Source organism: Sinohyriopsis cumingii, chromosome 14, assembly GCF_028554795.1.
Source record: "Sinohyriopsis cumingii isolate HCF-2022 chromosome 14, ASM2855479v2, whole genome shotgun sequence".
Lineage (NCBI taxonomy): Eukaryota > Metazoa > Mollusca > Bivalvia > Unionida > Unionidae > Sinohyriopsis > Sinohyriopsis cumingii.
In genome coordinates, this window is record NC_142974.1 from 36,148,656 (window position 1) to 36,292,834 (window position 144,179).

General features: G+C 34.3%; 2 protein-coding genes across 3 annotated transcripts; one reads left to right on the plus strand and one right to left on the minus strand.

The window, feature by feature from the left end:
- Nucleotides 1-23,732: 23,732 nt before the first annotated feature.
- LOC149783579 (proteasome inhibitor PI31 subunit-like) lies at nt 23,733-50,050 on the minus strand. 2 transcript variants are annotated; one of them, XR_016413626.1, is made up of 8 exons: nt 49,892-50,050; nt 45,551-45,703; nt 37,630-37,709; nt 35,166-35,375; nt 32,662-32,811; nt 29,442-29,501; nt 26,245-26,349; nt 23,733-24,392 (listed from the first exon to the last, which is right to left on the minus strand). XR_016413626.1 is itself a non-coding variant. In XM_089931838.1 (7 exons), the coding sequence occupies exons 1-7, from the start codon at nt 50,024-50,026 to the stop codon at nt 26,298-26,300; spliced, it is 840 nt and encodes a 279-aa protein (XP_089787964.1). In that variant the 5' UTR covers nt 50,027-50,050; the 3' UTR covers nt 23,733-26,297. The 2 variants fall into 2 exon arrangements, 1 of the variants encoding a protein (XP_089787964.1); XM_089931838.1 differs by having other exon boundaries at nt 23,733-26,349.
- A 171-nt stretch (nt 50,051-50,221) lies between these two features.
- LOC149783580 (gamma-interferon-inducible lysosomal thiol reductase-like) lies at nt 50,222-78,948 on the plus strand. The gene is made up of 7 exons (XM_089931839.1): nt 50,222-50,698; nt 51,630-51,815; nt 53,117-53,191; nt 67,592-67,690; nt 71,505-71,654; nt 73,206-73,274; nt 78,106-78,948. Exons 1-7 carry the CDS (start codon nt 50,582-50,584, stop codon nt 78,169-78,171), a joined length of 762 nt encoding a protein of 253 aa, XP_089787965.1. The 5' UTR covers nt 50,222-50,581; the 3' UTR covers nt 78,172-78,948.
- Nucleotides 78,949-144,179: the final 65,231 nt, after the last annotated feature.

Here is a 144,179-nt window from a genome sequence, read left to right on the forward strand (position 1 = left end):
ATTATGCTGTGCGATTACACACGGCATCGAACGCGTACTCGAAATTATCGTCGCTGATATTATCCAGCCCTGACGAAACGACAATATCAGATTCTGAATTTGATGTAATGGTTAAAACAGACAATGAAGTAATTGATTTAGAAAATGGGAGTTTACATAATGACAGAACTACTTCAGCAGATAGCCGCACATACAAGACCGTTGAGAACCACGATGATATCAGCGAGCTCAACAAACCCTTAATTCCATATTAATTTTCCAACCGCGATTCCAGTAAAAGAAATCGCTCTTGCTCAGTTGCGAGTATACCACAGGTGGCCAAATATCAGATCAAAATCATTCAGTGGTTTACAACCAAATAATTCGCTGATATTTGCAAACAAAAATAAACCAGATGGAACACCTGGTTGTTGGAGTACCAACCAGAAGTTATCAAATCGAACATATCAATGATGAATTTCAACGTAGAATAAAAAATGTCACGAGAAAGAATCCAAGATAGCAATAACAGTCCATGAACCATCACCGTCTGCGTGATAGAGATAAATTCACCCGATTACGCCGTTGATATATATCATTCATCGATCAGATCAGAGCTAGGATGGCCTGATGTTGCTCCACAACTGCCTACACCAATACCAGAACCTACACGGGCTGATTTTACTTCCGACAAACAATCATATTGGAAATTACCCCATCATACAAAGATCATTTACTTGCTATACAAAATGTAGCGGTGTTGGATACTACATTTGACTTCATTAATATGACTTCATTAATAAGGATCTTGTACACTGGGATTTGATTTATTAACGATCCGCTGGAGGATATATATATATATATATATATATATATATATATATATATATATATATATATATATATATATATATATATATATATATATATATATCTGTGTGTGTGTGTAAGGACTCGCCTAGATGAATGTATTAGATACTTTAGAATTATTAATTAAGAACATAAAAAACAACGAGAAATGCTAATGCAAAGTTTCACTGAATATCTTTTTGATATAGCAAGTTCACGCAAGGAGATCATTAAACAAAAAGAAATATTAAATCAGTTCGTATCTGATGTGGAATTTCTTAACCAAAGAGTAATTAGGGCAATAATTAATTATACTGACAATATAAATCTCTTTAAACAACAATTTTCAAATGCGTATTCGATAACAGAAGCTGATCTACCGAATTTTAAATTTCCAGGGTATAACGCAGACGAACTAAAAAATATCAGTCAATGATACCATTAATGAGTTGTTTCCTAAAATACTCGCCGAGTGGAGAAAGATAACCCCACCCCAGGATAACATTCTCCGGTACAATAATGGACAACACGGACAAGGCCGTCATATTTCTCCGGGAATCGTAAATATAACTTCAACTATTGCGATCAATCTTGTATGTGATATAATTGATGGAAGCTATCAGACAAACACAGAAATATCAGCGCAGGCACAGCAAGGATATATTCTTTATACTTTTACCCCACAAGTCCCACTTGTATCTGTCATTGTGCAGGAACCAATTAACCCAGTCTATATACGATGTCATAATCCGTTATTATCAAGAATAAATTTGAAACTAACTGACCAATAATTTGATTGACCTTTGTGTAGAGGTTTTAAGTCTGAATTTATATGTGAAATCGTAAAAATCTACGATTTTCGAGGATTTTCTCATACAGTATTATCTCTCTTTGATAAAATCAAGTGAACATCTCATACTTTAAAAATGTCACTGACGTATGAAAAACAGCAAAAAAAGAATTATTTTCCTCCTCGATGAAATAAAGGGTGCATAATGGGTTTTTTTACTGACAAATGGACTAAAATCTGACACACAATCACTTTCATTTTCCACGAATGAGTCTAACGTTCATTTTCATTACACTAACAGTTTCTGACATAATTTTTCTTAGTTGTTTTATACGAGTATTAATTGTCTTTTTTACCTCATATTCACGAGATAGTTCTGATCTAATTTTTTCGATTGCACGAGAGTGAGAGAGAGAGAGAGAGAGAGAGAGAAATTCATTCACCTCATTTTCTTTTACTGCGCCAGCGATTGAAACATTCGCGTTTGAATTTTTTTACGAGTCGATACTATGATGGTAACGTAAATGCCCCCTCCTTCTTACGTTATTGTAATGTTTAAAAATCAGAAATAATTTTTCAAGATTTAGTTCATCAGATATATTTATGCCGTCTTTTTATTTTTTAATAGCAGAAATAATATCATTGATATTTTCTTAATCCATTTTATACTAAATATACGTTTAAAAGAAAAATGTTTTACACTGTTATGTGAACTTCTAGGGTACCATATGACATCCTAGCAAGTCCAGAAGGTGTTTTTTACACCCAGGACGACACAAACACATGTGAACACCTAGGATGCCATATGACATCCTAGCAGGCTCAGGGGCACACGAAACACAACCTCGTAGGCTAGCAGGCTCAAAGATCATCATTTGGGATGAGATATGTACAGTGTCGCTAGATAAGTTAAAAATGTTTCTCGATTGACTGTTATTGAATATATTGCCTGTCGTGCTAACCATTTTTCGGCAAGTTTACTAATCGCTGCTCTACCCCTCCAGTATCCTCTTGGGCTATAATAAATCGACTCCATGATATGATGATAATCGGTTTCCCAATACAAGCTTACCCTTCATCGAAGATTTCATCAACCAATTAGCCAATGATTCTTTGAAAGATTTATTTTTTATGGATTTTAGCGCGCGAAATAATTTCACATCTGCGATATGCCTATACTGCAGATCTTTATTGTTATATGCTACATCATGAGCATGACGAGCTTGATCAATAGCGTTTACTGGATACTCACCTGGTTTTAGTTGGTCTTGGTTATCAAGCCTGATATCAAGCTGAGAAGTATCCTGGAAGATGTTTTTCTCCTGGGTACTTTGCCATGGTGTTCCTGGTAACTTTGTTAACTGGTCGACAATATCACCTCCTCTTTTTTAAAAATATTGTTTGGATTAGAAATACATTGAAATTTCTTTGTATTACACATACCTGTAACTGCCGATCTGTTACATTTTGTTGTAATAGTTGTTAGTTCACTTGTGGGTGTACGCGCCCTGCACTTCACACAATATAAAGCTATATTATTTAATATATTTCTATAACATGGATGTAATTGATTTTTCAGCGACAAGAAAACAAGAGCCGGTTAAGAATCATGCTGCGTTACAAAATTCTATCCGAATGATAATAATTGGTCCATCTGGGTCTGGTAAAACGCAGCTGTTACTTAACTTGATAATGACGTCGTTGAAATGGGATAAGTTCTACTTAGTTGCTTCGTCTGTATATGACCAGCGATGCTACGAGGTGCTGAAAGACTTTAATGAGAACGCAAGGTTGTTAAATGAAAACGGTAATGATGTTATTGAATTTAATACTGATATCGATGAAGCGCCGTCTGTAGATGATATTGATGGGTTTATTAATAATTTAGTTGCATAAGACGACATAATGTTAGACAAACAGGCAAATCCAGATACAATATTTTCACGCGGTAGACATAAAACACAGATGTAATTTATGTTACTCAGCGATATACACAAATACCAAAAGGGATCAGAGTTAACTGCAATATTTTAGCCGTATTTAACGGAGTTGATACACATACTCTGCGAAATATTCATCAGACGTGGTGTATCGGAGATATGGCTATAATTAAGTTTAGAAATTAATTTCGTCAGGCTTGGTCAACCCCGGATGGATTTATAACAATAAACTTACATGACCCAAGGACTTGATATCGAGTCGGTCTTGATACAATTTTAATTAATAGCAGCAGAGAGGGAGAAGTCTCCTACACGGCACCCAGCCCTTTTGTTTGCTATTTTTATGTTGTTGAGATTTTCAGGAAGGCTTATTTTTGCAATTCGAGAGTGAGTCAATTAGAGTTTTGCGATTTTCAGAGGAAGGCTTATTTGCGATTTGACAGATAAATCAATTATGGTCTGTTCGCCCTCTCTGCTGCTTAGACATGTCAGCCTTCGATTCATTGACGGATACTCCAAAAATTTCTTTTTAACTAGCCCCTGTGCACAAACTCAAATTTTGATAGTTCGCAATAAATAAATAATTTGATACAGAAAAAGCAATATATTTACATAACCTGTCTGTTACAAATACTTGGCATATTGTATCAATTTGGCAAAATATAAGACCTATACAAAAGGTAATTATTAGTATTTATGAGCACTTAGTAGTGTCGTAAACACGGGGCCTTGTCTAAGGGACCCAAATATTCACAAATATGAACTACTCTGCTTCGATAGTGTTATATTTCTCCATAAATGTGTTCACAAGATTAAATTTTATACACAACTTTTGTACTTTGGGATCTTTCAAATTAAACTTGTAGACTTTTCTTCTGAATTCTGGTCTAATTTTAATAGATTTTGCCGTAGCAAAAGTAGTTTTACACAATTTTGCTGCCAAGATTAATTTAAATCTCCAAATAAAATTAGACTATCAGAAATATAAAAGTCTGCTCCAATCTCAGATCTACAGAAATTTGAACCCTGATACTACAATTTTTTTCATATCACGGTTGTAAGCAAAGTGCTTCATATTTGTTTCCTTTCTATTACAGGAGAAACACACGTTTTCAGCTAACAAAACCCATTCTGAAAATGAAAGTACTTGTAGTCACTATGTAGGCAATTCCCAAATTTTGTATCTTAAATTATTTTATACAGAATTAAATACATCTTATTCAACCAATCTCTATCATTCGGAATGTTGATTTTAATAAACAAAAGGTTTATTGATCCCAGAATATCAATTCAATATATACTTCGGTGAATAAAGATGCATCGTTTCTTCCCATGTTGCAAATTACATTTTTTAAAATATAACCTGATTGTATTTATAATGTCATAAAAGTGTGTAATCTGAGGGTGAAATATCACATATTGTGAATTTAAACCTTGATGGTATGCAAATTTTGTCTACTTCAAGAACATGACCTATACAAACTGGTTGTCATTGCTCATTATATTTTGTCCATGCCCTCATGTATATTCATCATCACCTATTATTCCATTATGTATAGAAAATGAAACGAACAATACGTTTTTAAAAAAAAAAGTTTGATTGCTAGCAACCGGAAGTGTAAAAATAGTCGTACTTGTAGCCCCAGGTACAAATGGCGGTTGTAAGCGGACCGCGCTACCCACTTTGTAGAAACCTTACACAAAGTCCTGTCTTCTTGCAAGAGGTATGGGTTGGCGGATTGTACCTTCTTTGAAGGTGTCCGCTTAATTCGGTTCTTATTATCTAGAGGTTGACCGCCTTCGATATTATTGCCCGGTTCGAGTAAATATAAATATAAGTGGTGAAACTTAAAGGTGGAATAGATAGAGATCTGAGCAGAGACATAGAACAGACCAACACGAGCCCCCGTACATGTAAACAAACAATTTAATCAATTACATAAAACAACTGTGAGAATTCATTACATCAGGAATATAATCCGCCTTTAGAAATAAACTTTCACTGAATTACAGGAAAAAGAACACAGATTTAAATAAAGTACCCAATCTGTTTTACAGATAGATTTAGTTCGATCATAAGATCGAGTGAACTATCGACGTCAATACCTTGTATAATTGCATAACCTGTTTCTACGTTCACTCCACTTCCACTCTAGCTGTTCCTTCGCCTTTCGTCGGTCTTGCCTCCTTCGGTCCTCACTCTGTGCGTAGCACGTAGATTCACAAATACCTGGATCTCATGATAAGTACGTCTCACTATACGTCTCAGGATACTCTCAGAATACATCTCAGAATAATACGTCGCACAATACGTCGCAGAGATAATTCGACACAGGAGCTACTTTTACCCTTTAAAAAATATAAATAGAGACAACCTAAATTATCTGTTGTTTACGATACAGGTGATTTTGCATTATTCCCCCTTGTTATCAGAACTTGCTATCGGTGTTAAACAGATGCTAAGGCTATCAGTCGGCTCCACATGTCCTATAATGACTAGTTAGTTTAATGGCTAATTCAACACGCATTAACAACACACATTAACACCACACGAGGCATAACGATTCCGAGCCAGCCTCAATTACACAAATGAATAAATGAAATACATTACATGGCTTCTACGTCATGGTTGGCGAATACATCTCCAGCCTTAATTAAATATGAAATCTTCTACATTCGGTGAATTCACACGGATTCTCGTAACTCTTATTAACTAATGTAATGCATGAAATTCTTAGAAACTAATTCTTATGCAAACTAGACGACAAAATCAAACAATTCGTCAACGTATCTAAAGAAGATTAATGTACTACTTCCTATTATAAACTCAACACAGTTGTACTTCATAAAGCTAATTGATATAAGAATGTAGAAATTAAATTCATGCAATTATAAGTAAATAAATTCAACAAAGCATTATATATGTCATCAACAAAATAAAGGAATTGTCACAAATACCTTTGAGTTTTTGGCGTTCCTCGCTTCTACCGAAAAAAATTGTTTTTCGGTTTTTCTCGACAACAGTTTTACGAGATAATTTCTCCCAAATTACTCTCAGAGTCTCCTACACTTGCTTTCTCGTGCAGAAAACCTTACACTTGTTAAACTTTTTGATGTGGAGATATTAAAAATAGGAAATTTAGTGTGGGGAAACACGCACCTTATTTAGCATAACCAATCAGGATTAAATATATTTGCCGCCTTTTTCCAGAGGCGCCAAATCTGGGGTCAATTTGACCTTCCACGTTGCGACTAGTGGTCAATGGAAATTCTCAATTTGTGACAGTTTTACCATGAAATCAAAGTTTTCCGTGTCCCTAATAGTACATCTGGCTGCTGTACAAATAAATGCTTAATTAAGAATAAAATTATCCCCTCGAAAATATATTACCGATATAGGCAGTATGGCGATTTGATACGCTTGTCCCCATAAATCTAATTAGTTGTTCTCTGGTCTCAGCTAATGTGTTTTTCATAGATCGCCAGAAATGTGCCCCTTCACAGCGGTATTAGCATGGTTCATGTTGCACTCATTTATTCAATGTATCAAGATGACTTTGATTAAAGGCCGTACTATAAATGAAGAACGACTTTGGAAACATCTGGTTAAAATCTAATTTTATGAAAATTTTTGAAGGCAACCGGATACTAAAATTAAGGAAGACAAAAGTAACAATGATTAGTAAATGTTTTAGCAATACATTTGGGAGATCTTACCCTTGCGTTAGGAACATGGAAGAGTGATCAATTATCACTCATAGAATACCTGTCACAGGATATTTAAAATTTTTATGATATTACTGGCTTTTCTTCCTATTAAAATGGTGGTTAAATGAAATTACAAGTATAAGATATCAATTTCACAGTAGTCAATGATCATCACACAATTTTGAAGACATACTTTCAGAAACTAACACTGATAATTCCTATATTTCCTGCTACTAATACAAGCAAAAAGAACATAAGGTCACCTTGACGATCATCTCATCTAATAAAAAGAATTCAACGCAAATCCAGTTTGAATAACACACACACACACACACACACACACACATACATACATATATATATATATATATATATATATATATATATATATATATATATATATATATATATATATATATATATATATATATATATTATTTAATATATTTCTATAACATGGATGTAATTGATTTTTCAGCGACAAGAAAACAAGCTGGGCAGCGTGAAGCTTAGAGAACCATCTCAACAAGTGGGCCACAAACTCCGTACCAGGAAAGACTCAAAGAAGAAATAAGAAGACTCCAGCTCTTTGTTTTGCAAGCTGGAACATCATAACCGTGTGTCCTGGACTGACTACTGAACTAGAGCAGATCGACGATGCACGGAAGACTGCCGTCATTGACAGAACTCTCCCGACTGAACATCGACATTGTCTGCCTCCAGGAGACCCGACTGGCTGAGAGCGACACCATCAGGGAAGCCAATTACACCTTCTTGGCAAGAGAAGCACTCGGATGAACCTACGCAGCATGGTATAGGCTTTGACGAAAAGACCACGATAGTCGATAGTCGCCTTCATTGAACCTCCGTCATCAGGTACTGAGAGAATCCTTGCCCTCAGGATGTTAACATCTTAAGCGTGTGCGCCCCAATCCTCTGCTCCAGCCACGGGGAGAAAGGTAAGTCCTATGAGGCTCCGGATTAGGCAATATACAGTATCCCCAAACAGTGAAGGCCTCTACGAACTAGGAGACTTCAATGCTAGAGTGGAAGCTGACCTTAAGGCTGACAACGAGGCCTGGTCCACATGTCTCGGCTTTTACGGAAGGGGCAAGATCAACGAAAATGGTCAGAGACTACTGGAGATGTGCTACCCTCACAGCCTATGTGTGACAAACACTTACTTCAAAAGTTCACGCTACTGGCACCAGCTAGAACTCGTCATCACTGGCCAGTGTCTTCCTCACCCTCAGCTACCACAGTGCCGACTGCAACACTGACTATTCCCTCGTGGTCAGCAAAGTGCGAATAATACCCAAGGATCTGCACCACATCAACACCTGCTGTGCAAGCAACCCAGCGAGAACACAGCAGTTCATCAGCAAACTGCAGGAAGCTCTTACCAAAGCGTCACCTGATGACACCATCGACTCCAAGTGGTCCCACCTCCGTCACTATGTGTACATTTCAGCCATCACTGCTTACAGGGAGAAGGAGCGCAAATACATATGCCATTTGGTATGAGGCCAACTGGAAGGCGATGGAGCCCGTAACTGAGGCAAAGAGGAAAGGCCTCCCGGCGTACAAGGGTGCGCCTAGCCCAAGAACACTAAAAGTCCTCAGGACTGCCAGGAACAACGCCCAGAAGACCTCCCGCCAGAGTACTAACACCTACTGGCTGAACTTTTGAACCAGTATACAGACAGCTGCCTACACCGTGGATGAAAGAGGAATATATGAGGGTATCAAGAAGGCGAAAGGTCCCCAACACCGCCCCCCCCCCCCCAGTCCAAGACGAGCACAGTCATCACAGACCAAGGGAAACAACTGCACCGATGAGTTGAGCACTATCTCGAGCTGTATTAAACCCAAAACATCGTCACTAACACCACCCTGGACGCAATCCCAGACCTGCCTGTCACGGAGGAACTAGACACGCCGCCGATCCTGGAAGAGCTCAGAAAAGCCATCGATTGCTTTGCCGGTGGGAAGGCCCCTGGAAGCAACAACATTCCGCCTGAAATCCTCAAGAGCGGGAAATCAACACTGCTTCAGCCCCTACACATGCTCGTCTGCCTTTGCTGTGAACCAATGCACAGCCCACAGGACATGCGTGATGGCAACATTGTTACCTTGTACAAGAACAGAGGCGACCGTGTCATCTCCCTCCTCAGAATCGTCGGAATGGCTTTCGCCCCTGTTGCTTTGACGCGCTTCCAGATCCTAACCTCCTGTGTCTACCCAGAGTCCTAGTGTGGCTTTCGAGCCGGCAGGTCAAATGTATACATGATCTTCTCACTACACCAACTGTAGAAGAATTGTTGCGAGCACGCGATGCCCCTCTACATTGCCTTCATAAACCTGACGAAGGCGTTTGACTTGGTCAGTCGGAGTGGACTCTTCAGAATCCTGCAGAAGATCGGCAGCCTTCCACGTCTGCTTGCTGTCGTCACATCGTTCCACGAGAACATACACTTGACAGTGTGCTTCAATGGTGCAACATCGGAGGCCTTCCCAATCATCAGCGGAATCAAACAAGGTTGTGTCCTTGAGTCAACGCTCTTCGCCATCTTCTTCTCCATGCTTATTCAGTACCCTTTCAATGACTTCAGCGAGGTAGTGTACATCCATGCCAGGGCTGACTGTGACTTTTCCAGACCTCATCACAATTGGGTGGACTAGTTCAAAACATTACCTTAGCCTCGTTTGGAAAAGTTAGATTTAGATTTATTCAACAAGTGTAGTATGAACATATTATATGTAGCACTTTCTTATTCTCGAAGGGGGGGGGGAGGGGATCCTTCGAGCCGGGATAATGTTTCCCTAATGTTACACTAATATTGTTTTAACTAACATAATGGGCACAAGTATTTATTGTTCTAAACGTCAGAGCTATAATACCTATTTAAGCGCAGGGTTGGGGAGATGGAAGGGTAAAAGCCCTTGTCGCCTTCATCTCTAATTAAATGGGCAATAGATTGTCAGCGCCTGAACATTGCATCACTCTTGCCTTGTATAATAAAACTTTTTTTTGCCAAAATAGATCGACTGGTTGTTTTTGAAAGCACTTGTCATAATCATCAAAAATAACAACCACAACAATATTTAACGGCATGACAGCAGATAAAATGTTGAAGTACTTGAATCCATGCAAGCCAAAACTCCCCATTTGAGGTATGACTATTTCAGCATTGGACGACGGGGTGGTTATAAATTTGCGGTAGCAACGCGAGTCAAACTACTTAACAATTCCTAGAACTGAACGTTATCAGTAGTGTTCCTTAGAGTGTACATTACAAGTATATTTGAGCAGAGTTCTTTACTTGAATAAATATAATGCAAATTTACATACCGAGTTCAATGAAATTTACTTAGAGAGTAATCTGTCTTTTTATTGCTTGCTTATTAGGCGGAAGTATACCGGAAATAATCTTGAACCGCTTTGTTCCATGCTGCCATCTATCAGTTTAAAGGGAAGATAACTGGCTACGATTTCTTATTTCTTAAACTTAATTTCAGTAAACTTATATTGTCATAAACGGTTACTAGTCACAAACAAGAAAGCTTAGAATTTCAAAAGAAACTGTAAATGAATTAACCATATGGTTTTAATCATCTACAGAGCATTTTATTGCCAAAATTATAATTTAATTTCTGTTGGTAAAAGCAATGCTGTTCATTATTGTAATATTTGTCGACAGGGAATTTCTCGGCATGATGGTTATAAGTCACACCTGAGTAGGTGATATCACAAAAGCATTTTTAGAATTAAATTGGCTTGCTGAAATTTAAAGATTTAAAGAAAAAAATATCCCTCTTATTCCCCACTGTTGCTATAAGAATGAAACATATATCCTAGGGTGAGATAAATATATTTTCTTTCTTCGATATCTGCATGATAAGGGTTGATTTGGGCTTGAGATTATACAGCTAGGTCTTATCTCTGTTTTTCTCGCAAGCGATTGCAAGATATGCAAGGCTAATTTCACTTACTGAATTTGTGAGGTACATGTTAAAAAAGTTAATCGAAAAACATTTTTAATTTAGTTATTTGTCGCATTTGTACATTTAGTAAGTGCACTTTCAGAAAATGTTAAAACATATCCTATGAAAATTAGTTTCTCTATTTTAACAAAAAGGCACAACTGCTGTAATTTGTGCAAACCCAAGTTAGTACATTTCTTTTGTAAGCAGAACCAGTCGTTCTCATCAGCTTTCTGCATCAGATAGCAATAGCACGTGATTTTCCTGAATGTTTGTCCATCGGTGTCGATCACCACCACAGCTTCAGTTATTTGTTGTCAACGGAGATGATTAGTGAGGCCAATCCGGGTACGAAAGTCTCTTTCACAGGTGGAGAACACAAGGGTTGGTATATAACTAGAGGAGATAGCAGATGCTGGCCCTTGTGAGAACCTTGGTATCAGGAATTTTCTGCTGCCACGTTATCCGCATAATCTTTCGGAGTCAGCTCATGTGGAATTGATTGAGTTGTCAAGAATGTATGCTATAGATAGTTCAAGCCTTGCTGAAATAAAGGAGAGTCGTGAGCACTGCAGCACGGTACACTTTCAACTTGGTGTCAAGACTGATTCATCTGCGGTCATACACATTCCCACATAGTCTCCCGAAGGAAGAGCTGGCTTTGGCAATTCTGATTGAGAGGCTGCTGCCCCGAAACGCGAAGCCGTCAATCGCCTAGAGGTTATTTCCCTTCACCGTGATGCTTGGTTCACAATATGGCTTCCCAGGGGTAGGTTAGTTCATGAATTCGGTCTTTTTGGTGCTGATCATGAAGCTATAGTTGTCAAATGCCTCAGCGAACCTGTCCATGCTAATATGCATGTCTTCCGGTGAGCTCGCACTGATGGCGCATTCGTCAGCAAAGAGGACGTCCATGGTGTATGTTTCCTTCACCTTCGTGACTGTCTGCAATCACATGAGGTTGAATAAAGTCCATTCAGTCCGGTATCTGACATGGATGCCCCATCACTGTTTTGGAACATATATGTGAGTGTGGCAGTGATGAAGATCGTGGGCGTCAAAACACAGCCATCGTGCCGTCGTACAAATTGCGAACGACTGCGATGAACTTATAAAGGTAAACCGAATTTTCCATGGTCTTCTAAAGTCAATCTCTGATTACTTTGTCGAACTCTTGGTACTTCTCCTGGAGCAGCTAATATCATGTCTCCTGTTACACGGCCTGCGTAGAAACTACACTGGCGTTCTGGAAGTAGACCCTGATCTTGACGGTGAATGAGGTGATTGAGCATGACGCGAGAAATTGCCTTGCCTGTGATTGGAAGGCGGGAAATTTATCTGTGGTTGTTGCAGCATTGACGGTTGCCCTTATGCGTTTCGAGGTGGACTATGTAGGCGTCTTTAAATACCTGTCGGACTACTCCTTTATTCCATATTGATATGAGGAAGTATGTGAGTTTATGCAGCAGTACGGGTCCCACAGCTTTGTACACACTGACAGGTGTGGCATCTGATCCTGGGGATTTTCCACGGGACAACTAACTGATAGTGTCTTAATCTCATGCATACTGGATAGAGTGTCCAGCTCAGCATTAGTTTCTACGCGAGGGAAGAGTTATATGGCTTCCACGTTGATGGATGATGGACAGTTGAGGACACTCATACGTCCTTTATGTCATTCATCCTAGTGATGACGTAGTCGATGAGATGCCAATGCTTTGAGTAGGGTTGCGTCTGTAACGTATTGTTACGGGTAAGTAAGCGGAACAAAGTGTTTGTGATGAAGAGATCATGTGCGGCGCACATTTTGAGCAGTAGCAGCGCGTTGCTGTTGAACGTGCCTATGCCAAATATTCCGACAGCTCTTTCTCAGATCATTTGGTCATTCCCCACTCCAGCGTTGAAGTCGCCAAGGATGACGAGCTTTTCAGATTTTCAGGTGATTGAAATGACGGAATCTGGTTTTTCATAGAGCTTACCTTTCACATCACATCTGTAGGCCATTGTTGGAGTGAAAGCGGATCATCTTGGCACATTTCTTGTTTCCCAGAGGAAGTTGTAAAGTCATTAGGCTATCATGGTCTCCATTGAAAAGTCCGTCAAGCTTGCGCACTAGATGAGACTTCACCGCGAATATGACAACTGCCCACGGACGTTCTTAACTGCCATGGCCACTCCTGAAGAACGTATAACCGCCGCCCACTTCTGATAGCTGGCGCTGGTCTGCTAGGCGAGTCTCACTCAAGGCTCCTATGTCCACGTGGTTTCCTAACAGTGACAAAACTGTATTGTTAAAGCAAGTAGATGAAGGTCATGTTAGTGCATTTTACTTTCTGTACTTTCTGAGTGTTTCAGACTAAACAAGTTCGCACTGTGCCTTTATCAGTGTACGTATACTCCGGAACAGTAGCCCCTTCTCTCTCCCAGTTATTGGTAAAGGTTCTGAAAAAAGTGTTTTACTAAGCCGGTTACAAATTGATTAAAACCTACTAAGTTCTCAAATAACTCACTAAAGGTGGAGGGGACTTTCAGTTGGGTCTAGGTTATAATATAATTTCATTTTCGGTAAACGAATTAATTAGTTATACCAATGAAAACCAATGCAAATTGTACTAAGCTTTCCTTCATATATAGAATGCTTTTGACACGGTATGCATTACGGATTATTATATAAATTGATACAGCCGATATCAATCACAAACTATGGATTGTGAGTGTAAATATATTAACAAATATGTGCAGCATAGTTTTCAATTCAGGAATAATTTTTAACCGATTTTCTGTGTTAAAACGCACGCGGCAAGTTGGAATAGTTCCCCACCCCCACCCCCCGTTTTAAAATGCGATTATCAATGAACTACTTGATATTTTAACAACTTGCAACTTTGGTTTTGTATTCCTCGACCAACCGTGTCCTTGTCCGACTGCGGCAGATGATATGCTTCTTACGAGTCTTTCAAAACTAGGCCATATGTCTTACTGAAGATAAATTTTCAGTACTCTATAAACTAGGGATTCAGATACAATTCCATTAAAATATTATTGTTTTTAATGAAAGGTCATCTGACTACAAAAGAAGACACAAGTGTTGGTTCCTGGATTCTAATGCTGTACTGATAACAGAATATTGTAGACATGTATGCATCAGTGCATCTAAATGCATCAACATTGATGCTAAAATAAAGCAGCTAAAGAAAAGCTAGTAAGTTCTCTGCTCCGATTTATTGATATTAAAGTTAATGAGAATGGATTTATCCCACTCACAGTGAACATTCTGCATCACAATATTGCATTACCCCGCACATTGTATGGTTGCGAAACTTGGTACATGCCTAACCCACAGCAAATACTTACATTAGAGAAATATGTCATTGTTTTTGCATTAAGCACATGCATGAAATACAACGGTTATCAGTCAACGTACCTTTGACTGGTTCTTTTTGCGTTGATGTTTAAGCTAACCGTATGAAATACAACGGTTATCAAGCATCGTACTTTTGACTGGTTCTTTTTGTGTTGATATTTAGCTAACCGTATGAAATACAACGGTGATCAGTCAACTTACTTTTGACTGGTTCTTTTTGTATTGATGATTACTAATCAGATATAAAAAAATCTCCTTTCTTTAGTTTATACCCACAGCTTGCTATGTTCTGTTTTCTTCAGTTCCTTTAGTTTCTACAGTTTCACGTTTATTTTAGGCTTAAGTATATCTTTTATTTCCGATACCCAAATGTGTTTTGATGACAAACACATGTCCAAAAGAACTTCAGATAACGTAATATTCACGCATCACCTTTGTAATAATCAGGTTTCCACGTAAATTATACAAATTGTCAATGACTGAACTTATATGACCTGTACCTACAGTTAACATGTGGTAATCATACAGTATCGTATAGCCGTTTTCGGCAACCTAGTAATCTGCCCTTTCTTCTCGAACTCTTTGGTGTATGGAGGCTGTGCTGAAGCATTTCCAGTAGGTATTGCCACTGGTCGACATTGACTAATTGCAACACAGAATAAAGTAAATGAAATTATATTTCTCGCCATGGGCAAACTTTTCAATTAAACACCCTAAATAAATGCGCCATAATGTAATTAAAGGATAATTGTGAGACACAGTGGACAGACTCGTATGTGTATTGATATGTGGATAACCTGGTCATCAGGGGCTCGTTACAAAGAAAATCAAGATTGGGGTTCTAACCTGTAATAATATAACACTATATTATTACAGGTTAGAACCCCAATCTTGATTTTCTTTGTAACGAACCCCTGTGACCTGGTCAGTTATAATTAAAATTTTAAAAATAGTTGAAGACAATTTGGGAATAATAAAATAGTGAAATAAATTTCATTGGCTAATTAAAAACAACAAAAACAACAACACGAACAAATAAAAAAGAAACGAATTAAGGTTAAACTGAATGTTGAAGGTAACATTTTATTTAATTAGGTCAATAATGAACATTCATTTATGATTATATTCCTTATTATGCATAACGCTTAGCATATGCAGCTGATGATAAAATCATTATGTTAGCCTGCAACCGCTCCAGTGGCCTGGTGGCTAGAGTGTCTGCCCCATATGCGGGAGGTCGTGGGTTCGAACCCCTTACGAGTTATGCCAAAGACTTCTAAAAATGGTACTACTAGCTACCTCCCTAGGCGCTCAGCATTAAGAGATCATTTATTGGACTGGTCGGCCTGGTGTCAGGATAATGTAACTGGGTGGGACATCATGTTACATGTTTGCGGCATGATGCTCCATTGCTAGACATCACTTTAAACTGCCACACTGCAGACGTCGTAGAGATATTACTAAAATATTGTTAAAGCTACGTTAAAATATATAAAATCACAATCACATTGTAAGCCTTAATTTAAAAAAAATCACTTACAAATAAAAAATAATTTCCATTGCGTACTTTGTGTTCATTGTGCTAAAGCTTTAAACTATCGCAAAATTCGATTTTGAACATTATTTTTATTTATTTTATGCTAAGCAGTGAATTACTTGATTTTCTAACTAAAATAATATTGATATTTCATTGTGAAAAAAAAATTTTCACTACAGGAACTACTTTTTGGGTCAGAACATACTTACCTCCCTTTGATTTTCTGTCAGTGAACTACTTTTTCCTTATGTAGTGGTTGTTTTCTTATTAATAATCCCGGTCTATTATCCTTGAAACTTGTAGTTTGTTATTCTGGAAATATCAGTTAATTTTTATCATTCTAATGTGGAACTAATTTTGTGCACAGGTACACAGCACATCATAACATGTACGGTAAACAACTGACATTACCCTAAGAAATCTGCTAATTCGCTGTGTCACAAACTTTAGGTAGCCAACGTATGTGAGCATAAAAAGAATATTTGCTTGAAACGAGTGAATAACGGATACATTTCATCTCGTGGGTGAAAAAGTTTGATAAAATTGAATTCAGATTTTGTTTGTATTTTGTAAAAGATATCATGTTTTAATGTGATTTTTAATAACCAAATTGTACTGCTTCCATTTTAGTTCACTTGCTTCAGTTTTTAGTTTCATTTGTCTTATTAATTCTATCAGGTTCAATATTTAAATATTTCGTATGTCTCTGATGTCAAGAGTTGATATGCTAGTGTTGTTCATGTAAATATTCATACTTTGATATTTCTGCTGTAAAATTAACATATATTCCTGTGGATGTTCGTGTTAATGTTTTCATGAAAAAGTTAAGTGTTATTAATTTTGTTAATGCTCAGAGCCTTTTCTTATCTGCTTCCTGGCCCAATATTATTGTTGACGATTTTTCACTCACCGTTATTGCTATATAAATTATAGTTGACATTTCGATAAAAATGGAATCACATGCAACGTAAAGCTTGTTAAATTGCAAATTGGTTTATGTTGGAAATATGATATTGTTACTTAAAGATAAAATTATTTCTGATGCAATAGGTCTCAAACCTTGGTCATGACAAATGAAAAATGTATGTATCATGAACCAAATAGAACTAGTATTAGTAGTATTATCATTATTATTATTTCACGTGTTTTATTGCTAGCAGTAGTATTATGATGCTAAGATACTTGTATTCAGCTTAGCTATTTAGCTAACATCAAGAAAACTACAACTGTGAGCATGAACACATTATACGTCTCTCTCGCTCTCTCAACTCTGTCACTCTCTCTTACACACTCAAACACTTTTATCTCATTATCAGTAGAAACGGCTCCTAGATAAAATTACTAATTGACAGCTTACCTGTAATAGGACAGGTTACTAGATCGCTCTGTTGCAAATTTACCCATTTGCACTGCCATATTGCTTAAGGACAAACAGAACAAATCTGGAGTGTACACCTTGCGATGTTTACGCTGAGCTATACATTACAATCTCTGAACTATGTTGCTCTGCTGATATTAATGTGTTCAAAATATATGTGCAGTCATTTCGTCTTCGGCATGCTCTACTTATTGAACCATGTTACAGTGTTTGTCTGGAGGTTAAGGACGAGGGGCTACTTATAATTATGAGGTTATTGCGCGTGGCGTAACATCCACCTAATTCGTAACCTGTCTTATTTTGAAACACATGACTAACTTTTTGTTAGGGCAGTTGGTATATGTTGGCTTGAAAACAAGTGTTCACACTTTAAATAATTGATAGATTAAGTTCTTGATCAAGCTCATCGGGATCAAAAGACAGTTGGCTTTTGTTTGAGACATTTGATGATTTGGGAATGAAAAGATGCTTCCTGTGGTTATTTTTAGTAGCACTTAAACCGTTAGTCCTAGTTTCTTCTGACCCTTCTCGTTTGATTTTGATATTTTGACATTTATTTTCGGGTGTAGGATCAGAATCAGTTGCCAGTCGAAAAGTTGGAATTCAACAACACAAACCCAGTAGAGAGCAGATATCAACAGGGTAGTCAAGTGACGTAACAAATTATCGTTGATACGTGTTCTACTCTTGATGAATCTGATATTCTCAAAGTTACTGCAACAGTGACAGGTTTCTTACCATTGTTGCCGGAACAAATATCAGAGAATTATGTGTCCTGTCTTTATTTGCAGACAGCGTGTGACTTTCATTTAATATGTTCGAATTTTCGCACAAATACACTAGAAATGAATTTATTGTTGATATCACGCGACTATTGCAAGAATTTATATAGTCATGTGACTAGCTTACGTAAATGGATAGTACCAAATAACATTTCATCAAAGCTGTAGCTTCGTAACATCTGTTCGTGGATTAAAGACATAAGGTTTATAATACCAGTAATATCTCAGAAAAGAAATCCTTTGCTATCGATTACATGCAGGTATGACTCTATCTAACACAGTATAAGCTCGCTAGGTCCGCTTGTGAGTAGCTACCCTATACTGCTATCGCACGGAGGCAGCGAATACCAACTTTTCGATAGGCAAATGACTTCAACCCTACACCCCAACATCAAAAAGGGGGTTGTAAGGGTCAGAGGACACTCAGATTACAGAAGTATAAGGGATATCACTAGTACAGTGAACCTCCTATAAGAATTAAAACCTCATTACTTTCGAATCCGACATGTTGACACCTATGAGTTTAACTGGATTACGGTAAATACAATCGAACTTAAGTCCTAGTTCCTTGAGACCCAATTTCTCATATTTGGAAATTTATGTTGGGGTGTACATACAAGTCCAAATATAAAAAATGGTGGCAATGGTCAGAGGAAACTAGGACTAAATCAAAATATTAAATGTTTAAACATGGATTCAAATTATATATATATATATATATATATATATATATATATATATATATATATATATATATATATATATATATCATGCCTTGTTCATGAAACAAACGAAATTTAATTTGAATACTTGAAGCGGTCACCACTGATCATATCCAGTCGCTGCGGATGGCAAGGTGAAACCACTACTTGGTTAAGAAACACATGGCCCCAAACTCCAAAAGAAAGGTGACCACTGCTTATATGACATTTATATAGAAAATTTGCCGGGGGCAAATTAGAATGACAATTGTGACTAGGTGACCAATAAAAAATATTTGACCGTTAGAAAGATTATATACAGGGTCATCATTTTGGCATACTGGCCACCAGGGCCCAAAGCCTATGGGGGGCAACCATTTTGCAGAGTTTGTGGTATTCTTCAAGGGGACACCTCGCAAGTAGCCTAATCACTTTCAACTCTTTAATAAGTCTTTTTCAAAGACAAATAGAAAGCATAGACAAGACAAACAAATAAAAGAAAAACGGTTAAGTTTACAAAACTTTACATGGTTGTTTCTACAGGGTGTGTGTGTGTGATTTGGATTCTTAAGGTAGCTTTTAAAAAAATTTCAGTCATATTGCTACGATGTATGCAGTGTCGCAGTTTATAGTGATGTCTAGCACTGGGGCATCATGTCGCAGACATGTGGCATGATGTCCCACCCAGTCACATTATCCTGACACTGGGCCGACCAGTCCTGACACTAACCTCTTAATGCTGAACACCAAGCGAGGCAGCTGTTAGTACCATTTTTGTAAGTCCTTGGTATGACTCGGCCAGGGATCGAACCCACTACCGCCCGCATCCAAGGCAGACGCTCTAACCACTAGGCCACAGGAGCGATGTTTCTAACGGGATTTAACCTTTTGATTTATTATGTTTTAACTAGTTTATTTCAACTTGTTGCTGATACTGGGAAAATTTTTTTTTTAAAATATTAAAATAAAAAAAAATAAAAATATATATATATATATATATATATATATATATATATATATATATATATATATATATATATATATATAGTGTGTGTGTGTGTGTGTGTTAGAGAGTTTCTACAAGTCACGTTTGGGACAGATAATCATATATTAATTTCACAGTGATCATGGCAGCTTTTAAAATAGAAATAAAGTACCACAAATAGTAAAGGTATTAAATATTTATAATTTAATCTTTCCTTTCAAAATCTCATTCTGCATCATACCTTTTTTATTAATACCTAATTGTAGCATTCGTAAATTGTAATCATTATTGCTACAACAGATACATGCAGTTTTAATTAAGTACATAGGATCGTTACACTTTCATCTTTATATGGATAAAAGTTTAACGGTTTCCGATATACATTTGTGATAAAAGTGATATAATCCTCTCTTTACAGTACGTGCAAATATTTTGTATAAGAAGCAAATATTTTAATCAATAATGTTTCTCTGAGAATACTTATATGATCAAATTAATATCAAGAACATAAGCCTGCTACCTCCTGAATCCAGGCTTGCTAAAAGACAAAGATTTGTCTTTTTAGTTTACATCAGATAAACAAAAGTTAGTAGCTCTTGCCCATTATCTCCCTTTGCAATGTCTAGGTGAAGCCCATTACCTCCCCTTACGATGTCTAGATGAAGCCCATTACTTCCCTTTGCCATGTCTAGGTGAAGCCAGTTTTAAGCTGAAGAAACAATGAACAAGGATGTTCAGTCCTCAAAAAAGTAATGTGATTAGGTAAATATTCAGGGAGTCACAGAATTTAAAATTTGCTTTTTCCTCTGAATTCATCCCCTGACCACATTAACATTAGGAGAATAGGTCATTGGTGGAGGGAATACCTAGAACCTAGCCCGTATCTCAGGCATCTTGCAAGGAAAGAAAGACTGGATTCTCTAGATGAATGACAACCTGTTTTCCTGCTTGAAGCAACACAATCTATAGTCACATGATTTGTGAATACTCAGATTAAGAAGCTGGTTACTAAAGTCTTCTTGCCTTCAAAATTCACCGGCACATCGAGTCAAGCTAAGAGACTGATGGTTTAATTAGGTATAGTGATCATCTGGGTCTCAGCTACATGACCTGCCAGATTTATATTTTGTCTCTGTGCTGCAAAATCCCAGGCATCAAAACTCAAGTAGTTTGACTATGCATATCAGCCAACAGCATCTATGATGTCTCTATGATCTGAATTGAACACATGATTGCCGTGAAAGTAGTGAAACTTGCATTAATTAAACATTATTTGAATTACTTAAGTACACAGCATCATAGTATCCACTGCCATATAACTTAGATTTTGGTCTCCAGCTGACAATCCAATGGAAAAACAAAACTGAATGCAGTAGTAATTGATGAACTGTTTATTGAATAAAGGGATTATATTGCATTGTGATGTGTTTTCCCCACTTTCAATGCAAAGACAAAGGATATTTGTTTTATAATTGATCTGTTATCTGTATATAATAAATTGCCTGTCAGGATGGAATGCAAGTGGTATAGATGAAAAGTGAATGGCTGCTTCCAGACACCACTAAATAGTAAATAAGCAGTTTGAGCCTCATAGGGAGTGTAATTTTTCTTTATATACATAAAAACGTTTATTTTTTCATTCACTGGTTTAAGTTTGTTCCTCTTGCACTTTTATTAATTTATTTCTGTCTTTCTTTCTTGTGTAACCTATCCCAATATTTGAATTGGTTTGAAAATAACCCTGAATGTGATTTGTTTTTAAATACTGCTATTTTGACTGGTTGCTTACATTCGTCATTATTTAACTCATTAATGTTTATTGCAGTGGTACCTGAAGCTGATCTTTTGCTTCGGAATGTTAATATATGTGTGTAAAAGTGAGGGAGAAAGAGACAGCAATAAAATGGCCATACTGAGAATAAAACTGGTGGAGACAGAGCACTTTTGCATCTTTGCCTGAATATTCAGTTGTTGGGTTTTGAATGTCATAAACCGATCTTCTATATCTTAAAATATTATATGCTGTATATGTGCTTGTGGATCATCAAAATCAGGTGAGATTGTCAGCCAAAGGTACTCCAACTTTTCAAATCAAATTATAAATGAACAGTTCAACTGCATACCTCACTGCTGGTAGAAAATTCTCCATATCCTTGAGTAAACAGCCTCTTTTGAAAAGTCTCATTGTCCCATGACTCATGAGTATGCATGTGTACACTCAGCTGGGGACATCGATGCATGTGTGCACTCAACTGGGGATATGCTTGCATATGTGTGTGCACTCAGCTGGGGACATGCATGCATCAGTGTACATCAATTCTTCTTATGCATGAACTCCACACTGATGCACATATAAAACATTTTGATGAATTCGACTAAGAAATTTTTGCTCCTTTTCTGTTTAGTTATTCATTCTAACATTAATTACAAAAGGTGGTGTATTTCTTTTCAAGGTTTAGTTCTATGTTTAGATTCATTAAGTCAAATGTTACCTTGTCCACTTGAAATTAAAACTGACTTTGACTTGAAGTAAAATGAATCAGGAATACAAACTTCATGAAGAGAAATTACCATGGTGTATATCTGGATATTCATCATGGACCATCCTTAATTTCCATGTAATTTCAAATATAAATTTAAAATCTCAGGGAAACAAATGCAATAATATGGCATAATTTTCTCTACAAAAACTATTTCCTGATTATATTAACCAAAGATATGGAAGCTTGAGAGATAAACACCATATATTTAAAATACAATTTAAAAAATAATGAGATAAAATTTAGTTTAATTGATTATGCCACAGTAATGATGTCAATTATAAAACCATGCATAAGGGGTGAATTATGCAATGGAACAAATGCATTTGTATTATTCTGTCTTACTATAACTTTTGTTTTTAACGCCACCCAGTCTGGACACCCATTTGATATATAATAAGAAACCAATGCCAGTTCACTTGTCTTGAAAATAAATGTATCAAAACTGGTATCCTAATTAAAAAAGCTGTGCAATATATAGTTTACAACTATTGTACTTTCTCTCACTCTCTGTTATGAAACTGACAGAAATCTATCAAATTTTAGGATCATTCATCACACAGAATATCTTTTGTTTCTAATAAGCAACGTAAACAAAGCACTTCCTGGAACAATGCGTAAACAAAACAGCTTTTGTTGCTGATATTTTAAACATTTTTACTTGTTCTCTATACACATTAACATTCGGCTATTATTACTGTACAAAGTGTATCAAACATGTTCTCTATAAACAACATTAACATTTGGCTATTATTAATGTATTAAACTTACACTGTTTATTGACTGTCCAGCTAAAACTGCAGTTGTTAAATACTACATTCCATGTCATACAGCTTTCTTTAGGAGGGAGGTAAATTCACATACCTCAGTTGCTAAATACTACATTCCATGTCAAACAGCTTTCTGTAGGAGGGAGGTACATCCACTTACCTCAGCTGCTAAATACTAAATTCCATGTCATACAGCTTTCTGTAGGAGGGAGGTACGTCCACTTACTTCAGTTGCTAAATACTACATTCCATGTCATACAGCTTTCTGTAGAAGGGAGGTACATCCACTTACCTCAGAGATACCATCGCTGCTCCCCTAAGGTATATCAAACATCTTCTAGGTAACCCAAATGGAGGGGATACAATGTATTGAATATACATGATTCTTCTTTTTTTGCACTGTCTAAATATATAATCGACATAAATATAATTGATTCTTTATTTGATATCAGGCTATTACTATTACAAAAATGGTTTTGTAAAGAAATTGAAGAACAAACAAAATACTGTCCTTTTCTTTGAAATTCTGACAAGATTTTGACACAGGCCAGTGCTAAACATAAGCAAAACATCTGAATGAAGACAAAAATGTCTCCAAGGTAGTCAACCATACTAAGAGAAAACATAAAATATTCAAACAATGTTGCAAAACAAAATACAAGTTTATTGGTATCATCATTGGTTATTATGCATATTGTACACAGTGTCCCCCCCAATACCATTACAATTAAATTTATATTTGACAGTATTAAGGTGATGCATGTGTAACGAGTATTTTTTTTCAAATAAGTCTCTCAGTAGTTTCAGCAGAAGTTGTACTTTACATGGTAATAAAACAGCCATATCTCCTGATCCAGTGAATGAATGTCTACAAAGTTGTCACAGTGCAGATGAAATGTTAAACAAATTACGATTCCCAGTTGTAGTATATAGAATTTTGGTCGATCTTTTAAGCTATGTGTAACCCTTTTATTTTACGTATGTTGCAGAGATTCATGAAACTTAGCACAAAATGTTCAGCCAATTTCCTCATTTCTGATTTAAATTACTTCACTGCTATCACTGTTTTCAGCAACCATCCAGTCCTAAAATGTGAAGATAAACACGTTTAAAAAGGCATTAGAGACATATCATCTCGGGTCTCAGTTATTAATGTAAAGGTATTAGAGATATGGCATCTATGGTCTCAGTTATTAATGTAAAGGCATTAGAGATATGGCATCATGGTCTCAGTTATTAATGTAAAGGCATTAGAGATATGGCATCTATGGTATCAGTTATTAATGTAAAGGCATTAGAGATATGGCATCTATGGTATCAGTTATTAATGTAAAGACATTAGAGATTTGGCATCATGGTCTCAGTTATTAATGTAAAGGCATTAGAGATATGGCATCATGGTCTCAGTTATTAATGTAAAGGCATTAGAGACATATCTCGGGTCTCAGTTATTAATGTAAAGGCATTAGAGATATGGCATCTATGGTCTCAGTTATTAATGTAAAGACATTAGAGATTTGGCATCATGGTCTCAGTTATTAATGTAAAGGCATTAGAGGTATGGCATCATGGTCTCAGTTATTAATGTAAAGGCATTAGAGATTTGTCATCTATGGTATCAGTTATTAAAGTAAAGGCATTAGAAATATGGTATCTGTGGTATCAGTTATTCATGTAAAGGCATTAGAGATAGGGCATATATGGTCTCAGTTACTAATGTAAAGGCATTAGAGATATGGCATCTATGGTCTCAGTTATTAATGTAAAGTAACATGATTATGCTGCTGTAAGTTGACATTTCCTCTTTCCTTAATGATGTCAATCAACACCATGAATTTGTTTATATCTCTAATGCTAAAGTTGCTTATCATCAGGATTTCACATTATATCCCTGATTCTGTAGTATTGGCAAAAAAAATTAACATGTGAGTTCTTTAATAATAGTAAAGTAGGTAATAATGAACAAGTTTTAGTGTTTGGCACATCTTCTTGCCAAGATGCAATCCCAATGCAAGTTGAGTGAGAAAAAAAAACACAAGGTGTAAATCCTGGAAAGCAGCCCACAACAATCCAATTTTGGTGCTCATACACCTTCATCCCATGATGCAAACCTAGTGCAGGTTTTCTGGCATTAAGTAAAAACGAAACAAAGTTAGAGTCCATACACAACTTTACACAGCTTTGATTAACTCTGGGAAAGTTGTTTAGTTATGTTTCAGAAGCATCCACAATCAATGCAAGTAACCATTGTAGTAATGCAGAGAAAGTAAACAGTATATCCATTCTGAAGTAGTGGTATCAAAGTCAATTCTTATAAGCTGTTGAGCATCTAGGGGCATGTGTAACTTTTGGAGATGATTAATAAATAATGTGTAAGATAAGGTACCTAATAACTTAAATCTGTGACTAGATAAAAAATTATCCATACAATATATCACCATTGGTCGAGGAAACAGCTGTAATACATTGACCGAAACACCACACTTTGAATTGGCATCTGAAAGGCATGACTTCAGACTTCCTAAACAACACAGATTCTACTAAAATTGATTATGTTTATGTTTTCAATGTTCTTGTAAGTGCATTTGATATATTTTAATGTTATCTCATCTACTTATATTATGCATTTGGTGAATGTTATATTTAAAATCAAACCAATAAGACAGTGTATCTTGAAATACACGAATGAGTGACCAAATCTAAATCAAAGTTAAATGAACTTAAATCATGTCCTCAACTGGACAGTTGTTAAGCACCAAAATTTAAAATGTGTATATTCCTTGAATCTAGCATAGCCAATGTCTAATTCAATTACATGTGGATGGAGTCAGTGATTTTTCAATTACATTGCCTCAGCAAAAATAAATCGCTCCAGCTTTAGCCTCCTGGTTTATTTCGTTAGTACAGAAGAACTTAATCATTAACCAAGGTTCTCACTGGAAGATTTTCATTTGTGATGCTGGTTCTCCAACTTGTTGACCACTCATCCATCACATGAACATATCGTCATAACCTGGAGGTCTTTCATGATCTGGATCGGGCCTGAATAAACACCAAATAAAATAACGGATATTTAAAAAGATAATATACATTATAAACCATTCCTATATTTCATCCTACCAGACCACAATTTGATAGCAAGGTATTGGGTCATGTGGAAGAAGCATCTAGATTTAGGTATGTGTACATTTTATAAGTTTTTATACAGGAATGAGGTCTTGTGTGAACTGTTGTCACTTACAGCCTCTACCAACATACACACCTTGAAATGGACAAGCTCCTGTACAAAATGTTGAAAACAGCTAGAAATACTTATTTTACTCAAGCTGAAAGGAAATGCCTTCTGAAATGCAACAAGTGTTCTTGGAGATGAAGACGGGCATTGTAAAATATGATTTGTGTTGTGTCAGAAAAAATAATTTACATGTTTGTTTGCTTAGCATAGAAAAATCAAACCCTCTATACTGAATATTATCCCTGAGGTTGGATTTTCCTATTCTGTCTACACACACATGGGAAAGATTACATTAATCTATAAATCCTGATTGTTCTGAGGCTGTGTATTCTGAACACTTACATTCCAGGTCTGTGTTATGCAATGATAGCACGAAGCAGCACTAAGATAATATTCCTCTTGCATGGGCAGTAAGTTCATGGCCAAGTGTGACTGACTCAGCTGATATGACCTAGAAAACTTAACTGTTGACTATTTTACTAAGCAGGCTTATGTAGTATTGTAAGAACACATCCCTATTTAAACTATCTACCAATCTATATACCATGTGAATATAGTACCTATTTTACAACACTAAGCGGGGCCCCGAGTGGCCGAGTGGTCTAAAGTGCTGTTCGTTACTGATCACTGCCATCTCACCTCTGTCTACATGGGTTCGAGTCTCGGATTCAGCCAACGTGGGTACGTGAGAAAGCTTGCCGGTAGCTTCTCATGGGTCGGTGGTTCTTTCTGGGGTTTTCCTGGGTTCTTCCTTCACCATTAATACTGGCCGCCATGTATAGCCTACTGTGTGCTGAAAAATAGCGTTAAACCCTACAACAACAACAACAACACTAAGCAGGCTTGTGTAGTATTGTAAGAACACATCCCTTTTTAACTATCTACCAATCTATATACCATGTGAATATAGTACCTATTTTACAACACTAAGCAGGCTTATGTAGTATTGTAAGAACACATCCCTATTTAACTATCTACCAATCTATATACCATGTGAATATAGTACCTATTTTACAACACTAAGCAGGCTTATGTTGTATTGTAAGAACACATCCCTATATAAGATATCTCCTAATCCATATTGCATGTTAATTTTACCAACTTTACAAAAGTCAGATAAAATTTTTTCCAAAGATAAGGCATAACAGTTACATGTAGATCTTGCTCATATTTTAAATCATTTCAGATCTTGACAGTATTAGCATAGTTACCAAATCATATCATATCATTTGTGAAATATTGATTTTAGAGCAGTAACATGTGCAGACCACACTTATTAAAGAACCCTGTCTGAGACCATGAAGGTGTTTTCTTATTTACTGAGTAAGAGCTAAATCTAATTAAACTTTACTCTCCAGACTGGACGTGAGCTCAGCCAAGGTGATAAAAGATACCATTTTAAATATGCGTGTAATCAAACTCATGCAACATCTTGTATAGATCATTACAAAATTTGCTCAAAACCAGTCTTTATCATAGACAAGCTCAGCAAATCAAATGAAAGATCAACTCATCAATATGTGTGGATGTCATATATATATTAATATCAACTTCAGACCCTGATGATTTAAGCATATTTACAAAGTTTTTAAAAAAATCCAATCAAAAATATAATCTTTAGTGCAGTAACAACCTCAGCCCAATAAAATTCATGATCAGTCATCAATATAGCTCATAATAAAACTCACTACAGTACTAGTCAATTATCCACATTTGATCAAACCCCGATCAGAAATGATTATATAAACCTTTATTCCATATCTGTCCAAAACTGGGTCAAAATATACAACCAGTGTGGTTACAAGATCTGCCAATAATGGTACTAACAGCTGCCTCACTAGGTGCTCAGGATTAAGAGGTTAGTGTCAGGACTGGTTGGTCTGGTGTCTGGGTAATATGACTGGGTGGGACATGATGCTATATGTCTGCAGCATGATGCCCCAGTGCTAAACACCACTATAAGCTGTCACTCTGCAGACATCCTAGAGATATGACTGATGTTTTTAAAAAAACTACATTAAAAATTCAAATACACACACACACACATATCACACAATCAGCTGAAAGATCACCTCAATAATACAGATTGTGGTTTATACTGAAATCAGAAATTTTCTTGAGATAAATCCATATTACAAGTTTGACCAAATTCTAAAATATGGCCTCCAGACTGTTAATAAACTACTCCAATCAGATGCATGATCCCACTCATTATTTTGCAGGGTCTGAATAATTATTAAACTTGTCTAGTATCTTCACGATACAAGTCCAGGTTTGAATAAAACTTGATCAGAACTAGTGGCAACCATTGACAAATGCTCAATGGTTGTAAAACAATACCATAATCTCACTTGGAATTATGGCCAGGTAAGCTACTCAAAACATAATGCACTCCAAATGTTGTCTCAAAAATTGATACATTTTTTCCAAACTAACATATGAAGAATTGATAAAGTATAAACACTGATCATGAAGTGAGGTGTACCACCACAAAACAAACATTATTTATAATGTTGACATGTATGTATATGCACAGAGAGGGTTTAATTCTGGCCATATTGTGCTGAGCAAAACGCTAGTTAGTCAAAACATCTTGCTAAATTGCCCCCAAAGACAAACCCTTCCAATCAAAAGTTAATATCTTTTAAGAGAAGAACAAAAATCAGATACATCCCCAAAATACAAACAAAACAAAGATATGGGCAAAAGAGATTACAATACCCAAAATACACTGTCAAAACTTTCTACCACAATATTTCAAAAAAATCAAGATCTCATCTGCTGGAATACAATAACAAGATACATCCCACAACAGTGTACATCCATTATTCATCTCATAAAACATTCATACATTTATGTTCCTGAATCCCAGAAGAGGATTGTGCATGTTCACACTTACCCTGGTCTTGTCCCTGGTGGCCCAAAGGGATCAAATCTAGCACCTGGGGGTACAGCACCTCTGAAAAATAGTGTTTAATTACAAAAATAAAAATCAGATGACTAAGTGGAAAACGTAACTGGCCAATATTCTTAAATCTTTTGTGGTAAATAGATTCAAAATCAAACATAAAGCCTAACTTCTTTACAACATGATCAGAATAAAATTAGAATAACATGAGCTCTAGAATTATGTAAATTTTGTTGCCTATATTTACTGTTTCTTCACAATTTCTTTTAAGGTTAGCAGTTTACCAGGATCTTTTTGTGTGGCTACAGACCACAATGTAAAGTTGGTTGGTTGGTTGTTGTAGGGTTTAACATCATTTTTCAGCACATGATAGGCTATACATGGTGGCCAATATTAATGATGGAGGAAGAACCCGGGAAAACCCCGGAAAGAATCACCAACCAACAAGAAAATACTGGCAAGCTTTCTCACATACCCACATTGGTTGAATCCGAACCTCAAACCCATGCAGACAGAGGTGAGTTGGCAGTGATCCGTAACAGAGAGTGTTTTAGACCACTCGGCAACTCGGGGCCCCACAATGTAAAGACCTTGTGAAAAATGATCCTGCTTTTGAAAACAACAGCACTTTTTTTTTACCAATCCACACATTAAAGCATAAAGGAAAATGTCACATTTAACAAAAAAAAACAAAATGGTATCCATGGAAATAAGTGGATTCACTCTTTACTGTATTCTAATTACAAAACCTGATGGAGTGATTATAAAGTTTGTGCTGACAACTTTCTGGAATATGCTGCTTGTTGATTTTTAAAAAAATAAGTACTAAGACTAGACTAAAATGCTAAATGTCAGTGCAAGGACATGATCCAATCAAACATCTGACCTGAAAATTGCATAATTCTTGAGCTTGATTTACTTTTGGCTTTAGATTTTGTTTCAACTTTTGGCTTTAGATTTTGTTTCAACTAATCAGAAATGACCGTACTGTCTAAAACCTGTTTCTGATTAGCTGATATTGGAAATCAATCTAAGACTCAAGCTCAGTACCTATTTATTTGCTTTGTCTCAGAATGTACTTGTTTATGTTGCTGCTGGTACAATTTTATATGCACACAGAATCATGTCACATGGCATGATGGGAAATCTTATATTTTCACATGTGAAGATTTTTTTATATAAATTTTTCACATTTTAAACATAGGTATGAAAAAATATGACAATTATTTTGCCAATAAATCTCTACTTTTAACACTTAAATATATAATAAATAGTAACAAGCTTCAAACATTGCTGGGCCAGTAAACATTATACAAAATATTAATAAATTGTGTGCAGTTTTATGATACTCAATTCCAAGCATTTTTGGAGTTTCCCATACCCGAGTGGCCACATTTATTTGTCAATATCATTATAAAAAAGATCACAAGAAGTGAAGCATACAACATATAAACACCAATTTTTATGTAAATGTTTTAATAAGAAAATATATTGTGAATGATGTCCAAATGAATTGTTATTTTCCTAATTTATATTGATGTGAATAAGCGATTCTTATCTAATAATAAAATTAAATTCAAGATCTGTAACTTAATGAGAACTTAGTGATTGATATTGTTGTTGTTGTTGTTGGGTTTAACGCCATCTTTCAGCACATGATAGGCTATACATGGCGGCCAGTATTAATGGTAGAGGAAGAACCTGGAAAATCACCAGAAAGAACCACTGACCCTTGAGAAGCTACTGGCAAGCTTTCTCACATACCCACATTGGCCGAATCCAAGACTCAAACCCACACAGACAGAGGTAAGATGGCAGTGATCAAAGAACCACAATTTTTAAATCTGATAAACTTGTCAACCCTCCTGAAGCAGAATCCAATGTGTTTTGTGCTTCATGATTAAGAAATGAGGTTTAACAGATCTTTTGAAAGCTGGGATAATAGAAGACCTTGACAGTGACCTTGATTTGCCATGTGCATGTAAGATATTAACTGTGCAGTTTCTGACTCGATCATTGTGGAAGTCAGTTTACTGTGCTTCAACTGCCTTGTGAAATTAAACAAATTATAAATAATAATGATTTTAAAATGATTTGTTACATTAAATTTAAGTTATATCTATGTAACAATATTTTTGAAATACAAATCAAGCACTACAAAATAATTAATAAAGTTGAGCAGAATTTTCAGTGCCATGTTTCTAAGGTGTTTTCTAAAGTAGACAAACATTTTAGCAACTTCATTTGTATATTTGTCATATTGTAGGATCTAAAAAAAATAGCAACGAAAGATTGTTGATATATCTAAGTCCAATATTTTTTAAAAATCAGTGGTTACTGTTTATACCTGCGTAGAAACGGGAAATTAACATGAGCTGCGAGCAAATATTGCTACCGTATTTATAGCACTTAAGTTCATTCAATATTTGATCACATGGACCTCTATCCTCATAAGAATTGGATAACAATTAATAAAACTAGTCCAAAGAACATAATTTCTTCTGTATACTACAAAAAAACTTTCAATGGTGATATTTTGCAACTGATATGTCGCTAATGCAAACCATAATTACAAATGACAGACACGCTGATATATCAATTGTGTGTTGAAGTATGCAATGGTTTAAACCATGCCATAAAACTAAATATTTACTGCCTATTTACATTTCAGTTTCATTCTGTTAGCAATAAAAGTGAAAGTTATGGAAGCAAAACCTTTTTTATAGTATTTTAATCAGCCTTGCTGTGAATGGAGTCAAAAGAGGTTTAATTGCAAAGTAAAGGGCCATGCCCCAAAAATTGTAACTGCAAAGTCAAGGGACTGGCAATGAAAGGTGTAACTGCAAAGTAAATGGCCTGGTACTGAAAGGTGTAATTGCAAATTAAAAGGTCTCACAGCAAAAAGTGTAACAGCAAAGTAAAGGACCTGGCACTGAAGAGTGTAAATGCAAACTCAAGGACCTAGCTCTGCTGGATGTAATTGCATGGTAAATGGAATGCTGTTAAATGGCATGATTACTGAGTAAAGGACCTGCCATCAAAAGACATTACTATGCAGAAAAAGGGCCTGATGAAGATAAGCATAATTATGCAGTAAAGGGTTAATAACACAACATGCTAAAACATTTGCCTTTAAAAGTGCTTCAGGCTACTTAACTGTTCTAAAAAAAACCATCATGTGGATGTTTGTTTTACAAATTAAAGTGTCTACCTTGGAAGTCTCTGGGGCAGTCCAGAACTTGGATCCATATTAATTCTGGGCCTATCTGACCTCAAAGGGTCAAAGAACATTCCTCCTCCACCATGACCTAGGGGGTCAAGGTCACTGTGACCTACTGAGAAAGGATCACCAGGGTCAGCCCTGCAAATTACAGAAATCAATAATGGAGAAAGAAATAATAATAATAAATTTATAATAGTCATCAAGGCAAACAGTATAGGCACGTTTTCTATCCTACTGGAGTAAAAGCAATGAAGGGATTGGTCAGTAAGTATCAAGAATTAAAAAATGCTTCAATTCATATTTAAAATATCAGTTAAAACTTTTCAGTTGACTTTTTGTTTTGTTCTGCAAGGCAAATGACTTGGAATGTTTAAATGTTTACTTGTCCTGTATCAATTTTACTTGTCTGGTACTGTATGTGATAAAGAATCTGCTTAAAATGCCACTTGCCCAACTAAAAAAGCATCTTGAAAAGTGACTTGTCTTTCCTCAGTCACCAGTAATAAATAAGAGTGGATGAGTCATATTTTTTATACGTAAAATGTCGAGAATCTACCATGTGCAGCTGATGAAACATTAGGAATTGGCATATCATTGAACAATGGTTTCTTAAAACACATATGACCCCACCTCATATCATTACTTGGAAACCATTGTGATACCCACACATATATTCATGTAATAATCTAGAATGATGATTCTGGTACGAAGAGAACTTATGAAAAAAAACTTACGACACAAAAACCACTAAAGAATGACATATTGGTCAGTGACCTATTTTGTTGAATGTTGTAGTATTCATCAATATGCATTCATTCACCATGTTTTATTACTCCAGACATAACAACATGTATATACGATGCAGATAACCTAAGTGGTCATAAGCCAAACACAAAACCTATTCCAACAGCTCAGTTGGCAATCATATTCTCCCAATCCATCGAGAGTGGCAAAGTTGCAGGACCCAGTTCATACACTCAGAAGCTTTCTGAGGCACATGGAGAGGGTCTGCAGTGCCCATAGAGGTCCTACCAATTAATACAGGAAATCATGACATAACCCTGTCACTGGCCTCTTGGCTGTAGTGGGTTATTACATCAGTGTACAGTGCAACCTCGCTATAACACGCCCTACTATAATGCGGCCGTGGTGTGGCTCCCGAAATTTTGTATATCCATTCGCACATGAAACATTTTCTTTCCTCCAAAGTACATAAAATATAGTGTATACAAATTTATTATCATTATGAGGAAGAGATCGTGTATGAACTTGAATTTAATATGATCGTGGCATGGTTCCTGAAATTTTAAATTCATGTATGTGTATTTTTCACGTACCAGGAAAGTACATTTTTATTATCATTTTGGGGAACAGTTCATGTACAAATTCGAATCTAATATAATCATGGCTTGGCTTCTGAAATTTAACAATTTCACCAGGTTCTTGAAGTGTTGTTGTTGTTGGCTATAAATGGCAGCCAGTATTAATGGTGAAGGAAGAACCCGGGAAAACCCCGGAAAGAACCACCAACTCACGAGAAGCTGCTGGCAAGCTTTCTCACATACCCACATTGGCTGAATCTGAGACTCGAACCGGTGCAGTCAGAGGTGAGATGGCAGTGGTCCATAATGGAGAGCGCTTTAGACCACTTGGAGCCCTTCTTGATGTGTTATGCCAAAATAAATATCATCGGAAATGTTACTTATTACTGATCCATGAGTAAAGCCAGTAAGTCATCTTTGTGATTGTCTTCAATTAATTTTGTAGACAATCGTTGCTCAAACAATATCTGACATGTGTTTCTTCTTTAACCGCATACACAACCAAGCAGCAGACAATGCGGTGGTTGATAAAAGATTCTAACAACTGAATAAATATGTTAAAAAAACAAAAGCCGCCAAGATGTTTGCTGGGCTTGGCGGTGTTATTAGATGCAATCAATTGACCAGTAACTAATGTCGTCTTTATAAGATGGAAATTAAAAGGGTATGAAATTGTACTTGCATTCAGCTTACATTTTTTTATAAACAAGACTCGTGACCATCGCAGGTCTATTGCACTTAGTTCTTGGGTTTTACTATGGCATGGTGTTTTTTTATGAACTCGTTATTAATATCCTATTTTTTATAAAAATATTTTACCATTATGGAAAAGCAAGTTCACAAACGCAAGTCCTTCTCTGCACTTTGTGCAGTGATTATTATAGTAGCTTTTATATATTTTTTTCAAAATTCACAAAATCTGAAGTAAAAGTTATATGCATGCTGAAAGCATGTGTTGATTGTTAATTATTCTTGCTGTAGTCATTCAAACGAATAGGTGTACAAGCATTAATTATTGGAAATTTGCAATGGATAAATGTACATAGAAACGCATATGAGAAAATTTTATAAGTATGAAATTTTTACAGACACCGTTCATAGACCCTGCAACGTAATGAAGGGTGCATAGAAGTTTAATAAAGTCTAATTCAATTTTCCTTGTCATCATACCAATCAGGTTGTGAGTGTCTTGGCCTCTGCCTGAGAGGTTCTCTCAAAGGGTCATCTTCCATGCTTTTTGAATGGTCTTCCTCCTTTGCTGGGCTTTTCTTGGATTTCCCCTTACTAGGACTTCCCTTTCCACGATTTCCTGCTGGCTTCAGCTGATCTATCACCTCTGTCTCAAATCTGCTACACAGCTCATCAGCGTTTCTGAGAGCACTAACAAAAGGAAAAATAAATCGGATGAGGCTAAAATGAGACTGTAGTTGAAATATTGTTAACTTTGTGATGAAGCACTCCTCTATGACAGTTGCCACATTATAAAAAATGACTGTTGTTCATTATATGCATTTAAATCTCAAAAGACTGACATCTCAGTGTGGAGCATCACCTGAACCTTCCATTACATTTAAAGTTGCCAAAGTAGGGACCTCCCCCAAGGTGATAGAGTTTTTATTAAAAAGGAGCCAGGTGTAAAGTGAAAGTAGCCAGGTAAATCACTAAGCTCCCAGCTAAAAACAAAATTCCTGATTAGCATGGAATGCATCACTCTGATTAAATCGAGATCTACTTATAATAAATAGATTTAACATGCATCAATACCGGTTCCGGTTCTGTTGACTTTCTGGTCCACTTATTTTTAGTAACCTATTAGAGTAAGTTTTGTTAGGGATAGTCATCATTAGAAATGATACATTCTTGATTACATTTTTCACTGCCATTATTCTTAAAAATGTAATTTTATTGATGAAAGGTTGACAGAATATGACCTTGTAGCAGTGTCCATTTGACCTCTGCAATGTTAAAGATCTGAGATACCAGTCAAACTGACATGAATGACACATACCTAGAAAGAAACAGAACATTGGAACATCTTAAAAATCATATAGTAAAAACTGTGGGTACACAGGAAACAAATATCAATGATATTTGAAGATGACACTATTGTTATCGAATACGTCTATAATACAGATTACCAAGAAGTAATTTTCATATGTTTTTCAAAAAAACGAAATGTACATATTTTTATACAGAATGAATTAAGAGTTCTACATTCTTTTCTTTATTGTCTGTGATACTATGTACGATGTAGGTATAATAGATGGCCAATAGAGGACTAGTTCTAAGCAACTGTGTGACCAACTTTAAATAAATTAATTATTATTATTATTATTATCGTTATCATTATTCTTAAGATCACAGTGAGATAAAAACAATATAGGCTACCAAGAAATGATTATCATATTGACCGTAAAGATCATACTGAGAACAATTCACCTGTTGTCAACTAAGTGAGTCAATAACTCATTTTATTCTTTGATGTGAAAATTTAAAGGGGAGGAAAACAACTGAAACTGAATTGTAAACCTTGTGAAAAACCAATAGAAAATAGTATTTACAGACTGAAAAATGCATGTTAAACCCCATTTGTCTTATAGACCCATGGAACCATCACATGCACAATTAATCTTTTTTATGCTTGTTTATTTATTTTTTCTAAGCCTTGCAACACCTGAAATTTAATAAACTGTTAATGTCTTGAACCCTAGAGTAGCATGATTTGCTCATACATTATGGAAAAAAGTATACTGCACTGTTCACTACATAGTAAAATTGACATTTCAGGTAATGAAAGGACAGATAAAGCAGCCTGATTTGATATTCTGACAATTCCTGCAAATAACTGGCATACACCTCTGCTCTTCAGAGGTTTTGTCTTTAGTTTTGCCTACAGGACAATGTACTGTACTGTCTGTATTACTTTATGATCAAAGTAAAGAGTATTTAGTGGAAATGGAGTAGTTTCAAACAGAGGAAATCTCGAGTATTTAGAGAAGTAAAGTAGCTCCTATCAGACAAAAGAGTATTCAGTGGAATTAGAGTAGTTTTGTTTTCTGCAAAAAGTCTCCACATTCTGCTTGATTAAAATTAAAAGAAGACCTGAAGTTGGAGAGAAATGGTCCTTTTTTTCAAATTGTACTGAATGAGAAAAATAGCTTTAGTTTTAATGGATGCATCAAAATTACAGAAAGCATTAATTCTATATACCAATAAACTCAGCGAAACCAACTCTGAATTAAACAGATTAAAATACAATTCTCACTGTTTCTTCAAGGCAAAAAAGCATTGTCTTGAATGTTTTATAATTTACCAGTGTTTTCTCATAAATTTTAAATTCTGCATTTTGTCAGCATACTAAATGTTTTGTCAAGCAAACTAAATAACACTTTTCTTCAGAACAGGTTCAACAGCACCTCATTAAGAAAATGGGAAGAACTTTTTATAAAAAAAAGATCCTGCAAACATATTATAACACTGTCACAAAACAAATGTGATAAAATGTGAACATAATTAATTACTAGGTGACCTATTATTATAACATTGTGTAATAAATGTGATAAATTGTGAGTATGATTACTTGCCATCTGACCCATTATTGCAGCATGGTATTACAAATGTGATGATTAATTACCAGCTGTATGAAGACAGGTCCTCAGTAGCATAATCTTCAATATTTATATTCATATTCTCCACATGATCCTCTCCAGATCTCTGAAAAAAGAGCAACAACAATTTTGAATTTTAATTACCATATATATAGGCTAATAAGTAAATCCCAACTGCAAGCTGTACAGACCATGATCTTCCGGTGCATTGTTAGACATCATATAAGAGTCTGTATTAAAATACAGTACTACAATGGGGGTTAGCGTATCCAAGACCAGAACTGCTAGAAATGTACAGAGAGCTCTAGATTTACCTCCCCTTACAGTTGTCTAATATTTTGAGTCAACTCTTTGAAAGAGTTGCTTTGCTGGTGAAAAGTAAATTTTGATGTAGCATATGATTAATGTATACACATGTCTGCACATTAGTTTTGATGATCCAGCAAAATTTCTACCTACTGGACATCTTCAAACACTTATTGGGTGTTGTTATATGGTCGTCTACAACATGATGTCTTAGCAAGTCTATAATAATAAAACAGTAATTCAATCAAGGCCATGTCATATTAAGTACTTGTGCATTATTCAGTCATGAAAATGATTAAAATGAGATTTTTTCTAATGTATGTGTTTTTTAAAACTATTTTAAAAGCATTTTGAATAAAATTTACAATGTAACATAATGGTACAGGATATAATAAATAAATTACAGCCTCTGTATTGTGGCCTGATTCAACATAGAGTTTGCAAGATTGCCCCTTTGTACTCTGTTATCACCCACAATCTCCAGCAGCATCAGCACTATACCTTATTTGCTGGCATATAAGATGATACTTTTGACCAGAAAATGTTAGCTTCGTCTTATACTCTGAATCGACTTACATATGGATTATGTCATATGAATCTCTTTAAGTATTTTTTTCTATGGGAAATAATTCTCCATGAAAAATAATGTGTAAAATATTTCATTTTGGGGAAGAGCTTGTGTATGAAAAAATACAGGATCCCACATTGAGTATTTTAAACAATTACATGATTGCCAGTATTAAAAATTAACATACATCAGATGTAATTATGCTAAAGCAGCATGCACCAGTAAATGTGTGTTGCTTGTAATATAGATTGTTTAAATTTGATTACATATATATGTATTAGAATTTACATGTTTGAAGATGAATAACTATGACCAAGATATATGCCATAAGAATTTTCTTCTTGCACCTCATGATTAAATAAAATGTATGCCCCATTTAGAGAGAGATAGCGGAGATAGACAGACAGACAGAGATGTTGTCATGATTGTAAATCTGTATTGTTCACTTACCTGATGACTGATCTTACTCATGTACAAGTGCAGTACCATATTCCATTATCAATTAATACCACTATGTAAGCAATTCCTTCTATTGTTTGTTGCTACCTCCATTATTAAAAAAATCACATGGCTTTGTAGTGGTATTTACATGCTAATTAAATATGCAATGGTTGTATTCAGTCATTCCAAGCTAACACCTATTTGAGGTCAAGATTTGGCAGACCTGATCGGATTAGCAAGGCTACCAATAGAGAAATGACGCAACTCATGGGTATTATGAATATTGTAACATATAATGAAAGGAAATGCCAGGTGGTTACTAATGTAAATTTCTCAGCCAGTGACATTTTTTAACTTGCCAACTGAACCAACAGCAATTTGAAGTACATCTAGCATGAGCAAAGATCAAAAACATTTGCTGTCATATTTGTAAAGAAAATTAGACATCGTGCAAAATGGCAAATTATGGGATTTAACCTAATGGAGACTATATGGATGTAACTATGGTGAATATTTAAACCATGAAGGAGTATGGTACATATTTTCATAGTCTACATTTACAGTTTCATTTATTAATGTTTACTCTCTTTGACAAAAGCTTCAGCAACACAGCAGCAGTAGGGTAGGAAAAAAAAACACAAAATAAATTCATAAAAAGCTGAACTTTCTCTCTCTCTCTCTCTCTCATACCAAAATTTATTTTGATCACAAGGTGCAAGAAAAATGTGAAGGAATACATATGCTGAACTCTCTCACTTTTTCTCTCTCTCTCTCTCTCTCTCTCATATCATATACCAAAATTTATTTTGATCACAAGGTGCAAGAAGAAAAATGTGATGGAATACATATGCAGCCTTCTCGCTGTATCTCCCCCAACAGGAAAAAGCATTTTAATAATAATGATGCAACTTCCCTATTGCTAATAATCTGAAATAGCGTAGTGATATTTTTAATACTTATGAAACTGGAATTTAATAAAATTTAATTACACACATATTGCGAGTTTTATCCTATCTGTAACTCAATAAATATTCGGGTCAGCATCATTATATGTAGCTAAAAGTACATAATACATTTACAATACTTCATGTGAAACAAAGTAGGTACTTTTAGTTACATTTAATGATCCTGACTGGAAAGGTAACCGAGTTACGGATAGGATAGAATTTGCGATGCTGTATAGAACAAAGTTAAAAACAGGATCTGAGGTATTGATCTGTCATCATCTTATACTCAGCATCAACTTATATATTGATGAAGGATGGAAAATTTGCCAAATTTGCTAATTTGACTTATATTCCACATCAACTTACAGGCTGGCAAATATGGTAATCTACATGTACAATATCCAACACTATAATCTATGTACAATTCATCCTGTAGACAGGCTACTAGAAATTATTAAACGTTCATGAAGCAAATTCCTGTGATATGATTCCCATGGGAGGAAAACAAAAAAGATGACTTACAGTGACTGAACCAGCAGATGTGAGGAGTAATCAATTCAGCAAACAACAGAAACACAATCAGCCAGTACATATTGCAATTATAGTAGATCAGGGTCTATTATTTTTCGTAAACCTTTGGCTTCACATGTATAAATTAGCATTTTCCCCTAGGCACTTGCTTGAGAGGCACATTTTAAAGAGAAATAAAATCACGTGACATAGTCATATATAACCAGCTGTTTTTCCCTCCACGTCATCTTTTCACTTGCGCTAGACGAGAGGTAGTAAGTATATATGCACTGACATTGAAAACAACCGCGTAGTCTATATTTTATTGAGTGTATTTGAAAATTAAAGTTAATTAAGCAGCCGACCTTGAATGCTGTTCAGGACAGATTGCCCAAACTTTACAAATTTAGCACTAGTTTATGGCTGCTGACACGGAAGATGTCCTGTCAATTACCCTGTCTGACTCAGAGATGTCAGAATTTTCGGGGTTTGATATCAATGATATTGGAGCAAATGTTGAAATATCCTCTAAAAGGAAAGGAAATAAAACTGTCAACACTGGGAAAGGAAAAAAAAACAATGCCAAAAAAGGCAATACACATGTCTAAGACAAAGTCCGTTGTTGTCAAACTGGCAAAAGCATATGTTAAGGGAGATAATTCTTCCAAGAATGTTGTGGAAGGACCGTCCACTAGCAAGGTGGGCAAAGCGACCGGAACAAGGTTGACAGGGCAGAATTTAGTTGACTTGAATAAGTTAACACCAGAAAATATCCCAGTTTTGCGTTATTGGGTATTAACCCTAACCATGAAGACAATGGTGATAATACTGCTTTCACAGATAATGATATTTGGGACAGGGAACAAAATGTGTCAATTGCTGTCCCTGAGAAATCTTGCACTCCACTGGGAGTTATTTCAAATGTATCCATTGCAGGAAATCTGAATGAAGCCCTCTCTGATACAGGGTATAATGAAAATGTTGTTGTTTCTTCTATACATGAGAATTTTAATAGGGGAGGCATGGGAATTGCCTAAACTTAAAGTTCCCCAATATGGGGAAAAAATTTCAGAGTCTCTAGCACTGCTTATTAATGCTGCTACAACATCACAGTGTATAACTGATCAGATTGTGGACAAATACAAAATTCCTCAAAATTGCAACAAAATGGGTCCCCCCAAAATTAACCCAGAGATCTGGGGAGAACTGAACAAAAAGGTACAGTCTGCTGACAAGAATTTTCGAGACACACGGCTTTTGGTCGCAGCCGCCATTCTGCCCATAGTTAAACTTGCTGCTCTTGTAAAGGTGCAAATGTCCATTACTCCTGAGATTAAAGACTGCCTTTTGGATGCAATTACTTTAATGGGCCAAGTTCAATATAACATTTCTCTACGCAGACAATATATGTTAAGGCCCCACTTGAAAAAGAAGTATTCTAGTCTGTGTAATCTGAACACCCCCATCTCCTCTCTTCTCTTTGGTGATGATGTTGCCCAAGAAATAAAGAAATGCGAAACTGGACCTCGACTTTAAACGAGATGAGTATTCTTTCAATTTCAATGCTAGAGGTAGGGCTACTCTAGAGGGTGCCCAACTAGAACATATAGGGGGAGATGACTCAACAGATACAAACCATATAGTAACCCTAATCAATATGGCCACATGAATACAAATCATGGCAGGGGAAAGATGCTCATGTCTCAACAGGGAGATATTCAACATAACTGACAGGTAAATTCAGGGGTATCAAAAATAAGTAAACGTCTTGGAGCATGGAAGTTGTTGACATCTGATAAGTGGATTTTACAAACAGTGGATGGTTATAAGATTGAATTTGACAAAATTCCATATCAAAACAGAGTACCGAATGACATCAACTTTTCTAATGAACAAAAGACTCTGGTACAAAATGAAATTGATGAAATGTTAAGGAAAAGAGCTATTAGACCTTTTTTTCATGAAAAGGGAGAGTTTATTTCAAATTTGTTCATTGTACCTAAACCTAATGGGAAATTCAGACCAGTCAAAAATCTGAAGGTTTTGAATGATTTTGTCACATACAAACATTTTAAACAGGAAACATTTTCTTATGTTTTGGAACTAATACAGGAAAATGACTTTTTCACATCTATTGATCTAAAAGATGCATATTTCAGTGTTGCAATACATACAAATTTTCAAAGATATCTAATATTTCAGTGGAATGGAATACTTTATAAATTTGTTTGTTTATCCTTTGGGATTTCCAGTACACCGAGGGTCTTCACAAAAATTTTGAAACCACTGTATTCCTGCTTCAGGAAACTAGGTATTTGTTGCTTATACTACATTGATGACTCCATTAACATGAACACATGCCCCACTTTATGTCTTCAAAATACAAATTTAGTGCTCGAAAAGATAGTATCTCTAGGGTTTACTATTAATTATGAGAAATCTCATCTTATCCCATTTCAGAAAATGATCTTTTTTGGATTTCTTATTGATTCAGTACAGTTTAAGGTCTTCCTTACAGAGGTTAAAGTCCAGAAAATTATAAATAGCACCAATCAGTTGTTGGTCAAGACATCGATTTACATAAGAGAGTTGGCATCATTTATTGGGTTACTTGTTAATGCTTTTCAAGCAGTTTTAGAAGGGCCAATGCATTATCGCTATCTGGAAAGAGACAAAGGTCTCAGGCTTACATACTGCCAAAACTATGATGCACATATAATGCTGTCGGATAATAGTAATCCGAGCCACAATGGTGGTCTGAAAACATAAAAATATGTAATGGCAAACGTATCAGACCCAAACCAGTTGATTTTTTCTCCAGACAGAAGCATCTACACTAGGGTGGGGTGCTGTTTCAACAGAATCCAATCAGTCTGTTGGGGGTAGTTGGTCAGTTGAAGAATCCAATTATCACATCAGTCATTTAAAACTTCTTGCTATCTTCCATGCCATGAGATCATTTTGTAGCCTACTTATGAATAAACATGTTTGTATTCAAACAGACAGTACATGTGCATTGTCATACGTTAATAATATGGGTGGAATGCAATCTAAAGAAATGGATGATCTTTCAAAATCTATTTGGGAATGGTACCTCAAAAGAGACATTTACATTTCAGCCATTTACTTACCAGGAATTGATCATACTTCTGCTGATTTCTTTTCTAGAAATTTTTCAGACTCTACTGAGTGGATGTTAAAAAGAGACATTTTTAGTAGGCTTTGCACTCACTTTTTTCAACCAGACATTGATTTATTTGCTTCCAGGTTAAATTTTCAAATTGATAAATTTGTTTCATGGAATCCAGAACCAGGAGCATTTAAGTTTGATGTTTTTTCCTTTTCCTGGCATGAATTTCAACCTTATATTTTTCCACCTTTCCGCTTAATAGGAAAAATTGTGAATAAGATCACAAGTGACAAAGTTGACAAAACACGATGATAATTCCATATTGGCCATCTCAGCCTTGGTTTCCCTTACTTACGGCTTGTATTGTTGATATTCCTGCCAGTCTGCCTCAATACAAGGACCTGCTTATACTCCTACACTCCAGAGAAATTCATCCTCTAAAGGAAAAGTTGAAGTTGATAGGTGTGGTTGTACCAGGGCAAACCTCCAAAGTAGAAGACTTCCAGAGAAAGCTGTTGAACTTATCTGCAATTCCTGGGGAAAAGGCACACAAAAGCAGTATAACCTTGCATGGAGGAAGTGGAACATTTCGTGTTCTGTCGGGAAAAACAATCCCTATAATGCATCTGAAGAAACAGTTATGGCATACTCGAGTTATCTTGTATCCCATGGTAAATCATATAGTGTTATAAACACTCACAAGTCCATGCTGTTACAAACTCTACAATTAATAGGTCAGAACTGGTGTTATAAGCCACATTTAATTACAAGATTTATGAGGTATTTTCATTATGAATCCACCTCAAGCAAAGTATGCATTCACTTGGGATGTGGGACAAGTGCTCAAATATTTAAGTAAGTTGTTTCCCTTGCAGGATATAGCTTTTAAGTTGCTGTCATTTAAAACTGTGGCTCTTCTAGCACTTTCTAAAGCAGCAAGGGCACAAACATTGATTGCCATGAATATTCATAATATGCGTATATCAAACAAGGATATTCAGTTTTATTTCCTTACTCTACTTAAAACTTCCAGACAAAGGAAGAGGTTTTGTTTAAAAATCCCTCATTTTCCTGAGAAAAGGGTATGGCCTATGCACACACTTTTACATTACCTTGATAGAACTCGTGGTCTTAGGAAGCGTGATCAGTTAATTGTGTCTTTTCGTACATTTAAAGCAATTACAAGTAGTACATTAGCAAGGTGGTTGAAAGCGGTGCTACAACTTTCAGACATTGATGTCCAGTATTTTAAAGCTCATTCATATCGTTCAGCTTCAACATCCGCAGCATATAGGGGAGGTTGTTCCCTTCAAGAAATTCTTAGAACAGCGGATTGGTCCTCGAAAAAGAATTTTCACAAATTCTACTTACATGATATAAATTCAAATAAGACTTTTGTAAAAGCAGTTCTAAATATGGAATGAAAGTGTTGAATTTGACTGGTTTTGATGTCTTTCTTTAAACATGCTAATTTATACATGTGAAGCCAAAGGCTTACGAAAAATTATGGGCCCCCATCCAAGCATACTTTAGATGTAATGGATGGGGGGGCATTATTGGAGTAAGCCGGAGGCTGAGCATGTATAAACCCTCCCAGTGATATGTTCCCACCCTATTATGAGGTGTTATAGCCAACAAAAACAGGGTTAAAATACGATGTGGAGGGAAATACAGCTGGTTATATATGACTATGTCACGTGATTTTGTTTTTCTTTAAAAAGCGCCTCTCAAGCAAGCGCCTAGGTAAAAATGCTAATTTATACATGAGCAGCCTCCGGCTTGGATGGGGGCCCATTTTGTCTGAAGTTGGATTCAAATTATAAGTAAGAATATATGGTACAAAAGACTATAAAGTCCTCATAAAACCATCTTCAGTGATCTGCATCAACCATTCACTTTTGGTAGCAAGAAACAAAATCATTTGCAAAAGCTTTTCAAAGTGATTTGACGTAAATGAAAACTTTATTTCAATTCCCTGTATAAAATAAATAAATCTGGAAAAATATGGAGGCTGAGTAATACGAAATGATAGTTTTTGGGCTTACCCACAGGTGTGCCAAAAGGTCATTATCCATGGTAATTGCTTTGAAGATGTATATACCACCATTTTTTGAAGATTGGTACATAATGACATACAACTCTGGTGAATCACTCCATCCATCTGGAAGCATTTCTGTTGGACTGCAACCATTGCTACTCTGAATTTGAAAATAAAAGCAAGACAATAATAATAATAATAATAATAATGTGGACTTAGATAGCACCTAATCTTTGCAGGGATCGCCCTGGGCTTTGCCAATGTCACAAATTGCGATTTTTCCCCCTTATTGGCAACAAAATATACCATCTGGCAATTTTTGGGGCAAAAACCTTATTGGCTGTTTACTTTGTATATACAATCATGGATATGGAGTGGATCCATTCAAAGAGTTTATGAAAGGAAGCCACAAAGTTGATACACAATGCAATGTTACATAAACAAATTCTTTGTTTATATTGACAAACCCATCTTTCCAGTGTATTGTTACATCATAATCCACTTATGTTGACATCTGGCCTGAGTACTGTATGCTGCGATACATTCAGTCATGCTACCGGACTATATCTACAATTGACTGACCTCTGAAGATGCGAACAAAAACAATACAATTAACTGAATGATGGCTAATCCTTCTGTTTCTTTTTTTAAAAATCTACCAATAAAATAGTTTTGCTGAAACTTCAGAGAAAACTGATTACCTCTGAAGTACTGATTGCTGTATATAAATACAAAACATGAAAAAAATATAAATCAGAATTATAAACTGTCAACAGCACAACTTTATCATGGGTAAATGAAAGTTTAACGTTGACTGTTCATCGTCTCATCCTAAGAATAAGTTAACAAAATTAACAACATTTGAATTCAGTGCAAATTCATCAGACAACACAGTCACTGAACCTGATGTTATACCTGACAGTCCAACATCACCTACATGTAGTGATTGTAGTAAAAATTCAAGTGCAACACCACATTATGATGAAAAGTTCAAAAGTTCCACATTTCTCAACAGCTGGAAACTTGGGGATCTGTGGCTGAGATATGATACAAAGTTAAAGCAGATGTTCTGTGATATATGTATCAAGGCACAATTCATCAATTCATTTACAACTGGTTGTAATATTCTGAAGAAGTCTGTCACCAAACATGAATCCAGGCCAGGTAAGTAATTTATGTTAATTTTGCTCATTGATCTTTTACTTTTGCCATCAATCCTGTGTTACGACTCCAGGGACTTAAACTACACAACAAGAAATAGCAAGTTTTGTGTAACTGAAAATAATTTATTTCTCAAAATACAGGAGTGAAAGAATTAAATTAAGATACAGTATGGTGAATGAATTCATATTTCCTAAAAGTCCTTTCAATTCTGATACTTACAAGTAATCTGAATATGTTCCAATGAAAAATGCCCCTTCTGTGTTGAACTTTCAAATGTACACAAGATTTCCAAAGAACTCAAATAGTCAATTAATAAATTTAGTTAATACCATACAGGTATTCTAGTGTGTCATGCAACAAGCAAAAAAAATCTTTTCAAAAACCTAGAAATAATAAACACACCAACTGGCAAAAAAAATCTTTTCAAAAACCTAGAAATAATAAACACACCAACTGGTGACAAAGTCAGGTAGACATTGACAGCCCTGCCTTACAGAGAAGAGGGATAATTTAATTATGGAATCTCCTGAGGTATATGGTCACAATACTGGTTGCATCATGTATCATGTTTACTGCTTTAAGTTACAGCACCCATATTTCTGATAGCAGATTACTTTCCTTAGTACAAACCATAAAGGCCTTTATGCCTGAATGCTCTGTGAAAAGTTTGGTTACAATTGGGTTTTTTTCACAAGTGGTTCCTATATAACTTACAAAATTGATCTAAGCTATGGGATTAGCAACTGATAGAAACATTAAAGACAATGTTTTTGATCTTCATGAATTAATAATTTTTAATCTATTTCATTCAACAAGCTGGAAGCAACTGATTGTATTGATTACAGACAGGTTTTTCTAGGTAACTGGGACAAATCTTTATTATGATATAAACTTATTATGACACTTTATTGCATTGCTTTTACTGCTTAAAATAATTTTAAAAAATCGATCATGGTTCTCCATGTTTCCAAATTTGATCAAACAATGTGGAGATTGATGCAAAATGCTACAAGTCCTCTGAATACTCTCTCCTACCTATTACAGTATGATGAAATACAAAGTCAGTACACTGGCCTGAAGGAAAATCTGAAAGCACTAGAAGTCAGGTATTTCAAAGTCAGAGGTGCTTGCCCAATTCCTAACAATTCCACACTTGAACATGCAGAAATACTAAACCACTGGAAATCATGTATATTGTCGCAAAATGTGAACAATGTTTCCAGTCTCATGAACAACATCAACATTGTAACAGAAACTATGAGAAGCTGGAAGACTCAAAATGAATAAAAAATATACTAACATTTCATTCAAGATATTTGTCATCCTTTAAACCAACTCAGGGAAGGTCCTGGCTTTTAAAAAGCTGTTGCCAAAAAAATCGCCAACCTCAATATTTTGTCGCCAATGTTAAAAAAGTGTCGCCAGAACAAGTAGTGTACATTTTTCCAAGTGTTAATTTAGTCTATTAATATAACAGGCAATGAAAATGACAAAAGATGGGTTAGTTAATACTTTAATTACAACAAGCATTAACAAAATGTTACAAAGTGTTACATGGAGATCCGTCGCGATTTTAGGGTTGCCCACTTGTTGAATGCAGTTTCAAAGTCTAATTTTTCACATCTGTACATGCTGATTCTCATTAAATTCTCGAGAGATGAGATGCAGAGCTTATTTCTGATGTCAGTTTTTATGAGATTCATCTTACTGAATCCATGTTCACAGTTTACAGTGCTGACAGGTGACACCTGTAGTCTCCCAGCAGCCCCCCCCCCTTATGGCTAGCTTCACAATTGTGAATTGCTTCCTAAATCCCAAGAATGATCACTGAATGCTGTATAAATTTTCTCGACAAGCAACATAGGATCTGCATTCCCACGAATGAAACTTACACGAGTCAACAGAAGGCAATATTGGACCGTATATATAAGCATAAATTCACACCCAATTTAGGGATTCTTTCACTCCTGTAGTTTGAGAAATAATTATTTTTAGTTATGCAAAACTGTTTTTTTTTTGTGCTATTTCTTGTTGCGGAGTTTAAGTCTCTGCAGCCGTAACACGGGATTGATGGCAACAGAAAAAGATCAATGAGTAAAATGCTGTACTGCAACAGATATAATTGTGATTGAGATTTTTTCCATTTGCTTTGTATTTATACACAGTAGTCGGTACTTCAAAGGTTATCAGTTTTTTATGAAGGTTCAGCAAAACTATTGTATTGGTAAATGTAAAAACAAAACAACAGAAGGATTAGCCATTCAATTAATTGTATCTGTTCTATTCGCGTCTTCAGAAGTCGGTCAGTTGTAGGTATAGTTCGGTAGCACGATTGACTGTATCACAGCATACAGTACTCAGTCCAGATGTCAGCATAAGCAGATTATGATGTAACAATGCACTGTAAAGATGGGGTTGTCAATACAAACAAAGGATCGTTTGTGTAACACATTGATTCCAATGCATTGCTTAGTCAAGTTTGTGGCTTCCTTTTGTTCTCCCTTTTAATTTATCCAGTCCAAATCCATGATTGTATGTACAAATTAAATAACCAAAAAGTCTGTCGCCAAAAAAATCGCCAGATGGGATATTTTTGTTGCCAATAAGGAAAAAAAATAGGAATTTGCGACATTGGCGAAGCCCAGGATGACCCCTGCAACTTTGGCATTCCCAGTTTCCATTGCATTCCAGCCAACATGTGTAGGTCAATGGAACTTGAAAACATGTCTTTGCTTCTGGTAGAATTTGAATTTATTAGAAGTAAAGTCCAACAAAAGCAATATGACTAGTCTGTTGAAGAGCGTCAATATGGGCTGTCAATCCTAATCCTGAAAATTTGATTTCTCGTAGTGTTATTCGAACTGTTATTTAGGCAGTAAGATGGCAACCTAAAAAAAACTGCTAAGTTTTCGCAACAACGTGTACAAAATGCAGTGAAACTAAAACGCAAACTGTTAAAATTAAGATAAGTAACTTATATTCAACAAGGCAACAACGGTAAACCAGTATTTGGTGCATCTACAATCACTTCTAAATGTTTTAGGTACTCTCAACCACGGAGGTTCGTATGTTGGTTACAATCTAACTAAAAATCGGAAGCAAGAATGAAAGTAGAAAAGCAACGTCATTGTAGTCAGAAATGATAAAGTGGGATAAAATTGTGAGAATCTAATGCCCAGCTTACTTCTTCACCAAGACCAATGCATTTTAGCCCATTAGCTACCAGAGTCCAGTGCAATGCACATATGATAGAGTCTTGAGGAGCATGCAATTTACTTTTCACATTGTTGAACAACAACTCAAGGCCGGGTGCGGCCATCTTGTTTGCTTTAATCTGGAAACCATATATACTACTACCTTCTTTTAAAAATGATAAAACTCAACCTTACAAATTAAATAAATTTTGATATTTTAAATTTCTGCTAATTTCCTTTTTCGAAGAAACAACAGATGATACGCTTTTGCTTTTTTTTAAACTGCGGCTCGTAGACTATGCATCAAAATGGTATCGGGAGGATTATGCTATAGAAAGTCTGATAGTAAAAGCTAAAGACGGAATAAACGTTAGAAATGAAAAAACGGAAGAAAAAATTTCTTAATTTTGTACGAAAATGGTTTAATAATTTTTAAAAGCGTGTAGTGCTCATGCGGTTAAAACTAACAATATTGTTCAATTTCTTTTCTGTGGTAAAGTCAACTTGTTCCCCTCACATGACTAAAATCACATGAGGTGCTATGTCATATAAGATAGATTGGTGCACATTTATCTTGTGATATTTAGAATAGTCTCAGAGCAGTTCGTGCTACGTGACAGTGGCTGCTGATAATTGTAGATAACCGAGTGTGCAAACACAAAGGCAATAGCTACTTTACAATGAAAGGTTGGGTATTTTGTGTTGTTTTTGTAGCTAGTGCAAGCACTTGTGTTGGGGTATGTCGGTTTCCCCCAAGTTTGTGGTGCAGTTCCACTGAAATTACAGAAGAATGTCAGGTTTGTATTTTAAGAGTCAAAACGTATTAAGTACACGAGCAGTGGCCATTGAATGTGTTTGTTGTTTTTTTGTTGTTGTTGTTTTTTTTACTGTGGGACTTATGCATATTAGTGGAAAACTAACAATACCTCCAATCATTTTTCAAAACATTTCGTCATTCCTTCTTTTTTTTAAATTTATTCGTTTATTTATTTAAACTGAAGATTTAAATAATGCATTTTAGAGAAAGGCAGATATTCTTGACTTTTTTTAACCAACCATTTTTCAGGGAGGGGTGTGTGGCAGGGCATTTTGGAGACAGAAATTTTTTGTAAAGCATCTTCCCCCATTCACTAACCTCTACCCCCCCCCCACTTTAAATCTTTTATGTTCAGTCCCATATTAGTTCAATAAATCCTCCCCCCCCCCATCTGTATTGATACTAATGGTTATGTGGGTCTGATGTCACCTGTTCATTAAAATTTATAGTTTTGCTGCATACATATCTTTCTGGAACACACCTCCATACCCTAACAGCCATATCTAGTGTGAGAATCAAAATGGCCTCAGGACAGAGGGCTGTGCTATTGCATATATGGATTTACAAGTTACCAAACATAGGATTTGCTTTGGAAATGTACTGTATATAAAATGTACACCTATATGTGCAGACCAGATTGGCTGCAGATTTGTGCAGGCTTTAATGAAAGTCCGTATCAGCCCCTGATCCACCAGTCAATATTATTACAGGTGTGGGACTGATTATAAGCCTAGTCCCATATATTTTAGGCAAACTGAAGAAACTGGAGAAAATGATCGGTCCTTTTTAAAAAGACTGCTATGATAAGGATGAAAATGCCATCACCTCCATTACCAGCATACTCATCTTCTTCATCATCATCATTACAATTCTTGTTATAATTCTTATTATTATCATTATTTACTTTTCAGGTCACAAGCCAGTGTAAACAGTGGACTTATCCACCTCAGACTGCTGTAAAACCAGTTGATTTTGCCCTCTACTATGAATCCCTGTGTCCAGGTTGCCGTGATATGTTTGCAACGCAGATCAACCTTGCATACAGAAAAGTTGGAGAAATCATGAATCTGATATTAGTCCCATATGGAAATGCTCAGGTATCTGTAGAAATGAAATGTATTGGTAAATTAAGTTTTCAGTTAGGAATCATCTTTATTGGCCATGGTTCAAAACTGTATCCATCAATACACAGTTCATTTGACTGTAGAGACGAGAATCTTACTTAATGGTGATAAATATAAAGATAATGATAACAAGTTATACAAGGCTGTAAGTAACTGTTATGTATAATTTCTAGCTCAGGTTGTGTACAAATTATAGTATGCTTTTGAAGTAACCACAAGAGAAGAAAAAAAATGGCACAGTCCATTTATGAAAGCAACAGTTCGCACAGTCCATTTATCAAGAAATTAGTATCCAACTTAACATTAACTGTAATAATAATATCAAGTCAATGGGGGAATTGGAAATGATTTGCACACCATTGTTCACTATAACCATAACAGTGATGTCAAGTCAATGACAGAAATGAGAAATATTTGGATAGCATGCTCAGTGATGTTAACCCAGTCATGGACATGGGTATTAATTATCATCTGTGCCCATAATGAACCAGTGGGTCATGATTCAGGGTCTATTATAGGCTGAAAATTAAGGGTCAAAGTTGTTCTCACTATTAAAGAAAAATGGAAAATTTTCTGAATATATAAGTGATTTAATAAATTAACATATACTGGGCTTGAGAAAATGATATCCAATTTTATTTTATTGTTGTTGTTGTTGTTGTGGTGTTTAATGCCATTTTTCAGCACATGATAGGCTATCCATGGCAGCCAGTATTAATGGTGGAGGAAGAACCTGGGAAAACCCTGGGAAGAACCACCGACCCACGAGAAGCTACTGGCAAGCTTTCTCACATACCCACATTGGTCAGATCCTAGACTCGAACCCACGCAGACAGAGGTGAGATGGCAGTGATCCGTAATGGAGAGCACTTTAGACCACTCGGCCACTTGGTGCCCCTCCAATTTTATTAATTTGTTAGAAATAAGTGTTATTCCTGTGTTCAGAATGCATAGTATTTAATATATATTTTAATTTTGGTCTGGTCTATTGTACCCTCTAGAGTCAGCATAGCTCAGCTTGAAAATCATGGATTACATCATTACACAATAATATACAGAGTGCAAGGCCATTTGGAGTTTGATCACTTTACTTTTGACACCCATAAGGTCAACAATAAACAAGCTATTTAAATGTATTGCTTTTTTAAGATGACAAGGATCAGCTTTGCTTTGCTATCACATAATCCTGCAAAATATTTATAAGATATGACAAATCTAAACAATATGTGTTTTAGAAAATAAGGGAATTATTTATAGCTATTTATTTACTTTAGGAGAAAAAGGTTGGAAGCAAATGGGTATTTGAATGTCAGCATGGCAAAGAAGAATGTATAGGAAACATAATTGAGGTAAATATCCCTTCCTTGTTGCATTACCAGTTTTTGTTTTCAGTTTGTTTGTTATGTTGTACAGGAATATACTGCTTAGATAATATTTACAAAAAAATTATGTTTCAAGTATAGCATCCATTTAAAGTAACAGACCCTCAAAATTCCATACTTTCAATGCCTCAGGGGCAAGTTGGTTTTCAGTGGGCAAGCCAATATCCAGATGCAATGCAGGTATTGTAGAAAGTGACTGTTTTTGGTTTTATAAATAAATCAGTAGAAGAACCTTCCTGTCAGCAAGTTAACTTTTAAAAACATATAAAACCCAAGTACACCATCTAACAATCAATAATTCTGAATATAAATATGAAGAAAGCAGCATTAATACTTTGATAATATATATGGTTCTAACTGTGATACTATTATATATGGTCCTAACTGTGATACCAAAATATATAAATGATGGTTTGCTAATAAATCATTGCATTTTTATTTTATTGAGTGAATTTTACAAGTTTAAAGAAGTAGAAAACACAAACTTAGATAATCATGTTAGGTTGCAATTCAGTTACCTAAATGAACTTGTATTACCAAATTTAAATCAAAGGATTAATTACATGCAATAAATTGCCGTTTGAAAAGATGAGAAATAAGAATATTTCAGGTGCAGATAGCTTTGCTGTGGAATTATTAAAATTCATTTGGAACAACTTTGATTTCTTCAAACACAAATATTTATTAGATGATGGTGAATTTTTGGCTCTTCAGATTGAAGGAACTATAAGTTCACAAAAGGTAATAAAAATGTGTGTGATTTGGATTTTTAATGTAGCTATAACAATTTTTGATTTATTTAGCTATGATGTCTGCAGTGTTAGAGTTTATAGTGATGTCTAGCACTGGGGAATCATGCCGCAGACAGGTAGCATGATGTCCCACCCAGTCACATTATCCTGACAGCAGGCCAACCAGTCCTAACACTAAGGGACTGTGATTTTCTTTTTAAATTTCTGGTCTGAAATAGTTTGAGTAAATATGCTCAGATGTACAGAAAATGACTATATACTATATCCATATTATTTGAAAGGAAATTTATTATCTTGAGAGAAATGAAAATATGATATTTTGGCTAGAAAGAAGCACCAAAGCCTCCCTAACTTTGTTATGTGTGTGTTATTTTTGTATAAGCTGTCCTCTACAGCTGTAACTAAAGTGGGGTGATTAAGCTTACACTATAGCTGAGACCCTCAGAGGTCTTGGAAATGCTTAATCACGTGTATTTGGACACCCATTTTTTTATCTGGGATGCAGAAAATCACTTAGGCGGGAGTCCTCCATACACATGTGAAAGGTGGGAGGCAAAAATTCAAAGTCTTGCCAGTCCTGCTTCAGCCACCTGCTTACTGGGAAAATATGTTGATCAGTTAGCTGTGCTGATATTTACAATGACATAATTTAGTAGCTGAAAGATCCCTTGATGTACATGTTGCCATTATAAGAGTACATCAAAGAACATGATGCAATAGTTGGGTGGCAAGTTCAAAGACTTTGACTGGCAGATGTGTGGGAAAATGTACTGGTATTTAAAATGGCAGAATTCAGTGGCTGAGAGATCCCATGATGTACATGTTACCATTATAGAGTACATCAAAAGAAAATGATGCTATAGCTGCATGGCAAGTTCAAAGGCTTTGACTGACTGCTTGGTATGAAAATGTATTGACATTTACAGTGATTGAATTCAGAGGCAGAAAGACCCAGAGATGTACATGTGGTCATTTATAAGAGTGCATCAAATACACAATTTTAGCTTTCATTATTGTGTTTATTTCCATGTATAGCTGAATAAAACAGTGCATGTGACCTTGGAATCAAGACATCTTGAGAATATGCAGGAGAACTTTTTTAGTTTGATATCAATACACATGGAAACTTTTTGAGTTGGATATCAATACACAGGGAAACTTTTTGAGTTGGACATCAATACACAGGGAAACTTTTTGAGTTGGATATCAATATACAGGGAAACATTTTGAGTTGGATATCAATACACAGGGTAACTTTTTGAGTTGGATATCAATATGCAGGGAAACTTTTTGAGTTGGATATCAGTATGCAGGGAAACAAGATATTTATCATAGAGGATCAGTAAACATAAAACACAGTGACTCAACAAATCAGAAAATATTTATTGGTCAAGAGAAATTATTCAAGTCAAAAATAACTGCTTTCCTGAAAGTCTTAAGCTGTATGTCAGTTTTACAAGAACTTAATACAAAAACAGGTGTTAGTGATTAAATAAAAAATGAATTTGTCCCAAGGTTGGATTTGGCTCAAATATCTTTCACATCTTCCCATTGGGCATCAAGGTTCAGAATATAACTATGTTTATAAATTAATTTGTGTGATGAAAACTATTTTGTAATATCTTGAATAATTTTTGAAAATTATCTTGTTAAGAGAAAATGAAAACATGCTTTAAATATCACTAAGTTCTCTACAAAATTACTTGAAAATTTCTGGATATACCTTATTCAGAGAAGCTATCAAAGTACTAGTACAGTGAAATAGTGCCAAAATATGTACCATAGGAAAAACGTGCCAAGGTAAGTCAGTAATCAATAAAAGTCACTTGAATGTCAGCAAGTTAACTTTTAAAAACATCTATAATAATAATAATAATAATAATAATAATAATGACCTTATTTAAAGAGGGTAACACAATTAGCTAAAAACTAATCTACCTTGAGGCCCTCATACAAAGGAATTCATTTATTTAAGCTGCATCTCTGAAGCCACTGGATATATTGGGTTTGGAAGAAGGAAATAGAGTGGGCATTTCTAATCTTAGCTGGAATACTATTCCAGAGCAGAGTTCCAGAGTATTGGAAACTTTTTTAAATTACTCCTTATTTGGTTTGGGAATTTTATACTGTTTGGTTGACATGGATCGCAGGTGGGGAGTATTACCAGGTAGCCTATACTGGAATAGTGATTGTAAATATTCAGGAGCACTATTCTGAGATATCCTGTACATTAATTTGGCTTTTCTCAAACAGATTCGGTCTTTAATAGGTAATATTTTTAACCTACCAGCTAAACTTTCCTTGCTTTCTTTCTGGATTGATATTAGCCCAAATGCTCTTTTTTGAAGATGTGCCAGCTTTGCTATGTTTTTATCATTTGAATTACCCCATACTGTACTACAGTAGTCCAAATAGGGTTGTATGTAACTGTTATAAAATAGTTTCCTGTGCCTTTCAGGGAGAAAATGTCTTATCCTACTGAGAAGCCATAAACTTGAATTGACTTTTTTACTGGTATGTTTGATATGTTAAGTCCATGATAGGTTATTATCTACCAGAACACCAAGTAGCCTATCATGACAGACTATTTGCAGATTTGTATCCTTCCATGTCAGACATAGTTCATCACTATCAAGATTTGTCCTTCTTTGCCGTGTTGAGATAAGTAATATTTTAGTTTTAACAGTATTTGCCACCATGCCATTACATGTGCACCAGTTTTCCAGTTTGTTTAGGGCATTCTGTAAAGAAATTTCGAGCTCATGCTTTGTGTTTTGGATGTCTGACAATGTTGTGTCATCTGCATAGAGATCTGTAGATGTTATTGAGTCTCTTAGTAAAAGTGGTAGGTCATTAATAAATAAAATGAATAGTAGTTGACCTAGAATTAAGCCTTGTGGTACTCCATATCTAATTGTTTCAGGTTCAGACAGAACATTATTTATGTAAACATGTTGTGTTCTCTCATTTAAGTACGAAGTAAACCATCTAATTGTTCTTTCATCATACTGGTAGATTTTCAGTTTCTTCAAAAGGATTTCATGATCCACCATGTCAAAAGCTTTCCTGAAATCTACAAATACAGTTCCTATTATTCTACCTTGGTCAAGTGCTTGAAGCCATTTATCAGTTAGGGAGATCAAGGCAGTCTCACAGGAATGGTTCTGTCTAAAGCCTGATTGATTAGGGTGTAACAGCAAGTGTTTGGTTAAATATGACATGAATGAGTCATGGACATGTTTTTCAATCAATTTTGACAAGTTTGGTAGTATTGAAATTGGTCGGTAGTTATCAGCATCATCCTTAGAACCAGATTTGTGAATAGGAGTTACTTTTGCAGTTTTCCATATTTTGGGGACAGATGAGGTTGCAATACTTAAATTAATTATGAATGTTATGCTATCTACAATAGCAAAGGCAGAAGATTTAATGAGTCGTGGACCAATCTGATCAAGTCCTGTAGCTATAGCCATATACGAATTAAGCTCTTTAATTTCCAGACAGTGGTCAACTACTGGTAGACGTCTTGGCTTTTTAAGAGAGGTATACTTATTTAAAAATATAAATATAAATATTAAAAAATATTAAATATTAAAAAATATAAATATAAATATAAATATTAAACCAGTAATTTGACCCCAAAACATGTATAATATTGTATCCATATTATTGACAGTCCCCTGTTGTAAAGAGATTATGATTAGACCTGAGAATAATTACCATCCTTTACATAGGCTGTACTTGAAGCAAAGCAATCATTCTAATAGAAAATGCTCTTCAAAAATAATTGTCAAAACATTTTTTCTCTCAAAATACTGGTATTGTACAAATCAAATTATTAATTCTCTGTTAAGGGATAAGAAAAGACTTTTAGCATATTTTAATTTCATATTATTTAGAGGAATATTGGTACTTCCTTACAATTATAAATGATAGAAATATGGTAATCAATATTGCTTGAGTAATGTGAGACAGTGCTTTTAGGCCCTAATTACATTATCTACATGCATGCCCAGGATCCTCAAGTGATTGTTAATCCTGACAGAAGCTATCGTCTCAAGGGCTAACCTAAAAACTTATTCAAAGCTATTGAGAAATTGTTATTAAAGAGAAATCACACTGAGTAAAGTCATCATCATTTATGGAATACAATAAATCTGAAGAAGAAAAAAATACAAATGCTAATAGTGATAATGAAAAGAAGAAGAGTAAGAAGAATGTGGTATAGAGACCCATTATAACAAATATGTTTTAATGTTACCAGTGATATCTTTAAGCCTGGCATTTTGTCATATGTCACCTTCAAGATTTTAATGAATCTGATTATCCATTTATGTTGCTATGCTCAGTTAGGGTATATAAAATACATGCTATGCTCAATTCAGGCATATAAAATACATGCTATGCTCAGTTAGGGCATATCAAATGTTATGCTCAGTTAGGGCATGTAAAATACATGCTATGCTCAATTAGGGCAGATACAATACATGCTATGCTCTGTTAGGGCATATAAAATACATGCTATGCTCAATTCAGGCATATAAAATACATGCTATGCTCAGTTAGGGCATATCAAATGTTATGCTCAGTTAGGGCATATAAAATACATGATATGCTCAATTCAGGCATATAAAATACATGCTATGCTCAGTTAGGGCATATCAAATGTTATGCTCAGTTAGGGCATATAAAATACATGCTATGCTCAATTAGGGCAGATACAATAAATGCTATGCTCAGTTAGGGCATATAAAATACATGCTATGCTCAATTCAGGCATATAAAATACATGCTATGCTCAGTTAGGGCATATCAAATGTTATGCTCAGTTAGGGCATATAAAATACATGCTATGCTCAATTCAGGCATATAAAATATATACTGTGCTCAGTTATGGCATATCAAATGTTATGCTCAGTTAGGGCATATAAAGTACATGCTATGCTCAATTCAGGCATATAAAATACATGCTATGCTCAGTTACGGAATATCAAATGTTATGCTCAGTTAGGGCATATAAAATACGTGTTATGATTAGTTTGGGCATAAAATACATGCTGTGCATAGGGCATATAAAATACATGCTGTGCTCAGTTAGGGCATAAGAAATACTTGCTTTGCTCAGTTAGGGCATATAGAATACATGCTATGCTCAGTTAGGCATATAAAATACATGCTGTGCTCAATTAGGACATATAAAATGCATGTTCTGCTCAGATAGGGTATATAAATACATGCTATGCTCAATTAGGGCATATACAATACATGCTGTGCTTAGTTAGGCATATAAAATACCTGCTGTGCTTAGTTAGGCCTATAAAATACCTGCTGTGCTCAGTTAGGGCATAAAATACATGCAGCAATAACATAGTAAGTAATAAAACATCCAGTTTTATTCGGTCCTGTAATTAGGAGGCATTAGTTGCTTGATGGCAGTTTTTGAAAGTTTCTTGTGTGCATCTGTTTAGAAATTGTTCAGAAGGAAATAGATTTATTGCCTTACTAACAAGAATGCTACTACCCCTTGTGAAAAGGAACATGAATTATTTTATATTTCTTTTACTATTAAATATTTATTTGCTTGCTGGCTTAATAAAAGTTCAATGGCTGCATTTGATACTAAGTGATTAAATAGTTCTGTTTCATCGTTTTAGTCTAAAGCTATTATTAATAAATACATTTTATTAGTGGCTATGGTTTGCTGTTGAATATGCAATGCTGTGATTTTTTGGCAGATAAAACCATCTCTTAACTATTGTGTTATGGACCAACAATTTAATAGAGGGGTGCTTGGGGTTTTCTTTTAAACCAGAAGAAAACTTGTGGTTGGTTAATGTAAAGAAGCTTCCTGGTGACCAATCTGCAATCATCATGTAATTTAAATGTTTGACTATGGGTAATCAACCAACCAAATATCTTAAGATTATGTCAGATTTAATCCCAGTCCTGACGAAAAGAGTGACGAGCTTGCAGTAGCAGCTTATAAATTATGACACCTTGTAAATTATTACACCTTGTAAATTATGACAAATTGTAAATAATGACACTTTGTAAATTATGACACCTTGTAAATTATGACAACTTGTAAATTATGACAAATTGTAAATTTATGACACCTTGTAAATTATGATAACTTGTAAATTATGACACTTTGTAAATTACAACACCTTGTAAATTATGACACTTTGTCAATTATGACACCTCAATAATTGAGGTGGTAAACTTAGAGCAAAGGTCAGAGAGACTTGTATGTCATTAGTAACTGGAGGCAAGGATAAATACTACCAAGCATTTAAATAGAACTGTGACTTGTATTAACCTGCAAATGCTTTCTTTCATTAACTATGTCAAATTTGTTAATGGGTTTATTCCAGCTGATGTGGAAGTAAAAAAATATTAAAATGGAGAGGGAACATTTAGAAAAATAAAATCATTATAAAGATTGACGTTGCATGTTTTTAGTAATGTTCTATTTAAACATACAATTGTTGAAGCAAGATATGAGCTTGTCGTTGTGAATATATTTTCTTACATAATGCCATTGCTCGCAGTATGCTGATTTTTTTTCCTTCTGAACATATGTCCAGTTTAATAAGGTTCCATTTTATTTACAGATTATGGTCATTGCCCTAGATTTGGCAGGTAAAATTGAGTGCTATTTAAATTCAGCCATTATTTCCTCAGCACTGTTTCATTCAGCCTTGTCTGTATTCCAGATTGTTACCCTTCCATTTGCTTTATCTTTGAACCCATATTGCAATACAATACCATCTGTATTCTTTTTGTTACTTCTTATTTTGTACTTTTGTTGTTGGGCAGGGGCAGATGATTCATATAGCTTTGATTTGATTGGTAAAGATAGGTAATTAGTTAGGCAGCTGTTTTCTTGTTTTTTATATTATTTCTTAACTTTTTATATCATAATGCTGGTATTTTCTTTGATCTTTTCTTTCTTTTCTACATGAAGTCCTTTGCTATTTTTTCTTTTTTACATGAAGTCCTGTGGGAAACACTTTTTGTTTATGAATGAGTCTCCAAGCGTGAAGCTTCCATGCCAAAAATTTAAAATTATCTTCCCACATGATTGCGTTTGAAAATAAATCAATAGGTTGATTGTGTCTTGCTGTTAAATATCTACTGATCTGAGAAATATTATCTGAAATAGTTTTTTTTTCTGTTATCTATTTACTTGTTTTTACCTTTTAAAAGATATTCCCATTTAAAGTGACTTTATATAATGATATATTAATATTTGAGGCACATGGGCTGAACATTTATGTAGTGATGTCATGGATTTGCTAAGGCAAAAAAACCTGATATTTTTTTACTGGATAAACATTTACAAGCAGAAGAGGAGAAAATTATTTATTCCATATGGGACATGAATGTTAATTTAACTCCTTTGTTACCAGAGTGGGGGTGTTGCAATTTTATGATGCAATAATTCTGAATATAAATGAGAATAAAAACAGCATATAGTGTATTAATACCTTGCTGTTGGTACTGAACATGATGGAAATATATACATGTATCATGCTAACTCTGATTCTCTTGAATTATATATAATTCCAAAAGGCAAATAAGATAAATTATTCCTGAAGAATTGCAGATCTATATCATTCTTAAAAATTATTTTTAAAAATCCTCCACAACTTTTGAAAACAGCTTTAAGAACCTTTTTAACTAAAACTAATGCACCCATATCAATCAAGTTTTATTTCTTGTCTGAATATAGTGGAAATTTGAGTTTGGTACAAAAACAAGTTTAGTATAATGATATTTCTGAACATACCACAATACGGAGTATGGTGCATGGCAATTTTATTAGGGACTGGGATATTTCTTTTTAAATAACTATCTCTCAGATATCTGTCTCTAAGACGTCTATCTCTCAGGTACCTGGAAATAAACATCATGCTCTGATTTTTAGCAAATAACACCATGTTATATCCATGTTATTAGAAACAAAACAAAATTATATTGAGGTAATAGGAAAATAAAATATCTTGGCTAGGAAGAAAATCATACTCCACCCCACCCCCAGAATTAAATTGATGGTAGCAAATAGCAGATGAATTTCCAGTGTGTATGTTAGACATGTAAAACTTGAGTGGGATGATTACACTATACCTGACAGCCTGTAATATTAATGATTCTGATATTAGAGAGCTTGTTGATGAAGATAGGAATTTGATTGACCCCAAAGCATACTATTTACTAGCTTCACAATTCATAAATTAATTTTTAGAGAGATGTCATCACCTGAGAAAGATGTTAATCAGAGAGCGGCAGTAAACATAAATCACACTGACCCAACAAATGAGAAAATATTTAGTGGACTAGAGAAATTAAGTAAAATTCAAACATTAAAAAATCCGGTCTTGAAAATGTCAAAATGGTTATCAGTCTTACAAAAGAATACATACACATTTGCTTTACAAACTATTTTAAAACAGTACATTTTTAAAATTATTTTATTAAACTGAAAGTTTTTCACAGCATTCGATTTGCTCAAATATCTTTTACAAAATCCCATTTGGCCACCATGTTGTTATGTGTGAAATGTGTTAAAACATGGGATTAAACATTTATCTCAGATATTCAAAAATAATTTGTGAAAATAAAAACTTTTTCATAAAAACATGAATAAATTTTGAGAATTAATGAACAATGAAAACATGCATTTAATGTCACTAAATTCACAACAAGATTACTTGAGAACTTCTTTTGAAATCCTTAGCTACAGAACTACCTATGTACTGGTACAGTGAAGTATGGCCAGAAAGAAAATCAACCCAATGGGAAAAAGTACTGTGGTAAACCAATATATCAGTAATACTGCACACCCACTGGGGAAATACACTAAATATCTTTGTTAAAATGCAACAAGTGCAAGAGAAGAATGATATCACGGGTCTTCTGCTTGTTGACTTTGAAAAAAAGGTAATTTATTTGGTTTCATGGAACTTTATAAAATTCCTAATTTCTTTATATTTTGGCCCAATGGTTAAATAAAGGACAGAAATATTTGACAAGAATATTTAATCATATATTGCTGTGACCAGTAAAGTTTCACAAGGGTATGCTACCGAACAATGTTATCCCTTATTGACATATATTTTCATTTTATGTATTGAGACTGAATCAGTTAATAACAAGATCAAAGGTATAAACATTGATAATACAGTATAGAATACATTGTATCCCAAAAGGCAGATGATACGTGTCTTTTTTAGATGCTACTGAAATGTCATTAACATATACATTGTGTATATTGAATGAGTTTATGTCCAATAACATTGAAAAAGTTTTGAATTTTGAAGGGAATAAAAGAGAAAAGCAGAGACAAAATTGCATCACAGTGCATTAATTTTGCGACTAAATTCACAAGAAATTAGAAATAAATGATAGAGTTAAATTATTCAAACAAAATTAGAGAAATAAAAATTATGTTCTTGCAATAGTCTTTTAGAATTTTGATATCTTGTGGAAACATTACAGTTGTAAGGTGTATTAATGTGTTCAAGAAAAGACATTTGATTCTTTATTTACCAAATCATTTAGAAATTTTTATGTAACTATATGAATAGTTTTTAATTTGTTGTAGAATAAACTAAATGATAGAAAGACTAGTCTGAGCCCAAAAATATTCTGAAAGCAGATTAAAAATGATTAACATTCAAATAGTAATGCCAGCATGAAAAACAGCCTGGGTATGTAGACTTATTTTAGATACAGCTAAGTGAGAAATCAAACCATAAATTTAGAGATGTCCAAAGATATTTGATTTTTTGGGGTTATGAAATTTTGTTTACTAAAATCTCATGGGATTTGAGGAAGAAATTTTAGAATGATGCTTTATTCAGTTTATTAAAACCACCTTATTATGGTGATCTGAATCAGTTTTGTTCATTGCTAATAATAATGTTGGAGGTCACAGAATTTTCTGTAAACAGTTGTACAGTTGTGAAGTAAATAGAATCATGAGTTTCACATGAATCTTAATTCTTACCTTAACAATTAACCATATGGAATAAATCTTTTTACAAAATGATTGTGTTACAGATGTTATTATTATGGAATAAACCTTTACAGTATTAGGGTATTGTAGGTGTTTATTATTACAGAATAAACTTTTTTCATTATGAGAGTATTAAAGGAGTTATTTATTATGGAATAAACTTTTTTTGGTGGCATCAGAGTTGTCTTTTCTTTGTTGTACATGTACTCATAAGACCTATAAGATATGTCAGTTTGTGGACAAACAAGGTCAGCCATGCCACATTATTGCATCACATTGGAGACTATGTTGGTAAAGTAGAACAAGTTACCATGGCATGTGGGATAATGAATTCAGAGTTATTTTAATCAACTGATATTGAAGACCTGTTGAAAAGAATCAGTTATTATACAAATTCGAATATGGAGAGTAATGTAAAGTATACTTGAGCCACAGAGAGAAATTGACTGATAAATCATTTTTGGGGAATTATTTTAAAATGTGCACTGAGTATAGAAGGATTAAATAATGGCTAATTTTTTTAATTTCTTTTTTCTTCAAAAGAAGTTATGTCAAAATACTAATTAACAATAAAGTAGTGAAAAATTCATGGAAGTCTTGTTGGCTAAGAAATTGCTTGACAAAGTCTTATATATGTTTTATCATCTTTTTCTCTTTTTTTGAAAAAATAAATATCTTTTATTACAAAGAATAATTATTGCCTTATTTTTCTTCATGAACAGTAGTGTCAAGTAATGTTATTCTTAACGTTTTAAAATCAACATTGTTCAGTTTTTCTGGCCCTTGGTAGAGTCTTCATGAAAAGCCATAAAGATTGCAGTATTTTTGTGAATATTCTTTTACAAGATGTATAATCTTGTTTATTAAATAAACCATACAAGATTTTATTATATACTTAACTGTGAATTATAAAATCTTGTTGGCAAAATAAGTTTCATAGTCATTTCTTTCTTATAGTTTCAGATGTAAAAAGTATATCCTTATATTTTCGCTTGTGAAAATATAAGATTTCCCATCATGCCTTATGAGCATTGATTGTGTATCCCTTCAGAAGTTCAAGTAACCTGGTTCTCAGCCCCCTATGTAACTTTGGTCAAAAGTTCCAACCAGTGTAAAATTATACCTCCATTAACAAAAACTAGCACTTTGTGCTTTCAGAGATGGGAAATGATTTTTGCTGAAAAACTTGACTTCATTCCATTTGCATGTCTATGAAGTTATTTCCCCTTGCATCCTTGACAACAATGATAAACCCACCATAATGCAAAGATGAATCGGACCTTGTGGTCCAGTCAGATAGTTTTTAAAACATCAAAAATATAATATACTGCAATTTATAAGGTCATCCCAATTTTACCACTGTCATAAGTCACTGATCTTTGTATGATTAGCCCATGAAAATAAGGTGAATTTACAAAATAATTTGATTTTTAATAACAGGTAGGGTATTGTGCAGAAGAGTGGTTTTAAGCTTCAGTTTTTGGGCAAGTCTGGTATACAGTTAACAAATGCTTTTTTCCTGTCTAAATACTGGATATATTTCATCTTAATGTGTAAAAAATTCTTGTAGTTTTGCCACTAAAATGTCAGGATTTTTTTGGTACCTTGTGATGAAGTATCCTCTGCTTTAAACTGTTACATCTGTCACTCACATGAAAATGTTTTCTAAGTTTATTTTAATTTTTTGAGACAGATATTTTTACAAGTGCAAGAATATCATTTTTATGACATTTTTTAGTTGCTAATTGAAACTGCCTTTCTGCTTTTCTCTGTTGGCAAATTTATTTTCATGCTGTCACATAAACAGTTTGCAATAAATTATTAATTTATGAATTCATTATATATTTATTTCATAAATACTATATTCATTAATTTATTATCAGTATGAAATTCACCAGAATAATGCATCTTCACAGTGAAAAAAAGTTTCACAAGAAGTGAAAAGTTTTGTCAAAATGGGGCAATAATATGGAAAGGGTTTATTCCTTTCATTGTCATATCGCTTAAATCCTAAGTGTATAAATATTCTCAATACTTAGATTTTTCCTTTACCAGTTTACAAAATGCATATATTGCAAAGCCTTAATCTTGTGATAACCAATTAGGAATAGGATTAACAAAGGTGCATTTATTACAAGGACTTAATTTTGAGATTATGATTAACAAAATGTATACATTTCAGCTACTTAATTACTGTGATAACCAATTAGGAATATGACTAACAGATGTGCATACATTACAAATGCTCAATTACTGCGATAACTTATTTGGAATATAACTAACAAATGTGCATATATTACAAAGCCTTAATTACTGTGACAGCTTATTGGGATTATGATTAACTCAGATGTATACTTTATGCACATATAATCATCATCATCACCTATTAGGAATGTAATTAACAAAGGTGCATATACTAAATTTTGTACTGTGATAATCCATTAGGAATGGGGTTACTAAAGATGCATATACTACAAAGACTTGCTTGGTGTGAAAATATATTGAGAATATGGCTAACAAAGGTGTATATTTGATGAAGACATAATTACTGTGATAATGTGATAATGAGTTAGATTTGTTTAACAAAAATACATCTATTACAAAGACCTTATTTCTATAAGAAACTACTAGGAATATGACTAACAAAGGTGCATATATGACGAGGACTTAATTACTTTGAAAATATATTTGGAGTATGACTAACAAAGGTGCATATAATACAAATACTTAATTCCTGAGATAACCTGTTTGAATATAAGTACATATATTACAGAAATAAGTACATATATTACACAGACTTAATTACTGTAATTGCCTATTTGAATATAAGTGCATATATTACACAGACTTAATTACTGTAATTGCCTATTTGAATACAAAGTGCATATATTACACAGACTTAATTACTGTAATTGCCTATTTGAATATAAGTGCATATATTACACAGACTTAATTACTGTAATTGCCTATTTGAATATAAGTGCATATATTACACAGACTTAATTACTGTAATTGCCTATTTGAATATAAAGTGCATATATTACACAGACTTAATTATTGTAATTACCTATTTGAATATAATATGCATATATAACACAGATTTAATTACTGGAGTTACCTATTTGAATATAATGTGCATATATAACACAGACTTAATTACTGTAATTACCTATTTGAATATAAAGTCCATATATTACACAGACTTAATTATTGTAATTACCTATTTGAATATAAAGTGCATATATTACACAGACTTAATTACTGGAATTACCTATTTGAATATAAAGCACATGTATTACACTGACTTGATTGCTCCAATTACCTGTTAATAATATAAAGCACATATATTACACATACTTAATTACTGTAATTACCTATTAAGGGTATAAAGTGCATGTATTACACAGACTTAATTATTGTAATTACCTATTAAGAATATGATTAACAATAATATTCAGATTACTGCTAGATGGGTTAAAGATAAATTGAATATCATTTCTTTAATCCTTAAGTTTAAGATTTGTCTTATTTAAAGCTCTATTACTAATAAATAATTAGGAACCTGAATTAATTCATTATTCTTTCTTTCCACAGACATGTACTATTTATTTAGTTAAGAACATCTCAGTGTACTTCCCATTTATCCACTGTATGGAGACTACAAAAGGGCCACAAGAGAAAGTTGTACAAAAGGTACAGTATTTATCCTATGATATGCCACATGTCTCTTTCTTGTGATATGTCCAAGCTCCCCACATAGTGCATGGCCACAGGTCCATACACTGTAATAGGCCTTCAGTGACCACTCTTTGATAGGTCCCAGATCCATGTTGTGATATGTTGCAGGTCCCAACCTTGTGATAGGTCACAGGTCCCTACATTGTGATAGGCTTACGATGAGTGTATAGTTAAAAAAATGAAGTCATCAGGTATCATGGAATAACTGACCTTGAAATAAACGAATCATCTGCCTTTTTATCGCCAAAGCTATTTTACCAAAAGCTTTTTCTCCTTCAGAATATTCATGTAATTGACATATTTTACCACATACTTTTTTGTCTCATAATATATATATTTACAGCTATGTCACCACAGACTTAAAAATATTCATGCCAAATTACAGATTACCTTTTAAGTATGTGATGAAAAAATGATTGGTTGATATCACCAACACTTGGCAAGAATTCAGTTACAGTAACATTTCATCTTTGATTTCTTCAAGTACGTTCAAGAGAAGCATGACCCATCCGTACCTGCTTGAACATGACACTAAAAAAAAATGTCCTACTAAAAACATGATTTTGTACTCCAAAACTACCTGACAGTCATGTTGGAAAAAGATGATTTCCAGTAATCTTGATAACACAACAAAAAAAAAAAAAAATAAAGAAAGAAAAAGCCTATCAGTTCAATATATGCCTGCAACATGTAGCTTGCATAAACGGAATCACTTATCCTTAGGGCAGTTTGAATAGCAAAACAAACATGCCAAGTTTGAGAGAATTTTTTGCACAACTGTCTTCCTGCCTGAAAACTCTTATAACATGGTCCAGGAAAATTAGTTGTCCAGATATGTGAAATTTAATCAAAGTTATATGATTTACTATTTCATTGATTTGTTTCAAAGTACTGTTCATTTTATCAAACAATTTTTTACAACAAAAACATTTTGTTTGTCATAATTGTAACATTTATGAGAAGAAATAATATTTATAATAAAATCTATTTTTAAAAAGATTTTAGAATAATTTTGTCATTTGCACATGTCTTGTCCTTGATATAATTCCATGTAGCTTTCTTAGTGACATGTAAATATTCAGATGTAATCTCAATCCAGATTGGGGGCCCCGAGTGGCCGAGCGGTCTAAAGCGCTCTCCATTACGGATCACTGCCATCTCACCTCTGTCTGCGTGTGTTCGAGTCCAGGATTCGGCCAATGTGGGTATGTGAGAAACCTTGCCAGTAGCTTCTCGTGGGTCGGTGGTTCTTCTTTGGGTTCTTCCTCCACCATTAATACTGGCCGCCATGCATAGCCTATTGTGTGCTGAAAAATGGCGTTAAACCCCACAATGGCGTTAAACCCCACAACAACAACAAAAATCAATCCAGATTAACCTCTGTTAACAGAAATGAACAGAAAAAACTTCCTGTAGATGATTGCTCATGTTCATGTGCTCACAACTCAAATTGCAGAAAACAGACATAGGCTCATGGTCACTAAATCATATAAAGCCTGATTTCTGCTCTGGTTCGAAATTATGTTTTATTTGATGCTTATTCCTTTTCTTTTTTGGTGAAATTAAATACGTGTCATTCACCTTCCCGATCGACATCCACATTCCTCACAGTGTGTTACCTCCCTTTGGAACTTTAACTCCACTGCCACAGCAACATAAATTTGGTGGTAAATTGCCACCTGGAAAAAAACATATGCTTCAATAAGTGCATCACTCTCAGTTTTAATAGCCTTGTCAGACATGCACTAGACACGACATCGTGGTATATCAATTGTTACAGATATTTGATTTAATTTATATTTAATTTAATTTGTGTGTGATTTGATTTGATTGTTTGTAGGTTTTGGAATCTTTTTATTTTCTTTACATGTCAATGTAATGTAATTTTGTTTACTAGGAATTTGATATTTTCCAGAAAATTCAGTTTGGCCTGAATCTTTCCTTAAATACCTAATAATAGAATAACTGTTTCAATTTATGACTTAGGTCCTGGCCTTGATTGAGGGTCAAGTAAACAACTTTTATTCTTGGAGTAAAATGATTGGTTCTTATCAAGAACTTACAGGGGCTACATAATTTTTGTATGTAACATGATCTCATGATCCTTTATTCTGCAATTAGGTATTTCCTAAATTGTGAAATACTTAGCATTAATAGTAATGTTTAGAGAGAGATGAGAGTTTTGGGGCTTTTAAACGCTTGTTTTCTTCTGTTGTGACCAGTATTGAAGTTTTGAGTTGTTGAGTTATATGTTAATTTTTTTTCAGTTTATTTGGACTAATAAAAGATTAATTCATTTCTCTGGAAATATTGTATTCTTACAGAATTCTTGAACAAGGACATTTCTTAAAATTTTTATTTGGATTTCCAAAACCGGAGGATGAATCCTAGTGTTTCTACAAGGAACTGTAGACTTCAGCACAGTATAGGTTACAGCATACGTCATTGCCTCCCATCTTGGATTCTTCATCAGGACTCGAACTTGAAATCATTAGAACATTTTATTATTTTTATTATTAGGACTTCTAAAATATTATTCGTGGATTATTCTTGATTATTTTTGGATTTGATTTTTGAAGCCGTAAGTTTTTGTTTTCATTTTTGCAATATTTATTCAGGGAAATAAATTAATTATTATATTTTTCAAAGTTTAATGTTTTCACTCTTTCATGTGTTACTGTTTTTTTGAGCCTAAACACATAATACAATAAAGTCACAGTGAAGTGCATCTGAGTCACATTACATAGTCTGGTCATTTATACCATGTTTTTGATTGGATCTCAACCTGTTGTTAGAGAAGGAAGGTAAGATCCAGTATGTACAAATACACTAAGATGGTTGACTAAGGTTTAGCTGTCTCAGCTGGTCTAAACAGTCTCATGACAGAGATATATTATGAAAGATTATGAGATGTCATGAGCACGTTTGATATCATATTGAAGCTACTCTATAATATGAGAAGTAGTCATCATTGATAGCCAAGGTCATCAGTCCACATTCCACATCAACCCATGTCATATATAGCTAGCTTAAACAGTGTTTTTGACAAGAACCCTCCATGCCATATAAGTGAAACGCTCAGTACTTTGATTCAGTAGCATGACACTACTGGGACAGTGCATCTATGAGCCTAACATTGTATTCTTATTACTTTGATATAATAGCATGACACTACTGGGATAGTGCTTTTATGAGGTTAACATTGTATTCTTGGTACTTTGATTCATTAGCTTGACACTACTGGGATAGTGCTTTCATGGGTTAACATTGTATTCTTGGTACTTTGATTCATTAGCATTTGGCTACTGTGATAGTGCTTTTATGGGTTTAACATTGTATTCTTGGTACTTTGATTCATTAGCATTTGGCTACTGTGATAGTGCTTTTATGAGTTTAACTTTGTATTCTTGGTACTTTGATTCATTAAGATGACACTACTAGGACAGTGTGTTTATGGGGATAACATTATCAAGTCTTCATGTACAGATTATTGTCCTTGTGGGAAAACAAAGAGTTGGCAGCAGGATATGGGCAATAGGCCTGTTTGTCCGAGTTGATGGCAAGTTGGGGCCTGTTTGTCCCAGTTGATGGCAAATTGGGGCCTGTTTGTAAGAGGATGGGTGTTTATTAAAAGAATGAGCCTCTTAATTATCTAATCCAGTTTCATTCAAATTTTTCCAAAATGTTTTAGGTAGATGATTATCTGATAAGATATTGCTTTCAACGAGGTCTGATTATTTTAAATACTTGAAATTTTTTTATTTTTCAGTGTGCCTCTAAGTTCAAAGGAATAGACTTGGACAAGATAATGGGATGTTCCACGGACAGTCTGGGTAATGAACTAGAACACCAGATGGCTCTGCAGACAGATGCTCTAGAGCCACCCCATACATATGTACCCTGGGTGACTCTAAATGGGGTAGAGTATTCCAATTACTTGTATATATTAACTATACTTTCAAATTGTTATTATTATTATTATTATTAATGGATATATCAAATTAAATCAGTTTAAAGTACATTTACCATACAGGTTGCTACAAAATCACAAACTTGAAGACCCAGTTTGATCAGTTTCTCATGAGCAGTATTCCAGGAAGTGTTCCAATGCATATATTGTAGTGATGTTGTCATAACACACAGCTATCCCAGTGAAGATAAACCCAAGCTTCTTCCTTAAATTTTATTTACTTGAATGTCACTACCACCATGACTTCAAAATGTAAAATCACTCTTTCCCCTTATGAAAATGCGTGAGGAAAATTATACCTCAGTGAATATATCGCTATTTTCAGACCAAAGAGTATTAACAAAACTATAAATCAGGAAAATATCACTGAGGATATCACTGCTTTCAGATTGGTGAGTATTAATGAAAGTATAAATCAGGAAGATATCACTGCTTTCAGATTGGCAAGTAATAATGAAAGTATAAATCAGGAAGATATCACTGCTTTCAGATTGGTGAGTATTAATGAAAGTATAAATCAGGAGGATATCACTGCTTTCAGATTGGTGAGTATTAATGAAAGTATAAATCAGGAAGATATTACTGCTTTCAGATTGGCAAGTATTAATGAACGTACAGATGTTGAAAATGTTATAATGGTACATCAGCATGACATTATGTATTTAAATGTTACATGAATTATATAATGGTACATCAGCAATGTGTATTTCAATGTTACATGTATTATAAACCAGTAGATACATATTTTAAGGGACTAAACATTAAATTTGTACAGCGGTGGGAGTTGAGATTGTTTTGAAAAATATTTCCATTTCCCATATCACTTGACAAAATATTTTGTTTCTGATTTGTAGAAAGTCTTGATTCAGAAGAAGATCACAGGCCCATTCACTCACTCCCCCTTTTGAAAATTAAATATTGGGTCCCAAACTTGAAAAAGTCTGGAATGCAGTTTATGCAGCCCATTCCAATTAAGGACAAAAACTATTGTACATATGTACATACTTGAGTGTAAGTTGAATCCAAGTGCAAGTTGTGCAGACCCAGATCTGCCTCTGCATTATGCACAAGCAGATATGGGTCTGCAGTTTTGTTAGGACTGATCAGTAAATAATCAAGATAGACCCGGATCTGTCAGCACAGTATTTGAGAGCATATCAGGGTCTATGTTGTTTTGCAGTTGAACCCAACTTATAAGCAAATAAAGATGGTATGGTATATGCTTCTAACAGTGTTTGATGGCATCAGAATTGTAATTATTAACAAGACCTGTAAGTAGAGAAATTCCTGTCTGCTTTAAGATCCATAGTACCAGAATACTTGAACCAATTGTATTATATGTACTTATGTGCCATTTGGTTGTCTATTATAAAAGCGTCTTTCATTTTGCAGACAAAAGTGTGAATTATGTTTCCCTGAAAATGTTTAGTTGTAAGTAGAATTTCACTGAGTTTTGAAGTAAAACAGACCACACTAATGAACATTTTGTATTTGTTCTAGGTTCATACTGATGACATACAGGACAAGGCAGAAACGGACCTTGTAAACTTGATATGTCAAACTTACCAGGTACATAAACATCATACTCACCCACTGACCTTACAAACTTAATATTCATATGATAGATCTTTCTTCAGGGAGATTCATTGATTGTAACATTTAATTTTACCAAATAAGTGAACTGGAAATAATTATCTTGAAGGTATTAAAAGATTTTCTTTTGGTACCAGACACAAAGTGAAGGTTTTTTCCCCAGGTAGATATTGTTGAGTTCATAAAAGTTTGGCCAGTGTATGGATGTAACCAATATAGGTACCTTTGTTCAATATTATAAAGGCATTGTACAGTAAAAATATTTGGTCAGTCTGCAGAGGAAGCCTTTGATAGGGCCAGAGTGCAGATGAGATCTAGTTAGAGGGGTCCTGTGCAAAGAAGGCCTGGTTATAGACTGCCCAATCTGAAATGGAGGCCTTGATTGGACAGGGCCAGTCTGTAAAGGAGGTCATGGTTAGAAAGAGCCATTCTGCAAGGAAGGCCTAGTTGCAGAAGGACTAATCTGATAAGGCATTGATTACATAGAGCCAGTCTAGAACAGTTGTCTTGTTTAGAAAGAGCCAATCTGCAAAAGCCCTAGTTCGATAGGGCCAGTCTTCATAGGAGGTCATGGTTAGAGAGGGTGACTCTGGAACAGAGATCTTGGTTAAGAGGCAATTGAGGCTTAATCTCACTGAACTTTGAAATATCTACTGGAATGAAAAGAAATCATTCAGAATGCTGTTCCATAACAAAGTGTTTGAAATATTTTAAGTCAAAACAAAAACTAATAACAATTGTCAGTTGATTAGTAATAATAAACATTTGCAAGGTCTTAATCAGAAAACAGTTTTCTCTACAAAAATCAAAAGTTAGATTTATAATTTTTTATTAATTGATGGTATATGAAAATTCAGGGGGGTCAGAACATTACTAAGCTGTATTTCACTTACAAGTTACAGTCTGGAAGAAATAATCCTGATATGACTTTGGATGTTTTCATTATCTTCACAAAAATCGATAATAATGTCATACATGTTGTATATGAGATATTATAGAATGACATCTTTCCTACTTTACCAATACTATAGATTTCATGGATACATTGGATAGCCAGCTTGTTTTATTTGGACATTAAAATTATCATTAAAAGTTATTAAACTTAATAACATGTCATAATCATTCCACTCATTTAATAAACATTGTATATATATCTTCACATATCATATACTGTATGTTTTAGACAGGTGAAATGCATGGATAGTTGGTCCGAAAGGTGCTTGTCTGGTTCAGTATTACCCAAGTTAATGAATGGAGTTGCTTTTTAAAGTAACATATATTGATTCATAAACCACACATTTACATAAAACTAAATATGTGTTTTCTTCCGAATCAGCGGAAAAAATAAGTTTGATTTGACAAGGGGATAAATCAAGACCATTAGGGTGAGATGTGTTCATAAGCCTTATCAAGCAAGTTTTTTCCCTAAACACAATTATGGTTTTGTGTTCATTACATACCCACTCATTTGTGCTTCTAAAAATAATGATATGTGGATGACAAAAACTAAACTAAAGTAGTTGCATTCTGGATTTGTGATGCATAAAACTGCATTTGTGGTCTGTACTGAGTTGACAGAAGGAACTAATTTGATATGTCAAGGCTGTCAGTCGGAGACATTCATATGCCAATCAAATGATTTCTTCCCCCTGACTTAGTACAAAACACAATAGCCATTTAGTATTATATACCCCAAGCTTTCTAAATAATTTTAGCTTTACTGTATGAATGAAATTCAAAACAATCTGCAATTTATAAATATTTGATTCACTGCGTCTGAAAATATCTATGCACATTAATGTCAAAGAAGTTGCCTGAGTAATTTGAATCTGGTTGTGTGACATGGAAGTATCTACTGAACAGTGGTATTGAATGCTAGATCAATTCAGTAGAGTTAAATGTATATTTAATACAGTAACACAGACTGAACATCTACATCAAACACTCTATAGCTCATTAAAAATTCCATTCATGCTGTACAGCTTGATTATTATTCTATTCACACTGTACAGCTTGATAATTATTTCATTCACACTGTACAGCTGAGTAATAATTCCACTCACACTGTATAGCTCATTAATAATTCCATTCACACAGCATAGCTCAATAATAATTCCATTCACACTGTAATTAGCTCAATAATAATTCCATTCACACCATATAGCTCAATTATAATTCCATTCACACAGTATAGCTCAATAATAATTCCATTCATGCAGTATAGCTCAGTAATAATTCCAGTCACACTGTATAGCTCATTAATAATTCCATTCACACTGTACAGCTTAATAATTATTCCATTCACACTGTACAGCTTGATAATTATTCCATTCACACTGTATAGCTCATATTAATTCCATTCACACTGTATAGCTCAATATTAACTCCATTCACACTGTACAGCTTGATAATAATTCCATTCACACTGTACAGCTGAGTAATAATTCCATTCACACTGTACAGCTTGATAATTATTCCATTCACACTGTACTGCTCAATAATAATTCCATTCACCCTATAGCTGAGTAATAATTCCATTAACACTGTACAGCTTGATAATTATTCCATTCACACTGCGTGGCTAAAAATATAATTTTGAAAGAGATAAAACAGGGATGTGTATTAAATAAAATACATGTTTGTGTTTTTGAGAGAAAAAAGCAAATTTTATATGGTGTTTGAATACATCTCAGCCTAATGGCCTGAATTTATCCCAGCACCATACACCACTCCCTTGATAACTCACATACTGATAACTTGCGAACCCATTTATAACACGGGGTCAGGCGTAGATCCCATTTTTTAAACCAGAAAATACCCAAAAAATTGATCCCTATTTGTTGAACTTGAAGAAAATTGCGATCAGAATTGGTAACGGAAACTTTGATATATCGCTTAATTTATCGTTGAAAACGTTAGATAGGACCTGGAAATTTTAATCAACATTATGAAATATCAGATTTAAAAATAGGTCATAAAATGTTTTACATATTCTTTCTGAATGACATTCCTAGTACACAGCAGTACACAATATGTAAGGAAATTTCAATCAATGAAAAAGTCACTTACGCCGAGTGGAGGCAGTACTTTAATAAATAAATGCAAGTTAAATTAAAAAAAATCAATTGAAATTTGTGTTCTAGTTCTATCTTTTAGTTCCTTTTAAGTGTAATCATCATAAATGCAACGTAAACTCTTGTAGTTAAATGTAAAATGCATCACAGCTATGTCCGCAAGCGTTTCTCAGAGAACCTAATTAAGTGCCAACTGTGTTTTGATAACTGACTTGTGGAAGTATTTGTTTTATTGTTGCACTGAATTAAAAGCTGGCCTTCTTTGTATTATCATGTTAATTATGTCTTTTGAATCAAATAAAGGAGGTAGAATAAAACAAAAGTTAGAGGCACAAAAATCCTACAAACTTAAAATCTAGCAGCCCTGGTCGTATGTCCAGTGAACTCGGTTCATTTGATCAATCGAATACTGTTATAAATGTTATTGTGTATGTAACATAAACTACCTTAACCAACTTTTTCATAACTGTGATCAAAGATAGCAAGGCAGCAGAGCGAAATGAATACTTCATAAAGTAGAGAGCTTTATTTCACAGATACAGGTCATTGTGGGCAAGCGAGTTTCAGAGAATTCTTGAGCCGGTACTTAGAGATATCCTCAAGGATGAGCTTTTTGAGTACAGTAGAGTCTCATGTGATGGCTGCTGGTTGATGGTTGCTTTTTGAGTATAGTAGAGTTTCATGTGATGGCTGCTGGTTGATGTTCGCTTTTTGAGTATAATAGACTATCATGTAATGGCTGCTGGTTAATGATTGCTTTTGAGTACATTACAGTCTTATGTGATGGCTGCTGGTTGACGGTTGCTTTATGAGTACAGTAGAATCTCATGTGATGGCTGCTGGTTGATGGTTGCTTTTTGAGTACAGTAGAGTCTCATGTGATGGCTGCTGGTTGATGGTTGCATTTTGAGTACAGTAGAGTCTTGTGTGATGGCTGCTGGTTGATGGTTGCTTTTTGAGTACAGTAGAGTCTGATGATGGTTGGTGGTTGCTTCTTGAGTACAGCAGAGTCTTGTGATGGCTGCTGGTTGAATTGTTGCTTTTTGAGAACAGTTGAGTCTCATGTGATGGCTGCTGATTGATGGTTGTTTTTTGAGTACAGTAGAGTCTTATGTGATGGCCGCTGGTTCATGGTTGCTTTTTGAGTATAGTAGGGTCTCATGTGATGGCTGCTGGTTAATGTTTGCTTTTTGAGTACAATAGAGTCTTGTGATGGGTGATCGTTGCTTTTTGAGAACAGTAGAGTCTCATGCGATAGCTACTGGTTGATGGTTGCTTTTTTAGTACAGTATAGTCTAATGATGGCTGCTGGTTGATGATTGCTTTTTGAGAACAGTAGAGTCTCATGATGGCTGCTGGTTGATGGTTGTTTTTTTAGTACAGTTGGATCTCATGTGAGGGTAGGTTGATGGGTGCCATTGTAAGCACAGTTTTGTGTCCTCTGATTACTGGGTGCTGGTTGTTAATAATAATGATAATAATGATAATGACATTAATAACAATAGTAATAATAATAATAACTCTAATAATAATAAAGATAGATAATGGTCTACCTTGTTTGTGTTACTAACGATTTTAAACAGCTTTGACCCATTCTGCTGGATATGTTTTATTGACAGATCTAGGTCTATGCTGTTTAGTTGACTGTTTTATATGCCAGTAAATAGAGTATGTTCTATGCATGGATCCATTTGTGTGTAATTTTGAAAATAATGATTTATTTTTCATTTTAGGGACCAAAACCAGCTGGCTGTAAAAAGGGTGAAAATAATCTGATGCACTCTTGTCTGAGGAATTAAGCTGTGATTTGCATGTGATCATGTTGGAAATGAAGATTTTCTTTTATTATTGCATTGTCTTCTCTTTTTAGAAGTTTAGCCTAATACAGGCATCTCCTATTATGCGACGTTGGTTATGCTCTATATGTAATTTTGTGTGTTCTCTCATGTATCATGCAGTATTGAGACAAGTCATTAAAAGACAACAGATGTGTCTCTGCAAATATGGGGATCAAATAACATATTGAATACATTTTATATGGTTATTACATTAGTCACTGATTTTGATGCAATAATGATTTCAGCACTATACATTTCCAGTACCAATAATTAAGATAGTATCTCTTATAATGTTCATGTTGATTGAAAATTAATGATTTTCATCCATGTATGAGTAGTAATGTTTAAGTAATAATGTTTATTGCATGCATCAGTAATGTTTATTGCATGCATCAATAATGTTTATTGCATGCATCAGTAATGTTTATTGCATGCATCAATAATGTTTATTCCATTTGTCAGTAGTGATGATATTCATCAATTTGTTATTTTCTCCTAGTAAAATGTTAAATGATTCCCAATAAGTCAGACATGTAATATGCCATATTATTATTATAATAACTGCATGTCTTAATGTTCTGCTTAATCCACAAAATGACGTAATGAAATTAAAGAGGTAGTGTACCTTCTTTGTTGTGTTCTGTACTTTGGAGCAGTGTTATTTGGACTTTGGCCTTCATGACTGTTTTATTGCTTATGAAGATATTTTCTAAAATTAAATCTTTATGCAACACTTTATCCTGTGTTTTAGTAATCTCTTCTTGATTGGTCATTTTTGACACTGAATACTCAAGCTAGCACATATGTCCAGATCCTCTTCCCTTTTCCCTCCCACATTGTCTAGATTGATAAAATACCTACATAAACCTGTTATTTTAACTTCATATTTATAAATTTATTTTAATTATGTTTTAATTAAAAAAGAATACTTTTACAAGAGGAGTGTGTGTGTGATTTAGATTTTTAATGTAGCTTTAACAATTTTTCAGTCATATCGCTACGATGTCTGCATTGTGACAGTTTATAGTGATGTCTAGCACTGGGGCATCATGCTGCAGACATGAGGCATGATGTCCCACCCAGTCATATTATCCTGACACCAGGCCAACCAGTCCTAACACTAACCTCTTAATGCTGAGTTAGTACCATTTTTTTAAGTCTTTGATATGACTTTGCCAGGGTTCGAACCCGCGATCTCCCGCATCCAAGGCAGATGCTGTAACCACTAGGCCACTGAAGCAGTTTTACAAGAGGAAGCATGTGTGTGTTTTTTTGTTTGAATGAAAAATACTTTTATCAGTATGCACTTTTTGTTATGTCAAAAGATCTTGCCGTTTTGCCCCAAAATGCCACTTTTGTGAAAAGGTGCTGCTATTGCACATCTCTCTGAAATCCAAATAAGCAAGATGGTTTTTCAATTAAACTGATGTTAACAGAAGATATGAAATATAAATGAAGTTAATTAACCACCACTACTTCCTTGTGTAGCCCATAAGGCCCTAACACAATAATTGTATCCTACTCACTACATGACTTCTGTCCTGACAAACCCATCTAATGGGAATTAATTTCATTTTTCTATGAATCCAGATGACCAACCAATCCAACAGGAAATAACCCCAAACATGTCAACAGGTTCATTATAAATATTAATATTAAAGATTGTTGTCCCGGAATTGTATAAATCCTTTTATTTATTAAATACATGTACTTGGGTTTCGTTTTTTTGTGTACAACAATAACCGAGGGTGATTTATGTATATTGTATAATATTTCGAAATAGTGAGTTCTAATCTGTAATTTGAACTTCATGTTAGAAGTGAAGATTTTCTTTTACTACTGCATTCTTTCTCCCCTTTTTGAGGAATTTAAACTATTACTGACAAACCTGCTATAACACAATGGGCCAGGTCTACAGAGTGCTTTTTGTTATGTAATTTATCATGCAATATTAAGACAAGTTACTTACAGACACTAGACTTGTATGTTCCAGAATGATAATACAATTACTGAGTGCATTTCATATGATGTTTATATTAGTCAATTATTGCTTGAAGTGTAATAATGTCAGATGCGTAAATCTGCAGTACCATTGACTGTATCTAATTATAATAATAATGCTTGTAGTGTTCTTCTTGCTTGACACTGTTTAATGACTTTGATCCATGTGTCTGTAATATTGTTTATTCCATATGTCAGTATATAATGTTCATCCATAGAGTTTGTCTGGTTTAAGTCACAAAATTCTTGATAAAGTTGATGGCTTGATCTACATCATGTCATCATTTCTAAAGAACACACAACAGATTTTAATGACGAGCTGACCTGGATTTGAATGAAAACTTGAAATTTGCTTAAATATAAGAACTTCAGGCATACAACATGAAGATTATTAGCTTTGGTGTTGTAAAACAATTAACCATTATTATATATAACAATTCCCACAGATTGAAAATTGTAAAACAGTACAATCTTGTAACATATCGTAAAGCTTATTTTCTCAGTTTCCCTTTATAAAATTCTGAGTTTATTATATAAAATCTTGTTTCAATTTTAATAGTCATCATTGTGTATTCCATGTGTGTAAATCTGTATCAGTCTGATTATACTACTTTTTTCCATTCATTTTATGAATTGGGTGTTATTCTTCAGCTTTCCTGCAATGTCTGTCCAACTTCAACAAAGGCATTTACATCAACACAACAGAACTATGTATATTTGGAGATATCTTATAAAATCAGCCTGCTGTCGGAATATCGTCATAGTATTGTTGTATTTTGAACATTTACCATAGAAACAATTTCAGTTTTCACCAGGTAAGTGCTAGACGAAAATATTTAGGATCATTTGAGTACATTAAAGCAAAATATAAATACATAGCAAAATCATTATTGACTTTAAGCGTTAAATTTTAACATGTGATTGAGATAAAACCACTATTTATACCTATATTTCGTTGTACACTTGTACAATCGAAGCAGAATAATTGGAAAATCTTGGTTTTCTCATTCAAACAGATTTAAAGAATGGCTGATCTAGCAAAACATAGAAAGTGCAATATTTTTAATACACAAATCTACTTGATTTTGTCAACATTTTTATCCATTCTTGGCAGGATTTGGTTGCTGTAGCAACCAATTGTTTCATCCACTGAAGTATACGCAGTATCCATTTAGTATCCATAGAAAATTTCCTAAAATTTTAAAGACATTTGCAAAAGAGGTACACTCACAAGATAATTACGGACTAAGTTGATAAATCCTGTGCAGATTAGGCAGTACAACGTCCTTGCTGATGTAAAGTAATGGGTTAAGACACTGATAATTCTATTTTTGGTAGGGATCTGCTGGGAACGCTTTGGAGAAAAATGAAAGAAATGGTTGTCTCCCCAAAAATTCGAAAAACTCGTGATCTTGCTCTGATTTGAAGCACACACACCCACCCCAATCTGTCAGCAACATTTGCTGGAGAAAAGAAGATTTATCTTGAGATAAAAAAAGAACATACCTTGGATGGAAGGAAAATCTAAACCTCCTATATTCTTCGCCCCAGAAATTAAACTGTCTGTCCCTGACTGAAGAAATTGTTGCATGTGTATCCTCTGACACGAGGAGGAGGGGAGTGCTTTTGAAAGAAACAACAACCTTCACACATTTAATTTTCTAACAATGAAAGGAAATATACAGAACAAGAACAGTTCAATAGGTACATGTATTCCTGTCAATGTCTCTAAACAGTGTTTCTATGCTTTAGGGACTCTGGTTTTTATGTCCCTTACCATCGGTATAAAACTGAAAACAATATATTTATTTGAATTCTGCCATGACAATATCTGTTAGCAGATCAGAATCATTTTGTATAAACATAAAAATCTTAAATTTGAGCAATTCAGCAGTTTTGAGATGTCAATTTAAAGTTTTTCCATTTCAGTAACCGCAGCCATGTTTAATAAACAAATTGGACCATCTGTACAAAACTGGAAAGATTTTAGTATATGTAATACATGTAATACATTATTCTCTTTTTTGTAAAAACAGCTATATTTGATAGTGACTTGGACTTTGTTGTACAAGCTTGAAAGGTTTTTAGGGAAAATTGAAACTAGTAGTTGTTGACACAAGGGTGGATGATGCACATGAGATCACACCATTAGCTTTACAGCCATAATGAGCTAAACTAATTGCACATTAGATTGTAAGTACGGTTTAAACAAGAGTACCATGAAAGGCACATTAAGTACCTGTACTACGTTTAATTGTCATCTGTGTATATACTAGTAGGATATGGTTGACTAGGTATTATCAATCTATATGTCTAAATGTTTGGACATTTGCATAAGGTATCCAGTCTTGAATTAAACTTGTTATGCAAAAAACATTAGTTTCTTATTCGACTCATAGTGATGATGAACCTTAGACCCCAGAATTTCTAGACTGCTTTATTACCCAAAGTGCAAGCCATCCTCAACGTTTGAGCAAGCAACATATTCCAGACCAAAATCAACAATGATCCTTGCTGGGGTAGCTTTTAGCGTTGGACTCGTACTCAATGGATATGGGTTTGATAACGGTCCAGGCGAATCAGGGTGGACTGCCGATGTGTACATTGGAAAGGCATTTATGGTACAATTGCATCAGTATGATATAGCCAATCATGTGTAAATAGTGCCCAAAAAACAAAATCAATAATAATTCCATAAATATTCTTTAGACCTGTTCCTTACCGTTCTTTTAGATTTCTTAAGACGCATGATTATGTAAACATCATTTTTATACCAATGATACAAAACTTGTTACTATTAATAAGCTTACTCGTTCCGCAATGGGATAACCCCATCACTGGTTTGAGCCATCATCCTGTTCAATGGGAAAATCCCATCATTGGTTTGAGCCTTCCTCCTGTTCACGTTTTTCTTGATGGATCAGTTCTGATAAGAAAGGTTTTAAATCTCTTTACAACCGTGAAGCAATAATTTATCTGCCTTTTATGGATGTAAATTTTAATTCCTTCAAGGAGGTAATGTTGCACCACCATCACATCAAAATTTATCGATCTATGAAGAAATCAACCAGAATCGTTTCAAAAGAAATTTTAAAATTCTGAAGTAAAGATACATAGCCTATATTATGATAGTTTCAGAATTCCCTTTTAAGATGGACATTAATTGCAGGCAATTGTGTTGTTTTTAGTCGAACTTTCAGTGAGCATACTCAGTATTAGCAGTCCAATAGTCCTAAGAATTTAGACTAGCATATTAATCCTTAAATCAATTAGTGTTAAACAGAGGACCAATTTGTACCCTTCTTTGATGATAACTTTTCTCTTATATATCACCTTACCTGATATAAAGAAGAAATACAATCATGCATTTCTAAATATATTGTTTGCTTGTTCGTTTGTCAAGCTGAATCGTCCAAATGATTTCCTGGAGAGCAGCTGTCGTCGCCTTGAAATTTACATAATTTGTGTTCTCCACTATCTACTATCTCATTTTCCTGGTCAGCGTGTTTACTAACCATCTCTGATAAATATCTTGCCACGGTTATGATATCCCAACGTTTTCCTACCCATTGTGTAAATTGTATAGATAGTAAACTATATCAATTATATCGAATGCTTCCTATTTTTATCAACAGACTCTTTTATCAGTACAAAGGCTTTTACAAGGTGTTAGTAACTATGTTCATCTCATTTTAGCTATAGTGTTTAGTGACAGCTTCTACACCAATTAACATACACACAGCAACTTCATTTGCTATAAGGTACTGGCCATTTCATTCTGCTGAGGGGTAGGTGAGCCGAGATTTTCGTCCTAGCCAATTTATTTTATTTTTATTTATCTCAATTTCATTATGCTTCTTTCACAAAACAGTGAGATAGATAGTATTTGTTAGTATGCTATAAATCAGAGCATGATAATTTCTCCAACTAATTGAGACCCAGTAATTTAAAAATAACAATCACAGTCCCTAATTTTATTGTAGTATTCGCATTTGTCGTATCGCGGTATATTCAGAAATAACACAATTTACCGTGGTACAAAATTGTTTGTGATACTCATCTCTGATAATCCGTAATTACGGACCAAAACTGAATCTCGTTTGATTTGGGTATATCAGTTTTCATAAAAATAAGGTTCTGAGTTTTCCTTGCAATACTTGTTGAGGTAAGTATATATGTAGTACGTGAACAAATTAGAGATTTCATGTTTGGCAGCAATACCATATTGCATTTGTCTTTTGCAATGCTGATTATAATTCCTTTTTTTTAATACTCACGCATCACAAGAAGATTATACATATGTGAAGAAAGCAACCAAAATCCTTTCTAAAGCTTTATTATTATTCTGAAATGAAGCCATATAAGCCCGAAAAAATAATGGAGAGTACTTCCACGCTTTTACGTTATATTAGATGAACCTATTAGTGAGTATAGTTTGTTTTGCCCGTCATCCCTGCCGGGGTATAGGCCACCCACAAAAGATCACCAGAGGCTTCTGTCCTGTGTCATCCATTCAAGCTGACTCCAGGTGTGACCCATCTTAGTGATGTCCGCCTCAAGGTCGCGTCACCAGGTGTTTCTTGGTAGAAGGGTGGTCTGCTTTCTGGCTTCCGCGGGCTCGCGGATTTCACCACATAGAATCATAAATCTTCTAGACGATGACCCCTCCTCGTTCAGGCTTTCAGTTTCTGTTTTTTCTTTGTTGGCCTTTGTTTAGCAAGTTGGGTTTTACAGGGTCGGGTTGCTAGCCCCACGCCCAACCCTCCTCCTTTTACACATGGGCTTGGGACCGGCAATGGCGGAGTTATTAGTGAGTAAATACCCTATTAAATGCCAAATAGTCCTAAGGTTTACTTTGACCTGTATTTTTGCCCTTAAATCAAGTTATATTTAATAAATCTTATCCTGCTTCTTTAATAACTTTTCTTCTTAACACGTGTCAATTTTTTTCCAGCAACTTAGAAGAAATCTTATTTTGCATATTCCTTTGTAAGACCCAGAATCGACTTATCATTTCAGAGAGAGTTGATGTTTACGGCTTGAAATTTACATGATTCTTCTAGTATACTAAATATGTTCTCAATCGTTGAGTCAGATTGTTTCATGTATACTGCCGCTGTCTGATAATTTATATTGCCCATGTGTTGACATCCAACTCAAAGTGTCCCTGCCTATCATATCAATTGTTTATCTAGTAACCTGTATGCTTCCGTGCTTATCTTGTTAATAAACAAGTTTTCTAGTATCAGCACGACGACTTTAACAGTGTCATCTATAGTTCAAAATTAATCAGCCTCGTTTTGATGTTTAGTGGCTGTGCTTGATAAATAGTTTGCTTTGGAGTCTCACTCAAAGTTTCTAGATCGTTATATCAACAACATAGCTAGTAAATCGAATGTTACTGTGTTAAATGTTTATATTGCTATCAACAAGCTGTATAATGCTTGCACAATGCCGTTCACATGATATCAGATATAGTGCTGGTTTTATCATTTCCCATTGATTACTGGTTTAAAGATCACAACTTACAAAACTATTAACATTCATATAACACATTCATCTACTATTTGGAAATATTGGAAAGTAGGGACTACGATTTTATTTTGAGCTGAGATATTTTATTTTATCTTATCTCAGGATATAAAGATCCAAAATTTGTCGTTCATCCAAGCTCCAATAAAAATTACTATAACTGAAATGTTGACATTTCAAAAACAGACAAGTGGAGCCCATACATCTTACTGTCTCTTTAGAAAGGTTCATGTATTTTGATGACGTGTAAACGGCAGGGCGTGTATTTGCCTTCCTCTGGGTACCTGAGTTGCAAAGGAATAGCACCGATAATTAGCTCCTTTGTCACGGCGTGTCCAAACATCATTTGAAAATTATGTATAAATGTCTGTATATGGTCTTCTAGTTCAAGAAAAACAACAAAAAAGTGTACACACACAATGTAATTTCACATTTCAGAATTAATTTACCTCTCTTTAGTTTAAAACGTTGCCTATTTTCAACAGAGCCAATGACATCAACATATGCGAATAACAAAGACACTTTTATAGTTCTTTTAAAGCAAGCGAATACTCCAATACAATTTAAACATGAATAATACACTATAAGTAACGAAAGAACGCAATACAGCGATAATCATTCTCCAGTATTTTTCCTTACCTTAATATAAGTTGACATAGCAATTATCCTTCACCTACAGATGCCGTTTAGAAAAAGACATTGATTAAATATAATGTATGAAGAGGTACGGAAACTCTGATATATTTTGCTTTGTGATTCTTGGGAACTTAAAACTAACTGCTTAGGATTAACATAACGAATGCGTGGATGATCATGAAAATCATCTGTAAATTATACCTAGTTCCCAACAATAGAAAAGGTCATGTTTAAGTGATTAAGCATTGAACTGCTTCTGGTTGTTTAAAGCCACGAAATTTCACTGAATCGGTATAAGAAAGTTCAAACATTAAGGACTACACAAAAATTCGCGTGTAATCTTAATTCAATGATATTAAAAACATCGTGTAATTCTTATTAGTTCCCAATAATGATTCATGTTTGTAAAAAATAGATTGTATTGTTACAAATTAATTTTGAATAACGCAGTATAGTTTTATTCACGAACATTTAATTCCATGTTTGACAATTTCTCTCATATCAATATCACGGCCAAATGAGCTGTCAAAATATATTTGGGCCAAATATATCTTTCGGGAAGAATTTCAGTTTTAAAAGATTATATAATGTATTTTATTAAACGTATATTTGAGGACTTCGTCGCACTTATTCTTCGTAAGACAGACAATCATCATACAAATATCAGTAAGGTTTTTCTTGTCAGTTTAAAAAGTGAAAGGAAGACCTTTACTGATAATTGTATGACGATTGTCTGTCTTACGAAGAGTGAGTAAGACGAAGTTTCTTTTCAGGTTAAATATTTGACCGCTCAGATGGCCTAGTGGTTAGAGCGTCCGCCTCGTAAACGGAAGGTCGTGGGTTCAAACCCCAACCGAGTCATACTAAAGTCATACAAAAATGGTACTAACAGTTGCCTGGCTTGGCACTCAGCATTAATAGTTTAGTGTTAGGACTGGCCGGCCAGGTGTCAGGATAATGTGAATGGGTGGGTCATCATGCTACATGTCTTCGGCATGATACGCCAGTGCTAGACATCACTATAAACTACCACCCTGCAGACATCGTAGCGATATGACTGAAAAATTGTTAAAGCTACGTTAGATATCCTAATCACACACACTCGGTTTAAAAATTGCATAATTTGTATAGTCCAATAAATATGTTTTTATTCGTTAAGCCAGTTTGTTTTGTGTTTACGGACGCCTTCTCTGATAAATATCTTACCCAGGTGTTAACATCCCATTGATAATGTCTGCCTATTGTGTCAATAGTGTAGCTAAAAATTATATTAACCAATGTCAAAACCTCTCTTTTTATCGACATGATTTATATGCAGCTTTATATTCAAAAGGTATTTTAATGAATATCCTGATAAAACAAAACATTATTTTGTAATGTATTTTATTTTTATATCGACACAAAGGATATATTGATGATTTATGAATAAACATTTATATCATACAATAAAAACCTCACTAGTTCACTGAATTATCATTTGTTGAGTGAGTGTGTTTAATGTTTACAGGCCGTCTCTGACAACTAGCTTGCTCAGATGGAGACACCTTACTCAACGTTTCCCAGACTATTCCATCAATCATGAAACGAGTACACTGAATCTCTTATTTCATGTTTTCATCAACAAGCTATAGAAAATCAGCAAAACAACTTTGCAGTGTGTCGGCTATAATGTACTCTTAACCAGACCACTTGAGTTGCAGTTTGAAAGCGTATACAACAAATACAGTAGAGAAATATAAAAATGTCTCTACTATAAGGCACTAGCCATATAAATCTGCACTCTAGAAAGTAACTGAGATTTATCTTCTGAGACAAAATATTTTCTTTTCATTTAACTCAAGATAATGTTTTTAATTATAATAACATGGATTTAATCTAGTAATAATTTGTTATAACTCAGAGGTTAATTTTGGTCTAGCTACATGAAATCTAGGAACTTTAAACGAGCTAACCCATATCGCAGTATATTCAGAAATACGACAATACTACTTCGTTTGAGTGGTACATAACTCCATTTGTAAAGTATTTTTCAGTTTTATTTAATACGTTCATAATCTGTTTGCAATAGTTCTGGAGGCACGCTTAAAAGCAGTATTTATTAACGGTATAGATCTCCAATTCTTCACCAATAATTTATCTCGATTGCTTTGTGGAATACAATTTATCTCGATTGCTTTGTGGAATACAATTTATATTTTCTTCTTTCAAAAGATCTGATCACTCAACACCATCCATCATAATAATATTCGTAAGTCTATGAATCAATTAACCATATTCTTTCCGAAAGAAGTTTGAAAGTTTCGAAATAAATCCAAAGGAGGCTATAGTATTATACTTCCTTTTATTTACTAAACTCATTAATTGTATGCAATTGCATCTTTAATTTAAGTTTGTTAACTTAAGTTCATGTAAATAAGTGTTATTGCAGGCTCCGCAATTTCTTTATGTTTACTTCTGCTTCTTACAATTAATAAATTTCACAAACATTGACTTCATTATGCACACATTTCATGAAGATCGTTTATAATCACACCATCATTATCCCATAGCTGAGGCATGCTTTGTGAACTATAATTTAAATTTTTGACAATTCATAAATACTTTATGTAAATTCGTTTTGATGACGGTCTAATGTATTAAAAACGTTCTGGTCTTGCTCCAGTGTATTTATTGAGTCAACTAATAGTTTCCTATAATGATGATTTGTTTCTTTTTCTGGGATTATAAGACTTTGTCAGTTGCGAAAACCGTATTAATAAGGCTTCATAAAAAACTTGCTAAAACATATGCTGTATTTAAAAGGATGTTACAAAGCTTTTTAAAAGAATATAAAGCATTTTCATTTTATAATATCATTGTTATCTCTCCTGACGCAAGCGACATATTGAATATCTGTGAATGACCACTTAGCATACGAATATAAGTTGAATCTACCAACAAACGACACAGAACTAGATCTCCTGTCACATATAGCAACGCTGCAAGATATGGATATATGCACCATTTTATGTTTAATCAATAGAGAACACAACACAGACGCTGGCACATTATGTGATGACAGGTATCTTGTATATTGATAAATTTATAACTGGGTATATGCAATATTAAGAGTCCAATATCCCTAAGATATTTTTACAGATATTTAGTTCTTGAATCAAGTTGATTGATAGGATCTGTATGTTGCTTCCTTATCACACGTAAGACTTTTTTCTGAAATCGAAAAGAAAACTAATCTGTTACTACTAGTGAATATTTGCCTACTCCTTTTGAATTATGACATTTGCACGAATGCTGGTGTTATAATCGCTGCTTTATGAGGAGCGGTTAATGCCCCGCCATCACAACGAGATTTATACATCTATGAAGAAATCAGCCAGAATCCTTTTAAATATAATTTCCGATTGTGAGATAAAGCTTTATAAGCCTTAGATATTAGAACTTTTTTTTATTTTTTTAAACAAATCCACGCAGGTATATATATATATATATATATATATATATATATATATATATATATATATATATATATATATATATATATATATATATTTATACCTGTGTGTGTGTAATTTGAGCTTATTAGTTAGTATATACCATATCACATGCCCAAGTGTCATGACTTGTAATCGGACCGGTATTATTGTCTTTAAATTAAGTTGTGAATAATATATCCTGCTTTTTTTTTTATTTCTCTCCTTACCACGTATCAGTTATTGTCAGGAATCTAGAAGAAATCTTATATTCATTTTCTAAGTGTTTGCGTATTCCTCTGTAAGACTGACAACTTATGATTTTCGGGAGAGCAGTTGATTTAGGCTTTAAATATACATAACTCCTAATGTCCACTGAATGTTTTCTCATTTGTTAGGTTAGTGTGTTTTATGTTTACTACCTCACTCTTATAATTTATCTTGCCTATGTGTTGACATCCAACTCAAAGTGTCCCTGCCTATTATATCATTTGTTTATCTAGTAAACTGTATGAATCGGTGTCATTGATTCCTATTTGAGCAACAAGTTCTCTAATGTCTGAACAATGACTTTGACAGAGTTTCAGCTATAGTTCAGAGTTAATCAGTCAAATTGCGATGTTTGCTGGCTATCGAGGATAGATATCTTACCCCGGTGCTGGCTTCTCGTTCAAAGTTTCCGTGTAGTTCTATCAATAGTAGGGCTAGTAAAGTGAAGACTTCTACGTTAAAAGTTCATATTGACTCAACAAACTGTTTAATATTTGGACAATGCCTTTCTCAGGATATCAGTTATAGTGCTGACTTAATGATTCCTCATCTGTTACAGTTCTTTAGAGCACAACGTACAGAAATATTAATATTCACATAGCAAAGTCGAACCCATATATTTTCCTGTCTCTTTAGAAAGGTTCATGTCTTCTTGTGATGTATAAATCGTGGTGGAGTGCATTCTCTTTCCCCCGGGTAAATGAGTTGCAAATAATTCTCGCCAATAATTAACTCCTTTGTCTCAGCGTGTGCATTCAAGATTTGGAATATATGTATAAATATCCATATATGGTCAGGCAACGAGAACAGCATAATGTGTACACCCTCAATATAAATTCACATATTTACCTCAGGGTTTTTAAAAGCTGCCTATTTTTATCAAAGACATCGAAACCAAAAGAAGCAAATCACAAAGCTAATTTTACATTTCTTTTAAAGCACGCGAATACTAAATACCATTTGATATGGTTCATATAATATAGGTAACTAAAGAACGAAATACAGTGACAATCGATCTTCAGTACCTAATATGCATCGACCTAAAAATTGTTCTTGTCTCCACCCATGCCAATTGGAAAAAAATAATTGATGAAATATAATGTATATGACGGTGGGGCAACCTTGAAATATATTGCTTTATGTGCAAGTATTTTGTTGTTAGGAACTTATGGCTAACCTCTTTGGATTGAAATACGGAATCCCTATCATTGGATGATCATGAAAATTCTCTTTTAAGTATAATATGTAGATAATAATAGAAAAATTCATTTTCAAAACGCATATTATTTTTATTATTATTATTATTATTATTATTATTGGTGGTGGTGGTGATGACGATGATCATCATCGTCCTTTTGTTGTTGTTGATTTTTGAATTGTGTGAGATGCCAGGTCGATTTTTGATGTTTTTCGTACACTCAGCGAGAACCATCTTTGTCTCTGCATAAAACCAAACATTAACGCACACAGAAAGAGCGCCTCGTCTTAAACTTCAATAATGTCCTTGTTGGAAGAAAAAAAAGAATTAAAGAAATGTTTTTTAATATTCTAACAAATTTCTCCCTGCACATAACCAAACATAAGACAGACAGAACAAGCTACTAATGCAATAACGTAAGCACCATTATTGCAGACAAAAAGTTTTTTTGGCATTTATTAAATATTTTAGCCCATAACCGATATAGTTCTAGTGGTATATTCGAACACAACACAAATCAGATGCCTCGTGGCCATGTCCCGCGCAGAACCAAACTTATAAAGACATTTCAAAGTATATCCCTGTTTATAGCCATCTAGCTCTCAATCATATCCAGACCTTTACAAAGACAGCGTGATAAAATGTTTACACTTACAATGAACCTTTTAAAATGCACTTTAATATAAGTACCAAAATCAATTATGTTTTTCTCAAGAACCAATTATGCCTTTGCACAGAACCAAAGTTTATAGAGACATTAAGTCAATAAACGTTTTGTATCCACAAAACTATGCATATACGTCACTATAAGCAGGTATTCAGTAAGTCTTTGGATTTTCTTTTTCCGCTAACTTCTCGATTCATTTAAACATTTGAGACGCATGACACCTCCCTCCGCGAGAATTCTCTTTGTCAATGCACAGTGCCAAACCTCAACAACATTATTGCTGATCCAAATCTTGTTAGCAAAAGTGCAATCATATAATTAATTAAAAATGATTATTCTGTTTGTCTTTCCAAAATTATAACTTTTCCAATTATCATATTGTGTAAACGGCTATTTGGTACAATTTTATCACGATATTTCTAATTGAAACTATTTATAAAAAAGTATATTTTGAACACTTATCCACCAAAATATGTTTTTAGTTAAAATATTTACGTTAGTTAATAGCATGTCTCCATTTATCTATTACCTTTTGAATACAACAATTTTTCAACAAAAGTTCGTATCCTATGGTAACTTCACCTCGTAGAACCTTGGTCTATTCGTCTTTCAGAAAGAGTATGTTCGAGTGGCCTCTATGTTATACTCAGTTCGTTGATACAATCAGTGTTGCCTTTTTCAAATTCTTTTTTACGTTTCTTAAAGTTGTCATTGACGTGGGCGTCGCTAATCATAATGGAAAGAAAATTGTATAAAGGTTTCTGATTAATTTTATTGTTATTTATATGAATATCAGGAGTAACCGACATGATTTTGCTTCTGATATTTTTATGTGCAGACATCCCTCCCGGATTTTGGGATAAAGTCTACTGATAAGCACCGTTTATTGTCTTATGTACTGTTTTATTGCAGTTTGCATAGTCCATGTCAAGTTTAGTTCTCTGGAATGTATTTGGTGCTATGTGTTCTCTCCAATGGCTATTCCGCAATCATTATTCCATCATGGACGGTGATTTTTTTAGACAAGACAACCACCCTAAATACACAACCCTCCACCAAACCAACCCAAAGGCAAGGAAAATAAAAATAAACCCAAACAATAAAAACACCAAACATCTACAACTAACCTCCACCAGTTGCAACAAATCCCCCATATCCACACACCAAAAGCACGCCACCAACCTCACTCCTTTTATCAAAGGAGGGTGTAACAACATAGCCGAAGTTTCAGAAAAAGCGATAGTGGCAGAAATGTTGAAGAGAAAAAGACCCCCCTTCTCCATAGCCGAAGTTTTAAAAGTAACGATGGTGGCAGAACTGTTGAAGCGAAAATGAGGCACATTCTCCATAAGAGAAAACAACACGATAATCAAAAGCGAATCAGTAGGTAAAGTCGTGAAATTGCACAATAAAGATAGCAAATCCTACGGCCCCAGGACCAATCGGTACGCTAACTAATCTAAAGAGCACAGGCCAAACAGCCTTGAATATCCGAGGGCGCTAATTAAAGGTCACACAATATAGTTTATGGTCAAGTAAAGTCTGCAGGACAAACAAGCTGGGTTAACGGCAAGAAAACAGAACCGATCAACCAACCCATAACAAACAATGGAAGGATTGCCTAACAGATGCGAGCAAGCAAACATAATAAGGAAGAAAATAAAGAAAATAAACACAAATAGAAACTACACGAAAAATAATAATGTGGCAGTGTAGCGAGCGGTCAGCTCAGAAACGTTTGAACTGCTAGGGAAAACGGTCACCGTCAGAAGTATACACAACCAGGATATTGACATATTTAATGACAACCTAATTGAAACTTTATTAAAATTGTAGAAGACGCAATACCCCCCAAAAAGGGATAGTACTATGTCAGATGAGATTGATTGTATTTATGTTAGAATATCCAGTGCCACGTGACAGAGGCTGACTAATAAATGCATATCAGGTAACTAGTTGAGAGCGCAAGAAAATAACAATGACAATAGAAGGTTGGATATTTTGTTGTGCTGTGTTTGTAGCAGCTGCAAACAGTTGCAATGGGTTTTGTCAGTTTCCACCAAGTTTGTGGTGCAGCTCACCTGAAATAGCAGAAGAATGTGGCGTATGTATTTGGAAAGTTTAAACGTATTAACTATGTACACAAACGATGTCCATTAAAATATTTGTGTTCTTTTATTTTGTTCCAGGGGAAATTTTTACATTCCAAGAATTTTCTATGTATATCTTCATTCATAATGTAGTTTATGTTTTATTTATTTATTGTTATATTTATTAACTTTTTATTTTCTTTATTTATGATGCTTTAATATGTGTTTTAGAGACGAGGAAATGTAAAACGAATCTTGTTAAGTGTCTTTTGACTTTTGAGACTCACAACACATTTTTGGGTTGTCTGTCTGGCAATTTCTTTTGAACCAGGATATTTTGACATCATATGTTCATTTAATTCTGGTCATTTTCTTCTTCAGCTGATATAATTGATAGCATTATTTTGCTTTTTCTACAAATCAGAGCAAAAACTGTTTTTTATAGCTGTTTTGAGGACATCCATCTTCTTACCTCTGTACTCCATTAGACTTTAGATGGTCATTAACAATGGAGAAAATGTTTGATCCTTGTATATAAAAACTCGCTGTTATGACCTTTATATTCACTTCCAGCAGTATCTTCCTTCTCATCAAGATTACAAATGTTGCTATTCTTCTTATTATCATTATTATCTGTTTTAGGTTTCAACCCAGTGTCACGGGTGGACTTGTCTAGCTCAGGTTGATGCAAAGCCAGTTGATTTGGTCGTCTACTATGAATCTATGTGCGAACAATGCAATGATCTGTTTCAGGATCAGCTTGACCATGCGTACAAAGAAGTTGCAGAAATCATGAATCTGCAATTGGTGCCCTATGGTAACACAAAGGTATGTGTTGATAAGTAATGATAAATATTGTTCGTTTATAAAAACTTTATTATCCAACTTAACTATAGCTATAACAACGACATCATGTCAATGGGGGACTTGAGATTTATCAAGATACTATACTTAACTGTAACTAGAACAATTATGTCACGGTCAGTAGAGGACAAGGGATTATTTGAATACAATAGTTCGCGATAAATATAAGGGAGATCTAAAGTCAGCGTGGGAAACGGTCATTATTTAGACTTCATGCTTCACTAAAACAATGATGTCAATTCAATGGGGACATGGAAATTACTTGGACAACACGCTTCCCTGTAATAGTGACCTCCAGTTAATCGTAGACATGGGAATTTAGTATCAGCTTCAACCATAATGCAGAGGCAGATGGAGGTCCTGGGTATAATCTAGGCTGACAATTAAAGGGGTATAATTGCTATCACCATTTTATAAATTTCGAGAAAGTTTCTAAATATAAGTAGGATTAGATATATGTCTGTATGTAATTAGTGATTCAATGTGTATTTGTAATTATTAGTCATCTAGTGTGGTTTTGTATGTATTAATAATCCCGTGTGTATGTGCATGTAATTACTAATCCAGTGTATATTTGTATGTAATTACTAATTCAGTGTATATTTGTAAGTAATTACCTATCCAGTTTGCATTTGACGCATTAGAAATGATGGGAACATCTTTATGCAGCGTGTCAGGCGTCTAAGATACATAAAAATATCTTTAAATATAACGGAAACATTAAACTCAAATGTGTGCAGAATACAAGACATTCAATAAATCTTTTGTGTTCCGTCAGGTCTGTTTTTACCTTGATTCAGCTTGAAAATCATCTCTTTCATCGTTGCACAATAATATAAGGTGCATGCCATTCACGGTTTTATCCCTTTACTTTATATTTACTTTAGGAAACACCTGATGGAGATAATTGGATATTTACATGTGAGCATGGCGCTAAACAATGCAGAGGAAACATAATTCAGGTAAATGTATATTTCTTGCATAATCCACTATGGTTTTAATGTTTGTTTCTTGAAAAGAAATATACGTCCTAGATAATGTGTGTGTAGAACGATTTATTTCATTTACAGCTACCATTTCAAGCACAAAGTCATTAACTTCTATTATTTAAATGCCTCAGAGCAAGTTAATTTTAAAATGAGCAAGCCAATATCCAGATACGATGAAAGTATTGTGGATAGTGGATCTTTCTGAATGGGGAAGTAACTCAGTAAAAGTCACTTTCCTGTCAGCCATTTGACATTAATAAAACATAATTCCTGAGTAAAAATATATGAAAAAATTATTCTGAATGTAAATGAGAAGACTGGATTACTCTAATAATCAATTACCAATATCACTAACAAAGGTGCGTATATTACAAAGACTTGATAATGGTGATAACCTATTATGAATATTGCTTGAGGAGGTGAATATATTACACAAAATATATTACTATGATAACCTATTAGGAATATTACTGACAAAGGTGATATATGAATTATTATTAATACTTTTAGGAATATGACTCTGAAAACGTGCACATATTGCAAAGACTTAGTTTATGTTTTAACATACTCGGAATATAATTAACAAAACTACATATATTACAAAGACTTCATTATTATGATAACTGATCAGGAATATATCAAACAAAAGTACATGTATTGCAAAGTCATAATTACTGTAATAACCCCTTAGCAATATGAATAACAAGGATGCATATATTACTAAGCTTAATTACTTGTCTACTAATAAAATGACTAACAAAGTTGTTTATATTACAGAGACTTAATTACTGAGGTACCGTGTTAGAAATAAGCCTAGCAAAAGTGTTTATAGTCCAGAGACCTAATTGCTATAATAACCAATAAGAAATAGGAACAACAAAGGTGCATATATTTAAAGATTTAGTTACTGTAATTACCTATTAAGTATATGACTAACAAAAACTGCGTATATTACGAAGACCTAATTACTGTGATAACCTATTTGAAGCATGACTAACAACACTTTGTTACTGTAATTTCCCCTTATGAATTTGACTAACAAAGCTGCATAAATTACAAAGACTTAATCACTGTAATTACCTATTAGGAATATGGCCAACAAAGTTGAATATCTTACAAAGACAATAAATTTAATTGCCTTTTAGGAATATGATTAATATTAAATTTCATATTATTACTGAATTAATTTGGTTTTCTATCTTTCCGCAGGCATGTGCTATTCATTTTGCTCAGAACATTTCGGTGTCATTTCCATTTATCAAATGTATGATGACCGTAAATCCAGACCCAGACATCGCTGTTGAGTGGGTAAAGTACCTATCATAATATATACCACATGTCCCTACCATGTGATATATCCCAGGTCCACACCCTGTGATATGCCCCAGGTCCACACCCTGTGAGTCTCTCCAGGCCACTATAGTGCAATAAGCACCAGATAACCACTGTGTGGTAGATCTTAGGTCCCCACATATTGTTAGGTCACATTTCCCCACCCTGTGATAGGTCTCCTGTCACTGTCTTATAAATGATTTGTAAAGCAGGTGATGGGTGTGTCATAAAAATAAATATATAGGGTATTGAGGAACAAATGACCTTGATAAAACGCAGAACCATGCATTAACTAACACATCTATTTCACCATATTCAAATTCTATTTTAAAAATTCACGCTAATTGACATAGCAGTTTTTATGTACATGGAGAAAAGATTAAATGAAAATTCCATGGCGTATATTGGAGTCACCAGCTTGTGAAACCAGACCGCGTTGCGATTAATGGATGGTTAACAGTTGGTAAGAATTTACTTCAGTTATCTAATAGCAGACTGATATGTGTGACGCTTTGCAATGAAGTCCATTACAGTAGTTTTGCATCGTTTATTTCTGCTTTACACCAGTTGTATTTTCAAGATGAGCGTAGCCATTCTGGTACATATATTTAATATATAAAAGTTATGGAGTAGATATTGGAAACTTAGATCTGACCGTACATCAAGAACTAGTGGATATAAAAAGGTAGAAGTAGATTTAATTGCTCAAAACCGTAAATTAAGGTAATATAAAGTTGCTGGGCATTTAGTTATAATGGAATCATATGTATAATGATCTAAAAGGATGCAAATTGTTAGATACAACTAAAAACCTTGTAAATTTTCCCCATTTTAATAAAGTAACATGAACGATCAGCTTTAGAGTGCCTATTTTGTTTGTTATCAGCAAGCTCAACTGTATCCACAATGCTTTAGCCTCAATATGGTCAATGTAAAGGAATGGAATAACAATATTATTATTAGTTTAAATGTGCATACATGAAGCATTTCTGGTTATTTATAAGGTGTGCTTATCACTCAAGATGAAAAATGCATTTGGTACATATTCCTTTTGTCTGTCGGTAAAATTAAATAAGAACATCCTCCTTCGACATCGACATCCATACCACTTACAGTAGGATACTCCCTTTTGGAAATATAACTCCACTGCCACAACAACATAAATTTGGTTGTAAAATGTCACCTGGAAAAACCATGATTTGATAAGTGAATAGCTATCCGTTTCAACTGCTTTGTCTGCATTATTGTGTCTAAAATTGGTTTAGTGAAGAACGAGAGGATTCTACATAGGAGGAAAAGCAGAATATCCTTTATATGCAGAGATGGATCACAAAGCAGACGACGGTACAATGTAGTATGCAGCAGACATCACATTATATCAAAAAAGTCATCACGAAGCGAATCCATGTCAGATTACATATTGGATTTATATCTGTTATTAGAGACGGAAGGTAGAAACCAGTCTAAATACCCATGTATCTATTCACGAAGATGACTAAGGTTTAGTCGACCCAGGCGCAAAAAGAGTCTTATGGCCAGGAGATATTTTGAAAGATTTTTTTTATATATATGAGGAGTATAATTGATATCGTCACACTGAAAGTATTAGATAATATCACACTTGGTCATGTTGATGACCTTCTGTTATACCCAAGGATCATCAGTCAACTTTATTTCATATCAGCGCATATCATATTTAGATTGCAGAATCAGAGTTTTGACCAAATCTTCGTGTGGATAAGAGCTCCTGCCAATAGCAAAGAGAATCAACCAGTAAGAAACCTCGTTACATGACTTCTTTAGTATTCAATAAAGCCATTTTTATATCCCTAGGCACTGACTCAATGTTGTTGGAAATTGTTAGATAGGAAAAACGTTTGATGTGTTATTTTGTATAGAAACTACGGTGAGTATTTCCTAACAATCACTAGTTTAAATGTACCAAGGGATCTGAGTGCACTGACAACTCTTAGTAAGTAAAATATTATATGACTAATTTCACTTCTTCTTGAATAAATGCATCTGGCTAATCAAGACCAATTAGATGTTTTATTAAAGTTCTCCAGCCAATTATTTCATAAAATTGGAACTTTGCGGTAATTTATATTACAAATACAGATAACCAGCAACATGCTATATAGGAAATAAGCCTGCAATTTATTTTATTTTCATACCAATTGAAATTTCCATGATATTTCGAAATCGTTACTCATTCAGCCCTCGTATGCATCAGTTCATGGTTTCGATCCCCGGCCGAGTCATACCAAAGACTTACAAAAATGATACTAACAGTTGCCTCGCTTGGTTCTCTGCATTACGAGGTTAGTGTTAGGACTGGTGTCAGGATAACGTGACAGGGTTGGACATCATGCTAGATGTATGCGACATGATGCCCCAGTGCTAATCATCACTATAAACTGTCCCATTGCAGATATCGTACAGATAAGCCTAAACGATTGTTAAAGCCTTGTACAAATCCAAATCACACACACACATACTAATTCAGCAGGACCAATTTTAGCGACCCTTATACAAGTTTCATTCCCTCAAAGATATCTGGCAATATATATGGAATCCTTTAATGTAATCTTGTGTAAATTCGAATCTCTTCAACCCTCCAAGTCATAAATACATTGATTCAATAGCATCACAATACTGTAACAATGTATTTCTGAGACCAACGTTGCATTCTCAGTACTTTGATTCAGCATCATAACTACTGGGACAGTGCAGTTACGTAGTTAAGATTGTATTTGTGTACCTTGATTCATTAGTTTGACACTAATGGTACAGTGCATTATGCGGTTAAAGTTGTCCTATCTTCATATTCATAATTTTGTCATTGTGGGTAAATGTACAATATTAAGCATGATGTATGCTGGTAGCCCTGTTTTGTCGGTCAGTGAGTGTTTTCTAAAACAAACGAGCAAGTTAAAAATTCGTCCTAATTTGTTAAGCCAGTTTGTTGAATTAATCGTTTAAAAAGTGTTAAAGGTAGGCGATTGTCTGATAAAGATATTGCTTTAAAAGATATTGCTTTCAATATGGTTTTACACATATTTTGTTCGAAAAGAACTGATTATATTAAATAACCATAACCTTTTATTTTGCAGTGTGCACGTGAGCTGGGATTAGGTGATCTTTGGGTCGACGCATTTACGTGCGCAGAGGGAAGTGAGGGTCAGAAACAAAAACACCAGATGGCTCTGCGGACCAAAGCTTTACAGAAACCCGATTATTGTGATTTTCCCTGGGTGACACTAAATGGGGTTGAGTATTCCAGATACTTGTATAAATCAGATATGCATTAAATTGCTATTGTGTGTGTGTGTGTGTGTGTGTGTGTGTGTGTGTATTAGTACTATTATTATTATTAATGGGACTACCCAACTAAATATGTTTAAAGCTCGTGTCCTATACAGGTTGCTCCAGTACCATAAACTTGAAGACCCCATTTAATCAATTTCTCATCAGTGATATTCAAAGGAAATGTATGTAACAAAGCTCACCCCCATCCCTCCTCAGTGTTTGTCCTGGATTTATGTGGATACCCGTTAATTTACCCCGCCCCTATGGAAATGAATGTTAATACAAAATACTTACGAAGTAAATCAGACACGAAACTAAATAAACGTGTAACATTCATTAAAAAAAGGAAAGCTCAATGTAACTGTGTGGGTGTTTCACTTGCAGATTAACTAATATGTTCCAGCATTTCCTAAGTAACATTTTGCATTCGGGCAATGATATAATTTCTTTGACTGACCAGTGAAAATCATCTTACCAATTTACGTCACAGGGCTGTAAAGAGCTATTCAGAGGTAATTTCTCCACCGTTGCATTACAGTGCATATTCTGTAGTGCTGTTGTCATAACACACTGCCATGAACATGAAGATAACGCCAAGCCTATCTTTTTTCATTAATTTATTTATTACACTCACGCTTGTTGACGCATTCTGTAAGGGTCTATTCGATGAAAATATTTTCATATAAACCTGCCCTGCACCCCCACATTTACAAATGTGAAATCACCATACCCCATTTATGACAATGTTTGATGGACTTATATATATATATATATATATATATATATATATATATATATATATATATATCCTGATTCAGAAGATGAACCCAAGTTCCTAAACTCACTCCCCTCCGAAAATTAAATGATAGCTCCGAAACTTGAAAACGTCTGTAATTCAATTTGTACAATCCGTTCATGTGACGGACAAGAACTACTCTCCTTACTTGCGTATAAATCGGAACCAACAACAAGCAGTGCATACACACAACTGCCTTTGTATAATACACAAGCAGATCTGGGTCTTTATAATTTTGTTAGGACTACTCAGTAGAATAATCAGCGTAGATCAATATTAGATGGCACGGTATGAACCGGCAGATCAGGGTCGACGTTGTTTGCAATTGGACCAGAGTGATAAACAAGTATATTTATTTTGTATTATTCAAACTCATTTAGCTATAAGTTAAACACGATAAACAATGATCTGTCGACACAGTATGTGAAAGCAGATCAGGGTCTTTGTTGATTTGCAGCTGAACCCGACTTAAAAGCAAGATGGTAGGCATTTGATTCCAACAATTGTTTGTGGTAAATAAATGGTAAATATTAACAAGACCTGTAAAAAGAGAAATTCCTCTGTCAATACCGCTTTAAGATCCGTGGTACCAGTTTACTCGAAACAGTTGTATTATGTTAACTTATGTACCATTTGGTTGTCTATTATAAAACGTTGTTTGTTTTTTCATTTTGTATACAAAGGTTTGATTTATGTTTTTCTGAAAGTGTTTAGCTATGAGCAGAATTTGATTTTCGAGTTTTGGTGTAAAAGAGGCCATAGTAGCGACCGTTTTTGTTTTTGTTTTGTTTTAGGATTTTATTGGTGACATTCTGGAAAAAGAAGGAACTGACCTTGTAAGCTTGATATGTCAGGAATACCAGGTAAATAAACCTTCATAATAAACCCATTAACCTTTATACACATACTATTCCTATGCTAGATCTTTTATCAGGTAGATTTACTGTAAAATTTAAAGTGAAGTTTCTTTCAGGCAGATACTGTTGGGTCGACAAATTCGGCAATTATACAGATATAACCAATTTACGTACCTTTCATTAGTATTATCAACGCCATGTTCTGCAAACATATTTTATCAGTATGCGAAAGGAAGCTTTGGTTAATAGAGCCAGGGTGTAGAAGACCCCTGGTTACATACGGCCTCTCTGAAAAGATGGCTTGGTTACAGAGGGACAAGTCTGCAATAGAAGTCTTTATTCTATATTACAAGGCTTCGAAGGTTGCCTTGCTGCTATAGAACCTTCTGAAAAAGAGGCAATGTTACAGAGGAACTAATATGCAAAGGAGGGCTTGGTTTTATAGGACTAGTCTGCAAAAGGGGCCTGGTTACAGAAGTGTTTAGGATGTCTGCTTACATATGTGCCAGTATACAATGAATTTCTTGGTTTGATATGGTCAGAGTGCAGAAGAGACTGGTTAGACAAGGAATGTCTGCAAAGAAGGCTGGGTTACACAGAGACCAGTCTGCAAATGAGGTCATGGTTAGAAATAGCCATTCGTCAAAGAGGGCTGGGTTACTCAGGGACCAGTCTGAAAATGAGGTCATGGTTAGAAATAGCCATTCTTCAAAGAAGGCAAGGTTAGACAGGGCCAGTCTACAAATAATGCTAGGCTTAAGAAAGACTTAAGGGGATCTTTCACTGAATTAAGAAATGTCTCATTTAAACAAGGGAAATAATCCAGACGGTTGCTCCAGAATTACGTCTATGAAATTGTATAAGTACATATTCAAAGTAATAACAATTGTCAGTCGATCACTACATAACAAAAGGCGCAAGATGTTCTTCAGAGTAAAACGTTTTCTCTTAAAAAATATTAGTGCAAAATACTAATTTCGCTGAACTGATGGTATATGAAAACTCAGAGGGTCAGAATATTACTAACAAAATTGTATAAATTATAGTCTGGATGACAAGACAAGGATCATTATTTGAATTTGGATAGTCAATGTTATGATTTTCTAAATAATGACCAGGTAAAATAATTGTATGTATGATTTATTTCAGATATCTTACAATAAAATGTTAACTAATGTACCAGTATCTTATATTTTATGGATAAATTGAATAACATCTTTTATGTACACCTTAAGAGTCTTAATAAAAGGTATTAAACATATTGAATAACATACATGTCAAAATGTATTTCCATTCATTGTTTTGTAAATTATATATATATATATATATATATATATATATATATATATATATATATATATATATATATATATAGACTCTTTTGTGCTTCTAACAGTAAAACATAATTCCACTGACACTATATAGTTAAAATTTATTCCATTCACGCTGTATACTTCCAAAAGTAATTTTATTCACACTATATAACTCACTATTAGTTCCACTCAGACTGTAATGCAAATAATAACTCCACCCACACTCTACGTCAATAATAATTATATCCATGCTCTACCTCAATAATAATTCCATTCATACTGTTCAATAATAATTATTTTCACATTGCTTAGCTCACCATTATTGCTAATAATGATAACATTTACAAGATATAACTCGATAATAGTTCCATTGACATTATACAGTTTAATAAGAATTCCATTCACACTGGACAGTTAATTTTAATTCCACTGATACTCTAGCTCAATAATAATTCCAGTCACACTGTATAACTAAATACTAATCCCACTGACAATCTTGCTCAATAATAATACTACTAACACTATAGTTCGATAATAATTTCATTCACAAAGTATTGTTCAATAATAATGCATTCACATTTAATGGATAAATGATAGTTCCATTCCCAAGTGTATAGCTACGAAATAAATTTTAAAGGGTTAAAGATGGAGTGAATACTAAATAAAAGAGCAAATTTGTTTTGCTCTATGTCATACAAAAAAACTAGTTTGGTATGGTGTTTTGAATATATCGCAACCTGATAAACTAAATATATCCCAACACCAAATTTTCTTTATGCCGACGTCGAACAAAACATATAATTTTTGGTATGTATAGATCATTTACAGTCTAGTAACATCGGTCTGAACTTCTGTGTATCATAATAACTTTTCCATAAATATCGTATCATTAATATAATATCTTTATGAAAAGTCAGTCAGACTTATGATGAAATTGTATTCCAAATTCTTTGTGGTAACGGTTAGCATCATTTTGTCCCATACCACTAGACAAGCAGAGTTATAGTTCCCTATACTGACCTTTTAAGCACAGTAAAATTCTCAGCTGAAGAAGGTTAATTGTTGCCTCTAAGGGCATTTTTAGCACAGTAACCTCTCATCTGAGTTCTCGACGCTGGCAGCCTGTAGGGGCATTTGAAGCATAGTGGAGTCTCATCTTAGAGCTGGACGCTGGGTGCCTGAAAAGCATTACAGTCGTATTTGACGGCACTGTGTTGGTTGCCTATCGAAGAGTTTTCCGCACAGGAAAGTCATTCAAGAGGTTTAAATGCTTTTTCCCCAAATACGGTTTTCATGAGAATAAAAGCTCATCTTATGGTTCAGAGCTTCTTGCCTTTAGACAGAGTATACTCTCGTCTGATGGTTGATGGTTGCCCGTGAAGTACAGTAGTCTCGTATGAGGGCATGTTGATGGATGCCTCTTAAGTATAGCATCTGAAGACAGTTTGATATTTGTTTGTCTGTTACGTACGGCAGAGTCTCGTCTGAGGGCAGGTTGATGCTTCCCTGTTCAAGACAGTTGAGTCTAAACACGAGGGCATGGTCATTTGTTCCTGTTAAGTACACTAGATCCTTATATGAGGTCAGGTAGATGTTTGCCTGTTCAAGACAGTAAAGTCGAAGCATAAAGGCAGGCTGAGGGTTTTCAGGTAAGTACCGTATAACTTAATAAGAGAGCAGGTTGATGGTTGCCTTTAGTGACAATTTAAGGACAGTAAAGTATCTTCTAATGTCTGGGTGCTGGAGTCTGCAATAATAATAATAATAATAATACAAAGCTAGCATATAATGGTCTACCCTTTCGTGTTACTTATGTTTTCAGCACACATCATTAACCATGTTCAACAGTATACTTTTGCATTGACACATCTAGATCTCTGCTGTCCAGTTGAATGTGTTTTAAGTGCTGGTAAATATTGTAGTTCTTTGCATGGATGCATTTGTGTGCAGTTTTGAAATTTATAATAAATGTTTCATTTCAGGGTCCTCTACCGTATGCCTGTAGGATGGAAAAAACTAATCCGCATCATTCTTGTCTTAAGGCTTAAGACATAATCTGTGCATGTTGATGTTGGAAGTGAACATTTTCTTTTATTATTGTACTGTGTCTTCTTTTTGAGAACTTTAAACTAATGCTAGACAATCCTTATGTAACACAATGACCAAGGTCTACATAGTACTTCCTATTATGTATTGTATCATGAGATATTAAGACGAGTCACTTAAAGACACTATGCTTGTCTTGAAAATGATGATAAAATTACAAACTGAGTACATTTAATATGTCAGTCATGATTGGGTTGTAATAATGTTAGATTAGTCCGTTCCCAGCACCTTGGGCTCTATCAAATTAAGATATTATTCTATGTAATGTTCATTATGATTGAAAATAGTCTAATGATGTTTATTCCATGTGTCAGTATTATTGATATTCATTTTCTTTATTATTATCTCATAATAAATGTCTAATAATTCCCAACAAGCAAAATATCTAAATTGCCAAGTTAATTTGATAACTAAATGTCTTAGTTTGCTCCCTCATCCACAAAATTACATAGTACAATGAAAGACAGATGTGCCTTCTCTGTTGTGCGTGGTATTTATGAGTAGCGAGTGATTCCATCATTGACTTTTGCAATTTGCAACTATTTCATACATATGAAGACAAATTCGAAAATTATATTATAAAGCAGTTAATCTTACTTTTATGTACTTACTTCAAGTCTTGCCATCTTTGACACTATGTACACCACCTATATAGAAATAAATGGACACTCTAAAAGATTTGCTCTATTTCTCTCCTCTTTGTTTTTTTTAAGGATCACTACACAGTTGTCCAGATCATTGAATTATCTACTTACCACTATGCTCTTATCATTTTATGTTGTATCATGTTTTACGTAATAAAGAGTACTTATCTGAGTGGAAACTTCTTTGTTCTTTCATCTCTAATGGGAATGGCTTGAGTAGTTTTGAACTACCTCAAAATGTGATAAAAAGGATACCCTATTACCTTATACAAATGTGTATGTCTGAACTTAAAATGAAATTAGGAAACATTTCCTGTGACTGATAGATTAAAAATAATTCGGAAACATGATAGCAGATTCCAATTCAATGTGCAACGAGTTTAAATATATCGTTTGTTACATTACAAGAGGAAATATGTTCGGTATTTACACATAAAAATAACATTTCTTTTTAATTATATACCAGATTTCCTCCAGAATGGACGTTTAAACCCATTATTCAGCACAACACCCGAACTCATGCCCTTCCTATTTAGAAATGTATCCAAACTATTCTGTCAAGTCAATATATTTTCAAAGGCTTGACTTATAAGGATGAGTGACTTACGGGTCTGCAAGGATTACTATGATCTATCAATCGCAGTATATTAAATTTGTGTCATTGTGAGATTGGCTAACACTAAGAATGACCTTTGAACACACATTGAAGCAGAAGGCTGTCTGGGATGGCATTTAAAGACGAAATAATATTTTTTATCACGATTGTGCAAGATGTTACTGGTTTACGAGTTCAACACAGTACTTTTCCCAGTATTTAATTTTCTTTCTCGCCACGAGATTTCACTGTACCACTAATTCTGTAGTTCCGATATTAAGAAATACACAAACAATCCTGAGTAATCTTGTTACCAACTCAGTGATAGTGAAATAATGGTATATTTTCTCAACAATTCCACAAAAATGTTTTTATACAATAGTTTGAAATGTGTCAGAAATTATTTTGAATATTACATATATAATTATATTCGAGAACCTTAATGCCACATTTGACACACTTTGCATACACCAACATGTTTGGCAAGTGAAATGTGGTCACAAATATTTGCGCCGAATCGAACGTTGAAAAATCAATTGCAGATTAAAAAAAGTAGAAAATTATAATTTGTAAATAGCTAGTGTAAGTTTAGGTAACATGTTAAGTACGTACGATTTTCAGCAGAGGACCAGTTTTCTGCTCCAATTTTGCATAATGGTTCTAATCCACTAAATATTTTTTCCATTTCTTAAGACAGAGTGTTTAATGTTTACTGACCTTCTCTGATAAATATCTTGCCCAGATAGTGACAGCACGCTCACAGTTTTCTTCCTAATTATATCAATAGTGTAGCGAGTAACGTCTATGCTTCAGTCTCAACACTTCCTCTTCTTATCTACAAGCTCTCTAAAGGTAGCACAAGTACTACTCAATGGTGTCATCTATAGTGTAATATCCATGCAGTTACATTTGCTCAAGAGTAACAGTCATTTCACCTTGAAAATGCATCAAATGTAAGGTATCAGCCAATTAAGTCCGAAGGGCGACTCCGATGTTCTTTCAAACCTATACAATTTGTTTTATTTATTTCAAGACATATTTCTTTCTAATAACATGCATACAAAATGGTGTTATTTTGCTATAAACCAGAACATGGCCTTTTCCTCACCTATTTGTGAACCATAAATTTGAAAAGAAAAATTCCAAACACTAATATAATTGCAGTATATTGGTACAACCAGCGATCTAACATGATCCAAAATATTGTGTGGTACTGGACTCGAATTTCTCCTATACATGGACCAGAAAGGAAAATTGTTAGATCTGCCTGTATCAGTGTTCATTAAACAAAATGTTCTTCATGGAGGCATTTAAATAAGGACATTTAAGAGAAAGTGATATAGCTCTTTAATTCTTTAGCAATAATTTATTTGTATTGCATTCTGGGATAAACAGTTTAAAAAATTCAACCAAAATCCTTTAAAAAGAACTTTTAAAATTCTGCAGTAAAGTAATCGAACACTGAAATAAAAGAGTTATTTTTGTAATAAACAAACCTGACAGTAATTCATTCTATGTAATTAATCATTTGATTCAAATTTATTAATTTCAATTTAGTTACATATTTTGTAAAGCAGACTATTCAATTCGATTTCTCTGACAGCATTTGTCACACAGTGAAATCATCATGTACATTTGAATGAAGAATGCAGAGCTGACTTGAAAATGTAGTCGCTATTACAATGGAATGGTATATCAATCTTTTTAAATGACACAGTGACCCCAGCTGAAAATATGCAATTCTTTACAGACGCTACGCCAACATATGTCAGGGGCTTTTTCAATGGGAAATGGTTTCAAAAACATTATCACCATTATCACATTCAAAAAGGAAATTAGCATAGATGGGTCTATTTGAACTGTATCCAGTTGTTGTATCCGCTGTGTTGTGGAGACATCGGTGGACCAAGAAAATAGTTATGGTGAAATGTGACAATTCTGCAACTATTGAACTCATTAACAGAGGCGGTTCCAAATACCTCTTACAATGAAATTTGTTCGAAGGCTGATGGTGTTCTGCTAAAGGACAATTCGTTATTCATGCTTGTCATATACCTTTTAGGGATAGCCTTGTAGCTGATGCTCTTTCTCGATTTCAGAACAAGAAGTTCCAGCACTTGATGACCCAAGCAGAACAAACTCCAGCTGTTTGCCCCTCGGCTTCAGAGTTGATGTTGTTTTGATAAAACGTGTGCACGACTTGTGGCGTTTGTCAGTGTTCTAATAATACTATGTCAGTGTACGGAACTGGCTTCCAGTCTTTGCTGAATGTTATGGCCATATTAGGTGACCTAGTGGTTGGAGAGTCCGCCTCGGATACGGAAGGTCGTGGGTTCGATTCCCAGCCGAGCCATAACAAAGACTTACAAAAATTGTACTAACAGCTACCTCGCTTGGCGTTCAGCGTTAAGAGGTTAGTATCAGGACTGGTCGGCCTGGTGTCAGGATAATGTGACTGGGTGGGACATCATGCTACATGTCTGCGGCATGATGCCCCAGTGCTAGACATCATTCTATATTGCCACACTGCAGACCTCGTAGCAATATGGCTGAAACATTGTTAAAGCTACGTTAAAAATCCAAATCACACACACACAGGTGTACTTGCGTGTGCTGACTATTTGCCTGTACTTTCAGAAGACGTTTTGATTTATTTTGTCACATAATGTCACACCAGGCTGCGGTTGAAGTACTCCGCAATTAAGCTGTACCTTGCAGGAATTAGATTCCAGTACCTTTAAACTGGGCATAGTAACCCTTTCCAGGAGTACGACAGGCTGCAGTGTATACTTCGTGGGATAAAAAGAAACAACATTTCAACCAGTAAGTCCAGATTTCCTATTGCATACACGATGGTGGTGCAGTTGTCAGCTTTAATAAGTTAGGGAGTATTTCATCAGATGTTGCTTTGTCGCTGCAGTGCATGTGTTTGGTGGCATTTGTTTTAATTCTTGCGATGTGGTGAATTCACAGTTCGATCACTGCAGAGCATTTCTTCAAGCAACTACCTGAGGATACGGGATGTGACATTTTCAACAGACAAATCAATGTTAATAATGACCTTGCCATCTCCGAAAATAGACTCATTTCGTGTTGGTGTCAAGTTTCTTTTTTCTCGGAACTCGTGCATGTGTCCCGTGTCCTGTACGCAGCGGTATTTGAGTCAGGGGCTTTGGTTGGAGGTCATGGGGTAAATGCTCTTTTATTTGTAGATTCCATGGGCAGTCCGTTTAGCAGGCAACTTTTTCTGTCGTGCTTGAAGCTCCTGCTGACACGCATGGGCTATGAGGAGCAAAACTTTTCGTATTGGAGCAGCCAGAACTGCAGCTGCAGTTGTATGGAGGACCATCCAATTCAGACTTTAGGAAGATGGTCTTGAAATGTTATATGCGCTACATCAGAGTTCACCATAACCGACTCCTTTCTGCTCAGGAACAGTATATATTGCAAAATTGCTGTTTAAAATTCAAAGAGTCACCCATTAAAAGGTAATTATATAAACGTTTTGCGAAAGATGAAAGACTGTCGAGCAAAAGATGCTGAGTCTAGTTAGGTGCGTCAAAGACGAAAAAACTTTGACTATGGTAATATGAATATGAAACAGAAAGAGAGATAGAGAAAGAGCGATTCTTCTTTAACCACACATTACGACACAGAAATCACAGGTAAGTATTAGCGGGTTTCATTTTGCCAGTTATTAAATTGTTGTTTTTTAACATGTTCCCACACAAACAAATATACAAGGCGCTATCCAATATGTAGCTACCGCTAGTCCAGCCTCTTTAATATCTGCAACCAATAAATACAGGTCAAGACGAGACATTTTCTCAGGAGCTAACATGTGTTTAATTTAGTCTTTGACCTAATGTTTTTATATAAGCTTAACGAGGCACGTGGAGCCATGTGACGTAACCAATTAAACTAATATTCTTAGGATTGCAGGTTTGAAAATCTGATGAACTTACGTTTAGTATCAAAAAATGAACGACTATATTGCATTCTTTTCATGTACATGACAATTACTTTATTAACAGTTAATTTCTCTTGGACAACCATCATACTATTATTATTTGTAAATCTATAAAAAATATTACTATTATGCAAACTTAATTGTAAAATGGGTAGATAAAATTATATTTACTGTACAATAAATATCCTCCGGTTTTGCCCGTCTGTTGTTTTAATACTTTCTCTAAGCTGAATTTCTTGTACATACTATCCCATTTAACTTGTACTGTAGTATGCATAAGCTGAGCACATGATATCTATCAATAATTCCTGGTATAGATAATCCTTGTGTCTGCTACTTATAAATTCAGCTACAAACAAACCGTACCTGTCATTACATAATCAATCACAAGGTCAGCTTCTGTCTTGTGTGTTGTAATGATTACTCCAAAACACGTCGACATAACCATATATGCCATTCCATGATGCAACAGAAGATCTGGTTCTGTGACATATGCAGTTTGACTCAACTAATATATGTATGGTAACTATTTGTTAAGAGATCATCAGTATGTCGTCTATGTGAAGAGGAAAATCAAGGATATTATAAACTGATTATACTTTACCTGTATATTCTCTTACTAATCTTTGCAGTATCCTTTGAAATGGAGCTTACGTTTGATAATCAGAGTCCATAGCCCCATACTCACCATTCTATGGTGCAACAACAGGTCTAGTTCTGTGATGTTTGCATCTGGACATAGCATTTTATTTCCTTTGCTTTTACATATTTATCCTGCTGTGATGCAAGGCTGAATGGGATCTACGTTCTGGTTAGATATTACCAAATAGTTCACAAAATGTCGCAAATATAATATACTGCGACTGACGATGTCATCTCTTAACTTACTGACCTTTGTATAATCAGACATTGAAAATTAATGGAATTACCAAATAATGTGGTCATATTTATAAACAGGGGGCGTGTATGCTATGCTAAAAGGCGCGTTTAAGATTCTTTTGTGGAGCAAGTTCGATATATAATACAAATAATTGCATTTTCCTCCTTAAATAATGGATTTATTTCATCTTGTTATTCAACAAACTATATGCTTTAATTTGTGGCTTCGTCATCCATTATTATGCCACTTTTTCGTACCAAACAATGAATTAAATCTGGTAATAATGTAGGAAGAAAATAAAATATTCTTACAAATATTTTTAGATCACTCAATGACATTAGAATATTTATTTAGTTCATTTCATTTTCAGACAGAACATATGTTTTGAAAGTGAAAGATCGTAATTTTGATCAGATTTTGAAGTTTCTGTTTAAAAACTGCTGATGCCTTTCCGCTTTTCTTTTTATTAGCGGGTTCATTTTCATACATTCACAAAAGGTTGCAACAAAAAAATCCTTTTGTGATTTATTTATTTATTAACATTTATTTATTTCATTAATATATTCATTTTGTGTTAGTTTATATTCACCATGTAATTCACTCAAAAAACACACATTTCGCTAGAAGTGAGAGTGCGGGGAAGTAAAGTTAATCCTTTGAAAGTGATTGCTGTTTTTCTTTCCACTGCAATATCTCCTAAATCCTAAAAGGTTCAAATAGTCTCAACACTTTGATATTTCCTTTACAAAATGCATTTACAATGAACATTAATTACTCTGATCACCTATTACAAATATGATTAAGAAAATAAGATGTATTATATAGAATCAATTACTGTGATAACCTATTAAGAATGTTATTAAAATGGTGTATATTGTACTAAAGATATAACTAATGAGATAACCTATTTGAATTTGTATTACAATCCAGACATTGAATCATTATTGTTACGCATTAGGAAAAGGTGCATAAACTACAACGGTTTAATTATGCTGCTGCTGCATACATGGCAAAGACTTATGAAGGTATGAAGACATTATTACTGTGATGGTGCATATATGACAAAGACTTATTTACTTTGAAAACCTTTCGGAAAAAGAGCAATAAACAAACAAACACACACACACACACACACACACATATATATATATATATATATATATATATATATATATATATATATATATATATATATATATATATATATATATATATATAGAGAGAGAGAGAGAGAGAGAGAGAGAGAGAGAGAGAGAGAGAGAGAGAGATCACATTGTCGATATAGTTGTTCTATATTATGTTAAGTTTCCTATTCTTTTATTTCCATATTTAATCATATAATGTTAATCAAAATTTTGTGCTGAGTTTATCCGTCTACAGTTGTCTTCCCCTTCCACTTGTGCATGACGATCTCACTTATTTATTTCTTTTTGGCTTGGAGGACTTAATCTCTCATAATCAGTCACATAGTGGCCGTTCAATGGTACCAAACAGAGTTGGTCTTGGCAATAACACTAACAAAGTTTACGGTCATACTAAAATTACAGACAAACTACTATATAACTTTTGGCCTCCATGGGAAGTTTATTTCAAGAGAGGCAAGTCAAGTGTAGGTAAATGAGTATATCTGATATTTATTTCCCCTGGATCTTGTTTCATTGAAGGTAATCCGCAACAATAGTAGAAAAAGTCTTTACAAGGAAATCACAATAGTATCTTCATTTTTCAGATGGTTTTATAAATTGTCTTTTCTTATCTTTACATTAGTGAGCAGGTAACAAATAGTAGTGTTCTACAGCATCGCAGCACAAAAGTGGCTATGTAGTGCCAAGCGAAGTTAAACGCCACGAATAGCAAAACAAACATGTATAGTTTGAGATACATTATTTATAAAGTTGAGCTGCGTACAAAATCAGAGGCTTTAATATGTACCATTTACTTACATTTGCATTCTTATCTACTTTTGTAATTGTTACTTTGTACAATTCATCGTATCAAATTTTATTACAGTAAAGACAGCATTGCTTGTGACAATTATAGCTCAGATGTGAATCTAAATAATGCTTCTAACACAATTTATATTTCAAAGTATTTATACTAATTTTCTCATTTGAAAAGGTCTTGTCATGAAGTTTATTCCACGGGGCCTTAATAGTTGCTTGAAATATATATATATATATATATATATATATATATATATATATATATATATATATATATATATATATATATATATATATATATATATATATATATATATATATATATATGTGTGTGTGTGTGTGTGTGTGTGTGTGTGTGTGTAATCTCCATCCAGGTTAACCTTTGTTAACAGAAACGAAAACAAATTGTCCTGTCTACCGTTGCTAATGCTGAAATGCTTACTCCTCAGTTTGCAGGGACCAAACATATGATCATTGATACTAATTCTTGTGCAGTGTGATTTCTACTCCAGATGATAATTATGTTTCACTTGAATCATATTCCTTTATTATTTGATCAAATTAAATATATGTCATTCGCCTTCCCTTCGACATCCAAACTCCTCTGTGGGTTACGTTAACTCTTTTGGAATACAGCTCAACCGTCACAGCAACATAACTTAGATGGTAAAGTTCCATCCGCAGCAAACAATATGCTTTGATAAATGCATCACTCTCAATGTTAGCTGCATTTTTAAATTATTTTGTATACAAATGGTTTAGTGAGAAATGAGAAGTTTTTGCCTTATACATTTATAGAAAGGTAAGTAGTTTCTGACTCGCAAATATGGAGCACAATGCTTTCGACGGTACCACGTTGCAGATATCACAGTTCATCAACAAAGTCACACTGAAGTGCTTCATATGCACATTATGTGGCTGTTTATGAGCAATTTTAATTCGATTTCAATCTGCTTTATAGATTTTTATAAACGCAAGATGCAGTCCACATGCTCATGTACCAATGTAAAGAGATGGCTTATAAAGGATTTGTCGACAAAGGTGGTCAAAACACCCTTATGGCAAAGATATATTCTGAAAGATTATGTGCTGCGAGCAGCAGGATTGATATATTCAGACCAAAGCTATTTCCTTAGACAACATTTTGTCATGAAGCTGAATTTTGTGTCAGTCAAAGGTCATCAGTCCACTTCACTCCGCTTCAATCTGTGGGATATATAGCTAGCTGAAACAGTGTTTTGAATAAGTAACTTCTTTTGGATAAGAGTTCCTGCCTATTGTTATAGGCAGAATCAGGTAACCTTGTTACAGTGTTTTGCAAAAGTAATTTCTTTTGGATAAGAGTTCCTGCCTATTGATATAGGCAGAATCAGTTAACCTTGTTACATGATCTATTAAGTATTCACTAAAATGGCTCTAAGGATATCCATAGTTATTGACTCAAACTTAAAGATCTTGCAAATTTTTGCATTGAAAAGATTATTTGCAATCTGAGTGTGTGATACACAAAACTGGATACGTGTCTTGTTGACAAAACAAATGTGTCTGATATGGTATAGGGATACGTTATGGCCATCCGAAACGTATCCATATCCACTCATCAGATAAGCATTTGTCCCGACCGGACTTAGTACAAAACATAAATGTTGATGAGTATTTATTACATGCCCCTTTAATAAAGACCACTAAACATGGTAGATTTTATTTTTATAAGGGAGTAATGTAGCATTACTCCAAGCACTGACCTAAGGAGAATTACTTTTAAGACTATATATATATATATATATATATATATATATATATATATATATATATATATATATATATATATATATACGAGTATGTATATTAAAATCCCTATGGTTGACGAATCTAGGGACATTGATTACTACAAATATTGCTACAAATATTCACACTCTAGCGCTAAACAAGCAATTTCAATAATTCGCTCCGTACTGGGTTTCTGCATGGTATCGAACCTAGGACCTCTTTATGCGAGATAAGACAGCTATCGCCTGCCTGCACGTTCCAGTGCCAATACTATCACGGGAACTGCCACATCACCGAGACCACTAAACATGGTAGAGTTATAGTTAACTGTATTATAGCGGAATTGAAAGCACAGTAAAGTTTCATCTGATGGCAGAGTGATGGTGGCCTATATGGTATTGTAAGCACAATATAGCTTCATTTGAGGTCTGGACACTGGCAACTTGTATGATTCTTTTAAGCACAGTATAGCGTCATCTGACGTTCGGATACTGGCAGCTTGTATGGGGTATTCTATGCTCAGTATATTCTCATATGAGGTCCATGAGCTGGGTGTCGCATGTTGGTAAAACACGGTCAGATGGCAGGCTGATGGTAGCCTATGGTGATGAATGCTGGTTGCCGGCTACGTACAGGAGAATATCAGCGGAGAACAGGTTAATGGTTGGCTGTTATGTACAGTAGGGTCACATCTGTGGGCAGGTTGATGGATGCCAGTCAAGCACAGTAGAATTTCCTTTGAGGGCATGTTGGTGATAGCCAAGTTAATTTTGCATTGGCACATCTAGGTCTCTGCTGTTTAGCTGGATGTCTGTGTGCATGTAAATACAGCATGTTCTATGCATGGATGCATCTGTGTGTAGCTTAGAAAATTATGATCATTATTGTGATCATTATTTATTTTATTTCAGGGTCCTTTACCAGCTGTCTGTATAGAGAAAGAAAGGAATCCGCTCTAATACCTGGGGAATTCATCTGTAATTTGAACTTCACGTTAGAAGTGAAGATTTTATATTATTACTGCATTATTTCTCCCGTTTTTGAGGAATTTAAACTATTACTGACAAACCTGATATAACTCAATGGGTAAGGTCTACAGAGTGCTTTTTGTTATGTAATTTATCATGCAATATTAAGACAAGTTACTTACAGACACTAGACTTGTATGTTAAAGAATGATAATAAAAGTAATGAGTGCATTTCATATGATGTTTATATTAGTCAATTATTGCTTGAAGTGTAATAATGTCAGATGCGTACATTCGCAGTACCATTGACTGTATCCAATTATAATGATAATGCTTGTAGAGTTCATCTTGCTTGACATTATTTAATGACTTTGATCCATGTGTCTGTACTACTGTGTATTCCATATGTCAGTATATAATATTTATCGGTAGAGTTTGTCTGATTTAAGCCACAAAAATTCTTTATAAAGGTGATGGCTTGATCTACATTGTGTCATCAATTCTGAAGAACACACAAGATATTTTAATGACAACCTCACCTGGATTTGAACGAAAAATTGCAATTTTCGTAAACATAAAATCTTCAGGCATACAACATGAAGATTATTTGCTTTAGTGATGTGAAACAATTAAAGATTAGTTCATATAACAATTCCCACGAATAGAAAATTGTAAAAGAGCACAATCTTGTAACACATCGCAAAACGTATTTTCTCAGTTTCCCTTTATAAAATACTGATTTTATCAAATAAAATCTTGGTTCAACATTAATAGTCATCATTGTGTATTCCACGTGTGTAACTCTTTATCAGACTGATTATACTACTTTTTTCCATTCATTTTATGAATTGGTTGTTATCTTCAGTTTTCCTTCAACGTCTGTCCGGCTTGAACAACGGCATTTACGTTAACACAGCAGAACTATGTATATTTGGAGATATCTTATAAAATCAGTCTGCTGTCGGAATATCTTCATAGTATCGTTGTATTTTTAACACTTACCGTATAAACAATATTAATTTTAACCCATTAAGTGCTAGACAAAAAAATTCATGATCATTTGAGTATATTAAAGCAAAATAAATACATAGCAAAATCATTATTGACTTTAAGTGTTAAATCTTGACACTTGATCGAGATAAAAACACTATTTATACCTATATTTCGTTGTAACTTGTACAATCCAAGCGAAATAAGTGGAAAAGCTTGGTGTTCTCATTCAAACTGAGATTAAAGGAATGGCTGATCTAACAAAACATAGAAAGTGCAATATTTTTAATACACAAATCTACTACATTTTGTCAACATTTTTATCCATTCTTGGCAAGGATTTGATTGTCGTAGGATCCAATCATTTCATACACTGAAGTATACGTAGTATCCATTTAGTGTCCATAGCGAATTTCTAAAACATTTAAAGACGTTTGCAAAAGAGGTACACTCACAAGATGTAGATTAGGCAGTTTAACGTCCTTGCTGATGAGAAGTAATGGCTTAAGACACTGATAATTGTATCATTGGTAGAGATCTGCTGGGAACGCTTCGGAGAAAAAGGAACGAAAATGGTTGTTTCCTTAAAAATTCGAAAAAACTCGTGATCTTGCTCCGATTTGTAGAAAAGTCAAATCTGTTAGCAACATTAGCTGGAGAAAAGAAGATTTATCTTGAGATAAAAAAGAACATACCTTGGATGGAAGGAAAATCTAAACCTCCTATATTCCTTGCCCCGGAAATTAAACTGTCTGTCCCTGACTGAAAAAAAATGTTGCATGTGTATCCTCTGTGCTATACGAGAAGGAGGAGGGGAGTGCTTTTGAAAGAACAACAACCTTCACACATTTAATTTTCTAACAATGAAAGGAAATATACAGCACAAGAATAGTTCAATAGGTACGTGTATTCCTGTCAATGTCCCTAAACAGTGTTTCTATGCTTTAGGGACTCTGGTTTATATGTCCCTTACCATCGGTATAAGACTGAAAACAATATATTTATTTGAATTCTGCCGTGACAATATCTGTTAGCAGATCAGAATCATTTTGTATAAACATAAACCTCTTAAATCTGAGCAATTCTGTTCAGCAGTTTTGAGATGTCAATTTAAAGTTTTTCCATTTTAGTAACCGCAGTCATATTTAATAAATAAAGTGGACCATCTGTACAGAACTGGAAAGATTTTAGCACATGTAATATATTATTCTCTTTTTTGTAAAAACAGCTATATTTGATAGCGATTTGGACTTTGTTGCACAAGCTTGAAGGTTTTTTAGGGAAAATTGAAACTAGTAGTTGCTGATGATGCACACAGGATCACACCATTAGTTTTACAGCCATAATGAGCTAAACTATTTGCACATTAGATTGTAAGTACAGTTTAAACAAGAGTACCATGCAAGGCACATTAAGCACCTGTACTACGTTTAATAGTCTATATATATGTGTATATACTAGTAGGATATGGTTGACTAGGTATTATCAATCTATATATCTAAATGTTTGGACGTTTGAATAAGGTATGCAGTCTTGAACTAAACTTGGTATGCATAAACCATTATTTTCTTATCGACTCGTAGTGACGATGAACCCTAGACCCCAGAATTTCTAGATTGCTTTATTACCCAAAGCGCAAGCCATCCACGTTTGGGCAAGGAACACATTCCAGACCAAAATCAACAATGATCCTTGATGGGGTAGCTTTTAGTGTTGGACTTATGCTCAAAGAATACCGGCTTGATACCGGTCCAGGCTAACCAGGGTCGACTGCCGATGTGTACATTGGAAAGGAATTTAGGTACAATTTCATCAGTATGATATAGACAATAATGTGTAAATGATGACAATAAAACAAAAACAATAATAATTCCATAAATATTCTTTAGACCTGTTGCTCACCGTTCTTTTGCGTTTATTCAAGACGCATGTTTATGTAAACATCATTTTTATATCAATGATACAAAACCTGTTACTATTCATAAGCTCACTTTTTACACAATGGAAAATCCCCATCCTTGGTTTGAGCCATCCTCCTGTTCACGTTTTTTCTTGATGGATCAGTTCTGATAAGAAAGGTTTTAAATCTCTTTACAACCGTGAAGCAATAATTTATCTGCCGTTTATGGATGTAAATTTTAATTCCCACAAGAAGGTAATGTTGCACCACCATCACAACAAAATGTATTGATCTATGAAGAAATCAACCAGAATCGTTTCAAAAGAAATTTTAAAATTCTGAAGTAAAGATACATAGCCTATATTATGATAGTTTCAGAATTCCCTTTTCAGATGGACATTAATTGAAGGCAATTGTTTTGTTTTTAGTCGAACGTTTCAGTGAGCATAATCAATATTAGCAACTGAATTAGTGTTAAACAGAGAGCTGATTTGTACCCTTCTTCGATGATAACTTTTCTCTTATCACATATCACCTTACCTGATATAAAGAAGAAATACAATCATGCATTTCTAAATATATTGTTTGCTTGTTCGTTTGTCAGGCTGAATCGTCCACATGATTTCCTGGAGAGCAGCTGTCGTCTCCTTGAAATTTACATAATTTGTGTTCTCCACTATCTACTATCTCATTTTCCTGGTCAGCGTGTTTACTAACCATCTCTGATAAATATCTTGCCACGGTTATGATATCCCAACGTTTTCCTACCCATTATATAAATTGCATAGATGGTAAACTATATCAATTATATTGAATGCTTCCTATTTTTCTCAACAGACTCTTTCATAAGTACAAATGCTTTTACAAGGTGTTGGTAACTATGTTCATCTCATTTTAGCTATAGTGTTTAGTGATAGCTTCTACACCAATTAACATACACACATCAACTTATCTGCTATAAGGTACTGGCCATTTCATTATGCTATGGGGTTAGTCAGCCGCCATTTTCGTCTTAGCCAATATATTTTATTTTTATTTATCTCAATTTCATTATGCTTCTTTAACAAAACAGTGAGATATATGGTATTTTGTTAGTATGCTATAAATCAGAGCATGATAATATCTCCAGCTAATTGAGACCTAGCAATTTAAAAATAAAAATCACAGTCCCTAATTTTATTGTAGGATTCACATTTGTCGTATCGCGGTATATTCAGATCTTAACACGATTTACCGTGGTACAAAATTGTTTATGTTACTCATCTCTGATATTCCGTAATTACGGACCAAAACTGAGACTCGTTTGATTTGGGTATATCAGTTTTTATAAAAAATAAGGTTATCAGTTTTCTTTGCAATACTTGTTGAGGTAAGTTTATATCTAGTACGTGAACATAGAGATTTCATGTTCGGCAGCAATACCTAATCGCATTTGTCTTTTGCAGTGCTGGTTATAATTCCTTTTTTGAGGATCCTTTGATTCTCACCCATCACAAGTAGATTATAATCTGTGAAGAAAGCAACCAAAATCCTTCCTAAATCGTTTTTATTATTCTGAAATGAAGCCATATAAGCCCGAAAAACAAATGGAGAGTAATTCAACGCAGGTTATGTTATATTAGGTGAACGTATTAGTGAGTATGTACCCTATTAAATGCCAAACAGTCCTAAGGTTTACTTTGACCGGTATTTTTGCTCTTAAATCAAATTATATTGAATAAATCTTATCCTGCTTCTTTAATAACTTTTCTTCTTAACACGTGTCAGCTTTTTTCAGCAACGTAGAAGAAATCTTTTTTTGCATATTCCTTTGTAAGACCCAGAATCGACCTATCATTTCAGGGTGAGGTGATGTTTACGGCTTGACATTTACATGATTCTTCTAGTCCACTAAATATTTTCTCAATCATTGTGTCAGTTTGTTTTATGTATAAAGCCGCTGTCTGATATTTTATATTGCCCGTGTGTTGACATCCAACTCAAAGTGTCCCTACCTATTACATCAAATGTTTGTCTAGTAACCTTTATGCTTCCGTACTTCATCTTGCTAATAAACAAGTGCTTTAGCATCAGCACGGCGACTTTAACAGAGTGTCGTATATAATGCAGAGCTTTGATGTTTACTGGCTGTGCTTGATAAATAGTTTGCCTTGGAGTCTCACTCAAAGTTTACAGGTCGTTATATCGACAATATAGCATGTAAATCGAATGTTTCTGTATAAAAGTTTACATTGATATCAACAAGCTGTATAATGCTTGCACAACGCCGTTGACAGGACATCAACATTTAAAAAATATACAAGTGGGAGCCGAATATGTTCCTGTCTCTTTAGAAAAGTTGATGTATTTTAATGACGTGTAAATGGCGGGGGAGGGGGGTATTTGCTGTACTCAGGGTACCTGAGTTGCAAAGTAATCTCGCCAATAATTAACTCCTTTGTCAGGGCGTGTCCAAACAAGATTTGAAAATTATTTATTAATGTCTGTATATGGTCTTCTAATTCAAGAAGAACAATAAAAGGTGCACACACACAATATCATTTCACATTTCGGAGTTAAGATACCTCTGTTTTATTTGAAACGTTGCCTATTTTCAGCAGAGCCAATTAAATCAACATATACAACTCACAAAGATACTCTTATCTTTCTTTTAAAGCAAGAGAATATTCCAATAACATTTTAACATGATTAATGCAATATAATTAACAAAAGAACGGAATACAGCGATAATAGTTCTCCAGTAAATCGACTTACCTTAATATTACTTGACATAATTGTTCTTGACCTACAGATGCCGATTAGAAAAAGACATTGGTTAAATATAATGTATAAAAAGGTGCGGTAACTCTAAGATATATTGCATTCGTATTGTTGGGAATTTATAGCTAACTGTTTAGGATTAACATACCAAATGCTTGGATAATCATGAAAATCCTCTGTAAATTATAGCTAATTGCCAAGGACAGAAAAAGTCATGTTTAATGCAATAATAATAATAATATTAATAATAACAATTATTATTATTATTATTATTATTATTGCTGCTGCTCCCACCGCAATTGATCATCGTGCGAGATATATTTCGTTCAGTGAAAGTATAAATATGTCAACAGTGTAAGATATGACTTATTAGCTTGCGCGCGCACGTCTGAACGTGAAGAGAGAGCTTCAGCAAGATATGAACAGAGACTGAGATAGGAATATAAGTAATTCATCTATCTGAGACCTAGGTAAGGTAAAAGTTATTTCATGTCCTTGAGACTGTGTTTCTGTACGCAAGATTTCGAATATGCAGATGCCTGAAACCCCCAAACCCATCGAGAACCAAATTTACGTTCCTGGTCAGTAACGATCGTTCCGGTGGCATAGTAGTTAGAGTGTTAGCTTCGCATGCAGGAGGTCGCGAGTTCGAACCCCGGCCGAGTCATTCCAAAGACTTATAAAAATGGTGTTTACAGCTGCCTCGCTTGGCGCTCAGCATTAAGAGGTTAGTGCTAGGACTGGTTGGCCTGCTGTCGTGATAATGTGAATGGGTGGGCCATCGTGCCCTAGTGCTAGACATCATTATAAACTGCCACACTGCATTCATCGTAGCGATATAACTGAAAAATTCAAATTACACACACACACACACACACACACACACACACACACACACACACACATTTGCTCAGATCCTAATATGAACACAGGCAGAACATGCGGTGCGTGATACATTTTCACAACGTTCTTGCTGAGAAACATAATTTAATGTTATTTTGTTAGGTATTCTTGATCAGAACTGATATATTTATGATTTAGTTCGTGTCCCTGCTGATGACTCCACTATTGATACGTCATATGATCATGTTCCCACCCAAAACACACCATATAAACGTACATTATAGAAGATATTTTGATAAAGCCATGCATTTCCGCAATCAATGAAACACGGCGCAATATAATGTGCGACGATCCACATAACCTTTAGAACGTCATACGTTTATATCACTGACCAAATCCGAATCCAATTCATTATTACAACAGTGTGATACGATATCTGAACTTCCAAATTAACCTTTTGAAACGCAAAACAAACAATTTTATTTCTCAATCATCTACGTCCCAAAACCGACCCAATCCTTTAGAAAGCTGGGCGACAGAACTTCTCAACTTATAGTAAGCCTATTACAATACCTTAAGGTTATGTCTCTGTCAAAAGCCAACCATACCATTGACCGGAACTAATTATATCCCTGGTCAGAACCGAGACATAAATTATAGATAAACGTCTATAGACATCTTACATACACATAATTAATATACCCTCCATCAGTACCAAGTTTTAACATGGCCCTTTGGGCATCTTCTCTTTTAGAAAAAGATTGATCTACACCTTATATTTGTATCATCATCATCACCAGTACCATCCTCTCACAGAACCAAATATTGACACAAACATAAAAAGTAGTATACTTCAAGTGAGGTGTTTAATCTGCTAGCTCCGAACATACATCTTCAATCTACAGATCCAGGCGTCACTAAAAGTAATTTTCCAGTAAGACTTCTTGGTGTCTTTCCGCTGACTGCGAGATCCATTTAAACATTGTAGATGCATACCTTAAATGCTGTCATTGATGCTTTAATATTCCATTATAACATTGCTTAATAGAGACAAGTCTTTCTACATTGTCATTTTGCTTTTATTCTAACATATTAAAAACAATTCAAGTTTATTCATAGAGATTTCTAACTGATTTGTTGAAGAATCAAACAAATTTCTTGGACACAGAAAGACTGTTTATAATACTTCCTTTTTCACGAATTGTCAAAGTTCTAACGGGCTACAGCAATAATATAAGTTTAATTTCTCCAATTTTATCTTGATAGCTTAACTATCATTTCTTCGCACGTTTGTTCTGAATTTGATTCCAAGCAGTGTAAAAACATGTTTCCCATTTTAATGAATTTTTTCTGACAGTACTTATCTCTCCGGTTTTATTTCTACGTGCACAACAGCTTAAACAGGAAGAGGTTTTTCTATAGAATTTCTATGAAAACAAAATCAAATATTATTTTCAAAGTCAATAAGCAGAAGACCATGGATATCCTTCTCTTCTGTATGCTATATTATTTCAGCTACTTAAGTTTGTGTGTGTCCTGTGAGCGAGCGTTCGTGCATCAACTTACACATTGTAGATGCATGCCCCCACCCGTCTGCGATAACCAAGCTTTTTCCCTGTACATACCCAACTATTAACACAGACAGAATAAGCGACTCGGGCTAAATGTTTTTGCTTAGAAAAAGAATTTAGTGATATTTTAAATATTCAAGCTCAGTACCGATATATTTGTGTGATTAAGTGCCTTTCCCGGCTGAGAACTACACTATTCACACGCCTGATGGTCGAGTCCCTGCCCAGAACCAAGATAATAAACAACGATTGGAATATATACATTGATTTAGCCAAGCATGTCCCAGTAGAATGTTTGAACATTTGTTGGACCTATTAAAACGCCATACGTTTCAATCACTGTCCAAATGCCGTTCAAATCCATTACAAAAACATAGAGAGAAATTGATTGAACTTAAAATGAACCTTTTAGAACAAACCTTGTTTATATAGCTACTAAACTCAGTTATGTTCTTCTCCAAAATCATTTATCCTCTTGCTCAGCCAACTAGTTCCCCAATCCGACCAAATCCTATACAAAGCAGCGCGATGGACTTTCTCAACTTACACTGAACCCATTAAAATGCTTTAAGTTTTTATTACTACCCCAAGTCAATTATAGCTTTGCCCAGAACATATATCCTTAATCGGAGCCAATTTCAAAATAGACATAAACGTTCATAGACGTCTTCTATCTAAATAATCATTATATCCTCCATCAGAACCAAGCTTAGACCTAGCTTTTTCTGCGTTCTTTCTTTCAGAAAGAAATTAATCGGCACATTATATTTGTATCATCATCACCTCCAGAACGAACCAGCATCCCATCTTGAGAACTCAGTTCGTCCCTGCACGGAACCAAACATTTATACATACAGAAATAGCAGCTGGTGCTATCTTATTGCTGGCAAATAGAGATTTAATGAGATTCTATTTGATCTGCTGACTCAGTGTCGATAAATTTCTAGGCTTTGTTTCATTACCAGGCTAAGCATTATGCTGTTCACACGCCATACCGCTATGCCCCCACACAGAGCCAAGCTTGCAACCAGCATATTTAAGTATATCACCAATTATGCTGTTGCTAACAGGCAATTAAATACACTTATGAAATAGTTTAATGCAGTGAGTGATTTAATACGGTTTGTAAACATGATATTTCATCGCATGATGGAGACAAGCGTATATAATCACAACGAGTCTCAAAGTCACGAGTGAAAGTATATCTTTTTGGGCATTGCAAGATAACATATATCTGGTATTTACACAGGAATATTTCTCCTTTAGAATATACCAGAAACTTTCCAACAGTGAATCTTAAATTCCCACTTCAGCGTATTAACCACACTTTTTATTTGAAAATGAAAGAAAGTTATTTCGTAAGGTTTCCTCATTTTCATAGGCTGATCCTATATAGACCAGTGACTCAAGAGATCGGCTGATTCGGATGAATTATCAGTCGCAGTATATTATAATTGTAACATTTTGACATTTCCTGATATTAAAAGTGACTTTTGAAAACAAAATCTGCAAGAAAGTAAGACTAATAGAAAGGATGAAGAAAAAAGCAATGGAAGACTCATATTTTATTAATGAAAAATTCCATGTTAACAAGAGGTCATGACAAGTGGCATCAAAGCACACAAAATGAAACCAAGCCTGTATCAATATTCAAACAATTACCCACTTATTTAGGCCAAGTATATTAATGTCTGATAAATATCTTACTCAGGTGTTTGACATCCCACGCATAATGACTGCCTATTTTGTCAATAGTGTAGCTAGAAATTATATGATCCAATGTCAAAACCTTTCTTTCTGTCAACATTATCTTCGTGCAGCTTTATATTCGAAATATGTTTTAACGAATATACTGGTAAAGCATTATTTTGTAATATACTTCATTTTAATATCGACACAAAGGATATATTAAGGATTTATAAATAAATATTTATTTCGTACAATAAAAACCTCACTAGTTCACTGAATTATCATTTGTTGAGTCAGTGTGTTTAACGTTTACGGGTCGTCTCAGACAACTATCTTACTCAGGTGGTGACACCTTACTCAAAGTTTCCCGGACTATTCCATCAATTACGAAACTATTACACTGAATGTCCTATTTCCTATTTTCATCAACAAGCTATAGAAAATCAGCAAAACAACTTTGCAGGGTGTCAGCTATAGTGTAATATTAATCAGACCACTTGAGTTGCAGTTTGAAAGCGTATACAACAAATACAATACAGATTTTTTTTTAAAAAAATCTCTACTCCAAGGTACTGGCCGTATAATTCTGTAGTCAAGGAAGTAACTGAGATTTATCGTCAGAGGCAAAATATGTTCTTTTCATTTAACTCAAGATAATATTTTTTAAAATTATAATGACATGGATTTAATACAGTATTAGTTTATTATGATATTTGACCCAGCTACTTGAAACCAAACTCATACCGCAGTATATTCAGAAATACAGTTATACTCCATCGTTTTGTGTGGTACATAACTCTTATTTCACCTTAATACAGACCAAAAACGAAATCCATTTGTAAAGAATTTATCAGTTTTATTTAATACGTACATAATCTGTTTGCAATAGCTGTGGAGGCACGCTTATAAGTAGTATTTAAGAATATGTAGATCTCCAATTCTTCACCAATACTTTATCTTGATTGCCATGTGGAATACAATTTATAGTTGTTTCCTACAAACGATCTGATCAGTCAACACCATCCATCATAATAATATTCTTATGTCTATGAATAAATCAACCAAATTCCTTCCAAAAGAATTTTGAAAGTTTCGAAATCAAACGAGCGGATGTTGAGTTATTGTACTTCCTTTTAATTACTAAATACCTGGATAGTAATTAATTGTATGCAATTTCATCTTTAATTCAAGTTTCTCTTCTTAATTTCATGTAAATAAGTTAATGCAGGTTACGCAATGTCTTTGCTTCCATCTGCTTCTCACAATTAATAATTTTCACAAATTATGACTTCACTACGCACACATTTCATGAAGATCGTTTATAATCAAACCATAATTTTTCCATAACTGAGGCATGCTTTGTGAATTATTATTTCTATTTTCTATAATACATAAATATTTGGTTACTTTTTCTCCTTTCTATATCCAAATTACATTAGATGCATTTCAAGCAGTGTTATCCCTTCTACCATTTTACCATTATTTCTGTAAATTCATCTTGATGACGGTCTAGTTTACTAAAAAGCGTCCTGGTCTTGCTCCAGTGTATTTATTGAGTCAAATAATATTTTCCTCTAATGATGATTTGTTTATTTTTGTGGCATGTATAAGACTTTGTGATTTCCAAAACCTGTATTAGCAAGGCTTCATAGAAAACTTGCTAAAAGCATAAGATCTATTTCAAAGGATGTTACATCTTTGTCTTTGCTTAATGCCAAATCTTGAAAAAGCGCCTCGTCCTAAGCTTCAACAACGTCCTTGTTGAAAAAAAAACGAATTAAAGAAATTGTATTAAATATTCTAACAAATATGTCCCTGCACATAACAAAACATTAAGACAGACAGAACAAGCTAATAATGCAAAACTTTGAATATCATTACTGCAAACAAGCAAGCCTTTTTGGCATTTATTAAATATTCTAGCACAGAACCGATATATTTCGAGATGTTTGTTCTAATACCACACAAATCACATGCTTCATGATCATGTCCCGCTCAGAACCAAGCATAAAAAGTTATTTCAAGTATATCCCTGCTTATAGCCCGCTAGATCTCAATCAGGTCCAGACCTTTACAAAGACAGCGTGATATAATGTCTACGCTTACAATGAACCTTTTAAAATGCACTTTAATATAAGTATCAAAATCAATTATGTTTTTCTCAAGAACCAATTATACATTTCCACAGAACCAAAGTTTAAAAGAAACGTTACGTCAATAAACGTGTCGTATCCATAAAACTACGCATATACGTCCATATAAGCAGGCTTTCAGTAAGACTTTTGTGTGTCTTTTTTCCGCTAACTACGTGATCTTTTAAAACATTCTAGACGTTTAACCTCCCCTACGCGAGAACTCTCTTTATCAATCCACGTTACCAAATAGCAACACGGACAGAACATGCGGATTGTGCTAAACCTCAACAACGCCATTACTGATCCAAAACTTATTAGGTATGGTGCAATCATACAATTAATAAAGAGTGATTATTCTGTTTGTCTTCCAAAAATCATAACTTGTCTAATTCTCATATTGTGTAAATGAGCATTAGTTGGTACCATTTTATCAAAATATATTCCATTCAAACTATTTATCAAAATGTATATTTTGAACACGTATCAACCAGTACATGTTTTAGTCAAAACACTAATATAAGTTAATATCATGCCTCTATTACCTAGTGGCATAGGATACACATATCTTTCGACAAAATTGATAAATTCTTTGACATTTGATTGAACGAGAAATGAGAACGTTGATCCTGGTAAGATATTCTCAGATACTTATAATTATTTGCACCCACCTCAAATACTCTTTGCTCTCACCTATAATACAACCTAGTCTTTATTCCTTGTCATTTTGCTTATACTGTAAAACAGTAAAAACAATTCATGTTTATTCATCAATATTTCCAACTGATTTGATAAAGAATTAAGCAATGTTCTTGGACGCATCAAGAGTCTTTATAATACTAACTTTTCCACGAGAAGTCAACGTTTTAATGGACTCCGGCAGGAACGTATTTTTAATGTCTCCAATGGTGACTTGATAGTTAACCTTTGTCATTTCCTTACACCTTTTTTATGTAATGCTAAGCATTGTAAAAACATGTTTTATATTTTAATGATATGTTCTGACTGAACTCATCTGTGCTATTTTCATTTTAGGAACAAAACAACTTGAACCGTTGCATTGCTACTGCGAAGGATGTGATTTTTCTATACAGCTGCCATGTATGTTAGGTAGCTCACAATGACATTTCAATATTATCTAATTGGGATCAAACATATTCAGTATTATCAGTTTTGTTCATTTGATCTTGGTATCTGACTTAATCTCAACATATTAAATGAAAACATAAGAGGATAAGGGATAACCATGCCTGCAGCCTTGTTCAGTAGGAGGCCTTTGTGAAACTTCACCGCTCAGAGGGATGTAAGATTTCTAATTCTTGTACAATAGTCTGCCCATCATTTAATCAGTTGGCCAGGATGTACAAAAGTTACCAACGTCTATGAAAACGAAATCAAATTCTGTTTCAAAGCTAATATATAGACGACTGTGGATATCCTTATCTTCTGTACCTTACATTATATCCTAAATAATTGTTCTATTTCCCCAATGGGTGCACGGTGTTACTGGCATATCGATTATTACCACTGTCCTTTTACTGGTGGTATATTTCCTTTCTAGCCATGATATTTCATTGTACCAGTAATAGAGTAATATTAAGAAATTGTGCAGAAATCTTAACATGAATTTAGTGCCAGTGAAATTATTATTTCATTTATCATCAATTCCCACAAATTATTCATAGTTTTACAATATTGTTTTATTTGTCACAGATTAATTTTACATATTACAAATATAATAATATTCATGCATCTTTTATCACGTGTTTGACATATCTGGCTTACATCAACATGGCGACCAAAAGGAATGTTGTGAGATATCTTTGGGACACATTCAACGTTTGGAATAATTTCAGATTTAAAAACAAAGAAAGATGTCATTGTGTGTGGCTATTTAAGGGTATTTTAATGTGTTAAGTACATATATTCCTTGTAAGACTGATAATCATCCCAAGATTTTCGGAGAGGAGGGGCTACATGTTTCTCCTCAGTGTTTATTTAATCTTAAAATAATTTTGTTTCTTCTATTATACGGTAATGGGTGCAATACTCTTATATGTTACTATAAATCTTCGCAACATAATTTCTCCATCAATTTACTGACAGATACATTCCTATTAAAAGGTATCATACCGTGCACCAGGACCGTTTACTTCTATTTGTCAAAATTAATAAATTTCACAGAATGAGACTTCATTACGTACACATTTCATGATGATGGTTTATTAGCAAACCACCATTTTTCAATGATTGAGGCATGCATTATAAAACATAATTCCTATTTTCTACATTATAGAAATATTTTGTACTTTTCTCTTTCCTATATCCAAATTACTTTAGATGCATTTCTAACAGTTTTATCCCCTTTACTAGTTTAGCTCTAATTGCTGTAAATTCAAATTGATACTGGTCATGTTTAGTTGTAGAACATACCTGATTATGTTCGAAAGCATTTTACATCAAGTAATATTTTCCTCTACTGCTGAGTTATTTCTTTTTTGTAGGATTTATAACAGATTGTTGTTCTCATAATCTATGCTAATAAATCATCATAGAAAACTTCATAATCTACCGTAAGCTCCATTCTAAACAGTGTTACAAAGCTTTTCAAAAGAACATAAAGCAACATTTTGTAATACCCTCCTTGTATTCGCTCTTGACACATATGACATATTGAAGATCTCCGATAAGCAGTTACCATACAGATATAACTTTAATCGAGCAGCAAACTGCACAGAACTAGACCTCCAGTCAAAACAGCACTGGAAGATATTGGAATATGCACCTTTTTTTAGTAGAAGTCATACTAGTCATGCATGCTTTCAACACTGACTGTTGCAGTAATGGGTGTATTCTTTTTAGAATTTGATGATAAATACCTTTATGTGGCAAATATTAATTTAATGTGGATTCGTATTCATCCATATTACTTTGGAAGTCATATCTTTATACTCTCCTAGAGGTGCATACGGCAAAAATCCATGCTATAGTATGTTAACATTTTGGTCGAAATAAACCTAAAGGTGTTATCCAGTTCAATCCAGGTTTCATGTCGTGCGGTGTGTTCTCACAATGAAAGCTACGCACACTAATAAAACAAACTCGTACTACCCTCGATTTTGACGAGTCACTCGACGTACTTTTATTTTGACCCAAGTTTAGTAGATTTTTGGTGACAGTTCACGAGCATAGTATTCAATAATCAGGATTGAATAGACTTCGGTTAAAGACAAATAGTTTTAAATTGTAATTTAATATGAGTAAATGCGCTTACATGTCCCACGTGACTTGTACGATATGTTTAATCACTAGAGCACACAACTCAGACAGGGCTCATACTGTTACGGCAAGTATCTAGTTTACAGCCGAACCTATAAGTGATTATATGCAATAGTAAGTGTCCAATAGTCCTAAAATATATTGAAATGTACAAATGAAAAATCACATTCCCTAAAATAATTACAGTATACCGTGGTAGGTATCTCGATTTTGTTCAGAAATAAAATGATATACTGTGAATTTAACTGCAATTTTCACTATATACAGATCTGAAACGAAATACATTTGATCTTGATGGTTATTTTCTTTCCTCTGGGTAAGTGTGTCGCAAAAACGTTTTGCTGTCCATGAGGCGATATAGCAATTACTCTTGAGCCACGGATGCTGGTTTTGACACACCTATTGACTAGGACCAAACATTGAAAATCATACAATGATAGCTTGCACACAATATCGGGCGAGATTTTCTGTTTTTCAAATATCCCAATGTAAAAATCTAAATTCAATTGTTTAAGAACATTAGACATCGAGTCTGCCATTTTAGCCTATTTCACCAGCGGTCCAATGCATGGTAACTTCACGCGCATGCGCAAGTTCTATTTTGCTTCTCATTATAATGAAGTTTCATATAAAGACCAAAGCACATCATATAAAGAAATTTGCACATCATATAAGGAAGAAAGCACAGCATATAATGAAGTTTGCACATCATATAACAAAAATTCTCATATTAAGACAGCTCTGGCGTTCCATATCTTATGGTCATGTACCAATCCAGAACCTAACTAATAAATAGACATTAGAATATATATCTGGACCAGACAATTATTTTCCCAATCAAACAAAAACAGCGCAATAGAATGTTTGAAGATACACATAACCTTTTAGAACGCCATACGTTTATATCAATGCCCTAATCCGGATCCAATCCATTATTAATACAGTGTGATACAATGTCTGACCTTACGAATGAACCCTTTCAAACACAGTTTGTTTATATAACTTCTAAAATCAGCTATTTTCTTTTCCAGAACAAATAATTTCCTTGCTAAACCATCTACGTCCTAAAGCCGACCTAATCCTTTAGAAAGCTGGGCGACAGACCTTCTCAACTTATATTGAAAATAATAAAATAAATAAGGTTATATTGCTGCATAAGGCCAACAATACCATGGACCGGGAACCAATTATATCCTTGCTCAGAACCTAACATTAAATTATAATAAACCATTTATAGACGTCTTTTATCCAATGACTATTATATTCTCCTTCAGAACCAAGCTTAGACATAGGTCTTCTTTTAGAAGAAGGAGTTAATCACCACATTATATTTGTATCGTCATCAACTCCACCACCAGCATCCTCTCGAAGAGGAACTTCGTTCCTTCACAGAACCAAATATTGTTGCACATAGAAAGGGCAGCTGATGCCATGTTCAATGAAGTTTATTTCTGATAAACATACTTGTAATGAGAAGGTATTTAATCTACTAGCTCGCAACCAATATCATTCTAGGTATGTGTTTATGTCCCGCCTCAGAATTACACAATTCATAGACCTTACATTCATGTTCCCGCACGATCTGAGAAGCACTTTTATGTGTTCATATAGCTACAAAAATCAATTATTTTATTCTCCAGGACCAGTTTTACAGTGGTCAGAACCAGAGTTTAAGGTAGACACTAAATATCATAGATGTCTCGTAAACACAAAAACCACTCAGACACTTCATAATAACCAGCGTATAGGAAATGCTATCTAACCGCTCACTATGCGAATTATTTAATGTGCTAGATGTATAAAACCGTCCCACCAACCTCTGTGAGAACCATCGTTATCTCTGCATAGCACCAAATAGTAACCCACACAGAACAAGCGCTTCCATCAGAATTTCAACAGTGACCTTGCTGGAAGAAAAAAGAGCTAACGAGATTTTATTGAATATTCTAAAACACTTGTCCCTGTACAGAACAAATAAATAGACAAAAACAACCAGCTCAGCCTAACTTCAGCATCATTATTCCCGACAAACAAGCCTTCATTTACAGTCACGTGCTCATGCCCATGTCCCGTTCAGAAATAAGCTTATAAAGATATCTCAAGTATATCCCTGATTATAGCCAGCTAGATCTCAATCAGAACCAGTCCTTTACAAAGACAGCGTGATATAATGTCTACGCTTACAATAAACTTTTGTTTAATATAACTACCAAATCATTATGTTTTTCTCAAGAACCAATTATAACTTAGCACGGAGCTAACGTTTCGAAGAGACTTTAATTCAATATATGTTTCGTTTCCACAAAACTATGTATATTTGTCACTATAAGCAGGCTTTCAGTAAGTCTTTTGGGTTTCTTTTTACCGCTGAAACGTTTAAACATTTGAAACATTTGAGACGTATAACCCATCCCTCCGCGAGAATTCTCTTTATCAATACACTGTACGAAATAGTAACACGGACAGAACACGCGGCTCGTACTAAACGTCAACAACGTTATTGCTGACCCAAAGCTTCTTAACTATGGTGCAATCATACAACTAATTAAAAGTGATTATTATGTTTGTCTTTCAACAATCATGACTTATCTAATTCTCATATTGTGTAAAGGGATATTATTTGGTACAATGTTATCAAGACATTTTCAATTGAAACCATTTATAAAAAAGTACATTTTGAACACGTGTCCACCAATATATGTTTTTAGTAAAATCATATACATTAGTTAATAGCATGTCTCCATTTAGAGAGTACCTTTGAATACAAAAATTTTTCCACAAACATTGTATCCTATGGTAACTTCTCGCTTTGGGCCTTGGTCTTTCATAAAGAGTATGTTCGAGTGGTACTATCCGTGCTGCGTTTTTCAAATTTTATTGTTTTACCAGGCGATGTGTTGCTACTAGGATTATTGGTTTATGTACTATTTTGTTGCAATTTGGAATGTCCATGGTAAGTTTAGTTCTGTTGAATGTATTTATCGCTTTGTGTTCTCTCTAATGGCTGTTAGGCAATCATTGTTCTATCATGGACGGTGATATTTGTAGACACGACAACCACCTTAAATAAACAACCCTCTAACAAACCAACCCAAAAGCAAGGAAAATATAAATAAACACACACCATAAAAACACCAAACACCAGTTGCAACAAATCACCCACATCCACACGCCAAAAGCACGCCATCATCCTCACTCCTTTTATCAAAGGAAGGTGTAATAACATAGCCGAAGTTTTAAAAGTAACGATGGTGGTAGAACTGTTGAAGCGAAAATGAGGCACATTCTCTATAAGAGAAAACAACATGATAATCAAAAGCGAATCAGCAGGTGAAGTCGTGCAATTAAACAATAAAGATAGCAAATCCTACGGCCCCCGGACCAATCGCTACGCTAACTAATCTGAAGAGTACAGGCCAGTCTTGAATACCTCAGGGCGATAATTAAGAGTCCCAATAGGATTTATGGTCAAGTAAATTCTGCAGGACAAACAAACTAGGTTATAGGCAAGAAAACAGAACCGAGCAACCAACCCATAACAAACAATGGAAGTACTGCATAGAAGATTAAGCAATCATAATAAATAAAATAAACACAAATACAAACTACAAGAAATCTAATAATGTGGCAGTCTAGCAAGCGGTTAGCTCAAAAAGTTTGAACTGCTAAGTGAAACGGTCAACGTCAAATGTATACACAACCAGGATATTGACATATTTAATGACAACCTAACTGAAACTTTAGTAAATTGTAGAATACCCAAATAAAAAGGGTTAATACAATGTCAGATGATATTGGTTGTATTTATATTAGAATAGTCAGTGCCACGTGACAGAGGCTGACTATAAATGCATATCAGGTAACTAGTTGAGAGCGCAAGAAAATAACAATGACAATAGAAGGTTGGATACTTTGTTGTGTTGTGTTTGTAGCAGCTGCAAACAGTTGCTATGGGTTTTGTCAGTTTCCACCAAGTTTGTGGTGCAGCTCACCTGAAATAGCAGAAGAATGTGGCGTATGTATTTTGAAAGTTAAAACTTATTAAATATGTACACAAACGATGTCCATTGAAATATTTTCATGTTCTTTTATTTTGTTCCAGGGAAAAGTTTTACATTCCAGTAATTTCCTATGCATATCTTCATGCAGTTTGATTTTTATTTATTTATTTATTTATTTATTTATTTATTTATTTATTTATTTATTTTTATGTATTTGTTCATTTATGAAGATTTAAAATGTGTTTTAGAGACGAGCAAATGTAATAAGAATCCTGTTAAGTGTTTTTGACTGTTGAGACTCACCAAACATGTTTGGATTGTTTGTCTGGCAATTTCATTTGAACCAGGATATTTTGATATCATATGTTCATTTAATTCTGGTCATTTTCTTCTTCTGCTGATATAATTGATATCATTATTTTGTTTGGTGTGCAACGCAGAGCAAAAACTGCTTTTATAACTATTTTGGGGATAGCTTCGCACGTCTGTACTCCATTTGCCTTTAGATGGTCATTAGCTTATATGTAATGCAAAGGGGAGACAATGGAGAAAATCTTTGATCCTTGTATATAAAACGTGGCTGGTATGGCCTTTATATTCACTAGCAGCATACTACTCCTTATCTTCCTCATCATAAAAATTACAAATTGTGGTATTCTTCTTCTTATTATTATCATTATTATCTTTTTTAGGTCTCAGTCCAGTGTCAAGGGTGGCCTTGTCTGGATCAGGTTGATGCAAAGCCAGTTGATTTGGTCGTCTACTATGAATCTATGTGCGACGACTGCAGTCAACTGTTTGTGGATCCGCTCGACCATGCGTACAAAGAAGTTGCAGAAATCATGAATCTGCAATTGGTGCCCTATGGCAACACAAAGGTATGTGTTGATAAGTGATGAAAGATGTTCGTTTATAAAAACGTTAGTATGCAACTTAACTATAGCTGTTACAACGACATCATATCAATAGGGGACTTGAGATTTATCTAGGTACTATGCTTAACTGCAACTATAACAATTATGTCACGATCAGTAGAGGACAATGGATTATTTGAATACAATATTTCACGATAAATATAAGGGAGATCTCAAGTCAGCGTGGGAAATGTACATTAATTACACGTTATGCTCCACAAAAACAATGACCTCAATACAATGGGAGCATGAAAATAACTTGGATAACACGCTTCATATAATAGTGATATCAAGTTAATCGTTGACATGGGAATTTAGTATCGACCTCGACCATAATGCAGAGGCAGATCGAGGTCCTCGGTATAATCTATGCTTAAGCAGTATAAATGTTCTCTCCATTTAAAAACTCGAGAAAGGTTCTGAACATAAGTATGATTAGATATATGTCTGTATGCAATTAGTGATCCAGTGTGTATTTGTATGTATTAGTCATCTAGTGTGGTTTTATATGTATTAACAAATCCGGGTGTATGTGCAAGTAATTAATACTGCAATTTATCCAGTGTAAATTTATCTGTAATTGCCTATCCAGTTTACATTAGACGTATTAGAAATGATGGGAACATCTTTATGCAGTATATCAGGCGTCTAATATGCATAAAAATATCTTTATAAATAATGGAAACATTAACCTTAAATGTGTGCAGAATGCAAGGTATTCAATAAATATTTTGTGTTCCGTCAGGTCTATTATACCATCTATTTTTTTAGCTTGATTCAGTTTAAAATCCATCTATTTCGTCTTCATCATTGTACAACGATATCAGGATTACAGGGCCATTCACGGTTTCATCCCATTACTTTATATTTACTTTAGGAAAGACCTGATGGAGATAGTTGGGTATTTACATGTGAGTTTGGCGCTGAACAATGCAAATCAAACACAATTCAGGTAAATGTCTATTTCTTGCATAATCTACTTAGGGTTTAATGTTTGTTTGTTGAACAGAAATATACTTCCTAGATAATGTGTGTACAACGATTTATTTCATCTACAGATACAATTTAAAGCGCAAAGTCATTAGCTTCTATTTTTTTAATGCCTCAGAGCAAGTTAATTTTATAATGGGCAAGCCAGTATCCAGATACGATGCAAGTATAGTGGATAGTGGGTCTTTTTTGAATGGGGAAGTTAATCAGTTAAAACGTGTAATGCCAGAGTAAAAAATATATGAAAAATTATTCTGAATGTAAATGTGAAGAATATGAGCTTTTAATGTATTCATTATTTTCGAGAATATATATATATATATATATATATATATATATATATATATATATATATATATATATATATATATATATATATATATATATATTGTCCTGCTACTAATATGTATGGTCCTAACCATGGTACTAATTTATATATGGTCCAACGAACATGAATAAACATGCTCGTATAATGTACATCGAATGGTTATATAATTATGATAGAAGCCATTAACCTAGTCATGAACTCTAATAAAGTTAACAAAATATGTTTCTATAAGACAATCCGGAAGGTATGGATGTAATGAGAAGTACTAACATTAATTATATTAGGCTGATATCTGGAGACATTCATATATGGATAAGGAAATATATTCTTAAACACTAAGTTCCAATGGGATTCATTTATGTTCCGTATAAAAGGTAAATTAGTGTTAGGTACCACAAATAATTATATACCACAGAATAACAGTATATTTCTGGATATACCTTGATAAGTACCATATTATCTTGCAATCAATTTATGCAATATTTGTTCTTTTAAAATTTCTTCCTCTCCAATTGATGGAAAAAGATCATGCTTTATATTAAGCTTACAACACCATGTTATATCCATCTTATTAGAAAGAAACATAATAATCCAGAGATGAATGAATATATCTTGGCTAGGAAGCATACATCAGCACCTTAGAGCAGATGAATTTGCTATGTCCATTATTAGTGCTCTGCAAACTGTTATCACCGTGAAAAAAAACATGTTGTAAAAAGTGTAGAGATGGGGAACAAATGGATAATACTATCAAAAGTATTTATGTAAAATACATAAAAATACATATATTACAAAAACTTCATTATTGTGATAACTGATTAGAAACATGTCCAACGAAAGTGCATGAATTGCAAAGACATAATTGCTATAATAACTCCTTAGCAATAAAATAATAAAGGTGCATATATTGCTAAACTTAATTAATGTAAATGGCTACTAATAAAATGACTAACAAAGCTATATATATTACAGAGACCTAATTATTGTGATACCGTCTTAGACATATGGCTAGCAATACTTTGTATATTTCAAAGAATTAATTGCAATAATAACCAAGAAGAAATAGGAATAACAAGGGTGCATATATATAAAGGCTTATGTACTGTAATGATCTATTAGGTATATGACTAACAAAGCAGCATATATTACAAAGACTTAATAACTGTGATAACCGATTTGAAGTATGACTAACAAAACCTTTGTTACTGTAATTTTCCCTTATGAATATGACTAACAAAGTTGCATAAATTACAAAGACTTAATCACTGTAATAACCTATTCGGAATATGGCTAACAAAGTTGAATATATTACAGAGACTTAATCATTTTAATTACCTTTTAGGAATATGATTAATATTAAATTTCATATTATTACTGAACTAATTTAGTTTTCTTTCTTTCCATAGGCTTGTGCTATTCATCTTGCTGAGAACATTTCGGCGTCATTTCCATTTATCAAATGTATGATGAGCGTATCTTCAGACACAAACGTCGACGTCGCTGCTGAATGGGTACAGTACCTATCATAAGATATATCACATGTCCCTACTATGTGATAGGCCCCAGGTTCCCACCCTGTGATATGTCCCAGGTGCACACCCTTTGAGTCTCTCCAGGTCCCCATATTGTAATTAGCATCCCATAACCTCATTTCTGGTAGATCGTAGGTCCCTACATTTTGTTAGGTCACATATCCACACCCTGTGATAGGCCTCCTGTCACTGTCTTATAAATGATTTGTAAAGCAGAAGATGAGAGTATCATAAAAATAAATACATATGGTATGGCGGAACAACTGACCTTGACAAAATGCAAAAACCTGCATCAACTGTGACATCTATTCCATATTCATTTTCTCTTCACAAAATTCACGCTAGTTGACAGAACAGTGTTTATGTAAATGGAGAAAAAAATTAAATAAAAATTCCATGGCATATATAGGAGTCAAGTGCATGCGAACCCAGACCGCGTTGCGATTGAAGGTTGGTTAACAGTTGGTAAGAATTTAATCCAGTTATCTGATAGTAGATTGATATATGTAACGCTTTGCCACGAAGTCCATTACAGTAATATTGCATTGTTTATTTCTGCTTTACACATGTTGAAGTATTTTCAAGATGATGGTAGTCATTCTGGTACATATATTGAATATACAAAAGTTATAGTAGATTTTGGAAACCTAGCTCTAACCGTACATCAAGAACGACTGGATATACAATTGTAGAAGCAGATTTAATTGCTGAAACTCGTAACTTAGGGAAATAGCAAGTTACTGAGCACTTAATTATAATGGAATCCCATGTATAAGGAACTAAAATGATGCAAAGTTTGAGAACAACTAAAAACCTTGTAAATGTTCACCATTTTAATAAAGTAACATTAACGATCAGCTTTAGAGTGTATATTTTTTTTATATCAGCAAGCTGAATTGTATCCACAATGTTGTAGCCTCAACCTGGTCAATGTAAAGGAATGGAATAACAGTATTATTAGTTCAGATGTGTATATACGAAGCCATTGGTGGTTATTTATAAGGTGTGCTTATCACCCAAGATGAAAAATGCATTTGGTACCTAGTCCTTTTCTCTGTTGGTAAAATTATAAACGAACATCCTCCTTCCCCTTCGACATCCATACCACTTACATTTGGTTACTTCATTTAGGAAATATAACTCCACTGCCACAACAACATAAATCTGGTTGTAAAATGTCACGTGGAGAAAAACATATGCTTTGATAAGTGCATAGCTATCAGTTTTACCTGCTTTGTCCTCATTAGTTTGTCTACAATTGGTTTAGTGAGGAATGGGGGAGATTCTGCCCAATACATAGTAGGAAACGCAAAAAATTCATTACTTGCAGAGACGGATCACAAAGCTGACGATGGTACAATTTAGTATGTAGCAGAGATCACATTATATCAATAAAGTCATCACGAAGTGCATCCATGTCACATTACATATTGGATTTCTATCTGTTTTTAGAGACGGAAGGTAGAAACCAGTCTAAATACCCATGTACCTATGCACAAAGATGATTAAGGTTAAGTCGACCCAGGCGCCAAAAGAGTTTTATGGCCGAGGAGTATAATTGATATCGTCACATTGAAAGTGTCAGATAATACCACACTTGGTCGTGTTGATGACCTTCTGTTATACCCAAGGATCATCAGTTAACTTCATTTCACATCAGCGCACATCATATTTAGATCGCAGAATCAGTGTTTTGACTAAACATTTTCGTGTGGATAAGGGTCTCTGCCAATAACAAAGAGAATCAACCAAAAGAAACCTAGTTACATGGCATTTTTAGTATTCAATGAAGCCATTTTTATATCTGACTCAATGTTGTTGGAAATTGTTGGATAGGAAATACGTTTGATGTGCCATTTTGTATAGAAACTACTGTGATTATTTCCTAACAATCACTAGTTTAAATGTACTAAAGGATTTCATTGCATCGAATCTGAGCAGAGAGTGCATATTGTTTCAGCTAGCTAAATATACCAAAGGTTGTCGTGGAGAGTGCACTGAAATATTTTATGACTAATTTCACTTCTTCTTGAATATATGCATCTGGTTAATCAAGACCAATTAGATGTTTTGTTAAAGTTCTCCTGCCAATTATTTCACAAGATTGGATCTTTACGGTAATTTCTATTACAAACACAGATAACTAGCAACATGCTATACAGTCAATAAGCCTGCAATTAATATTGTTCAATTGATATCTCCATGATATTTCATTTTATAATAGTTACTCATTCAGCCCTCGGATGCGGGAGGTCATGGGTTCGATCCCCAGCCGAGTCATACCAAAGACTTACAAAAATGGTACTAACAGCTACCTCGCTTGTTGCTCAGCATTGCGAGGTTAGTGTTAGGACTGATCGGCCTGGTGTCAGGATAATGTGACAGGGTGGGACATTATGCTAGATATCTACGACATGATGCCCAGTGCAAGGCATCACGATAAACTGTCCCACTGCAAATATCGTAGCGATATGACTGAAAAATTGTTAAAGCCACGTTAAAAATCCAAATCACGCAGACACATACTCATTAGCAGGACCAATTTTAGCAAGCCTGATGCTGTTTTCATAACCTTAAAGATAACTGGCAATATATATGGAATCATTCAATGTAAACTTGTGTAAATTAGAATCACTTCAACCCTCCAAGTCATAAATACATTGATTCAGTAGCATGACACTACTGGGATAGTGTATTTCTGAGACTAACATTGTATTTTCAGTAGTTTGATTCAGCATCATAACTACTGGGACAGTGCAGTTATGTAGTTAAGATTGTATTTTTGAACCTTGATTCATTAGTCTGACACAAATGGTACAGTGCATTATGAGGTTAACGTTGTCCTATCTTCATATGCATAATTTTGTCATTGTGGGCAAATGTACAATATTAAGCATCATGTATGCTGATAGCCCTGTTTTGTCAGTCGATGAGTGTTTTCTAAAACAAACGAGCAATTTAAATAAATCATCCTAATTTTCTAAGAGACAGTCTGTTGAATTAATCGTTCAAAAAGTGTTAAAGGTAGGTGATTGGCTGATATATATATATATATATATATATATATATATATATATATATATATATATATATATATATATATATATATATATTGCTTTCAATAAGGTTTTACACATATTTCGTTCGAAAAAGACTGATTATATTAAATATCCCAAAACGTTTTTTTTCGCAGTGTGCACGACCTCTCGGAGTATCACAACTTTGGTTCGACGCAGTTGTGTGCTCAAAGGGAAGTGAGGGTGAGAAACAAGAACACCAGATGGCTCTGCGGACCAAAGCTTCACAGGCACCCGATGATGGTCATGTACCCTGGGTGACACTAAATGGGGTTGAGTATTCCAGATACTTGTATACATTAGCTATGCCATGAAATTGTATGTATGTATGTATGTATGTATGTATGTATGTATGTATGTATGTACTTATTATTATTATTATTATTACTAATGGGTTTGCCCAACTAAATCTATTTAAACTTCATGTACTCTACAGGTTGCTCCAAGACCACAATCTTGAAGACCCTATTTAATCAATTTCTCATCAGTGATATTCCAAGGAAATGTATGTAACCAATTTCAGTAACCACCCCTTCAAAACTTAAATGTCTGGTCCCAATTAAGAAGATAAAAAAAAATCCCAAATCCCAAACAGTATATACGCTGAATAATAAATGTATTCATATTTTTATTAAAATAAGTATTCTATGTTGCATTATTTAAATACATGATTGACTGACACAGATGTATGTAGAATCGTACAGTGTTTGTCCTGGATTTATGTGGTTACCCGTTAAATTACCCTGCCCCTATAGAAATGGACGAGAATATAATGTTTATGAAGTAACTAAAAAAAAGTTGTAACATTCATTACAAAATAGAATTGTGTGGGTGTTTGACTTGCAGATTAGCCCGTCTATCCCAGCATTTTCTAAGTAACATTTTGCATTCGGGCAAGGAGACAATTTCTTGGACTGACCAGTGAAAAGCATCTTACCAATTTACGTCACAGAGCTGTAAACAGGCGTTGATGCTATTCGGATGTAATTTCTCCACTGTTGCATTCCAGTGCATATCGTGTAGTGCTGTTGTTATAACACACTGCCACGAACATGAAGATAACACTAAGCTTATCTTTTTTCATTAATTTATTTATTACACTTACGCTTGTTGACGTATTATGTAAGGGTCTATTCGTTGAAGATATTTTCATATAAACCTGCCCTGCACCGCAACATTTACAAATGAGAAATCACCCCACCCAATTTATGAAAATGCTTGATCGAATTATATATATCCTGATTCAGAAGATGAACCCAAGTTCCTAAACTCACTCCCCTCCGAAAATTAAATGATAGCTCCGAAACTTGCAAACGTCTGTAATACAGGTCGTACAATCCGTTCATGTGAAGGACAACAACTACTGTCCGTACTTGCATATCAGTCGGATCCAATAGCAAGCAGTATTTGGTATTATTCTAACTCGTTTATATAAGTTAAACAAGATAAATAATGATCTTTCGACACAGTATGTGAAAGCAGATCAGGGTCTTTGTTGATTTGCATCTGAATCCCAACTTAAAAGCAGGATAGTACAGCATTTGATTCCCAAATAATTTTTGTGGTAAATAAATGGTAAATATTAACAAGACCTGTAAAAAGAGAAATTCCTGTCAAGACCGCTTTATGATCCATGGTACCAGTTTACTTGAAACAATTGTATTGTGTACTTACGTGCCATTAGTTTTTTTCAGTTTGCATACAAAAGTTTGCTTTATGTTTACCTGAACGTGTTTAGTTATAAGCAGAATTGAATTTTCGAG

Excerpts from the sequence above, each read along its gene's own strand:
- LOC149783580 (XM_089931839.1), top strand. The coding sequence starts at position 50,582 with ATGAAAGGTTGGGTATTTTGTGTTGTTTTTGTAGCTAGTGCAAGCACT. Across the intron at positions 53,192-67,591 it reads GTATAGGAAACATAATTGAG|ACATGTACTATTTATTTAGT; the intron begins GTAAATATCCCT and ends TTCTTTCCACAG. Across the intron at positions 71,655-73,205 it reads CCTGGGTGACTCTAAATGGG|GTTCATACTGATGACATACA; the intron begins GTAGAGTATTCC and ends TATTTGTTCTAG.
- LOC149783579 (XM_089931838.1), bottom strand. The coding sequence starts at position 50,026 with ATGGCCGCACCCGGCCTTGAGTTGTTGTTCAACAATGTGAAAAGTAAA. Across the intron at positions 37,710-45,550 it reads ACCTTTTGGCACACCTGTGG|AGATCTGGAGAGGATCATGT; the intron begins GTAAGCCCAAAA and ends CTCTTTTTTCAG. Across the intron at positions 35,376-37,629 it reads GACCTGTCTTCATACAGCTG|TGCTCTCAGAAACGCTGATG; the intron begins GTAATTAATCAT and ends TCCTTTTGTTAG.